Source organism: Hermetia illucens, chromosome 2, assembly GCF_905115235.1.
Source record: "Hermetia illucens chromosome 2, iHerIll2.2.curated.20191125, whole genome shotgun sequence".
Classification (NCBI taxonomy): domain Eukaryota; kingdom Metazoa; phylum Arthropoda; class Insecta; order Diptera; family Stratiomyidae; genus Hermetia; species Hermetia illucens.
In genome coordinates, this window is record NC_051850.1 from 160,627,511 (window position 1) to 160,741,387 (window position 113,877).

Consider the following 113,877-nt stretch of genomic DNA (forward strand, 5'->3'; position numbering starts at 1 on the left):
CAATGATGATGAAAAAACCTACTCCGAGTACATGGTTTACTGGATGGCCGCTACAATATATTATGAAGCCACTCTTCGCCAGGAAACCGGTCCCTGTCCAAAGCTGTTACATCAGCCCTATATTGGGACAGGGTATCGGCTAGCTGCTTAACGGCTTCATCTCTGTACTGGGAATGCACGTTCCATGATAAAATGCGCAAATCGTTATTCTGTTGTCGTTGCCGGGTTCATCGTTATGTTATCTGTCCAGTCCGAAGCTCCTGTTGTGGCTTCGTAACAAATTATTTTCCGTGTAGCATTGTCAGCCCGACCCAGCCCCCAACCTGGAGGCGCAAGAGACTCGCCTTTATCCTCCTCCGTCTGCAGCTTTTCATTAAGAAAGAGCTCCCAGCGGTCACCACGTGGAGTTAGAGATAGGTTTTGGTAGTAGAGCTGTTGGTGTTGATTCAGCAGGCGTTTCCCAGGTTTTACGCTCCATCGTGGGTACCAATCCACGTTTCGCCCTAGAAATACCCTTTGACCACCGGTCGAAGTACTTACAAGTAAGATAATGCACAAATCCTTGTAGAGTGCGAACGAATGACCTTTAGAAGCGCGCCATATCACATAGAGAGGTAACATTCCTCTCAACATGTATCAGAAAATTTAAGAAGACAGTTTACATTTTTTGTCTCTTTTTGCTAATAGTTCTTCTAGGACGCAGCACAACTTCCCTAATTATTTATCCATATGGCTAATACTAGCTAAAGGATGATAGCCGGTGGTAGGTTAGTGAGAAAATCCGTCGAGAACTCCCCACACATTGAGAACGTATGCAGGTTTGTGTTCTTTTGCATGGTTTAAACCAGATTGTGTGAGAGTCCCAGGACATCAAGGGAAGCTTGTAAATGGCAATGTTACGGTAACTACGTTCTCGAGACGCCAAATTTCTTTTATTTCTAAGCCAGTGGTTTATAGTTTAACTTCTTCTCTACGTATTTCCATTCAATGCTGTCTTGTCTCCTCCTTGGATACCACCTTGTCGTAGTGGGGGAGCCTTTAGTTGCCTACTGCTACACTAAGGGTGTCCAAAACATAAATATGGAGACGACGGATTTAAACTCTCCCAATGGTAAGAAGTCACAGACTTCCAATCCGCGCCATGAGCAATCATATCGCGGCCGAAGCGCGAATTTTGCAGGTCTCACCACATTCATACTCCCCTACAGATAAATCTGTAGAAGGCCTGCTTTCCGACTCAGTGGAAAGCTTGCATTTAGTGCCTACGGCGAAGCTTGCTAGAAAGGGTTACTACAGCCCAAATCTACCCGCAAACGGAAGAGAGAGGTTCGGCAGAAGGGAACTTCGGTCACTAAGGAGGGGGGACTACCAGCTGAATCCTGCCTGTCAGAGCCTTCTCCTTCATCTTTACCGGGATAAGCTGAAGAACGGGAAGCTAGTGACTTTGCCACAACTATGTTAACGCCGGTATGTGGAAATGGATCCAAGCGGACCGCACATCGTGAACCTGGAAAGGTCCCAAGCCGACAGCAGAAGAGAGCACTGCGAAGGAAGATGAAGCACCTTGGGAATGAGTACATGGACGCGGCTGTACCACTAGGTGCAGTAACGTCCAGAGAAATCGGACGCAAGGAAATGGAATTGCCGGCGGAAGGTGGGAATAAACTAGTCACCCCGTTGAAATCCACAATGAACGCACCAGACTCTTTTGTCAGCGGTAATCGGCGCAAGAAGCGTAAGATCAATACATCAATTGTGGCCAAAGCTTTATTGTGCTCCGCACCAGGGGTTACATCCACGCGTCTTGCGGAGATTAGAACCAGTATGCCGGAAGGTGATCAAATCAGCGAGTGAGATCTCAATGAAGCTGCTCCCTCCCATAGAAATATGGGAATGCGCAAGTTGCAGCCTCTGTTCTGACTGCTCCTATGGGAGTTTCCTCCAAGGATGGCAAAATGTCAGAGGGACAATTTACCATGCTCGGGGAATGCCTGTGGAAAAAATGCTGGAGCCTGGAACGGAGCTACAGTTTAACAATCAAGGTTTTCGCGATGAGCTTCTCCATTTGTAGTGCACTGACGAGGCTGCCTTAAAGTGGCGGTCGGTCCAAGTTCACTATTGTGAACATTGAGCTACTCAGGACAGAACATATCGGATGTTGGTTACCGGACCCTCGAAGAAAGGCAGAGGACATCATTCGAATGCTGGGTGAACAGAACCCGGGCATGAATTGTGGTCATTGGAGGGTAAAGTTTACGAATTCCAAAAAGGACAAATCTACAAACGTGGAAGGTTTCAACTTGGTATTCGAACTGGACCAAAAGAGTCTAAATGTGCTCAGGGGAAGTCACCATATAGTGCTCCATTCAGTCATATCAGGAAACTATAGAGCATCATCTCGATTTTGAGAGCGAAGAACAATGATGGTCTTCGACTCACACAATATAGAGCAAATTGCAGCATCTTCGGTGCGCTCTCCCACAATGGAGTTGCCCGGGGAGGCTAGTGCATACAATGGCGGAACCCCCGTATGGAGGTTCGCACTGGCGAAGAGACTACAGCGTGAATCCTACCTGCTAGTAACTTCAAAGAACATGTGGAAGCCAGAGACGTGAACGGAACTGACTTCATACCAGATCCAATGATCGAATCTATGCAAACCGGACACCGCCAACCAGTCAAGGTGCTAAGTGGAAAACAGACGAAAACTCTGCGGGATAAAATGAGATTTTCCATGAATGAGAACATGGGAACTGCTGTATCTCCAAGGGCGGCCTTTCTCAAAGAAACCAAGCACGAAAGGTCAAGTCTCTGGCGATACGGTGTGGGGGACACCTCGTTACAGGGGGCCCCTACGTTCGTGGGGCCGAGAAGAAGCGATGTAATTGACCTACCAATCAGTACCCCAATAGTGTTAGAGTTGATGACACACTGCAACTGCACACTTTTACAGTGCTACGAAAAGGCTTGTTCTATTTCCCGAGTCCAAAGCGGTAAAACGGTTCTTTGTTGAACCGGGAATTACAAAATCTCAGGAAATCAACTAAGCAAATTCTGAACCGTGCTTGGAAACGTAATAAGAACGAAGACTGGTTAAATTTCTGGCACTCACTCACGCGTGAATATAAGAGGCTCGTTAGATGTTCGAAACGAGACTCCTTTAGAGCGTACTGTAAGGAACTGAAAGGCGAAAGACTGCAAGGCTGTGCAGAGTCCTTAAAGGGATGAGCAAAGTTGACCTCCCTTAGAAAACCCGACGGTACTTTCACGAGCTCCAGACTGGAATCAGTACAGACCCTCCTGGAAGTATACCACACGGGAGGACGGGCGAGAGAAGTGGTAGGGGGAGAGTTGATAGTTCTTGCAACCCCTGCAAGGGGAACCGGAATACTGTGAAAGCGATTGTTACCTATGGAAAGGTGACAGCTGCCATATTGTCCGTTGAACATTTCAATGCAGCTGGCATGAATGCACCTATCCAGCAATGCTAAAGGAGCACTAAGAGCAATCTGCGCATGGAAACAGAAAGGAAGGAGTAGGGGTGGTTTCCGTGAATTAAAAATAAGTAAACTGCTATGACCTGGCACAGCAGAGTATTCCCCAAATACACGCTTAGAGATCAGGTAGATGTCGTCAACATAGTGGAGGTGTTTGAGAAGAATATGCTGGTCCTTTCAAGCCCTCCGCGTCCTTCGGGCAGTTTCTTTTAATGCCAGATCAAACCACAAACTGTAATATTGACTTGTTATTTTGCCAAGTACAACCCGCAAGTCAGGTATCAAGCGCCGAGGATAGTCGTGATTATCATTCTGTAATAATTAAAGATACAAATTTTCCATAAACAACAGGTATTCATTGTACTTCCCTGAAGGATTTACCATAAATATTTCACTATGGCTTCATTAACGCCGTTCACAAGTTAAACGGTTTTCAGTCATCAATTATGAAAATGTCTGTATGTGCATAGCTAATAAGCGAACATAATAAAATAATTCCAGCCTTTGAAGGCAATATAGAACTTGGTATGCTTGATTTACTGTAATCATACATCCTGGTACTATGTGGTGAAGCGAGGCCATCCCTCTAAGAACGCCCCCGTAAACATGATTACATACTCCTCGAACACATGCATGTGACTACCGTCTATTAACTCTGAATTAACTTCATTAGATTCAACTGTTAAGGGTAATTCTAGAGGGGATGACCAAACAAGGCCAGAACATGACTCCTGTTTGAGCCGTAATAAGTGGGCGATACGGAATCATCTATTATTAGGGTGGGGGTAAATGTTAAACATGTGCTTTTCTAGTAAAAGGAGGCTATAAATATGTCAGCGTGGTTTACTCATTTGCTGCGAGGATATGCGTTACTAATTGTAACTCGTTTTTCGCATAATTCTAATATAAATTATTTGACCGAAGGAGGTTTCTGTTTAATTAGCTTTGGAATGATTGGTGACTCCATAGTTTCTTTGTTTTGATGTTTTCCGTTGATAAACGTCTTAGTCCATCATCCAACAGAAAGGACGTGAATGAAAATGGAATTGACTTTTGATAATGAGCAATGTTATACAAGCAATTGCCACCTGGGGGGTGAGGGCGCAACCACATCCTTTTTCAAGCCTCAGGTTACACCATCTTCTGACCGCAGCTTCACAGCGACCACATTACTTTGTTCGCTTTGTCCTGTAACGAACTGATGGGCGATGTATTTCCTTGCGTACGGCATATTTCCCTTTCCACCTACTCAACTACTTTCGACATTTCCATTATCCTCTTTCCAATTTCCTATTTCCAAACCTGACATGACTTATTCTAAAATCTTACTCTAAAAATGGCGTTTTTATTTTTGGACGTTTTTCCGAACGTCCGACGTCCAAAGGAAACCCTCTAAACCCTAAAATCCAGTTAAATATTTTCAGCCAGAAATTTTATAATATAAACCTTTCTTGTTGTTTTAACATAGACCTATTCCAACGTTTATTTCTGGCTAAGGAGAAATATTCCGCGTGCGTGGGGTGTGAATCCAGAATGGGCCAAAAAAATTAACTCCTGTAGTTCGGAATGATTTATCTGGTTCAACTCTGCTCAACCGGTCATCACCAAATGAGTAATAGTATCGTTGTATGTCAACAATATAGGATGTTTCATATCATAGGTTCATGTTCGCCTCTTGTAAGCGTCCTCTAATTTTGATGACACCTTTTCTGTCCAAAAATGGAGCAAGTGCGCACCACCTTTGCTTGCTTAGTTTCTTCTCAATGCTGCATTTTCCTGGGAGGGTACATGTCGCCATTGTTTAGTAGAAGTAAGCTCTTGTATTGCCGCTACTCGATTCGCAACGAAGGTGTCATACGACGACGATGGGTTCCTTAGCCAGACAAGAACTATCTCCGAATCTGACAAAAATGTAGTTTCGCTTGAATGGTGAGCTTGGTAGTAAATACAGCGACTTGAAGTTCACACCATGGTATCTATGTAGCTTTTAGCGGCGCTATTTTCGACATACAACATAGAAGTGTGACAACCACGGTACCATCCTTGTGTTGTGATTGTTCGTATAAGGCAGCTCCGTATGCCCTTTCTGTTGCATCGCTGATGGCATATAATTCGATGTTTTGTGGTGTGTTTCCAGAAAATACATGTCTTGGAAATTTAAAGTCTTGCAAGCATTGCACCTCCTGACAAAACCTGATCCAAAGGTAGTCCGTCTTCATTGGCACTGCTGCATCCCCATCGATTTTTAGACTCCAGAGTGCTGAAGAAATACTTTTGCTTTGGTCACCACTGGGCTCATTATTCCTAACGGTTCGAAGAGATGCGTTATGTCAGTGCAAACTATTCCTTTCATTACATTGCTGTCATTTGGCAGGAGAGTGTTCACGCAGAAGTTGTACTCTTGAGGGAACCACTTTACGTCTAAAGTCTTCACCTGGTAATGATCTTGGTATCTAGATCGAATTGGACGGCTTGGTCTTCTTTGGGGAAGCCCTCATCATCATCATCAACGGCACAACCGGTATCCGGTCTAGGCTTGCCTTAATAAGGAACTCCAGACATCCCGGTTTTGCGCCGAAGTCTGGCGTCCTGACCTACGCCATCGCTCCAACTCAGGCAGGGTCTGCCTACCATAGATATTGCCCTTATAGACTTCCCGGGTGGCATCATCATCACCGTAACCTATTAAGCCGAATTTTGTCCACGACCTGACGATCATGGTATCGCTCATAAATTTCGTCGTTATGTAGACTACGGAATCGTCCATCCTCATGTAGGGGGCCAAAAATTTTTCGGAGGATTCTTCTCTCGAACGCGGCCAAGAGTTCGCAATTCTTCTTGGTAAGAACCCAAGTCTCCGAGGAATACATGAGGTCTAGCAAGATCATTGTCTTGTACAGTAAGAGCTTTGACCATATGGTGAGACATTTCGAGCGGAACAGTTTTTGTAAGCTGAAATAGGCTCTGTTGGCTGACAACAACCGTGCGTAGATTTCATCATCGTAGCTGTTATCGGTTGTGATTTTCGACCCTAAATAGGAGAAATTATCAACGGTCTCAAAGTTGTAGTCTCCTATCTTTATTCATCCCGTTTGACCAGTGCGGTTTGATCTTCTTGGTTGGTTGGTTTTTGGTGCTCACGTTGCCACCATATATTTTGTCTTGCCTTCGTTGACGTGCAGCCCAAGATCTCGCGCCGCCTGCTCGATCTGGATGAAGGCAGTTTGTACGCCTCGGGTGGTTCTTCCCATGATGTCGATATTGTCACAGCATAGGCCAGTAGTTGGGTGGACTTAAAGAGGATCGTACCCCTCGCATTTACCTCAGCATCACGGATCACTTCTCGAGGACCCAGTTAAAGAGGACGCATGATAGGGCATCCCCTTGTCGTAGACCGTTATTGATGCCGGTTTTATAATTAGTTTTTTTAAAAAAGTTTTTTAAGCAATGGTTAATAGCAATTGCCTGGATCTGAATTCAACCTAGTGTCTACCGGCTGCTTGCTAATGAATAAGCTTTCGTAGGCGTCCAGCTGGTTAATTTTTCTTACCTGTTTTAATACTTTCAAATCGTCGGCGCTTATTTTATGGCCGCATTCCACCATTTCTTCTAGAAGCGTTGCTGACTTAGTTTTTTTCAAATCCCTTCGTTCCTCGGTCAAATCTTTAATACGTAAGTCCAGACACGAATATTTGTCCAGTGTGGAAGACTCATTAAAGCGCGGAAATTTGAAACCTTTCTGGTCCCACATTCGCCCTGCCCAGTTATCCGCTCCGTCCATTAAATTCTCTGGCTTGTCAGCTAACTCCCCCCAACGATCTTGTGATTTACTCTGCCGCTACTTTTCGTCAGTCTATGTTCCTCCCCCTTCCTCCGAATCCCTCCCGATAGTAGATGTAGCCTGCCCCGCATCGCCTACCATTCCCCCACTTACCCCTATCCTTGTCGAATACCTCATTGGCGAACTTGATGCCAAGGTCGGACCTGGCCACGATAGTCTTCCAAACCTCTTTTTGCTTAAAACTGGTAAGTCCATCTCCCTTCCCCTATCTCTTATTTTCAACAAAAGCCTTGAAGAGAATCATTTTCCCAGCTTGTGGACAGAGGCTCTCATTATCCCCACTCACAAAAGTGGCGATCGTTCGCTTGCCGAGAATTACCGTCCCATTTCCCTCCTCTCCTCCTGTTCCAAAATTCTGGAAAGATATGTCAGCGACTGGTTGTCCGCCCACTTTGACCATCACATAGTGAAAGAACAGCACGGCTTCGTTAAACGTAGGTCCACTGCCTCCAACCTGCTTGACTTTAGCAACTTTGTCGCCAAATGTCTAAATTCACGGCAAGAAGTGCATACCATTTACACTGACTTTGCGAAAGCCTTCGACACTGTAAATCACAAGATACTTCTATCCAAACTCTCGTCCCTAAACGTTCCCATACCACTTGTTTTATGGCTTGCCTCTTACCTTTCCAACCGATCCTGCCGCGTCTCTTTTGACGGCTGTACTTCCCGCTCCTTCTCCCTCTCTTCTGGCGTCCCACAGGGGTCTATTCTGGGTCCTTTGCTATTTTTATTTTTTATTAACGACCTTCCTCCCCTCCTTACTTGTCCCTGTTTGCTCTATGCAGACGACCTTAAGCTGTTTTCCGCTATATCGTCGCCTATAGACTGTGTTTCCCTTCAGAATAACCTGGACACTCTGGTTCATTGGTGCTCGACTAATGGTTTAGCGCTAAACGTCAGAAAGTGTCACTCTATGTGCTACTCCCTAAAATCCTCACCCACTTCTTTCTCCTACTCGCTTGACGGACATTCCTTATCCTGCTTAAATTCCACTCAAGACCTCGGAGTCACTTTCGACAATAAGCTCCGCTTTGACACCAATTGCGTCGATGTCATCAATCGAGCAGCAAAATTGTCAGGCTTTATTCTTCGCTCCTCCTCTGATTTTCACTCCATCCAACCCTCCTTAGCTCTCTTCAATTCCCTTGTGAGGAATACCCTCGAGTATTGCTCCGTGATCTGGTCACCCACTCGTAACTGTGATTGTCTTGCCCTTGAAAATGTGCAACGTAAATTCACCCGTTCTCTCTTCTTTAAGAAAAGCTTCCCTCGTGTGGATTATCCCTCCCGCCTCCGCTTTCTAAACCTTCCCTTCCCACAACAGCTTAGATCCTATCTGGATCTATGCACATCCTTTAAACTTTCCTCGGGCCTGATGAACTGCTCCGCCGCTGACGAGATCACCTGCCGTCCTGCGTCTTATGACACACGTAACGCAGATATTTTCAACGTGCCCTTCGCGGAGCTCGAAATCTATTTTCATTCCCCGATTCCCAGGCTTTGCCGAAATTATAATGCAAAACAGCTTGGTCCTTTTAACTTCCCTACTTTAAGTAATTTTAAACGTAGGATAAGTTTTTTGCTTTCTCCTCCTCCTCCTGAGGACAATAATTAATTGGAATTCTATCTGTTTGTTGTCCGTTAATTAAATAAATAAATAAATATGTTTAGCCACCATAGATTTTGTAGGTTTTCGGAAGTACTTGATAGCCACCTCTGCCTCCTTCGTATGCTCCCTGAATCTAGTAGTTACCAGCCTTTTCGTTTGTCCGATATACACCTTCGGACAATTTGAGGACGCGATTTTATATATACCGTTCATCTCCTCTACCGTTTTTTGCTCCTTTTCCCTAGCCAGCTGGGATTTTAGCTGGTAGATACGGCTTGATCCTACCAGTTGTATGTCGAACCTTTTCAATGTCCGTTTTATATGTTTGGACAGATTCTAACCTTCGTGCATGCCTCCTGATCATCGTGTCTATGGTGGTGGTAGTCTTCTTGAGTGGGACTGTTAGAAGACGATGGATCATCGTGCCATAAGCTGCCATTTTATGCTGGTAACTATGGAACGAGGTGACCGGGATTGTACGCTAGGTGCTGAAAATAGAAAAAGGAAATTGTCCGTTTTGACGTTTAATTAATATATCTAAGAAAGGCAATTGGTTATTAACTTCAATCTCATGAGTGGAGGTGATTTTAGAGTGTAGCGTGTTAATGCTATCCAACATATTATGGATACTTGTTTCCGGGATCACTGTCAAAATGTCATCCACGTACCTCAACCATATATTTGGCAATAATCCATCCTGCTGCGTTTTCCCCTACAGTGATGCAATAGAGATTTAATTTAGAAGTGGGGAGAGAGGATTGTCCATCGCTACACCTGAGGTTATCTTGAAGTATTTTCCCCTGAATGTGAAATCATCATCGTTTTGGCATTCTCCTCCATTCTGGTGTCGAACCAAACCGTAGTAGCCCCTCTTTAAATTTTGTTATTGCCTCTTTTAGAGGCATACTGGCAAATAAAGCTTTGACATCAAATGACACTAGGCGTTCATTATTCCCCAAAGCCCCCAATATATTCAATCTTTCAATCAATTCTTTCGAATTCTTGAGATTGTTTCCCGTTGGTACACCCCAATTTTTGGCAATCCTCAACTAACCACTTCGCATTGTTGTAAGTAGGGGAGTTAGAATCTGCAATAATCTCCCTTATCTTATTGCCTGATTTGTGTATTTTTGATTGGCATCTGATTCTGGGTAAAGAGGGGTTTGAATCCGGAGTCCGACTGGGTTGTCAACCACTAGAGAGCATTCTTTTAGGGCCGTCTCTACTCGTTTTATGGATCCTGGTAGCGGGTCATTCCTCAATTCAAAGTAGTTTCCTCCAGCCAACATTTCCATTACTAGGTTGTCGTAATGTTGCTTATCCATAATTACAATCGCATTACCTTTGTCCGCTTTTAAGTAGTATACCGGTTTCTTCTGTAGTTCTCGTAAGATATTGGTTTCCCGCTGATTAGCAGACTTTTGAATCTTAGTTTTGTAAGCCATGGCTTTTGATAGTTCATGCCTGATTTCCTCCTTCGCTTCATTGTCCATGAATTCTATGGCTCCTTCCACATCTGCAACAACCTGTTCAACTGGCAGGTCAGTTTTTACGTCGTAGTTCCAGTCCTTATTGAGGAGATCAATTTCTTCATTGCTGAAACTAATAGATGATTTATTAATAACTTGATTAGGAATAGTGCTTACCGTTGGTTTTTCCTGTCTATAAAACTTGTTTTTTCTTATTCATTAGTGTTGATTCTTTGTTTTTTTGCAAATGCCGATATTTCGGGAACCACTTGTTCTCTTCATCAGTGCAACAAATATCAACATTAGCAAATAAGAAAAATCAAGTTTTTTATTATTTCAAACACCTTGGTAAGGTTTCCTTCAATGAAGAATCTGCACACTCTCAGCCTCCGGAGAATATTCTCAGATTCGTTAAAGCCTGCGAAACCCGTAAGTGGGAAGCCATTGAATAGGTGATTTACGGGGATAGTACAATGGGCCTAACAGTGACCTGAGTGCTTGGAGCCACCTAAACTAACTAACTGCACATATCAATCATCTTAGCACAGGTAATGAGTCCAACACAATTGACCGTTTCTATGCGTCTAATATGACAGAGCAGACAGCAAGGTGCGGCAAACCTTCCATGTACTGGTAGACAGTGGAAATCGCCGAGCTCCGGAAGGGGTGTCACAGGCTCTGCAGCTTAACACAACGTCTAGGCGACCGGGAGGAGGCATGTACCATAATGACGAAGTACAAATCAGCCAAAAGGAGACTCCGCAGCGCAATAAACAAGAGCTAAGATCGTTGATGGCAAGATCTTGTCGACGAGGTGAATGGGGATCCATGGGGACTCGGTTACAAACTGGTAACCAGGAAAATCGGGGCTCTGCGGAACCCTGTTCGCTTAAGGCCGAGCAGATGGACCGCATTGTAACGGCACTCTTCCCTACGCACCCCGTATGGGATGATGACGTCGGCGCGGAGAGTGCAGAGGACTATCCACTTTTCTCTATAAAAGAGTTGGAACAGGCAGTCCTCTCTATAAAAAACAAGAAGGCGCCAGGACCCGATGGTATTCCAGCAGAGGTATACAAACAGGTATTCCAACATCGGCCAGACCTACTGCTCGGCGCATTCAACACTTGCCTGAAAGAGGGTATTTTCCCTGCTCGTTGGAAGGTTGCGAGGCTTGTGCTGATCCATAAAGGGAAAGACGACCCCGAATAGCCGTCTTCATACAGCCCATTATGTATGCCTGACAATGCTGGGAAAGTGCTTGAAAAGCTCATTAGAAGTAGACTCGCTAGAACGATACGCGCTGCCGGAGATTTATCTCCCCGGCAGTTTGGTTTTCGAGCAGGGAGATCCACTGATTGACGCTGTCATGCAAGTCGTGGACGCTTTTCGAGGAACAAAGGCACATAGCCGCCGAACTCGACGGGTGGTGCTCCTCGTAACACTTGACGTCAGAAACGCCTTTAATTCCGTAAGATGGAAAGACATTCTAGGCACACTAGACAATACTTTCAACGTGCCGAACTATCTCTTACGGATATTGACGACGGGTGTACAGAGACGGGGAGCTTTGCGGGTGGCGTCTGCGTATCGCACTGTCTCTGAACGGGCCGTGATGGTGATCGTGGGAGTGATCCCCGTTGCCCTCCTTCCTAAGGAACGTCAAGCCATATACAAGCGCAAGGAAGATGAACCAAGAAAGGTGGTTGCTCGCGAAGAACGACAACGCACTCTAGACGAGTGGCAGCTTTCGTGGCCCTAATGAAACTAAAGGCAGATGGACAACTTAGGTGCGTGGCCGAATCGGAAGCGCGGTGAGACTAACTATTTCCTTACCCAATTTTTAAGTGGGCATGGATCTCCAGATTGTGTGTTTTGCAATGGAGTTGTGGACGACGCCCACCACACTTTTTTTTCTTGTGGAAGGTGGGATGGGGTTCGTCAGCAGCTCTATTTAAACACAGGGGATCTCTCTCCAGACGACATTGTCGAAGAGATGCTGAAGACTGCTGACAAGTGGAGCCGTGTTGCTCATTACGTTCGGGCCCTTCTCGTTGAAGATAGAACTCGACCGGTGGAGGAGCCTGGTGGCAAGGGGTTCCTTGAACTGACAGTTTCCTTCCTCCTCTCCCCTCCCGTTGGTGAAAGGAATTCCCTGATTTGAAGGCTCCGCAAGGCGGGAGAGTTCGAGTACTAGCCCGAAGTAATGTGACAAACGGTTCCAGGCTAGTTCTCTGACGATGTGGAGGTGTTGGTAGTCCGACGACGTACCGAACCGGGAGTCCAACACTGTGTGCGTAAATGCATTCACCTACCCTACCCCATTAAAAAAGAAAAATATGACAGAGCAACACGCTCCTTAAATCTCTCTCCACTCGCCATATTGTATCTTGAATTAACTTTGCTCTTCAACTGATAGCGAAAGATATTTGAGAATCTACGGGGATAGTATAGTATCATTAACTTCTTCAAGGAGTGCCCTGCAAAAACAGCATTCCTCATCCTTCGCGATATCTACTTACTCAGTTGAAATTATCCATAGTCATTCCAACAGAAGGCTCGGAGTATCTCATTTTTCAACTAGGTTCGGAGCCGATAGAATCATCATTATCCTATTATCCTAATTATTCGACCACTCGCTTTTTGCACAAACTAATCTCCTTGGTAATATAATCAAGATAGTACTCTCTTCCACTAATGGATGCAGTTGAAAATGACAAATGCTAATAAGTCAGCAAACATGTCCTTTAAATTAATTTTCTATGCTTAACCCTATAAAGTATTGAAGGTGGAGCATGACATTGGACAAATTCCCAAACGATTTCTGTGCGTCGGGTTCAACATTAATTACCACTCCCCTGGACATCATAAAACAATTAAGATGATTGCACTCGTGGCATTTATCTATCTCCTTATCATCCTCATTGACGTTTGACATAATCCCTTTCTACTTTCCGATAAATCATATTCCCTTTGTGGTTTCAGCGAAAACATCCAACTTGGATGACACCAAGCCCTGCTGGTTAATACCCGGCTAATGAGGTGACGATAATCCAACATTTCGATTCCAAATGAAATTATTGGATACACACTAGATCCTCCCCCCCCCCCCCCCCCTCGTATTATTGTTGCGGTAATAACCATTGTTAACGTAGGTCATTTGAATAAACGCGTGATAGTCCTTGTTTGGAACATATGGGCATCCGTGCTTATCTTTAATGAGTCTGTGGGATCCAACGCAAAAATTATATTTGTTCTGTAGAAATGCGAAATATACTTTGACTCGATTTAGTAATTTGCTATTGTTATTTGATCGATACTGTTAGATATGTGAATTATGTGGGACACTCAGAAGAGCGTAAGCAATTTACATATGGACAGTAGTATACGCACGTACATTCAAATTGAGAGATAGCAAAAGATATATGTATCTAACATAATCTTTCGTTTATGAGTAATGTATGCTGTGGATAATATGTTGGAGTATGTTATATCCCGCTCGAGGAAGTTGATACCTTAACTTTGTTTAAATCCTTGCATATGTTGCTAATTTATGCAGTGCATACTAAGAAAATCTATTTTAGTAGTTATACTAACTCTCCAAAACTTCTCAGATATTATCATCCAACCTCACTAGCGCTCACAGAGTTGTATAGGTCCCAGGGCGAAAACGTGGATTGGTACCAATGATGGACGATGAAACTTGGGAAATGCCTACTAAACCAATATCAAACATCAACAGCTCTACTACCGAACCCTATCTCCAACTCCACGTCGTGATCACTAGGAATTTCTTCCTTAACCAAAAGCTACAGAAGGGGAAGAATGAAGACGAGTCTCACACTCACCGACTGGTTCTCCAGGCTGGAAGCTGGGTAGGACTGACACACTACACAGAAAACAATTTGTTACGAAGCCACAAAAGGAGCCTCAGAAAGTGTGCTCTCTATGCAGATCGAATGCTGTCCAGCAGCTAGCCGATACCTTCTCCCAATATAACGCCGATGTAACAGCGTGGCAAGAAATGCGATAGACAAGGAGCGGTTTCCTGGAATATAACCATTATACCATATATTATAGGGGTCTTGCTCGGAATAGGTTTCTTAGTTAGCCAGAAAATGAAACCTGCTGTTATCGGCTTTGAAAATATAGGTGAAAGACTATGTACTCTACGTATGCGAGGCAAGTTTCAAAATATGAGCCTCATTAAGGTTCACACCCCTACAGAGGAGACTATAGAGTCGGAGAAGAACACCTTCTATAAGACACCTAACGAACCCTCGAAATCCACCACAGGTATAGAAACAAAATCATATTTGCAGATTTTAACAGCCAAATAGGGACGGAGCCCTTATCCAGGCGGTATGTTGGCTTCCATTCTTTGCCGAAAAACATCAATGATAACGACTCGTTCGGCAAATATAGCAAGTAGTATAGTAGCAGCAGAACAAGACTACTTCACACAGAGCAATGCAACAATCTCCGAGCAAGTACACGCAGAGACCTTTCACAAATTTCCCCGAGTGAATAGTAACTTCATAAGGAGGAAAAGGAAGCCTGGCAAAATCAATAGGTCTGTGAATTTCCAAAGTACAAGAAGCAACCGCATTAGACGCCGGAGTTTTACTAACAAACCAACAGCAAGACAAAGAGAGGAATCTGATTTCCGATAGTATGGGCATGAAGCGATGGGTGGAGAATATTAATAAACTGTCAAACATTATACTAGGCCGGCCACAAAATATCATTGAGCCATAACAAAGAGGCTTCACTCCAGCCCGAGAATAGAGAAGATAGTCATCGGTTGTACCATTTTTTCATCGATTTTACGAACGTCTATGATAGAAAAGCCAAAGTCAAACGGTCGTGAAAGAATTCGCTATCCCGACGAAATTGATAAGACTGACTCTGGCCACTGTGCGAGGCCAGATAAAAGCAGAAGGATCACTCTCGAGACAATTCGACATCAACAACGGCCTAAGACAAGGAAATATCCTATCATGCATCCTCTTTAACCTGGCCCTCGAGAAAGTGATCCGTGATGCAGAGGTAAATGCAAGAGGTACGATCCTCTTTAAGTCCACCCAACTACTGGTCTATGCTGACGATATCGACATCATGGAAAGAACTACCCGAGACGTACAAACTGCCTTCATCCAGATCGAGCAGGCGACGCAAAATCTTGGACTGTATATCAACATCAGCACCGAAAACCAGCGAGGCAACAACATCAAATAGCACTGGTCACATAAGTCCAATAAAATGAGGAGACTACGTTGATAATTTCTCCTATCTAAGGTCGAAAGTCACAACTGGTTACAACGGTTATTGACAGCCAACAGAGCCTATTTCAGTTTGCAAAAACTGTTCCGCTCGGAGCATCTCACCACAGGTTCAAGGCTGGCTCTTACTGTACAAAAAAATTATCTTGCCAGCTGTCATGTATTCCACGCAGACTTGGGTTCTCAGGAAGAAAAATGGGTAATTTTTAGCCTGAAAAGTCTTACAGATTTTCCGGGCAATACTATGCTAGCAAAGGAAGAGGAAACAGACCCTACCTGAGATGGACCAATGGCTTAGATCATGACGCCACACATACTTTAAGGCGGCGCAAAACCGGAATGTCGAGAGTTCCTTATTAAAGCAAGCCTTATCCGGATACCGGTTGTTGCGCTGTTGTTGATAAATTATTGAACATCTGTCGAGCTTTCCTCTTTTCTTTTCCGCGTGATTTTTCGGTGCAACTATTCTGTAGCTTCGTGATCGCCTTGCCTTTTATGTCATTAGCGTCACTATCTTGCTAGACACAGCAATTGAATACAGTTGAAATTTTTTTGCATCGAGCAACAGTCGTTCCTTCTTTTGACACTTTTGACGTGTCACTCAAGTTTAAAACCCTGGTGCTCTGGAACTAATGCCAACTGATTTTCTATCTTTTCAGTTCTAGGAACGTCTTTTCAAAAGTTACTTCGTTCAGAAGTCTTCTATCGCTTGACGCACTTACGCCATCTGAGGAAAAACATAGCTCATCAAGAGATGGGTGGCGGAAGACCTTAACCGAGCTACCATTGACGCGGATGAGACCAACTCTCCGCTTAAGACAATCACTTCAGCAAGAGACATGGAGCAGTGTTCAGAAAACACAAAAAAAACAAGCGAAACAAACCAGGGACCCCCGGAGGTACCAGGACGCAATAGCCGCTTACAGCAATGAAATCAGAAAAGGAAAGCAAACAACTTCTGGAATTCCTGTGAAGAGAGTAAAGAACCCACAGCAAAATTCTGACTAAGAAAAGTTGAAGCCGATTAAAAGGTAGGTAGAGTGCCTTTCTAAGAAAGAAGGTTGGACATTTCCAAAGAATGAGAAGGACCGGGCAGATCTGCTTGTGGAAACTCCTTTGCTGGGATCCTATCCCACAGCAGAAAACCATAACATCCTGTTTGACATCGCAGTAACGGGCAGAAGGAGGAAAAGTTAAAATTAGAAAATAGTAAAAGCGGTATGGTCGCAAGTTAGAGTAAGATGGGCTGTGGAAACCTTTAAACCATTGAAATCATCTGGAGTGGGGGGCATTTTTTCAGCAAAACCCTAGAAGGTCCTTCCTATAAATTATTTTAGGATCTCTCCGAACGGTACGATAATGATAAAAGGTAGCATATCCTTAGGATATATACCAAGAGCAGGAGGTGAAGAGTCAGGACGATATTGCATTAATCTGCAAAACAATCCTATTTGAATTGAAAATTACTAGCATCGGGTGCAAGGCAACTGGGCTGCACATTAGTACAGGCAAGACCAGCATAGTAGCATTCATCAGAAAACTCAAGGTTGGTCAATTAAAGGCATTAGACTACATGGTGTAAGAGTTAAACGGGAAACAGAGGTTGAATACTTGAGACCTACAGCAGCGCAAAAACTATTTTGGAAAACGAAACTTCGAGAAAAATTTTAGGAAGCTGCAAGAATGATTTGCAAGTCCACTGACTTCTTCTCTTGCATACAGATGCCGACAATGAAGGCCCTTTAGCGAACCAGAGATGAAACCTGAAACTAAACAGTAAGGAGAACGTCAAGCCAAGGTGTGACTACCGTTTGCAAGGCTGAATGATCACGGAAATGAGGCCTTGAACGGTGAATGCTTGGTTCCAGACGGCCCCAGTTTTAACTAGCCTTGTCTTGGCAAACACGTGCTTTGTCGCGATCGAGTTGCTTTCCCCAGTAAAACAAACAACAAATAAAATTAAATTTCGATAGTAACGATCCAATCCAGTGTGAAAGGAAATATTGAGTTTATCGATGGAAAACCTGGGTTTAGACTATGATTCTCCATTCATTCAATTTGGGGACCAATCCAATTGAAACCTACGTTTTCAGAGCGGGAGATTTGCTGAAAGCGATAATAATTATCGGTAAGATGATTGACACAATATGTGAACGTATGAATGCAACTCTGTGATGAACGTATCAACAAACGTTTCAAATCTAAAATTTACCGCAGTGTCGTCCTTCCTGGCTCTGAGTGTTAGCCGGTTATAAAAGCCAATGAACGGCGTCTTGCGGTAATGGAGATGAAGATGTTGCGTTGGATTAGTAGCATGACACGTTTTGATCACACGCGTAATAAGCATATCCGCTATCGAGATGGGATTGCACTGATCGTCGAAAAACTACGAGAGAGAAGTCTTCGATGGTATGAGATTGCATCCAGATGAGGCATTTGATAAAATAAAATGGCGAAATCGATCACGACGAGCCGACCCCGCTTGTGAACCGGGCAAAGGCTGAAGAAAAAAAGATGAATGCAATTCTACCGATAATTCACACTTGGGTCCTTCGTAACAGACTCCTGGTTAACGCTGAGAAGGTTCGACTAGTTATGTCTGCTATGAACGTTAGATGGTTAGATCGTTTGGAAGTCAAACGGAAAGCTGCTAGACAGGCATCTAAATTTGACACCATTCATCATCATCAACGGCGCAACAACCGGTATCCAATCTAGGCCTGCCTTAGTAAGGAACTCGAGACACCCCGGTTTTGCGCCGAAATCCACCAATTCGATAACTCGACCCTAAAAACTGCCTGGCGACCTGGCCTACGCCATCGTTTCGTATCAGGCAGGGTCTGCCTCGTCTTCTTTTTCTACCATAGAGATTGCCCTTATAGAATTTTCGGGTTGGATCATCCTCAACTATACGGATTAAATTACCTGCAACCTATTGAACCGGATTTAATCCAGAACCTGACGGTGATAGTATCGCTCATAGATTTCGTCGTTAAGTAGGCTACGGAATCGTCCATCCTCATGTAGGGGGTCAAAAATTCTTCAGAGGAATCTTCTCTCGAACGCGGCCAAGAGATCGCAGTTTTTTTGCTAAGAACCCAAGTCTCCGAAGAATACATAAGTACTGACAAGACACTCTCTTGTACAGTAAGAGCTTTGACCCTATGGTGGGATGTTTCAAGCGAAACAGTTTTTGTAAGCTGAAATAGACTCTGTTGATTTCACCGTCATTCCTGTTATCGGTTCTGATTTTCGACCCTAGATAGGAGAAATTATCAACGGTCTCAAAGTTGTAGTCTCCTATCTTCATTATGTTCGCTTGACCAGTGCGACTTGATGTTATTGGTTGGTTGGTTTTTAGTGCAGACGTTGACACCATATAATCTGTCTTCCCTTCATTAATGTGTAGCCCAAGATCTCGCGCCGCCTGCTCGATCTGGATGAAGGCAGTTTGTACGTCTCGGGTTATTCTTCCTATGATGTCGGTATCGTCAGCATAGGCCAGTAGTTGGGTGGACTTGAAGAGGATCGTACCTCTTGCATTTACTTCAGCATCATAGATCACTTTCTTCAGGGCCAGGTTAACGAGGACGGATGATAGGGCATCCCCTTGTCGTAGACCGTTGTTGATGTTGAATGGTCTTAAGAGTGATCCTGCTGCTTTTATCTGGTCTCGCACATTGGTCAGGGTCAGCCTAGTCAGTCTAACCAATTTCGTCGGGATACTGAATTCTCTCATGGCCGTGTACAGTTTTACCCTAGCTATTCTATGATAGGTGGCTTTAAAGTCGATGAAAAGATGGTGCAACTGATGTCCATATTCCAACAGTTTTTCCATCGCTTGCCGCATAGAGAAAATCTGATCTGTTGCTGGTTTGCCTGGAGTGAAGGCTCTTTGGTATGGGCCAATAATGTTCTGGCGTATGGGGTTATCCAACCTAACAAGATAGCGGAGAATATCTTATAGATGGTACTCAGCAAAGTGATACCTATATAATTACTGCACTGCGTGATATCTCCCTTTTTATGTATGGGACAGAAAATACCCCTTTGCCAGTCGTCAGACACCACCTTGAGCATCAGAGCTGGGTGTAATTGGCCGCCTCCATATTTAGCCAATTCGGCTGTAATTCCATCGGCTCCAGGCGCCTTAGTTTTTAAACAGGTGGATTGCACAGACTGTTTCGTCTATGCTTGGTGGTGGCAGCATTTGTCCATCGTCTTCAGTTGGCGGGACCTCCAACTAGCCGATATTTTGGTTGTTGAGCGGTTCATCAAAATAATCAACCCATCTCTCCAATATGCCCATTCTGTCGAAAATCAGATTTCCTTCTTTGTCTCGGCAGAATCGATGCTCATCCTGTGGAGACAAAGAGAGTATAAGGCTTCATCCCGCTGACTTGTTGGTAAAACTTTCGCGCCTGGGGCGGTTGGGCCCTGTACTTTCCGAGTTCTCGTTTACGGTTCCGAAATATGGGCTAAGTCCCTCAGTAAAGAAATGTACCGTAATCGCCTAACACAAGTACAGAAACGAAGGGCTCTGCGAGTTGCGTCCGCCTATCGTACCGGGGTTTTAGCTGGTAGCCCGTCTGAGGCAGGAGTCTGGCACTTTGTGCGTAAATGCGTTTTACATCCCTACCTCAAAAAAAGTGTCTTCACTAGCTCGCTATTTCTCCTATCGACATTAACTATTCACAATAACGTAACAGTAGATACTTAGATAGAAGGAACCGTGGAAGCAGGTTTTTGTATATTCCTCGACATTTAAAACAAGTCGGGAAACCGGGACCTGGACGGGGAGTAAACAAATGATTCTTTCAGATCCTCGCAGGACGCGAAAAGGTAAAAAGGCCTCTCACTTTCCCTTTTCCGGTGAGGGGCCTTTTTGCCTTTTCCCGTCCTCTGAGGATCCGAAAGAATCATTTGTTTACTCTCTACCAAAATCGTGAAAACTGCAGCGCCGGCTCTAATCGACCCAAGGGAGGTAAAGCCCCAAAAAGGAACCAAGAAAGCATGGATCAAGGTTGGAGAAAAGAAAAATGCGACACATAAAAGAAGATTACGGCCCGAATTAGTTATCATCTCCAAAAAAAGTGATATGACTTATGCCGGAGGAACTTGGAAAAGCGGAGGGTGCAAGGATGACACGAAGAACGGAAGACTTGGTCGCTTAAAGCGCAGTCCACCCCGCGCAGTTGTGCTTTGTGGCGGTTCCGCGGAGAAGGAAAGAGAAAGTTGGGGTGGTTTTAGTGGTTGAGAATCCCACACAATGTTGCAAACTTGCGCGGCAGTGTCTTTGTAAGATTTCCACCTCCATCCGTAAAAAAAAAATTAATAAAAAAAGGACACAGACACAGTAAACCGATTTTAATAAGATTCTGTTTTACACAAAACCTGAAAAAGAGTGAATATTATTTTCCTCCTTATCAAACCAATATAATTAATCCCGTAGCCTATTCACCACCTGCACGGTGTCTATTAAACATATCAAATCAATGTTCCAACCTTATCTTTAGTAACGAAGAAATCTTTGGACTAATGTTTGTTTCATTGCACTTAATACTGAACAATGACGGTCAGTGCAGAGATAAGCTTTTCTGCCTCTGTGTCACCTAAAAAACAAAAATCTTATAAAAAACAATCTTATCAAGATTTGATAAGCTGAGTCCATTCTAGGATTCAACACTTCAAAATTCGTAAGAGTCAATCAACACCTGGACTACATATTATGCACATACAAGTGTAGCGATAACTTCCATTGAAGGAAAGTTGAACAGAATTATTGGAAGCCACACGTTCAACACCATTCATTCAACTTACAGTTCGTTGAATAAATATTGAGCCGCTTCTCAGCTAGTGTTCCACTGGCTGCTTCTTACATGAAATTCAAGTTCCAATTCTCTCCAACGTGGTGTATATTTTAGTTTTGCGCAGCACATCAGATATGAAAGCTTCAAGATATTTGTTTAAATAATAACTGTGAACACGAGCGAATGGCAAATTCTATTTCATTAAAGTCTTCTGCTGAGTCCATCAGTTAACTCTTAACCGTGGTACGGATTGCACGCGGGCTTTCCCAGCTAAATTCGTGACAGTCCGGGAAATACCTGGCTCAGTTTACTTGGAGCAAAGTGCAATCTTTCTGTTAATTTATTATCGTTGGAGTATCTTTATAGCCTCCGCTAATAAACCGGTTTTTAACAATAAGAAAATTCACGGATCGGTGCAAGTGGTGTTAGGTGTTTTTTGGCTGCAAATTAATAGTTCAGTGAAGAATCACAGGTGAAACAAGTGATTGGTACTGAGAGCAAGGTTTTTGCAGAATGGTGATGAGATAAAAGATTGATGCTGGCGAGGGTGCCCGGATATTGAATTGTGTTTTAATGACTATGTGTAAGTTTTTTGGTTCTAAGATTTAATTTGTAATGGACTGTTGGTGATTTAGATGTTCTTTAATGTTATTCGCCTGAAGTCAGTTAGAAACTGCTACTTTAATTTGAAACCCGGAAAAACACCCGTTCTGGGGACATCATACTTATCTGCTAGTTCTACACCCAACGAAGATAAATAGCGGCTATCATCAATAATTTACATATAAACACGTCTTACAATCACTCTTTCGAGCCAATTCCTTAATAGACATTTACCTTATCTTAAAACGTCGATAAGATATGAAAGACGCAGCTATGTGTATAGTACACAAGATAAGCTCTTGAGCGACTTTTTACTATGTTTACGGAATCTAGAGATGTTTACGATTATTCCGAGTCCAAAGCTGTTTCCTTTTGCATTCTAACTCTCCAGGTTACCATTGAGTTCTAGCGATTTCGATAATCAAGTTCGAAGTTAGGAGCAAAAACTGCACATTTTGCAGATTACAGATTTAAATTTATGAGAATTTGGTCAATTAGGAACTGCATACGATGGTTGCGGTTTCTGTGCTGAAGACCATTTCAAAAAAATTCATTCCATAGTTTATGGCCATTGAAGTTATGGTAACATAACAATTTGTGGAAACCGGAAGCTAAACCCTTCAGGTATGAAAAGTTTTTCTTAGGTTTTCGTCTGCTGCATTTGATGATGTCACTAAAAATTGAACTGCCCACCGTTTTCCGAGGGAATAGCCCACTTGCATTATTACCTGCATTCACGATGAGAAGAGAGTTACACTGCTTTATTGTTTAGGATAGTGAGGGATCCACTTTATTTTCCTAATTATTCTTATAATCCATTTCTATTACTGGGTAACTTATATTAGGTTGGGGAAAAAGTAATGTCGTATTTTGTCAATAGATGGTGACACTTAAACATATCTTATGTTGTACGTATCGCATCAGGTCATACTATATCGAGATTTCAAGACGACAATCTGGGCTACAGGTGTCTCTTTGACAGTTTTATGATCGTACGTTTCAGTCTCAAGTTATAGCGCGTCAAAGATGGAGTCCACCAAGGAAGAAATTCATCATATTTTACATTTTTACTACCTGAGAGAGAAAAATGCAACTAAGGCGGCCAAAAAAATTTGTGAAGTTTATGGGTCCGATACTGTAACGATTCGCACAGCACAGCGTTGGTTCGATCGATTTCGTTCTGATGTAGTGGATGTCGAAGATACAATCCGTACTGGTAGGTCAATCGTCGAAATCATCCAAGTAGACCGGCATGTGAGCATTCGCTCGATTCGCCAGGAACTGGGAAAGGACCATAAAACTGTTTGGAACCATTTGCAGAAGGTTGGATTCCAAAAAAGTTGCATGTTTGGGTGCCACACGAGTTGACGCAAAAAAATCTCTTGGACCAAATCAACGCCTGCGTTGCACTGCTGAAGCGGAACGAATTCGACCCATTTTTGAAGCGGATGGTGACTGGTGATGAAGTGATCACGTACGAAAATCTCAAGTGAAAAAGATCGTGGTCGAAGTGCGGCGAGCCGGCCTAAACCATCGCCAAGCCCGGATTGACGACCAAAAAGGTTTTGCTGTGTGTTTAGTGAGGAAAAAATTAAGGTGGTGCTTTTCCAAATAAAGAACATGATCCATAGTATAGTCCCAAAAAGAACTATCAACAGGTAAATAACTGGACAACCACACCAGAACGTCGGTTTACCCGATAAAAGGATTATATAATCTCCAAAGTTAAGCGCTTTGAATATGGTAGTACTTGAATGGGAGACCTCTTACGAATATGGTGTCCACTTGGCGCGCATTTTATTCCTATTTTTCAATCTAACTCAACTATCAGGTGAATTCAAATTCTCAGTACATGATTCTGTCCAATGTATGTTATGAAGGAAAACCGCAGACTTTTCATTGACAATGCGATTAACGAGGTAACCGAGCAAGTGCACATGAAGTTCTAATAAAAAATGCATAGCTTTTATAAACGAGTATGCAAAATATTGAAATTACTTTTCCAAACGATTAATTCTTAATGGATTTGCCAGAAAGGGTTCATCACTTGCACCTTTCACTCATACCCCCCACTGAACTCCTTGTTTTCTGTGGAGTTGATTGTGGAATCATTTATGTAAATTAAAGAATGATTGATGCAATTTTCCAACTCGATGATTATAAATTAAACCATGAAGCAGATTTACATTTCTCTCTACTCCAAGTACAACTGTAAAATAAAGCAATCTACTAATGGTTAGAAAAAATTAGCATTGATCTTATCTTTTTCGCGTAAATACCAACTCTAACGCCACTGTGTATACAGCTGTAGACAGGTTTTCTTTCAATATACAAATTTCCATAACTTGTAGTTTCCTGAAAGTATTATCGTGTACACTGAGATTATCTAAGCGGTGTACTCTCCAGGAGTTGATTTGCAATTGCGCCTAATCGCGAAACTAATTCTGTATAAAATAAAAAAAAAATCGATAACTGCAATCAATTCTGCGCATTATGGATTAATTAGCAAAAAGTGGCGGTAATTTTTAATTTCCCCTAGTAACAGGAATTTGCCATCTGTGGTTCAGGTTTCTTACTTCAACTGAACTTGATAAGTGCCACTTACCTTTAGCCGTCGTACCTTAACGTCTCCTGTTCATTTCTTTGCAGAGCACAGCAGTCACCTATTCTCTGTATTGCTGTTTTTCCGAATTAATTTTTCGATGAGACTGTGATTCGCTCTCTTTATTGCTATTCGCAATATTGTGCAATGAATAAGCCTAAAACAGCGGGAAAACACAAAGCCAAACAGCGTATGTGTGTGACACAACCGGGATTCGAACTCAGGGCACAAAGTTGGTTGGTATTTTGGCATAGACAATTCTCCTAAATGGTCTCAATTCTCAAGCGGGTGTTGCTGGTAGTATACTAATTATCCAAAACCTACTTATATGGTATAGAGGACGTTACGTCAACTACACACAGGCCTCATAAGCGTTCTCTTAACGCTTCTCTCTTCTAATTTTCAGAACATGTTTTGGCTCTGTCCCACCTCAAAGCATGGCCAGCAATAGTAAGGCTGGTTTTGGTAAATGCTATATATATCTGAGGTACAAATTGCCATTTCCGGTTCAGAAAAAATAGCACAGAACAGCAGAATTACAACTAATGTATGAGTATTTGGCAACAATGTTTTTCATGTAAAAAACTGTTTTTTGAAACAGCATTTTTTATGAATAAATATGAACATTACAATTTAAAAGATACTTAACCTAGCAGGAACCTTAGCAGCTAGTTTAATCAAGGTTGAGTGTAGATAAATGGGTACCTGAACGAAAGTTAACAAAAAGGTCCACTCATTATTGTCGAGACCTCTAAAATAGGGAGAAACACCAGGATAGGGATAAGGATGGGAAAGAAATCAGGTTGGGAAAGTGCGTTATGAGCGGTGTGAGTCGCTTTGTTTGTGTGGAAAACATATTAGGCGTTGGAATTGTTACGTGCACAACAATTATGGCCCCACGTTGGGCGCTAATTCAGTTACGATGAGAGTTAGGCGTTGCATCACTTTGGTACCAACACGGTCACCAAGGCCGTCAAGCCGGAATACTAACAGTTCGGCGAGATGAGGGCCGGGGTTTTTCGATCTCAAATAGCATGTCCCTGTCAGGAAATAGAGATTTCATCACGTACTTTGACTTAATAGTCAAAAAAATAAACCCGCTCTTCGCCAACGGATGAATCAAACTTGGCAACCGTTGAGCTTCTTTTCGAAACAACTGAACCCAGCTCAACCTAACTAAAGCCCTTTCGATCGTGAGCTACTCGCCGCGTACCTTTCCATGAAAGACTTTCGTTTCTTCCTTGAGGGTAGCCCGTTTACAGTGTTCACGGACCATGAGCCCCTTACTTTCGCGCTTAAACAAAAGTCCGACAAAGCGTCTCCTCGCCAACTTTGTCAACTAAGCTTCATCAGCCAGTTAACTTCCGACATCCAACACATGCCTGGAGAAGTCAACGTCGTTGCAGACCTTTGTCTCGAATCTGGGAGGTTACAGTCCTCGCATAAAGATAGCACAGAGCTTCAAAGCAAGTTCAAGGAGTTTCCTATTTTCGGTTCAACTCCTATTTACTTTGTAAGACCTCAGATAAGGGACCTAGGCGATTCATTTCGGCCAATTTTCGCAAGGAAATTGTTAATGCAGTATACGACCTTGCGCACCCAGGCATCAGGACGACGAACCGATTAGTCACTGGAAAATAATTTTGGCCGTTCATGAAAAAGGAAGCCGGCATATTCCCTAGATCGACCAAGCGCTTCCACACCAATCTAGACATCATTGGCCCATTACGAGACTCGCACGGATACAAGTATTGCCTCGAAATCATCGACAGGCTTACCCGGTGGCTTGAAGCAATACCTCTGGCTGACAGTGCGACACAATTATGTGGTGAGGCCCTGTGTCGAGAATGAATCCCGCGCTTTGGGGTACCAGTCATAATCATCATGGACCAGGGAATGCAGTTTGAGTCTACTCTTTTCTCGAAGTTAGACAAGCTCCTTAGTTTCGAATGTCACAGGACTACTGCATACCATCTGCAGTCTGATAGGATGCTGAAACGTTGGCACCGGACACTAAAGGCCGCCTTAATGGCTCACGACGATCCATTATAGTCAAAGTCCTTGTTTTCGTCCTCCTTGGCCTCCACACAGCTCACCCAGAGGATTTTACGGCCAGCATGCTGCGCCTGCTCAAGGACGCGGTTTCAAAACTACGGCTGACTCCACCTTCACAACACACGACGTCGGAGGTCGACACCCCCAGGGACCTCGAGACAAGCTTGCAAGTCCTCATTAGAGGGGATGCTCCTCGGAAACCGCCGCACCCACCATACGAGGGCCCCTTTAAAGTCTTGGAACGACGGGAGTAGTGCTTCACGCTCGACGTTCGGCGCGGGTCGAAGTGGGTCTCCTTTTCGAGGCTCAAGGTGGGTCTCCTTTTCGAGGCTCAAGGTCTTCACTTAACCAGGGGATGTTCTGAAAAGGCACATGCGAAGCGTCAGCTAGCCCAGTATCTCCATTGGCGGGAACATGTCTCGGGTTCCTCCGCTGAACCCGCGCGATTTCAGCTGGGGACGGAGTGTACGCCGCCGCGGCACTGCACTGTTGCTGCCGCGGCTGGCGGCTTGGCACGAGGCCGGCGTGCAACCTTTGCTTATTCTCGTACGCATCGCCGACGCATCTAGACGCGATTCTTTTAAAATAAAAACAGGAAATTCATCTCTCACTAACGGTTTCAGGATAAAGAAGGATTCAGAGTTTTCTTTGCTGCTGAATGTAGAAAAGTGGTTCCCTGCTATCTAAACTTGAATTCGCTGACGAACAGATAGAACATGGGAAGATAATCCAACTCCTGAAATAACGGCCAACCATGTCCGGGCATCGCTGATCCCTTAAGGGGGCGTAACGTGCCGAAATGGTTAGATATTGTCTTCTATTTGTAGTCAAGCTCCCGAAATATATATCTACACTGTAAAACTCCTCGTTCCTTCCTCTTTTTTCTCTGCCAAGAACAAAATTCCCCAGCCATGTAGAGCGGCAAAGCAGAGCAGGGCAAAAGAAACGATAAATTTCCCTTCCGTGATCGAAGCTTGACGACTCAAATTTGAAGATCCAAACCTCATCGGCGGCCAGGAACCCGTGTAGAGAACTACTCTACATTTACTGTCGAAAAGACGTTTATCAGTTTTGTAGGAAAGGAGACTTTGTGGGAATCGGTTCGAGCGGGAGAGTTTTTAATTGCATGTAGCAGAAAATCTTGACTTTTGCTGGGGTGGGTGGAGTGGATAATGGGGTATAATAATCTGAAGGCGTCGTTTGCACGGTTTAAAAAGTTATTAAAATGAGGAATAGAATTGAGTTTATAGTGACGCCGATGTAGAGATACTGTGAGGAAGGGTGATATATGGATTTTTAAAGATGGGATTTTGATATCGGAACCCATTTTCGGAGTTATCTTCATATTTCCCTTCAGGACGATTTTTTGGCATTTCTGCGGGTTGAGAACTAGTTTCCACTTAGTGAAATCGGTAGAGGTCGTCGGCATATTGGAGGATCTTAATAGGATTGGGTGTGGAAGTAGGTATCGGGATATCCGCGGTAAAAAACGCGAAAAGGATTGCGGACAGGACTGACCCTTGTGGGGTTCCAGCTGGATTGGTGTACGGGGATGACAGTTGCTGCTGAACCTTTACTTGGAATTACCCCCCATCATGAAAGCTAAATATTAGTTTACAGAGGTACGGATTGAAATATAATATACTATTTAACTTATAAACAACAACAATACGATGTCATAGGGACTCAAAAGCATTCCTTACATCATGAAGACCGACTATTGTAGGTGTCTCGCGGCTAATTCCGAGCAAGACGTCGATTTCTAGGACAAGAAGGGCATGTTCAACCGAATGACCTAATCGGTTGGCGAGCTGGATAGAGTTGTTTCTATCGCAGAGTTCATCTTGCATTAACTGGATGGTTAGCTCGAACGTTTTGGCGTGAGTTGAAAGGATAGACGCTGCCTCACCTCTGCCCTGGGAGCACCGTGACCGAAGTGGCTCGCAGATGTTAAGTGCTCCTTTATATAATTCGCAGAACAAAACATCACTATGAATTATATTGAGCGCAAATCCGCCAATTCTATTGACCAAAGCTTGACCAGAGCTGAAAATATTTTTTTGAGTCGATGAACTCGTTGCTGCTTCATCTCTCTTTGGCATTTGATTCTGGGCAGAGATGAGTAAGGTATTCTCAATTCGGCTGTTTTCTTAATAATGGGCTTGCATTCTTTAATGGTTTTGTGATGATTGGAAGATGCTCTTTTCCTTGTGCCCATTTGCTCGGTGGGGGTCAGTAGTCGCCTAATTTCTTCTCGGGTGCCGGCTTTTCTTCTTGTGATGTATATTTGATTCCTGCCCCTCTTAGGGGAAAGTCTCTTACGTGTCAGGCCACTAGTCCAACGCATCATCTTCGTTTCCATTACCGCAAGACCCGATAATGGAGACGATATATGTTTTGCTGGACTTTGATATTTTATATAGGCAGTGCAAGATTTTTTGTTCACATTTAAGGGCTGGGTAGTTTCTGACAATGGGTCCTCGATTTATATCTGCCCTTTTTCATCCCCTACTAATTTTTTTTATCATATCACCTCACACCTCACAAACCTCTCATATCTACATTTGATGGAAAAAATGCTATTATATTACATGCATGAGTAGTCCCCTTAGACTGAATGTAAAAGGATGTCATCGCAGCGTGCAGAGAGTTCATTTCACACCAAGTTTAACTTCAATGGATATAACGTTTAAATATAAATCGCGTAATGCAAACAATAAGTTTTAAACCCATTTGATTTTGGGCAAACCACAAAAACTACAAATTAGAATTAAATTAAACTTGGCAAAAAAATTTGTTTAGTGAAGATAAGTGAAAGTAATAACATATATACATACCATTCTAAAAGAACTAAAAAATTAAAATGGAAAGAATATATTCTACATATATTCCGCCGGAACTTTTTATGCCGCTTCCAGCATTAACCGACGATCGTTTTCCATATTTCCGACCCCTATTGTACTGTACTCATTCCGTGCAAATAATTGCCATTTTTAAAAGTTCTAATTCATTATTTATCTTATCTTAGCACACAACTAAATTTCTGAATGTTTAAAACCACAAATTAGCTTATTAAGTTGTCTCTCTGGACATGCGATATGTAAATCCATACAATACCAAATTTATATTAACTTACGCGCTGATATTTTCCACATATGTATGTTTATACACTTAACCATGGTTTTATTTTTCTGCTTGCTTTTGGCGGTGGATTAACTTAAAATTAGCCAATAGTACTATATATACACATGATTTTATCAATTTTATGTATTTCCTCAAAATTAAAATGAATTAAAATGGGCAAACGATAGCGATGAATAATTACAAAATAAGCCGTTCCCATATAATATTAATATCACTGATCCATTGGGTGTGATATTAAACAGAAATTAAGATTTGTTTTCGAAATACCAAATGGAGGAAGTTGATGTGAAAATAAGCCTCCCCGAATCGTAAAAAAATGAACTTTAGAGGCGTTGTAGAAATGAAGCCTATATTTCACCCTGTGGGATCGCTGATTTCTGTATAGTTTCTAATTAAATTTAGAACTGTTGATCTACATTTTTACAAATGATAACTAATGTTATTTGCATCCCCTGGGGATTTTAAAAAGAATATACATTGCGTGAATAAGCAAAAAATAAGCTATCTTCAGCAGAACTGAAACAAAGGAGCGAGAATGTATCTTGGAAAACTTAGCCAACAATAAAGTTATTTAAAGCGAATTCATTCATAAAAAGATTCCCTTGCTCCACTTTTCAGTAATTGGAAAAAATTGTAACTGCTCATAAAATTGTCCACGAAACATATGTCATCGAGAATTTTCTTTGTTTAAATAGGTCCCAGACTCATAATGCGTTTCTTGCCAAGGATGGCTACAAAAATAACATGAGGTAAAATGTGGTGTTGAGTACCACAAGTTCCAAACCCATGCATACTTGAAATGCTCACAAAATATAATATGCGATGCAATCACTTGCTATGATTTACTTGAGGGAAAGCATTCAACTTTCTGGATGGCTACTCATGGGAAACATCAGAAAATAAACTTCATGAGAACTTAATATCCATACAGCTAGTATGCAATCCATTCATTATGTTAAATAGTGACATAATGTGGATACCGTATCTATTTCTATAAACTAATGATTCGTTGATTGGATCATCATAAACCGCCCACTTAATCTGGGATAATAAATGACACTTCGTCACTCAAATAAAACTGTGGATACCTTCAAAAAATCTTGTGTGATGCACAACCATTAGATTGTCACGTCACGAATTTTTAAAATATATTTCTCAAAAGTAAACAACATTTTTATTTATAGTAAATAGTGTTTGATAAGAAGCTCGTCTGGTCTTGAAAATGAGGAGGAAAATTGGGGGAGGTAGAAGCAGTTTATCTAGTCAGCATAAATTTAGTCCAAACAGTCTAGAATCTTGGATTGTTTTAAATTCCGGAACACATTTTCAGTGAGAAATATATTGAAAACGTGCGCTAGAAGAGATCATCAATCATCAGCTAATTAGTTGTTTTTTTTTTGTTAAATAGATCCAAATGATAAATACGAGTTTTTAGTATTTTATGACTTTCTAATTTGTCTTAATTTTTATACTTTTTAAGGTTTTGTTTGCAAAACAAACCCGTAGTAAATTCGGTTCAATGTCTGTCTGTCTCTCCGTCTGTCTGTCTTTTTCTTTTTATACGTTGGAAGCTAGAAAGGTTCAAAACTTACCGCTGCCTCCTGCCATACGGTTATGTGAGACTTTTACTCACTAAAACCACCTCGTTCTCCTTTGCTTACCCCGTGGGACTGCCATTTCGATATTACATCGCGGAGTAGGATCAGTTATGAACTGCGGCTTCTGTCGTTATTCGCAACTTTCCTCGGAAGCTCCTCCTTCCTCAGCAGGCTGTGGATCGCCTTCATCGATTTTTCCACCGCCCTCCAAGACGTTTCAGAGGCTAGCGTGTGGTCTACGATTTTCTCGGGTGTCAACCGTGCCTTGGCGTCAATTTCCGCCTCCGCTCTGTGTGCAGCGAACCGCGGGCAGTTAAAAACAACATGCTCCACATCTTCTGGAATCATCACCCATCTCGGGCAATATGGGGAGTCGTCACGCCCGAAGCGATAAAGGTATGCACGGTACCTTCCGTGTCCGCTTAGGAATTGAGTTACGTGGTAACTAACCACACCGTGCCTTCGTTTGATCCATTTAAAGACATCTGGAATAATCCTCTCTGTCCAGCGTCCTTTAGGTGAATCATCTCATCTTTTTTGCAATTCCAAAATAGATTCACTTCGTGCCAATTGCGTCGACCCTCGTTCGCGAGGATGTCGATGGAGATCATGCTTGCTATCACACAAGCTGCTTCATCTGAAGTTGTACGACAAGCGCATGACGTTCGCAATTCACTCAATCGGCATGGGGCTGCCATTTTTCTTCTAGTTGCTTCCACCTTCAAAGACGATGCCCAGACTGGAGCTACATGAAGCAAGATAGACCTAACAACTCTCGAGATCAGGAGCCGACGGCTTTGCCTGGGACCACCTACATATATTTGGTAACATTCTTGCCAACAATGTAACCACTCCGGAAGCCTTGGCTGCTAAATTTTCAAGATGGGACTTGAATTTCAGTCTTTGGTAAACCATGGCTTCTAGGTATTTAAGCGTTGGCTGCGACTGTATGGTGTGTTCACCAATCCTGATCTTTATCGACGGTAATCTAGACTACCTCGAGTGCCAGACCAGCTTCTTCTACCCAAGACCTGATTTGTGAGTTCCTTTGAACCCTACGATCCCTCACATGTTATTATACGAAATTCACATGTCTATACGAGTGCGTGGGTCCGCACCGGATATTAAAAACAACCGTACAAACATAGGCAGTTGCGTAAACCTAACGAGTTAAACCAAAACGCTAGCTAAAACCTGAAAAAAACCACGGCCCTACCACGCGTGTGGAGCCGTAAATCTCCGGAACTGAGTGCCATGATCGAAAGGGAAGATCCACGACGGATTACAGCCTCGATCCCTGTTTCTTCTATCTCAGATATTTATTGAGATGCGGCCTCTGAGGTTCCCTTCCTTCCTTGACATCCTCAGGCCATTATTTGAAGGATGTACCTAGATTTGGTAGTTGGAGTTTTGCAGGATCAAGGAGGAGGAGAGAGGGCAAGCAGTCAAATTGAAGAGATTAATTCAAATCCATCATACAAAATGTGTTCCTGAAGAATCCAACAACGAACGGGACGTTAGATATATTACACATGATAAAAAAATAGATTCCAGAAACCACAACAATAAAAGAAAATCAACCAATTCTTTAAACGAGGATAATAATAACAATCCGAAAACATATAAGAATCAATAAGATAAATAAATTTTAAAAGCATTCTAATAAAATGTAAGAAAGATAATAATACAAGCAACTAGAGGCCAAAGAAACCTCTTTAGTTGCTATATCGATTATACCAAGGCTTTTGTATCGCATTGATCCGAAACTAATAACGTTTTTGGCGACAGTCATAGAAGGTTGGCATACCACCTTATCGGTGCGCACATATGAGGGTACTAATACCTCAGACCCCATCCGTATATGGAGGGCCATCTTCCAGAGGGATTCATTGAGTCCCCTTTGGTTTTGCATGGCACTGAATGATGCTAGTGGGCATGGTTTTGCAATTAAATATGGCCTACGTGCTAAGTGAAAACTAACTCACTTGATGTACTTAGATGATATCAAGCTATATGCTGGTACTAACGACCACCTTAGAAGTCTGTTGCAAATAGTGGACATGTTCAGTCGCAATATTCGGAGTTTGGATTCGACAAGCGTCGAATCCAAGCCATCCACACAGGTCATCACAAACCGCATGCCAGACATAGCTTTCTTTGGTGACTTCCACATCGAAGCTATGACCGAGACAGACTTCTACAAGCACTTAGGAATTCTGCAAAGAACCCATGCTTGAGTTAGTGACCTGAAGGATGCTCTGCTGTCCGAATTCCTGCGACGTGTGAAGCTGGTGCTGAAATCCCATCTCTCGGGGAAGAATAAGATAACATCATTGAACGTATTCACTATCCTTGCACTGGCTTATGCATTCAGAATATTTCCGTGGACGAAGACCAATCTGAAAAACGTCCAGGGAGTAGACTGACACTATTAGTCTCATTAGGATTTATTTTAAGTCTGACTCTGTTTGCCACCCTCTCCATTTCGCCCAGATGCACGACTCAATATGAGAGCTAGGAGATGTTGTAAACCTGGTCGGTGTGTTTAAAGAAAGATCACAACGTCCAATAAACCTCTCCAAGTCGGAATCATAACGATTGTCCCATTCTTCCATTCACTGGTAAGCACCTCAAATTCCCAGGATTTACGAATATGTGGAAGCAGTGACTCTTTAGATACTGCAGGAGTTGCAAAGAACAACAAGGAGGAGATTCCCCGGGTCCAGAAGAATGAAAAAAGTAATAATGTAGGTCCAATATAATTTTCACCTCAGACCCTTATAATTTTGACCCCGGGCCCGGATTTTCTTTCTACGACCCTGCTAACGACTTTATAATTTCTTAACAAAAGCTGAGCTTAGAGGGTTTTTAGTAAAATTCTGTCAGAAAAATAAAGATTCAAACCGCTTTCTTTCGACGACTACTTGTCGCCTTTCTCAGTGTTTGGGTTCCAAATCCAAAGCTGTTCTATTTATACTGACTCTGCTGGGTAGCGAAGGGGGTGGGGGGTAATTAACTCATCATATACTCTTTTCTCCCGATTACTCATCTCTTCGTCAGAATGGATGTTAGAACTCCTATAATTGTGTCCACGGGTGCACTTTCTGATAAGTTTGAAGAGAAAGGAGTTACCGTGGTCTTGATTCTCATTGAGAAGTTCATCTTTTGGTGTCCGTTGCACCCTTTTTTCGGCCAGCTCTACTTACTTCAAGTTCGCTCCAAAAGTTGTTTCCACGTTCCTTTTCGTTAATCCGTGCTTGGCTATTTGATCGATTGGATTCTCGGTCGATCCTAGAAGCGTTTAGAGCTGATTGTTCCTGCTGTTAAAAACTGCATCCAAACCATGTTTCCCCAGTTTTCGTTTGAATGAACGGGATGAGATGCCAGCCGCGTCTCTGGCAAGACCATTGAAAAGCTGCCAACTACTTACAATTTCTTCGGTGATTCTTACTGTAACCTAATCGTTGTTCTTTGTGCCAACTTCTACTTCTTTTATCTTAATTTAGGCAATTCAGTAGAATCCCGATAATTTGTATCGTCAAGGGACTGACGGTTTAGTACGAATTATTGGGATTGCCAATTATTGTCAGTACAAAATAAGGAAAATTAACTCTGGGGACCATCATTTGTAATGGTGTAGGCTATGTTTCGCTTCTTTCATTTTATCACAGTGATCGAGTTCTCAGCTCTTTACGTTCATCGATCCACTCTCTGGTTTTCGTAGTCAACAAGGTGACCGATAATTTCGCCAAGACTAGTGATGTTGAACATTTTCGGGTAGGTTGTTGAGAGTTGAAGCCGTTTGTGCAACAAGAAAGTATTTCTACTTCTGGACGACAAACGAGGAATGGCAAAAGGGATCCGATTGGATTTGTGGGACCGAGGCTCTATGTCCCAGCAATCAAACGCAATCGGGGCATGCAATGGCGATTGTGTCTTCAAGGGTTTAAAAATTTTTGAAGCCGATCCCGATTCATCACAAATGAAATCATATTTTCTTCCCCATCTTCGGATGACAATGTTATAGCACTAAGCTTTCGCAAAGGAAGAGGGTCGTAGAGGGGTTTGTATCGAAGGCATGCCTGATATCAATCAACTCAGTTGCGAATGAGTACCTGACTCAAATCAGCGTAATTTTCTCGGGTGAACGACCCCTATCGCAAAATGTTAGCAATATTGAGAGCGGGGTTGTAGGAATTTCACGTATTATAAGATTTCATTCAATTTTGAAAGCATCATACTCATCAATTTCGTAGCATCATCATAAACCACTTCATTCCAAAAATGAAATCCAGTTTAGTTCAATTAAGCGATTTTGTTCCAAAATATGTAGTTTTCAGACAAACTCTAGATTGGATTGCCTTCAAATTTAACCCGTTTCCGAGTTAACAACCTTTTTTGATGGCTGAGAATTCTTATGGAGATGCAATGTTATGTCAACATATAAAGGAGAAGCACCGAGAATGTAAATTTATATTGAGAGAGTTCTCAACGTACGTACCCCTTAGCCAACTTTTAAGTTTGAATATTTTAAGGTTTTCTGGAGGAGTGGTTTTCTTTTCTAAGTAAGTGTGCTATTTACTCGAAAATCGCCGAACTTATGTTTGAAATGACATGATTTTGCATCAAATCTAAGGATCGGGACCTTCCTTCCAAAACGAGGCTGTAAGTGAATATTTTTGGTATATTTTTTCTTTGAACCGGAAAAATTCCGTATATTGCTTGAGGTATACCTAAGTGAGGAGTGGATAACAGTGGATGAGCTATAAATATAAGTCCTCATTTTTAGAATGAATCTAGTCGTAAAATCTCTCGAAAAGTCGCAGAAATGTTCCTAGATGCAATCCGTATCTCAAAATGCATATCAATATCTGATTTTTCACTTTCGAGTTTGTGAAACAAAATCAAAAGCAACAAAAAAATGTATATATAATAGTTAGTCACTCGAAAGTAAATATGCGCACGGGCCATAAAAGTCGTTTCTGTTTCGTAATTCACAGATCATAGAAATATAATCTTTATCTATTGGGTGCGGCGAAAATATACGTATATATTTTTTAGCATATTTTTCCATTGTTATTTGCATCATGGAAGAATTTTTACGTCTTTTATGCATGGAAAATAACGCCTTGCAATCACATATTATCGAAGTCTTACTCTGAAATTCGTCATGATATCAAAAAGCATATTTATCGATATTGACAAAAGATCGGGTAACTGTGCTCGTCACGAAATATCTCCTTGAAGTGAAATTAGGCGTTGGGGGACATCTCTCTAACCGCTTCTATGAGAGACTGGGATGTATGGAGTCTTGTTCCATCTTACTGAAACCCCATTTGGGCCTTATGCAGGTGTCTTCTTTAAATTTTAGATCCATTCGATCTCCGTATCATGAGGATACATATACTGATCCGAGTTCACCATTGCAGTTTACCTATCTTACTCACAAGTTTTCCATAGCTTTGTGCTGCGACCATAATGGCGAGCATTGAAGGACCGGTGGAAAACTAACTACGCCCACAAATCGGAATCATTGTCTTTGAAAAATGTTTCGATTATGAAATCACAATGAGCCTAATTCCATTGTTTATTTGTTTCGGATATGATAACTACTGATGACACCCCACCTCGAACTATGTTCCTTCCTCAATCATCAAATATTTCTGATCCATTCCATTATTAACTATTATCCTACTGCGTTCTAGAGAAACGGACCTCCCTGTTCAATTTCCCGAATTGGACAAGCCGTGGTGTCACTAATGCCTCCTCGAAAGCTCCACTCTTTGTTATGCCAAAATGTTACCATCGGCAGCACTGGAGAGTCTATTGCTGAAAACTTGACCATACTTTCTTCAGTCGATCGTCCTAGAATCTCCGCAAGGGTTGGTGATCCCTGTAGCGATATTTAAGCTGAAAAATATTCAACTGTAATCAGATAGTTCTCCTTCCTGAAAGTCCCACTGTTGGTTAGTAGGGTGATATCGAAAATCTCCTCCCAAACGTTACAATTCTCCGAGCCGAGAAAGTGGAATGTTGGTGTACTGCCCCTGTTACACGCCGATAGATTTATGTCAATAGTACAATAAAACGGAGACTGTCCTCTTTCGTTGATCGTCAGGCTGTCCCAGAACGCAAACCCCGCATTGGTGTCACAGCTTTCGAACAGGGTGGTTTTTTCCGCCGCTATGATGCACATATATTGTGGTCCGGCTATGTAATCCGAGGAAATCTACCTATTTTTCCGCTCCCATCTACTGCAGTTTGACCATGGTTAGGCAGCTCAAACGCAGGTCCGGCCACAGAAAATCGTGCAGGCCCTTCCTGTAGAGGGTAAATCCTTTATGTCCATTCCGATTAGTTTCTCTTGTATTGTGGCCTTGTAGTATCCAAGAGGAACACTAGCAGACTAGCTGAAGCGTATTTCCAGTGCTACAAACTTATCTGCGCTATCTTCAACTTGATTTGTTTGCGTAGAGGGTTCGTCAGTCCCCGTCCGACGGTCGATTTTCATCTCCTCCAACAGCTCGTTGGAGGCAGTCGGTTGCATCCAATTCCTCGTCCAGTTTGGGAAAAGAACACTTTCACTTTTACATTCCTGACTCCAAACTACACTTTACAATCCGCCTTTTCCAGCGCCTCCAGACACTTTCCGTTTATACTGAACAGAAAAGTTTGACGTTCACCTGGGGTTCCTCCTCCTTCATCACCACGAGCTGAACGAGCTTCTCCGCAAGTAAAAAACTTCGATCTTTTTTGGTGTGATGGGAGGTTGTGATGTGAAGTAGAAATTTGAAAGAAGGCTAATAAGTAGTCCACTCAGATGACGATCGTTTTGATTCTGGTGTGAAATAGTGGGATATCGCCGCATAAATTTGGGTTTCCTATGGAAAAAGAGCTTTAAACACTGCTCATAATCGCCAACTCATTGTTTTTGGTCGATTATGAGCTGGGGGAAACCCATTTTGCACAGAGGTTTCGCTCGTTTTATGCACAAAGTTCCTTTGATAACATTAGGCCCTCTGCTACCCCGATCAACTTCACTTTGTGGTCATGCAAAATTATTTTATGGCCTTTTGTGTAAAACAAAACCTTATTAAAATCAGTTTACTGTCTGTTTTTCTCGCAGAAGGTTATTGCGATTGCCACAAAATATGGTGGGAAGGTGGGAACTGTGAACGCTCATGCATACAGTGATTTGCTTCTTTTTACGTCGAATTTAAGGGGAGGCGGGGGGAGCATACATGCAAAAAGACGGTGTAATTTTTTTTCACTAAATATAGTCATGTGGGGTACCATGAAAGTTCTCGAGTACTACTTTCCGAAGCCGATCTTGGTTTTGACACTTAGTGGGAAGGTGAGGAGTGCGGCGGGCCGAAGATGATCATCTCTTTAAAGGACCTATTTTCAGAAACCACCCAACCGAATCGAAAATTCGAAACACCCTCCATATCGACATCCTTTCAAATAAAACTAATAATAATGGGACAAATGCACACTCATATGTCTTTATATTAGAAATGCACAAAACCTTTCATACCTGAAGCGTCTAGCTTCCGGTTTCCCGACTTGTTTGATATTTTCGTCGGTAATAGCCTCTTTGGGGCGTCCACTGCAGGCATCGCCCTTGCTGCCTGTTTCGCCTCGGACGCACGTAGCTGTGATTCTTGGCGGCCATGACATGGAAAAACAATTTTTTTACGGCAAAAATTGTTTTTCGGTGTCAGTTCTAGATAGAACGAGCTCGAGGAGAGAAGGACTTCTCTCAACCAATTGATTAATAAAATAAAAATATATTTATTTTGAAATGATTTAAAAATAAATTTAAATACAATAAATAATAAATGTCAATTATACCTAAATAAAAATAGAGTTAAAATGTTCTGTCACAAATAGAACTGAAATTTATTGTTATCTTAAGAACAAAAACAAACATAAATATAAAAAAAAAAGAACGCCGCAAGAGACGGCCCAAGACCGTTCGCCTTCTTCTCTGCTCTTTTGCTTCTTTCTGTCTCGAACTCCACTCGTTTCACTATCGAGCATAGTCTCCCTGACCCGTTGAGCATGATATTCAGCACCACATCAACACTACTGGCTCCCCATTTTTCTCTAAGGTTTCGTCCATTACCCCCGCAGAAGCTGGCAGTTGCGCGAAAAGAGTTCGAAAAACTTTTTAAGTAGGGTATTTGCAGACCATCAGACAGTTGTTTATCTTCGCCACTTCACATGATCCCTAAATCCAATGGCGAATGAAGACCTTGTGGCGACTACAGACGTCTAAATGCTCATACGATTAAAGACCGATACCCCATCCCACTCATTCACGATTTTACACACTCTATCATAAACTGCTGTATTTTTTCGACCTTGGACTTAGTCAAGGTATACTATCAGATACCTGTAACTCCCGAAGGAATTCCGAAAACGGCAATATGCACACCTTTCAGACTCTTCGAATTCACTAGGGTAACTTTTAGACTGTGCAACGCTTTCAGAGATTCATCTACTCGTACTCTGTGCTGCGAAACCTCCACTTCTGTTTCGTATATTTGGATGATGTTCTGGTCATGTTTTCCTCTGAGTCTGAGCTGCTAGTACTCAACGTTGAAAAGTGCAAATTCTTACAATCACAGGTGAGATTCCTTTGCCACCTGATTATTCCTGAAGGCATTCAACTGAACCCAGTCAAGATGCAAGCAATTTTGGGCTTCCCGCTTCCAAAAGCTGTTAAGGATCTCAGAAGGTTCTTGGGCATGTTAAACTTTTATCGTCCTTGATCTCTGGATCTTTCTTTACTGACTCCCAGGTTCTTTCGCAAAGTAAAACTTATTTTTCGCCAATCTTAAAACCCATTCGATCAAGTAAAACTTACTCATGATCGTCACCTTCATGTTCATCGTCAAACGAATTTCCAATCATTTCTTCCCAACTCAGGTGAAAACTTTGGTATTTTACAACTGCATATTGTTGTGTAATTCCTCCCAACCACGATCAATCGCCTGCCTGCATCCAACAAGTTTATGAGGGTCATCGAAGGGTTGGCAGGGTCAATTTTCGCTTGCACTATTTGAAAATTAGTAAAAAATAAAATGTGGAATTGTAAAAATGAAATTGGGTTATTGAATTTAAGGGAAAGGGACCAGTTGTTAGATTGTAAAATTAATTATTTGAAATGTTAATTGTTTAAATGAGGGACGGGATGGCAATTATGATTTTGGGAGGGATAAATAGGGAAAGCTAAGGGGTGTAGAAAATAATGTGAGGATAGAGGGAATATTACACATTAGTAAGTGCATTCTTTGGTCAGACTAACCCCGGAAAAGCCGGATGAAATACCGCTGATGTGGGTAAGCCAAGGACACTACAATTTATTTGAAGACCAACAGTAACCTCGAAATACCCTTAAAATAGATGGTTTTTTACCATCAGTCAAGAGGAAGAATATTTTCGTTTATTTACAAACCAAGAAATACATAGTTATGCACATATACGTATATATGATGTTTTGCACAACTATAAATATGTGGAAGACATTCAAATCTTTATTAGATGAATACACCTTTTTAACAGGTTTAAAGTGATTGACATTCCTTAGAAATGAGATAACTTCAACAATAGATGAAATATCCAACCAAGATCTTCTATTGACAAATCAATTGTTTGAACGTTTACGACTTCGAGATATGTAGGTGGGAGTCATGTTCATCTCGTCAGGTTACGTACGCACAATTAGGAAAAAATTGTTTTCTCGTCAAGCATGACGTACGTAGTCATTTGCCTCCAGAATCACTAAACAATTTACTCACTGAATTAATTTCTTTGAAATTAAAGTGGGAACAAATCATCTAAGTCTCGCCAACACCCAACGTAACATTGATCGACAGCATAAATAGCATTGAAAAGGATAGAATCAAATCACGGAGCGAAATGCATTAATTACCACTTCATTGTATCCACACGCAATAAAATTTTCTTTCTTTGCACCACATTTCACAATCCGCTTCCAAAACAACAGGTGGGTCGTGTTTTCCACACCAGTCGCTCTCAGAGGACGGGGCTGAAAACCGCGGCGAAAGGACCAATTTCAAAGAAAGTACGATCTTACTGAAATCAAGCATCGAATCATCGCCCACAAATAGGTGTGTCTTAAAGCTCCTTCATAGATAAATTTGATACACTCAATTAATTAGCATTAGGAGATATGTATCTCGCTTAATTCTTGAAATTATTGTGGCTAGTTGTTCTGTTATGCTTGATTTTATCGTGGTCAACGTGTTGATGGCGGATTCAATGGGACGTTTGTTGCGTATTCTAAATATATCTTCAGAGCAAATGTTTTGAAAGCAGTTAAACTTGGCCACGTTGTGGAAATTTGCACATTCCCACCTGTCGGAATTTACTGAATAAAGTATCTTTCAGAGGTGCGGGCAAGTATACTCTTGGGGTAAATAGTTGGAATACTTAACCCAGTGTTTCTGAACCGGAAACATAGGCTCAAATGTATGAGGAAAAAGGAGGAGACTAAGCTGCTATTCGCGCCATACATTCGGATTATAGCTTGAATGTTTGTCTGATATCTAAAAGAGTTAGCCGCACATGCAATACGTGTGAAAACAAATCTTTGGAATTTCCCTGCTAACCTAGGCATTTTCTTTCCTATTTGCATCGTAAGTGCTAAAAACAACGTTAAACACCACCACCTCCGAAGGGGGAGAAACAATGCTTCCCATGGAATTACCAAAAAGCAAGTAAATAAACACTTGTCGGAAAACAAACTCATCTCCCAGATGGATATGTAAATAGAATTCAGTGAAGGTAATGGACACTTCCACGCGGAGTCGGCCTTAGCGATCCGCATTGAGGCCACATAACCAGCCAGCGCTCATTATGTGGATTAAAAAGATTCTGATGTCACTATTGTGAAAGCTAAACAATTCGGTCACTATTTGCGCACTCTTGTAAATTGGAGTGTTTGGGCTGCACGAAGAGACGTCAAGGATACGAGTTCAGTTGGCAGCCATCCAGCCCTCGCCTGTTTGATGGGAGATGGATCAAAGTGGTTAGTCGCCATTCGCAAATATGCATGGAAAGATGAATGCTAATTCATTAATGATAATTGAAATGTTATCACATTACAAGACTTAATTAAATTTGAAAGTCTCGTCTGATGGGGATAATGGAAAAGGAGTGTGAAAGGGTTTTACCTGTGTCAGTGTGATGCGCTGGTCTTGGGGCAAGTGATTAGACGTGCTCACAGACATTATCCTTTGATCAACAGGAAAGCCGAACAGTACACCTTCGTATGTGACTTGAGGGTAAATACTATGACTATGGAATACCGCACCCCCAACAACCCAATATTCTGTCTTTTCAATTATGAACATGATACTGAAGGCTAAATTTGACCACTGGGTCTTTTTGATATTTACCTGTAAATGGTAAGGATAGTGATAAGGAACAAAATGTTTTGCAATGTGGCTTTTTAGTAAAGCCACATACATAGCTCTGCTAAAATTGTCATTTCAATTAACACTAGACTATTTTGCTGAAGTATGCATAAGTGTTCTTTCTCATAGCAATCATAGCTTCATATAATGAAAGACAACAGCACTGACTCCAAGGCAATCAAATGGCAATATGTATTTATGATACCGGTCACACGCTGGCTACCTCATCTCAAAATAGACCATTAATTTCTTAGGTACATTTTTCGCTCTCCCCTTCCCGTTGAATTTGTCTGCTCAAAATATTGAATTTCACAAGCAATATTGAAAACAAAGTCTCAAATCAATTCAAGTTCGTCAATTTAAATCGGATCCCTTGAATATGTTGACAAGGAAGACAGAGCAAATTGGACCAAGCACTACAAACCATCAGATGCGAGAGAATTGTCTGCTCCTTACTCGTTGCTATAAACTACGCCCCTTGACATGAAAGTCACAAAACAGTCTCATTCGCTCGATAATAGAATTTGCGTGATACAGTCAGAATTTTGCCATAGTAATACGAATCTTTAAACAGTGATGTTCCGAATGCAGGTGTTAGTGAATAGATAGCGAACATATTCTTCTTCTTTTTCTTCAGCCTTTGTCCCGTTCAAAAGCAGGGTCGGCTCGTCGTGATGGGTTTCGCCATTTGGCTCTATCGAATGCCTGATCTGGGTGCAATCTCGAGGCTTTTAAATCCTCATCCAGCGTATCAAGCCACTATTGTTTCGGCCTGCCTTTTGGTCGTTTACCATCGACTCCGATGTTCACACCAATCTTGTCAAGTGAATTCTCGTTAGCTCAAATTACGTGACCATACCATCGAAGACGCCTCTCTCACAATTTTTCTACCATCGGTGCAACCCCATAACGATCGCGGATATCCTCAGTTCGGATGTAATCAAAACGTGTCCCGCCAATAGTCCAATGCAACATCTTCGTCCCACTTATCGCAAGACGCCGTTCATTGTCTTTTATAGTCAGCCAACACTCAGAACCATAGAAGGCGACAGAACGCACGACATTGCGGTAAATTTTAGATTTAAGACGTCTGTTGATATGTCGATCACAAAGAATACCAGCTATGGATGGTCTCATAGGAAACGGCTTTGCAATCAGTGACAGTGGTAACATGTCGGCGTCTTATGAGAATATAGTACGTTTTACTGTCTCCACTATAAAATATAAGAAAATGAGACAATCGTTTGATGAACCATGTATTGATAAGTACAAGATTATGGGTGTCCGCAAAATCGATTATACGCTCGCCACCCTCATTGCGCACTCCAAACCTGCCTTTTCACCCACATGACCATTAAGATCGTCGGCAATAATGATGTAGTCGTCAGCAGGCACATGACAAGTCTTTTCATCGAGAAGTTGCCAGAAGGCATCTTTCTGGGCATCATGTCGACCTGTCTGTGGTGCGTACGCGGTGAAGAAGTGAATAGTGCGATCAGCTGATATAATGGTGAGCTTCATCAGCCGATCATCAAATCTTTCGACTTCCTTAATAGCATCACAGAAAGCCTCTGAGATGGCAATGCCAACACCATATTGAGTGTGTGGGCCACCAAAGTAGAGAAGTTTGTAGTCATTTTTACCGCGTTCGTGTTCAATGTCACAGCTTTTGGCACCAGACCTTCGGGTTTCTTGCAGACCGCAGATATCATTGCGCCTTTCCCGAAGGGCTCTTGCGAGTTCCTCGGTCTTTCCAGTTAGAGAACCAACATTTAGCGTGCAGACACATATTTGTTTTGTTCGGACTAGCTTGCCTACGTCCTGACGCCGTCCACGTGTCAAGAACCCTTGCCCATTTCTCGACAGGACCGGGGCCCGCCCTGCCGCGTCGACTGAAGTGAACGTCCTACCTTTTCTCCGAGGCTTGTGGCTCAATCCGATCATCTTGTTTCTAATGACATTGTATGCATTTTCTTGGTCCGCTTGTCGCGGCACCTGTCACCAAGAGAGATCAGGTAGGATTTAGCATTGTAGTTTTATTGTAGACGTGAAGGAGATAACAAATCGATGGACTCAATTTTTCGAGGAGCTGCTGAATACCGCAACATAATTTTTCACAGCGGACAACTATCGCGTTACCAATACTCTAAGAAGTCAAGAATGCAATTAAACCGGCGCCAACCCAGGAACAAACGTGGCATATGAATGGAATGTCCACGAAACTTCTAAAAACAGGAAGTATGGGAATGGCAACGAAGTTTCATGTCCTATGTTCCTAAACGCTACTTGCGCTGACTAGACTATAATGAAAGATTGGCGAGGAAGTCCCATTCGGCTTTTTAAAAAAGAAGCTGGCAAATTGCGCTATGAGAGCAATAGAAGGATACGGTTGTTGTCAAAAAGGTTCGAACACTTCTTGAAAAATATTGTTAGCAAATATCAGGGAGGATTCTAACATGAAAAAAATTAACAACGGATCAGACATTTTCGATGAAACAGATACTCGAGAAATGTTGAGAATAGAACGTTGATATCCTTCAAACAACCATACGACCGTATCAGTGGCTCGGTACAATTAAAAAACTGTCTGAAGGCCTACTAAAGATATGTTTTGCTGCTAATTCTGGATTAAAGTAAGGGCGTGGGTTGAGACCGTTGACAATTTCTCCTATCTAGGGTCGAAAATCACAACCGATAACAGCTACGATAATGAAATCCGCGCACGGTTGTTGTCAGCTAACAGAGCCTATTTCAGCTTATAAAAACTGTTCCGCTCGAAACGTCTCACCATAGGGTCAAAGCTCTTACTGTACAAGACTATGATCTTGCCAGTCCTTATGTATTCCTCGGAGGCTTGGGTTCTTAGCAAGAAAAATTGCGAACTCTTGGCTGCGTTCGAGAGAAGAATCCTCCTAAGAATTTTTGGCCCCCTACATGAGGATGGACGATTCCGTAGCCTACACAATGACGAAATCTATGAGCGATACCACGACCGTCCGGTTGTGGATAAAATCCGGCTGAATAGGTTACGGTGAGCGGGTCACTTAACCCGTATAGATGAGGATGATCCAGGTGGGAAAGTCAAACCCTGCCTAAGATGAAGCGATGGCGTAGGCCAGGACGTCAGACAGCTTTTAGGGATATCGAATTGGTGAACCTTGGCGCAAAACCGGGATGTCTGGAGTTCCTTATTAAGGCAGGCCTAGACCAGATACCAGCCGTTGATGATGATCAGTGAAACAGATGAACAGGCGGTCCACACTTGTCAGCAGGACATTTTACCTCGTACCGCCGATTCTAAAAAAAAGAAATTACTACATCGACGATTTTCCAGGAGAATCTTAGGCCCAGTGAAGATAATGGATATGAGAAAATGATAAAGAAATGAGATAGAATATGACTAAGCAGAAGCCACCGTTCATATTAAGATTAGACAACTCCAGTGGGCGTGAGACGTGAAACTTAATCCTACGGTCCTCTTCAGACACGGATTGATTTTGTGACCACAATCAGAGCCCCGCTGAGACAAGCAACAGCGGTACCAGTGTATACCAAGTGCATGGCTTAGCATTCATACTGGTGGATGCAAGAATTACCTAAATCTCTACCCAACTATGGAGTACGGCATCCGTGTTGATACGCAACACCACGTCGAGGCCCGAAGGTCTCTTCTCGCTTGAGCATAACCACAACCACCATGAAACTCCCACTTGGGGGGCCAACCGCAAATAACCGAGATGTCCTCACATACAACAGGAGTTCACCCGAAGTATGTGAGTCCAGGGGCTTTCCCGGTTCCCATGGTACCAGTATACCCCTGGTAAGGTTTCGTGACCAATTCGCCACTTCAGATGAGTCCCCGTGCAGACTCGGGTCTGATCGCCCTGATTAGGCCTTTGGAGCATTAACCTACTGAATCACGGCCGGCAAACCAAAGTGACTACAGCGTCTCCCGGTGCCACCACTAACTCCAATGGGCAGGCTATGTAGGGCCTATGAACGGTAGAAGTATTTCCAGATACATACTCAAAGGCAAGGTGAAAAGTGAAAGGTCACCAGGAAAACGCCAAAACAGATGGGAGAACTCGGTGGGCAACGTAAGTTAGACGCTCAATCGAGAAGAGTGTAATAGAAGTCTTCCAGGGACCAAGGACCAAGATTGGACTCTAGTGCCATTTATGGTGAAAATGCATTTTTTTCATTCTTATTTTATTTATTTTCCAAAATTAGTGACTTACTTCTAATACATTTTCTTTATAAATACAAAGTTTAGAATTAGCTTAGCTAGCTTAGAGTTCCTTCCGCACTTCTTAATCTTCCAGTTGTAAGACAATCCAGTGCAATGTCTCAATACACGGCGTTCGAAAGACATGCATTTATCCATGGCTTTCGAAGAGCAAGTGATCCATGAACGGGCTCCGTAGCATATGATGGGTCTGATGAGAGTCTTGTATAGGATCAGCGTAGTTTTGATGCTTAGACTCATATTTTTACGAAGAAGAAAGTAGATCCTACCCAATGCAACATTTGCTTTGCCAATAGTGAGTTTGACATGATTGTTAAATCCTAGCAATTCATTGAAATTGATAAATATTCGATCGATTGCGACCCTCTTACTATAGTATTCCCGATTTACAGTTTCAGGCGTTTAGCCTTCCTGTGGATGGATCTAGATCCCAAGTATCTAGATTTCCGCCTAAAAATGCAGACTTTTGTCTTGGCTGAATTCATTTTAATACCCCAGCTATGGTAGTAGTAGCAGAGGTCAACCAAGTAATCCTCTATTTCGCTGATCGAAAGTTGGAGGAGTAGACGAGTGTATCGTTGATATATTGCATAATTTCTGTACCGACCTTAAGGGAGGAAACATCAGCAGTGAACATGTTGTACAGAGTGGGACCAGAAATAGATCCTTGCGGCACTTCAGAAGTCACTGGTAATAGATCGGAAATTTCATTTCCAACACTGACGTAAAAATGTCTATCCTCGAAGAAACTGATGACAAGTCTGATCGTCGGGATTGGGAATTTGTACTTGATTAGTTTATAGATAAGTCCGTTTACCCACACGGAACCAAAGGCTTTTTCTAAGTCCAGAGCGCAAGCGTTAAGTCTGCTAGCCATAGTATCGTGGGAGTAGTTCAGGGCGTGCTGTGTTCCGTGTTTAGCACGGAAACCGATCTGATAGTCTGGAATAATGTTATTGAGATTGCAGTGTTGGACTAGCCCAACTGTCCATGCTCTCTCAAAAAGTTTCCCTAAGTTAGATAAAATTGAGACGGGTCTGAAGTTACCTGGTTCGTAGGAAGCACATCTTTTCCTAATGGCTATAATTTTCGCTATTTTCGAGGTGGATAGAATGTAGCCATTATTAATGCAGCTATTAGAAACCGCGGGTAGGAACTTAGTGGAGATTACTGGAAGGTTTTTTAAGACGAAATTCGTAATTTCGTTTGGCCCTTCTGACTTCTTACCGTTAAGGTTATGGGGAATAGCTGTGAGTTGTGATACACTCAGAAATTTGCTCGAATCAGTAGGATTGTTGGAAGGGTTCTGGGTAAAAAAAGACGTGATTCTGTAGCAGTTCCTGGAAGTGAATTCTCTGCCTGTTGAATCACCAGTTTCAGTGAAAGCCTTTCTGTTGGTAGGAGGTGCTGCGCTGAGCAGGGGGGTCAATTCCTTGCTACGGAAAAAGAGTACCATACCACAGATTAGCGTACTAGATGAAAATGCATCATATTTATGCCTAATCAGCAACCACTCTGAGTCATGCTGCTCCCACGGTGGTGATGAAGTTACGTTGAAAGTCCTTAGGCTTCTATCTCGAAGGCAATTATACTTGAACTTGATTTTTGCAATTGACCATCATAACAAAGATGTCTGCTATCTGCACAATTGATTGTCATTAAGCGTTCATATCATCATCAGTAGGTGGCGATAAATTGTAAAATCAGAAAAAAAAACACCATATCAGCCTTGTTGTATGTCTCCCACGAACAAGCGACATTCACTACAATTAGCCCAGGACAATTACAGATATCCACAAACTAAATGAAGCGATAAAACGTAAAGTGCCCATAAACTTCACGGACCTCGTAACTCATAACTGCTACTTAGTATGAGAGAGCACATCCCGATGGATTATGTTTATGCTAAATTACTTAAATCTTTCATTAATGCTATCAACTGCAACGTGTTTATTCTAAAATTTTCTCCTGGAATATCTGCCAGACCAATCGGCGTTCAGGGCCTTATTCATTGAAATAATAACAATTTCCGTGCACTTTATTTCTTATTGCGATTTTGAGGAAACTGTAAGTAAATTGAAGGTACGTACATGCGTTTTTCACGAAAATTATTTTGAGATATTTTCAGAAGCGCGTCATAGCCTATAATTATTGTAGAAATACCAAGGATTTGGGAGAATCATTTGGTATTCGGTGAATTCCCACCAGAAGAATTGTTTACGCAAATTAGGAATTTTGAACACAAATTAGAGCAGACTTTCACTGTGAAGTTTGTTTGGTCAATTCTTTTCTCAGTAGTCAAGTGGTCAATTGTCTTACGCTTCATTAATTAATTATACATATTGGATAGGTTCTATACTTTTAAACTCCTATTGCCAGTTTTCAAAGAAATACAGTATTCAACAAATATTTTTTTACTACGAGAAGAACACACTAGTGTTCTTTATTAGACTAGGTCGCAAATAGAGAAAATAAATGTTTGAGCACTTGCTTTCTTGTAAACTAATCAATCAGATAAAAAAAAAGATTCTTCTTTGATTTGCTTCGTAACTAGTTTCAATGAACATGTAAAATCGTTTATTTTGCTAATGTTTCATCCTGATTTATCACCGCATTCATGCTAATTCATCCGTGACCAGTTCTATGGATGATTAACGACAAGATAGTCATATTTTATTGGCATATCTACATAGTTCATACTTGCATTGAGTGTTACTACTAAGGTAACCCCTCTTGGTTTATCACACATTCTTACATCACTTTGTGGTTTTCGAATAATGCATATATTCGATCCAGTTCGTGTTTAGCGATATTAGCTGTAATCATTTTCAATGGTGTCTACTGGAAAGTTTATTTAAAAGAGGGAAAACAAAAGGTCGAAGTTGCATTCATTATTGATTGACATTTTCAACCACACGTCGAAGAGGTTTGACCTATGAACGGAAGGTTATTATCGCACATAATACAATCGAAGTATTAAAAAACATATTCGCCTAAGCTCGAGATATTTTCCATAACTATCAGGAAGCATCATCTAACTCTTTATACGAGAAAAAGAAGTGCATCAAGTGACAAAAACATAACTTCTACAATGGAACAATAACAATCGTTACTGTCTCGTTGTTATTTCTCCACCTTTTAACCTTATCACCATCATATTCAAAGCTGTGTAAGAGATAAGCCTGCAAAAGCCGGACAAACACAAGCGCCCATGGCCAGAACAAAGATTCGACCACAAAGTACAAGAATCGCGGAGCTGACTCTCAACCACTTTGTCCATCGCACCTCAAAATAGCTAGACAATCACCCAAATAGATCAGGTACTGCTTCGGAAAAATAAGCTCCCAAACTTCTTGATACTCCCGGTTACAGATCTTTCTTTTGATATGAATAATGGGATGGTCACTAGTTTCCTGTCCTTATCATAATCACGATGGACCTACGTGATATTTGCTTGCGTTAGGGTAACAAATACAATCAAGTCCTCGTTTTCTGTACTGGGTAGCTCTACAAATTTTGTCGGGCGTACTAAAGTTTGTGGGGTTACTAGGCCCTATAGTTCTTCGGAAGTTGACATGCGAGGAAGTTAGTTATGTGTGTGAAATCATTTTGAAAGTTATCAAAAGTGGAATATCACAAATGCAATTTTAATTATTTCTTCATTGGTCACAGGCTGTTCGGGTACAAAATTGACTATTAGGTTACTTCTTCTTCTGCTCGCCGTGATCGGTTGCGCCATTTTGCTCTATTAAAGGCCTGATCTGGATGCACCCAGCGAATCAAGCCGCCGTTGTTTCGACCAGCCTTTCGGTCCCTTACCATCGATTTTGATGTTCAGACCAATTTTGGTAAATACATTCTGCATGCACCATACCATCGAAAACGCCTCTCTAGCAACTTTTCTACGAACGGTACAACCCCATATCGATCGCGGACATCTTGATGTGGCATGACATGCTACTAGTCCAACGCAACATCTTCGTCTTCATTACCGCCGTTCATTGCCTTTTATACTCGGACAACACTCAGAACCATAGAGAACGACAGAGCGGGATTTTAGATTTGGGGTGCTGTGGAAGGCCACTTTATCTAGGTTGCGCTAATGCGTGAAGCAATTTCATAACGGAGTCCTCCATTGGCTAATAGCATCGACCGGGATATTTAAATCGCTCAGGTCTGGCAAGTCACTGCCTGTCAAAATTTTTCGAAATAAACGGATATTTCTCAGTAAAAGTAACATCTCTGCCTTTAAGGATAGCAACAATAATTTCCAAAGATTACGTTAGGTATCATTCATTGTGAAGTCGGGATTTATTACAAAGAATTCGAGCGATTCGGTTATTGGTATAGTGCTGACTGGACAACCATTCGTGATGAAGTTCCCGCTCACTTCTGCTGCCAGGAGTAAAATATAGCAGCGGGGGTAACTTTCTTAACTTTCAAGAGCACTGTCTCAATTGACGTTGATCAATTGTCACTTATGCTAAGTCTGTGGATCCTAATGTATGGACGGGTGCGAAGGTGGGTCAAAGAATTCCAGGTCGAATGTACCGCCGTCCATAAAGAACAGTATTGCAATCGACCTTTAGTTCGGAAAAATAAAAACTAAACTAGTGAATCGAACTATAGAACTATTAAGTTTTCTTTGATTTCCTGAGAATATTTTTGTTTTCAAAAGTGAAGTCTATGTCTAAGTCCACTTTTGGTATCTTTATCTGTATTTAGCACAACCTTCCTATGACACCGCGGCAAATTTTACGGGGCGTGGTTTAAACTTCAGTAGTTTTAATTATATGTAATTTTCAACGAAGGAATAATGGATACTTTTTCCCAGTATGAATCACTAGTCTTCATTGGCATATTCTGACCTTTCTATCTTCGCAGCTCCACTCAAATTCATCAGTTGTTGTTGGGGACGTTCCCCGTGTTGGTTTCGTTCGGATGGAACAGATTATGGTGCACGATCCCACCAAATGTTGACCTGCGGATATTCAGTTTTTGCCGTCGATGTTGATGCGTATCTGGAGTAACCACATTTTTTGCTTAGAATTGTCTTAGCAGTGTTGTTGAAGCAGCTGTTCACATGTGACTAAAATGTCTTTCAATATCTCTCGGCTTCAGTTCATATGTTAACCAATTGTTGATGATGACGCTTCGTCATGCAGTTAGTTGCAGTATAGCATGAAAAGGTAAATAATTTCTGCTGTAAGCAATCAACTAGGTCTTTGGTTACTTTCGGTTTTATCTGCTGGCCTCCTGATCTCCCCATTACATATAGAGATATCCTACCTATTGAAGAACAATTCCCACAGATTGTTAGCCTTTACAACAGTGATAACCGTCACTTTGATAAAAAAAAGAGGGTAGTTCTCCACGCCAGTTGCTAGTCCCTTTTCTAATAAAATATGTTTCGCCACCTAACCAAAACGGCCCATGCTGCTTCTAGTCCACTTTCCCAACCGTAACTTTCATCCTCTCCTTCGCTTTAAGGTGCTGTTTTTTATATAAATCGAATCAATATGTGCCTTTCCGTCTGTGTGTCAATCACACTCACCGGTGTGCGAGACTGCCGAAAATGGATAAAAATTTGCTATTCGAATATCAACCGCGTAAAACGTCCTCTCATAGTCTGGGAGCCGATTTCTAACAGGATAATGACTGCAAGATTCCGATCCAGGTTCGATAGCAACACGATTGGGAACGGGGCTAAGGTTGAAGAAAAAGATGACGCGAATGGTATATGACAGTATGTACATAAAGACTTTTATATTGCCTGAGAAAGTACGCTTAAGAAAAATTCATTTAATTGTTTGCTAGCATGGAAATTGTATAGCATTCCAATGCTAAAATATAAGTGCCAATGATAATTTCAAATGTTTAAATTTCTGTAATTCGAGAGATGTTAATTTTAAATGATTTGGAGTAAAATTAATATGATCATTTGAATTGAATAAAAGAATGTTGGCTTTTAATATTGTGGAGTCAGCAAAGACTGCAGGGAATTGCAAATGGAATTATGAAAATGATAAAACAAGTCAGCAAACCGGAAGCTTGACGCTTCAGGTATAAAAGGTTTTGTGTTTCGCTATGTGAGGAGCATAAAGTAGTTCTCCATTGCCTGATCATTCACTTGATATATGAGTTCTGTTAGCGGCAGTGACCTGCCCAGTTGGTAATATGCTATTAGTAGGTTTATTTGAGCAGATATCGGAATGGGACATCTTTTGAGGACTAGATTTCATCTAAGCGCACCATCCTGATTTTTTCGGATTTTTGTGGGTGGGGTAGTTGCGGAAAATGAGTCCTGTCTCACTTTAAAAGTGTACATTTTCACTCCTTACTCGACCACTTTGCAATTCACGTCAAAACTTATATCAGATTCGGAAAGTACTAACACAGATTCCGGTAATTGCCCCTCAAAATTAATAAGACTCGTCGCGATAATTAACAGGTAAATAGGTTAATAATTTAATGTTTTTTTTAAGTAATTTAGGTAATTAGTGTTTAAGTATAAATAGAACCCTATAATCGCAATTGCTTTCAGTAGCTTTGCGCTGATGAAGGGGGTGGGTTGCTCCCGAAATATATATACACTGTAAAATAAAATTGTAGTTTGGAGTATGCTACTGGTCTATCAATTTTAGACTTAACTACAAATAGAAGACAACATCTAACCACTATTGTTACCTCGCTAGCAACTGGGACATTGAGGACATCATTATACATGATGTTCCACAATAGCGGCCCCAGTACAGAATCCTATGGAACGCCCGCGGAGACAATATATTCTTTGGGTACACCAATCGCCGCCAAGGTCCTCGTTATAAGGTTCCAACTGGCAAGATGAACGCATTTTGCACGTCAAGGGTAATCACAGCACACTTGCTAGTGCCACCCGTTCCGTGCATCGCATTTTCAGTAACCATTTTGATGGCTTTGACCGTTGATCTGGCCGTACGGAAGCCTCCAAGACTTTCTACAGCCGCGAGCAATCTGTTGTAGATTCTTCTCCCTAACATTTTCCCTATAGTAACCAATAGACATATAGGCCTGTAGGAAGATGGTTCACCAGGAGGCTTACCAGGTTTAGACAATAAAACCAACCTTTGTTTTTTCCATATCTCAGAAAAGATCCCACCCGCCAAGCATGCTTCAAACAATTCCATGAATATGTCTGACCTCGACTTGACGGCCAGCTTAAGGGCTTTGTTTGGAATGCTGTCGAGGCCGCGCGCTTTGTTGTCTCCCAATCTACCGCAAATCTCCAGTACTTCTTCCTTCGTTACTGAAGGTATTACAGCCGCATCTAAGATTTACGTAGACTGTAACCCCTTGTGTTCTCCTAACAAACAACAAACCCTGAACGATTTTCAGTAGGAGATCGGGACATGTAATTTGTGGAGCTGCCTGACCTCTAAATCTCCCCATCACAACCCTGTAAGTGTTTCCGCATGGGTCTATATCCGCCTCTGCGAAGAGTAGCTTGAAGCAATCCCGCTTGCTTCGCTGTATAGCCAGCTTCAGGTTTCTTCGGGCTTCCTTGTAAGCTCATTGTTTCACCTCCTTGTCAATCCTACCCATTGTTTCCTGAGCCGCACGTCTGGTCCGATGGAACACCGACAGTCGCGCTTTCTACTGGAGAAAGTATAACGTCTCAGCATCGATGAGTGGCATGCCTTCGCGATACACTTCCTGATATGGAGCACTCTTTCCGATGGTGTACCTTGTATAGTGTCCTGGTTCATGAAAGTTTGCTCCTCGATTGCTTTCGCAGAACAACCTGACGTTCTCCTCATTTTTGGACGAACAAATTTCCAGTCGCTTGTCTTGCTCTTCAGGTCAAAAAGTATTGCCTGGTAATCACTATGGGTGTACTGTTCACTGACGTTCCAGGATATATCGCGAGCTAGTGAAGGACTAACAAAAGTCAAATCCATAACCGAACCGGTCCCCCTTTCCGATAAGTATTAACCTGACCATCGTTAGCCAATATGATATCTAACATCGCATTCGTCAATGAACTTCCCAATTTTGTGGCCCATACATTGAAATCACCGGCGATGATTTTTGGTTTCCGTCCTTTTGCATCCAGTACCAATCTGCCCAGCATGTCCTTGAATTCGACTAACGTAACGTAATGTAGAGGAGCATAGCAGCTGTAGACGTATACGCCGTCTATTTTTGCCCATACGAACCCACTTGTGGATTGCTTCATACATTCTTGTATGGCTTGGTCCCCGCATGCCCACAATGCCGCCCCATCTGTTGGATCGGCTAACGATACATTATTGTTAGGGTTTCTATAGGGTTTGCTTATTATAGCCACTTGGACCATTGATTCATGGGTGGTTTGCGAGAGCAGATCTTGCACGACCCTCCAGTGATTGAGGTTTATTAGGACCAACCTCATTTTCTCGGCGCATTGCAAACTAAAAATGATAGTCCAGAGGCAGTTACCCCGCGTCTATAACAAAATCAAATAAACATCTTTGTTTAGAGCGGCAGGAATCTTCCCCCTCAATCCAGATATTTTTGGCGAAATTGATTTCTCGCCCGGTCATATCACTGATAGAGCATGGAGTGAAGCAGACCGACCACGGTCAAGGGCGTCAACCGAAAGCAATGTATTGAATGCCTCAGGGTCAAATCTGATCGACGATGAAATCGCCCCCCATTCGACCGTTTCCAAAAAGGTGATGACAGGTTACAAAAAAGGTCGAAAACGCAGACTGCAATTCTGACTGAGGGTTGAACCATTGAAAAGAAATAGTAATTGTTTTTTATTTATAACAGTTTAATCAGGAAAAATTCCCAAATAGAAAAATGCTACTATTTGCCTCGGTCTCCCCTAAGCCCAATTTACGAATATGTCGGCAATGTAACAAACTGTGCCGTGCTTTCGGGGGCTCTATTCTGTTGGAAACCAAATTCAGCCCTAAGTCCTTTTCAATGTTTCGTTTAGTTCGCACCTTACATAATGTCATCCAGACAATTCATTAATTAGGAAATGACGATTCATATCGGAACGTCCCAAGTTTAAAACAAGAAATGAAAGGAAAAATTTACCCTCAGGAAACTCGGCTTTTTTATGCCTCCTTCATTTACTTTTCCATCTTCACTTCTACATTCGTTGGAAACCTTGTCCCATGGTCACTTTTAGCGAAGTGAATAGATGGTAATTTGAAGAGCAAGTCAGGGTAATGCGGCGGGTGATTCCAAACGTTCCAGCCAAGCAAGTCCAGGAGTTGCTTCGTGATTTTGGTCGTGTAAGGTCTACGGTTGTCGTGCTGAAGTCAGACCCTCTTTGTCAACATACCACTCCTCTTATTCTGAATCCCCCTTTTCAATTTTTTAAGGTCTGCCAGTATCTTGTCACACTGATGGTCTCCCCCTAAATCAAAATTATGACTTTTTGGTTCCAAAACAATGATTGAAAGAATTTTTGAGTAAAATTGAGGTTTGGATTTTTGGCTGACGGTGAAAGGATGTCACGTTGAGAACATTTTTTGATTCTAGACAGGTAATGATTACTCTCATGAACAGTCTGAATTTCTTTAAAATTCTTAGCTTCAGTTTTTCTCTTCATATCCAGGTAGTATATGACGGTGCAGATTTTGCACTTGGTGGGAAATCGAATCGATATCCTTTCGCAAGAAATGATTCTTGGTCAAGAATTTCTAATATTTAAACCCATCCCCAAATGATCTCATTTTAAAGGTGACTAGTAGAGCTATACGGCAACACATTGGAAAGTCATTCTGTACGTTTGTGAGAGCCCCAGAGTACACGTACGTGCCTCATACGCAGCCTTAGCATCTCCCATCCTCATTTATGACTCGGTTATGTGGTGGCCTCTGATGAAGAAAGGCAGCACCACCATTACTTTGCCTTCATGATCTACAGATGCTTTAATAGTTTTGTCATGCATCCTCCCCGTTGGCTACTATATAGCCATAATATAACATTTAGTGCCGATTGACTAAGGGAATTTGAGTGCTGGACAAACAAACTTGATGAAAGCAGCAATATCCTAAGAGTAGCTCTACCACCAAGGCTCTTGGAATGTGCCAAACACATATGACAATATATAGTAGATTCTGTCAACGTGGGGTAAAGTCTGCTTGCTTACGGATCAAAGATCAAACACGAACAGTGTGTGTGGCTACCGAAATTATAATCAAATGGAATTTGAGAATAACTTTTATTTGTGCAAAAATTTGCACCTGGAAAGTTGGCCGGTGAAAAACCTCCTGCACTCGAAAAAAGCCAGGAATTTCGGAAGTTGTGTTAAATTAAGCAAATAAACGAAAATCTATTTATTGAAAAAATCCACCTAAATATTTACCGCACTTTTCTCTGCTTGGGTGTGAGTTCTTGGAATTTTTTTTATTTTCGGTGATTATCATTTATTCCAAATAAATCGATTATCCAATTATTTCTGTTGCCTCTAGTAGTTCTTGTGTACATAAGCTCATTAGTGTGGGCGTGTAAAATTTGTAAAGTTTATAGTCTGAAAAATTTATTGACTCCGGTTATGTCCAATGACGCTCTCAGGTGGATTTTGAACCGCTTAAAATCATATTAATTTGTTTAAGGAATGATTGATTTTCAGTAAACATTCAATAAATATTTGACTGCATGTGCTGAGCTTTCATACAGGTTTTGCAAACAGCGAAAGGCTCGTGATAACGACAGAAACTACTAAAAAGATATACACCTATAACAAAATATCTTTAATGAATCTAAAGATAAAACAACCTAAAAGGAACCTCATGATTTACATGGATATCGACCAATCATATAATTGTAACTTCTGTAGTTATATTATGTTGCTCTGTATATGATGTTTATCATTTCCGGTGTTTGTATGGAAGCTTAACAAGAGAAAACACAGTAAAAACCCAATATGCTGCAATCTGTGACTCAGTAATGAAAAGTAAATAGCATAACAGGATGTAGATTTTTATCTTTTCAGTTCTTTTCAAACCCTACTTTGCAACAACCGATGCAACTTTAGCTACCTTTACGCTTTGTGACGTATATCATATAATTATCAAAAGTGATAACAAATCATATGGTTGCCCCCCATTTTCTAATCTTTAAATTATAGGTTTGCTGTTATCTATTAGACTGGATAATTAGCTATAAATCATTCAGACGTAATCATAACTGTGCTGAAAAAAATAACGCAAAGTGCAATCAACCGACATTTTTAGAAAAGACAGATAGACTTTGTTTACTTAGCAGTGGATTTGCTCTTTTGTGTCTGGTTTGGTTTTTTCTCTTTTTTAAGGTTTTGTTTGTAAAACAAAACCTTATTAAAATCGGTTTACTGTCTGTCTGTCTGTCCGTCTGTCTGTCTGTCTGTCTGTCTGTCTGTCTGTCTGTCCGTCACACGCATTTTTCTCGGAGACGGTTGTAGCGATTGGCACCAAATTTGGTAGAAAGGTGGGAACTGTGAACGCTCACGCATATAGTGAGTTACATCCTTTTACGTCGAATTTAAGGGGGGGTCCCCATACATGCAAAAGGGGGGTGTAAATTTTTTTTTCATCAAATATAGTCATGTGGGGTATCAAATTAAAGGTCTCAATTAGTACTTTTCGAAGCCAGTCTTAGTTTTGACATTTGTTGAAAAGGTGGGGGGTGCGGGGGGTTGAAAGTGGTAATTTTTTCAACGAACCCATTCTCAGAAACTACTCAACCAAAAAATCTGAAAAAAATCAGGGGGCTGTCACTATATGGTGCCTAGGCTCCGAAATACCCTCCATACCGATACCTGTTCAAATAAAGTTAGTAATAGTACATTACTATAATTTTTAGTAATTGACAGGAAAACCCCCCTTAAGTTCACCCTAGAATCACAAAATTTTGCAGCAATATAGGCTACAGCATAGGGCATGATCCTGCCAAATTGGGTGAAAATCGCACTATTACTAACAAAGTAATACTAAGTCAAAGCTGTCGCTTCTCTGCAAATTCAAGACGATGAATGTCAATATCACTGGAAAGTGGCTATTTTCACTTAATATATGCATATTTTACGTGCTACATGCGAATGGGACAAATGCACACCCAAATCTCTTTATCAAAGAAATACACAAAACCTTTCATACCTGAAGCGTCTAGCTTCCGGTTTCCCGACTTGTTTTATATTGATCACCAACAAAGGGGTTGAAAACAGCATTCTCGATTATTTCTGTTCGGATAGAACAGATGGAAAGGATCGTTTTGTTTAACATTACTAAAAGATGAGTGAACTGGGTCTAGTCATAGTCCTACAAAAATTGCTGCTCTGATCATCATCCAATTGACCAGAAGCCAAAGTCGCTGGGCGCAGAGTTATTTTTCGCTACACCTTCAGCCTCTGCAGATCTGCTACTTCTACTCGTATGCAAATCTTGGGAATCCGACACCTTTCTCAGAGAGTGGATCGTTAACACCCCAAAGAAGGGCTCAGTTTGACATTTGGAGTGGTATCTGCGTGCTCCCTGCCCTCACAAGGATAACAGCTAAAATAACCCTGGAACGCATCAAAGAACATCTCGAGAACCTGATTAACAAAGAATGGCCTGGCTCCCTCTTCGGATCCTCCTGCGTTGACCGCATCAACACCCTATGGTTCATTTTTAACACGGCGTGGAGTTTAGATCTTCGCTTTTCCTACTCTTAATTGGTTTCGAGAAAGCTTTCGAAAACATGAACAGGGAGTGCAGGGCGACATAGGATGGCGCAAAACGCCACGTGCTGCATTGAGGTCAAATTTAAGAGGACTTTAGGGTCCACAGCGTAGTCCGTATCTGTGCTCATTGCTTGTGAGGCCATCCACATCCTCCTATGAGACATATTTCCCCTAGAGTTCTCTCTTCCATAAGGGTGACGTATACAATAGATTGAATCACGCGTCTTCAGTTATAATGACCTCCCGAATCTAAACCTGGCTTCGAAATCACCATATCTCCAACTTTATTTTGCTAGCAGGAGCTCTTTATGACGGCTTCCTTCGACCAAATTTATACTAGCAGTTTCCAGCCATTATTCTTATTCTATCAATGGAAGCGGCACTGCGTCCTTAAACTACTATTGTGCCGCTTTTACGGGTATAGTATACCTGTTTTTTGACGGTCTGAATTCAGCTTTAGCGTCTTTCAACTGGGTACATATATTAAGTAATTCATCATGTGATCAAGCTCTTAACAACTTCTACAATATCCTCTCTGATCTCCTCTCCTATTATGTCCCTTCTTCCCCTCCCTGCCTACGTTCGTACCCAACTTGGTTCACAACGGAACTTCATATTAACATTCGCTTGAAACATACACTGCGGAAAAAGTTTCGGGCTTCTAAAAATGACGTCGACCTTGCTCACTTTAAGGCTATACGATCTACTGTGAAGTCAATGGTCAGAAAAGTGCGTAAAAGGTACCTATTGAGCGTCGAAGCCGCCCTTGCCCGCGGTAACTTAAAACCCTTTTGGTTTCACGCTCGCAGCTCTCGTAATCCAACTCAATCTGTCCCTTCTTCTATCAGCTTCGCTGACTCCACTGCCAACTTCCCACAACAATCCTGCCACCTTCTCTGCACCTACTTCTCTTCAGTGTTTTCTCCCACGAGCCCTTCACCCTCTACACCTTTCATAACCGCAGACTCCTCCGAATCACTAGCCATTGCTCTCCTTTCGCCTTCCTTGGTTGAGTTCCTCATTTGTAACCTTGACCCCAATGTGGGACCTGGCCTCCTCCTCCTGGCTTCCTAATCTCTTCCTCCTTAACTGTAGAAAACACATTTCCCTCCCCCTGTGTATAATCTACAACAAAAGTCTAGACGAATGCTACTTTCCCCGTCTCTGGAAAGAGGCCCTTATCATTCCTATCCTCAAGAGCGGAGACCCTTCCCTTGCTGTGAACTACCGCCCCATTTCTCTTTTCTCCTCTTGCTCCAAAATCCTAGAAAGATACGTCAACGACTGGTTGACCGCGCACTTCGGTCACCTCATTGTCAAAGAGCAGCATGGTTTTGTGAAACATAGATCAACGGCTTCAAATCTTCTGGTCTTTACCAACTTTGTTGCTACTGTTTATACTGATTTCTCCAAAGCCTTTGACACCGTTGACCATAACATTCTCCTCTCTAAACTTTCTTCGCTAGACTTCCCTCCCTCAGTCATCTCCTGGCTTTCCTCCTATCTCTCATACCGTTCCTGCAAAGTTTCTTTTCATGGTCACTCATCTGGTTCCTTCTCTCCTTCCTCTGGTGTTCCCCAAGGCTCTACACTTCGCCTCTTACTCTTCTTGTTTTTTATCAATGACCTCACCTCCTCCGTATTTGCTTTACGCAGACGACCTTAAATTGTTTTCCTCTGTTTCGTCTCCATTGGACTGTGCTCTCTTACAATCCAACCTTGATAATTTAGCCCGTTGGTGTTCGGTCAACAAGCTAACACTGAATGTCAACAAATGCCACTGGATGTGCTATTCCCTTAAACCCTCCCCATCATCCTTTTCCTATTCTCTCAGTGGTCAACCCCTTTCACTACTGACCTCCTTCAAAGACCTGGGTGTAATATTCGGCGATAAACTTCGTTTCAATTCCCACTTCGTTGACATCATCAATAGAGCTTCCAAAATGTCTGGTTTTATACTACGTTCCTCGTCCGACTTTACCTCAATCCAGCCCTACTTAACACTCTTCAATTCCCTTGTCAAAAACATCCTTGTCTGGTCCCCCTACCGCATCCGTGATGGCCGCGCTCTTGAAGCTGTACAAAGCAAATTCACCCGGTCCCTCTTTTATAAAAAGAACCTTCCACAGGTTGATTATCCGTCACGACTCCGCACCCTCAATCTCCCCTCCCTACAGCAACGCCGTATCTTCCTTGATATGTGTACTCTTTTCAAACTCTGCAATGGTCTGATGGACTGCTCCACCAACTCGGATATTACTTTCCGTATCGCCTCGTCTCATAACACACCTAATGCGGACATTTTTGATGTACCCTTCGCCGAGCTCGAGATTTACTTTCATTCTCCGATCTCGAGGTTTTGCCGGTCCTACAATGCCCTACAGCTTGGGTCCTTTGACTCTATGTCCCTCTCTAGCTTTAAGCGCAAAATATGCCATTTACTTGCTCCTCCCTCTGAGGACAATATCTAATAAGTAATTTGCTTTCTGTGTATTATCCTCATTAAATAAATAAATAAATAAATAAACTATCTAAGTATTCCGTTTTACTCCGATGCAGTTGTAGATCTGATTTTTGTCAGTCCTGTGCTGGCACGTAATAAGTCCGGACAAGTTAGCAAGGATTCCAAGTACAGCGACCACCAGGCAATCAAATTTGAACTAGGGGCGGGACCACAGGGCGGGAGACCCATAACCCAAAAGCCGAAATTGAAAAGAACGCCAGGATATTCTGCAAAACATCCGTGGAGTCATCTTTAGGCCAGGCTAGCAAGGTAGGCAACTCCACGGATAGAACTCTCCATGCCACACAATAAATCACTAGCATTTGACGCATCGATGCCTAGGAAATGCTCATCCAGCGGATGGGTTGTACCAGCAAATATTGCGTGGTGGTAACCTTGGACGTGAGGAATACATTCTACTCGGCCAAATGGAACATTATACGAAAGTCTCTGGTGACGATTGGTGTCCCCCCCTATCACGCTGCTATTGTCGATAGCTACTTGCTTGAGTGGACGTTCTAGTTTGATACCTATGATGAACCCAAGGAGTACGTTCTCTCCGCGGGTGTCCCACAGGGCTCCGTACTGGCCCCATTACTGTGGAACATCATATACAATGATGTATTTAAACTTCCATTTCTGGAGGAGGCTACGGTGGTGGGTTACGCTGGCGGCATAGCACTGGTTGTGGTCGCGAAGCGTCTCGAAGATGCTGAACATCTTGCGAAGCAATCAGTGCTGTTAAAGCTTGGTTAAAGAGTAATGTACTGTCACTAGCGGAGGAAAGACGAAAGCAGTCCTCATCACTAAGTGTATTAGAATTGGGTATTGTATCATAATTTTTAAGCCGGACATCAAGTACTTGGGAGTGACGATAGACGGAAAACTCAATTTTAAGCTGCATGTCGAGCATTCTTGCGAAAAAGCATCCACCACGAATATTGTTTTGGCAAAAATGATGCCAAACGTGAGAGGAGCGCGGGTGGTAAGTTCTATCCTGCTGTGTGCAATCCCAGTTTGGGGAAGAGCACTGCATTTTTTGACCATTGCACATAAACTGGGTGCGGTCTACAGGAGAACAGCCTTAAAGGGGCGTTCTGCTTCAGGACCGTCTAAGATGATGGCTTTCGTAATCTAGGGATTGATGCCGTTTAACATACTGGCAGAGAAAATGCTGAACCTCTATAAGGTCAGGTCTATCTCCCTTTATCGCAGGTGAGAAAAGCCGTAAAGGAAAGTTCCATAAGCAGATAGCAACTGCGATGGGACCAGTCAGCAAAGGATCGTCGGATTGACAGGTTGCTCCCTTCCATCAGGAAGTGGCTGGGGAGAAGGAATGGGGAAATCAATTTATCGCCGGTCCTGGAAGATATCGTCGATACCTGTATAGGTTTGAATTGGACACCTCATCTGATTATCCAAACTGCGGCGAAATCCCAGAGGACCCAGCGCACGTATTCTTCTAATCTTCGAGGTTCGCGGAAGAAAAGAAGAACTTGAAGAAAACTCTAACATAGGTGAAGTCCAATCGTCGAAAAAGTTTGTTCGCAAAATGGTAGCTTAATTGTGGTTCCACAGAGCAGGGGAGAGTCGGAGTAGTTTAGTGGTTAAAAATCTCACACTGTCTTGTCCAGGCCAGAGTCTTTTCAAGATTTCCATCACCAAAGTGCCTCAACCTAATGCCGGATACTGTCCCAGAACCTGTATGGAGGTTTCGACACACTCCCCACAGAACCTACAGGCGGGATCCGTAGATATCCCCAGCTTCCCCAGGTGATAGTTTAGTCGACAATGGCCAATGAGTATTCCCACTAATATCCGAAGATTCTTCTTAATAATAAGATTCGTTGGCGCAAGAATCCATATTGAATCAAGGCCTTGAAGTATGTTAGACCACTTCATTCAAGACCGTAACGGGACACTACAGTACACTGTAGGAGGCAATGTGGTCAGCATTGGGCTCGCCCGAGTTTATTACCCTGATTTGACTCAGGTACCCATTCACAGCTGAGTCGACTGATATCCGACCTCCAGTCACGATAACAAATCTCTCTGCTACCAATGAGATTTGTACCGGGGCCTTCCGCTACGACAACCCAGCGCTCTTCTTGGTGAGGGTTAAACAGTCCTTTGTGCGCTTGGATTCGCATCCTGGATTGTTCCATTCCTGGTACGCCTGGAGCAGTCCCCCAGCCGTTTCTCTTCTCGCGAATCCCATGGAGCTGGATGCCTGTTCCGACATTGTTTGTTGATTAGCCCTAGATCGATTTTTACCTCCGAAGCGAATTGCGCTACTAACTCGTGAACAGTTGCATTCCGGTGCACATCAATTTAGAGGATGTGGATCATCCTAGCCCCGTCTGCGCCCTGAAGGTTGCCCTTGTCAGTAGGCGACTCAATGACAGAAAATATCAGCAGAGACTAGACCTTTGCCTCGACATGGGGACTTAGGCCTCAGGTAGTAATGTGGATATATGTTGCTATCATTAGGCCGATGTTTGCTTATGCATCCAGCTCTAGATGCATTAGTCAATTTGCAACTATTTGCGATATACTAGTATATATAAGTTCAAAGCATTGCAATGGGAGCAACTCATAGATAAATTCGATTAGGTCTATAGGGATACCACGAAAGTGAGGGCACAGAGCACTGGAAGAGTTATTGGGAGAACTGAATCCAGTTCTTACAATACCTCCTGATTCTCCTGAGTCCCAAAAGACGGTTTGGCGGGGTATACTGATGGAATAGGGTTCTGCAGCAGGAGTGTAAGTTAGAATAGGAATTGTACCAGGTGATACGTGTTCCCCCAATAATGAGGAGACGGAATCCACGGAGTATTTTCTGTGTGAATGCACTGCCTATGTAGGGACGCATCAGATATCCGATCTTGGATGCTGATGTACTCTAGTTGCAACGGGTAACATCACACCCACTGACGAAAATCCTTCCATGCAGACGTTGGTCTGCGTGCTCAGAGGCAATGCTTCTCCCCCCCCTTCCACACCTTAAATACACACGTACGGAGAAGGGAAATGCAGTGGTTATATTTTAGGGGGAGATCTAGAATATCATTGGAACTATTCAACAAAGAAGGGGCTCAGAAGAGAAATGGAAGATATACTAACTGAAGAGGAATCAGCAGTGCCACAAGAGAAGTGATCAGAATGAGAGTGCCAGACTGAGTTAGGAGACTAGCAAATACGATGAGGTAATTTGATACTCCTCTGCTACGATGGATGAGGAAAGAGCGGGAATTCTGGACGTATGACTAGCAGAGTTTGAATTTCAGCCGCTCGAATGAGCCTGCCCTTAACTCTTTAAGTACTGGGAATAGTTTTGATAACAATTTTTGTAGTAGAACGAAGGGCCTTAAAGTTTACCCAATCTTTGGCATTACCGAAGCTTCAAACTTATGTTTCCCTCGGAGAGCATCGCTGACTTGTACAATAAACTAAACAGGCTATTTGGGCCGACTGGGATGAGCTATTATTAACTTAGAGAGAACTATTATTAAGCCAACAACAATAAATCTCAAAAAACCTAATGAAACTATGCATTTTCTACTTTCAGAAAACGCGGTTGATGAAGACGATTTATCTCTAGGAGCCAAATCTTGTTAATCTTTGAATATTGCGTGTACAGATCACTAAACCTGCACTAAAATGATTACACTGCAAACGACAATTTGGCTGTTGATACTAACATTTTCTATTGTGATATCTAAAATTGACGCCATCCAATATGTTTACGACAGTCTGAACGTACCTTGCAGTTTTTGGAATACAATTAACATTACCGACGGAATTCGCCTGGCAAACGGGTCCTATTTATACGATGGAAGAATTTACCCCGAGGACTACGTGGGGACGTATGATTATGAGTTCGTCAATTTAACTTTCAGGCAATCAGTCAAACCACACCTTCGCGGGTGCGTCTGCAAGATGGCAACCTGCGTTAGGTTGTGCTGTCCAGTTACTCAGTATTTCGACGATCGACAGAAAATATGTAGCGACCCTCCGAGAAATGTCAGCACCCTGGTCAATGTAACTGATTATAAAGGGAACGTGGAGACAGTAAATATTGGGGAGAAATTCGGTTTTGTTTACGGTACGCCATGTGAGAAAATGTACTACTTGGATCCTGCTTCGTTTGAGTACGACAAATGGGATCTGTTTGAGGTAAGGTTGCTGCAGCTCATTTTCGTTCTTAGAGTTATCTTAACTGTATCCGATGAATTTCAGAATGGCACAGTTTTTAGATGGGAGGACAGAGCTTACCTATCGAAAAATGATTATTGTTTTTCTCCAACTTTCACCATGAACTCATCTGTGATGATTTTTAGTCCATTCGTCTGTTTTCCAAATACAGAAACTTCACAATATTTAATTTATGGAATTGGTGAGTTTATCTTTTCTTGAATTAGTATTACTAAATGATTTTTGATGCGTTATCAAAGGGAACCAATTAATTCAAATTTTTAAAAAAGTCGCTTTTGATTAGCAAGAAAATATAAATACTTATTAAATGCCAATCAGTCGATGAAGTAACCTTTTTCGAGGGCGACCTTGCAATGAAGGGGGTGATAACTAGTTCCCGAAATTCTGCATATGCTGTGTCTGTTGATGTTGATCTACATTCAAAGATTGGCTAGAAAATCCACTCCATATTTAACGATGGTCAACTATAAATATTTCTCTTTTATTTTAGCTATGTTGACTTCAGTGCCATTTTTCATTATAACAGTCTTAGTATACTTGGTTATTCCCGAACTTCGAAACTTACATGGAAAGGCTCTCTGCTGCTACCTCTCATGTCTGGTGGTGGGCTACAGTTGCTTGGGGCATACACTGATCGAAGGTGGAATAATTGTGACAGATCCTCTTTGTGAGATTTTAGGTATATTTGCATATACATATTTAAGGGCTATTGCCGAACACACTAGAACGATTCCAAAGATTGAAAAATCTTGAACCTTCAACGGGACTAAGAAAAATAATTTGAAAGTTTATCGTAATTTTATTCACAGGTTTCACGGCATATTTTGCACTTATCAGCAGCTTCCTATGGTTGAGTGTAATCAGTTTTGATTTGTGGTGGAATTTCCGCATAATGACAACGAGAGGACCAAAAAAGGAACTAAAACGGTTCATAATGTATTCCTTATATTCTTGGGGACTCGGATTGTGCTTCACAGCGGCTGTTATTCTAATACAGAAATCGAATATACCTGAAGAGTGGAAGCCTGGTATTGGCGGAGGACAATTCTGTTGGATAGATGGTAAGTGACAACTCAATGTATAATTGAAGTTTGGATGTTATTTGTTATGACAAAGCAGAAAGAGCGTACTGGTAAAGGGGCAGTTGGTTCCCGAAATATAGGCTGTATGACTCTATTAAAAAAAATCAAAGAAAGGAAAATGCTCTTCGAATTTATTTCTTTTACTTCTAGACTGTTAATTTGGCTTTATGTAATGAATTTGGAATTCTTTTTCACCGATACTTATCATGATATATGACCTTTATAAAAATAAGAAGACAAAAACTAATTTCAGTTTTACTGAATTCTCGTTACAGCAAGGGGATGGTATCAGTTGCCATACTTCTATGGGCCGATGATAATAATCATAACTTTTAATATTGCGATGTTCGTTATGACTACCTACAAAATCCACCATGTGAAGAAAGAAACTTCAAAAGTTATGGGGCGAGAAGATAGTCGAAGGAATATTAACCGAGAAAAAGACAAGTAAGTTTCTGTCTCTAGATTTAAGCATGGGTGCTGAATAAATATTTAAATAAAAGGACAAGACAAACCCTCATTCTTCCCTTTTCCCACTACTTTGCCTTTTACCATTTTCCTTTTTTTATGCGTTGGAAGGTGGAAAGGTTCAAAACCTACCGCTGGCTCCTGCCATACGATTATGTGAGACTTTTACTCACTAAAACCACCTCCTTCTCTTTCGCTTACTCCGCGGGACTGCCATTTCAGTATTACGTCGCGGGGCAGGATCAGTTACGAACTGCGCCTCGTGTTGTTATTTGTAACTTTCCTACGAAGCTCCTCCTTCCTCAGCAGATTGTGGATCGCCTTCATTAACTTTTCCAAGATGTTTCAGAGGCTAGCATGTGGTCCACGATATTCTCGGGTGTTAACCGTGCCCCGACGTCAATTTCCGCCTTCGTTCTGTGTGCGGCGAACCGCGGACAGTTAAAAACAACATGTTCCGCATCCTCAGGAATCATCACGCATGTCGGGCGGGGGGGAGTCGTCACACCCGAAGCGATAAAGGTATGTAGGGTACCCTCCGTGTCCGCTTAGGAATTGAATGAGGCGGTAACTAACCTCACCGTACCTTCATTTGATTCATTTTGAGACATCTGGAATAATCCTGTCTGTCCAGCGTCCTTTAGGTGAATTATCCCATCTTTTGAACCATTCCGAAATAGATTCACTTCGTGCTAATTACCAACGATAGGTATAGGACTCGCCGATTGCATATGATGGGTCATAAAGACGTCGATCCTCGTTCGCCAAGATGTCGATCGGGACCATGCTTGCTATCACACAGACTGCTTCGACTGATGTTGTACGGTAAGCGCATGACGTTCGCAATGCACTCAATCGATATGGAGCTGCGATCTTCCTTCTATTTGCTTCCAACTTCAAGACAGTGCCCAGACTGGAGCTGCGGCTCAATGTCTGTTTGTCTGTCCGTCTTTTTTTTTTGAGGAGATCGAAATCTTCAGAAGCCACTGGTCTGGAGACACCAATGTGTGGGATTTTTACTCACTAAAACCATCTGCGCAAAAGCTTCTAATAAACTGCGCCCCCTAGCATTTGATTCTCTGCTACCCAACTTTAGGGAAATCACCAGCAATCAGTTTTGGACTTCGTCTTCTTGCGTCGAGAACAAAATTATCAAGCATTTCCTCGAATTCAGACAGTGTCAAACTTGGTGGGTCGTAGCAGCTGTATACATATACACCACTTATTTTCGCCCACACAAAGCCAGTGACTGCCTGACTTGCAGTACCTTGTATGGCCTGGCGACGCAAGCCAATATCGCCACTCCACCAGTCGAATATTTGACCCATATGCCACCATGACGGATTCTTTACCGTTCACTTATGATGACGATTTCCATCTCAGATTCGAACGTGGTCTGCTCAAGTAAATTTGAAAAACCTCATTTTCTCATTGCAGTGAGCGCCTTCCTAAATGCCGGACATTTACCACTTCCGGCAATATGCCGGTTATCCTAAGCTTCTTTTACTTCACACAATAGGCATTTGGGGTCACACTCCTCTGTCTGTCTGTCCGTCACACGCACTTTTCTGAGAAACGGCTATACCGCTTGACATGAAATTTGGTGAGAAGGTGAGAACTGTAAACGCCCAGACATGCAGTGAGTGATATCCTTCTACGTTGAGATTTAAGGGGGTGCCCATACATGCAAAAGGGGGATGTAAAATTTTTTTTTACCGAATATAGTCATGGTATCAAATGAAAGGTCTCGATTAGTACTTTTCGATGCCCGTCTTAGTTTTGAGATTTATTAAAAAGGCGGGGAGTGGGAGGGGTGGGAAGTGATGATTTCTTTAACGGACCCATTCTCTGAAACTACCCAACCGAAAAATCTGAAATAATTCGTGAAGCTGCCTCGATATGGGGCCCAGGCCTCAAAATACTGTCCATATCGATAACTGTTAAAATTAAGTTAATAATAGTATATTACCATATTTTTGGGGAAATTGAGTAAAAAGGGGGCTTAAGTTTATCCCAGAGTTATAAAAGTTGGTAGTAGTATAAAACATAGTATGAAGCATATTATCCCTAAATTTGATCAAAATCATACTATTAGTAACAAAGTAATAGCAGCTTAAAGTTGACTTTACCGTGTAAATTTACTGCAACTAAATATCAATATCACACTAAAGTGGGTAGTCAGACATGTTAATGCATATACATAACGGGCTACGTACAAATGGGATAGTTCTACACTCAAATATACTCACACGAGAAGAAAATAAAACCTTTCATACTTGAAGCGCCCAGCTTCCGGTTTCCCGACTTGTCTTATAATTTGAATCGTATTGCAATGTACATGCTCATGCCAGTGCGCAATTAGGTGCATTTTCCCGAACATTTTTCGAGCAATATAGAAATATTAATGTAGATAATGTTGAGAAATTTCCGAAGCGTTTGTTAAATATATAAGCATCGGCTGGGCGTTGCTCCAACGGTTCCAGTGCAGCGGGCTACAACCGGTAGTTCGACAAGATCACCGATAGCTGAACGTTGCATCATTTAGTTTTTGGGAGTCGAAGGGAGAAGCGTTCCCTTAGTTTCGTGTGCAGAGGGGTAGTTAATTCGATGTGAAACGAAAAGTTCACTGTATCCTCCGGAGATCTTCTGATTTGCTGGCCCAGAACACGCTTCGGTTTTAGCAATAGTAATTCAGTTTCGAATGCGTTTCAAATATTTGTCATGTATGGCCAACCTCGCCATATGATATGAGGACTGGCGCCCGCACTGAGCAATGCTTCACAGGGTACCACTACCCATTTTCAATTCTAACCACGCGAGCTCGACGTGCGTTTTCATAATTTTTGGCATTTCCCCAATTTGTTTTATGAGATTTTGATACGATCTCCCCTCGTGAGAGACGCTGAAATGTTATAAAAATAATCAGCCAACCGCGTGTCGACCACTTGTTCGGTCAACTTTCACCACTTTTTGTAGCTTTTCAAAATAACTCAGCTCCCGTGATTGACCCTAATCAATCCGGATAGTCATTTTGTCCATCTTCGATTTTTAGCCTTTCCAAACAGTTTTTTTTCTGAACGCCGAAATTTTTTCCTCCACGGCCAATTTTAATTTTATATAATTTGCCCGTTACTCCATTTGCCATATATAGGGCGGTAGCTTGCACTTGGTACTTGGAGGGCAGTCAACGGAGACGGGGGTCCTACGAATGCGAACCATTCCGAGGCCTTGTTTCCAATTTTTTTCGGTCAAAATCAATAGAAATAGGAATCCCATCAAAATTAAGCTGAAGGAGAAGAATGCACGCAAAAGGTGACTAGAAGAGGTAACAGTTTATGAATTTAGAAATTTTCGTTTCATCGAAAAGTTAGCGGCGCCTTGGATAGAAACGGACTGAGAACTTGAAACTATCGGTAGTAGACGCGAACCATGTGTCCAAGTGTGACCTGACTGAATACTTAGAGACGGATAAACATAAGAACCTGAGAGCTCTGTTGGCTCTATGAGCAAGGGTGAGCGTCACACGCAGGAGCTCCACTAAACAGACCAAGTCTAAGAAATATAACGTAACCTAGCGTATGTAGTAAAGAAAGGAATTCCACAATTACATTAAGCAGGACAGCAGAAACTATCGCAAATAACGACGGTATGCCACCGTATAACGCATCAGGTTCAGGTAAACCTTTCAATGGGAGGGGTGTTAATAGTAGGCTTCTCATTCATAATGATGAACAGTTGAAAAAATAGAAGAAGCATACACCATTATTCAAAATCGTATAAAGTCTGAGGAAGTTCCACCTCTTGTGGTTGATATAATAATCCATCGTTACATACGGGTACGGACTCTCTTCCCAAACAGAAACGAAATTATCTTTATCGTTAACGCGCTCAAACGGAGTAAAGCCGCCGGCCTTGACGGTTTTCCCGTGGATCTGTTCCTTGCAACACCTACAGTCTGTGTGGAGCTGTAACTTCCATTTATTCGTAACTACTAGGAATGTTCCTGATGTCGCAAAGATAATTACTAAAATAATCCTGAAACGGATCAGAGGTCACCTCGAAGGTTTGAAATGGGCAGGCTGGTTTCCGATCGGGACCCTCCTGTAGTGAGTATATTGACACCATTCGAATCATTGTGGCAAAGTGTACGCAATTTAAATTCCATTTTAAATTAAGAGTCCTAATGGGATTTTGTCAGTGTTGCCCTTTGTCATCGACTATTTTTCTTCTCATTATCGAGGACGTCCTTCATAATGCCTAGTTCGGGGTATGTGAAGGAGTTCATTGCATGATTGTCATCTTTTCAGAAATATACTGATGGCATTTGTTTGCTCTCTCATTGAATCATGAACTTTAGCAAAATAGCTCTGGATTTGGAGGAGGTGGTTGGATTGGTTCTCAAGGTCTTCAGTCTGATTTGCATGAGTGAGCGGAACATTGAAATTGTTGAAAAATTTGTATATTTAAGGAGCATTGTTTCTGCTCATGGAGCTTGATGACGATCACCACGCCGATGCTCCCTTTTTACAATCTTTCAAGCCAGGTATCCGTACACTTGTTGATGAAAAAATGAAAGTGGCATTGAATAGGTCACATTGAAAAAAGGGACAAGGAAGTTGTGGGTTATGCTATGCAATATAACTCACTCACAAGTGAGCTGCCCTAGAGCTACGTGGGAAAAATGATTTCTCAGAAGTTAATGAGAAGGGTAGGTAGGAATCGACCGCGCTTTCGTGCGACCACTTAGTGAAGGGTCAATAGCAACCAAATATGGCATGTTCTTCGTGGCGCCAGGAAAAACATGTCTAGGGGTTTGCCACACGGAAATAGCTGTAAGAGGAAATTGCAGCTATCGCAATACTTCTGGCTCATCATTCGCATACACATGTATATAACCTTTCAATTAAGGAGGACATTTCTAACAAGCTTACATGCTTACCTCATTTCCGGAACAATGAGATTTTATGATATTGTTCGGTGAATGGAAAATGGATGGAAAAACCTGAAAATTTGCAACTGCTTGTTAGTGGACCATGAATAAAGAAACTTCTCTGAAATATTCTTTTGCAGTTTAAAAATAAAATTAGATTCGCCTCATCATTTCCATTCTGTCCATGAAATTCGACAAAGGACCACAATCATGCCCTTTTTCCTCAGCTACTGCATAGCTACGTCAATTATTTTGTGGGGGCGAAAAATTATTATTGGTCACTCAAATATAATGGGCAACTGGAGGATGGTGTTCATCACCAACAAGTATTCTTGCTGCGTGGGTGAGAATATCGTCCTTTTACGCAAAACAAATAAAATTCAAATAACGTCGTAATCCAAATGTGGCACAATTAAAGGAGTGAGGAAAGTATATTGAGCAATAATTTGACTTTAGTGTTAAGAAATAAGAGTGGTTGACGCTTGGACTAATCCAATCAATTTACAACTTTCTTCCAGTGTTGGACTATTCCTGCGACTATTCATCGTAATGGGCGTCACGTGGTCACTGGACGTGGTATCATGGCTTCTTGGAAAACGTTACGATTTTCTCTTTTACATTACGGACATTTGTAACGCCATCCAAGGCCTCATCATTTTCATATTGTTCGTAATGAAAAACAAAGTGAAACGACTAATCATCAAGAAGTAAGTACCTCATTTTGCTCAATTAGACTAATTCAAACTTCATTCGAATCCATTATTGCTACGCATACGCTTTTTGGTCGTAACAACTGCAATGCTTTTTGTTCGCTTTTCCCCAGCATGCGGAAAATTTGGAAAGTGTTAAATAAAGATACATTTTTTTTCATAAATATTGACGGTATCTCTGGATGGTTCTAATCAATGGATGGAAATTGTATCGGTGAAATGAATTAAGGAAAACTTCTACAAGTCAATATTTAATTTATGTCGGTGTTTACGGTAATAAAATTTCAAAAATATCCGCTCGGCCTAAGTGTTTGCGCAATGACTGCATGACTATGTTTATTTGTTCAGTGGCTACAATTCAAACGATAATCGGGCGATCATCGATGTCTGTTTTCCCACGAAAGGAACTAATGCCTAACACTTTATTTGCTTTCAAAATAAACAATTATCGGTGGATTTATAATTGCTACGTGTTTGCTCAATTGAAGAGAAATTAGAGGATTAGGGGAAATTAAAACGCCTGAAAGTGCTAATCATAATATATTGTTTCAGGAAATGTAATTAAAACTAACAAGGGTAAGGTCAGTAGAAAACACGAAACAAAGCGAGCTTAACTTGAGAGTTGTTGCCCTGAAGATCATAAATGGCCATGGAAAGTGTTCATTAAAAAAACAGGACACTACTCTCCTGCTAGTGAACCAAAAAGTCAGGAGATTCATCTTCCAGTGTAATGTTCAAAATTGCATGGAGGAAAAAAACTATTGCACATATTCGATTTAAGGTAAATGTACGAGAAAAATTTCTCGCAATAGATCTCGTGTTAGTGCCGTGTATGTGAGGCAGTGTGTTGTTGTGCGGCCACGTGGTTCCGAGCACGGTTCCATCTAGGCCCCATCGACACACCAATTCGTGAACCACAAGGGTCACGGAGCAGTTAGCTACCTCGTCCCTACCGCGCGAACACGCAATGATATTCTGTGCCCGCTAGACACTAGATTTGCTCATCCGATATTCAGTCTACTTGCTGTGAACTATATTAGGGATTCTTCGCTGGACTTCTTCTTTGTCATTTGAGGTGATCCACCCGTTACTCCTAAAATTTATGTTGCCCCGTGAGAAAGACATTCTAGTCAGATGTTAATGCCCAGAAAACTTCTTGGGTTTTATCGATATTTTTAAAAATCGTTTTCTATTGGCAACAGCAAGACTTCACCACTTTTATTTATTTCTAATACTATCTCAACGAAAAATGTTGAAATTGCATTGCCACCTATAACGACAAAATACAATTTTATGTATTTTCAAGATACAAGCATTAAAATCACAATTCACAAACAAACTTGGAACCTTTCACCTTACCAGTCGCTGCGAACACATACATATGTCACAAGAACTATTGTTACCCTTCACTGATTACACCATACCTATAACAGCTTATAACCCACAGAAATTTGTTGTTTGTTATTACCTACTTCCAAGTGTTTCAACCGGGCATCTGGTATTAAGTATTCTCCCAGGCGTCTGAACCTATTACCTACAATAATGTCGGATACTGTAGCCGAACATGTGTGGAGGTTTCATTATTCCTGTGAGGAGAGTACAGACAGGAGGCTCTTCTTGGTGAGGTCTAAACAATCTTTCGAGCTCTTGGGATCGTTCACAGAATCGCTCTGACTCGTATTGAAGCGTCGCTGTTCCTTTCCAAGCCAACTCGTCTCCTGCTTCCTTCCTAGCCAGCTCGTCCGCTGCTTCATTGCCTTCTAACCCAATGTTGCCTGGGTATCCCGACCTTATTGAACGAACCGAGCGTGTTCAGTCTGTTAAGGCATTTCCATATCAATTTGGAATATACCTGATAGGACCTAAGTGCCTTAATAGCCGCTTGACTGTCGGTTAGAATAACAATATTTTGCGCCATATAGTTCCTTTCGGTGATGAGGGAGGCACATCTATTTATAGCGTATATTTCCGCCTATAATATGTTGATATGCTTACCCATTAAATCAAAGTGCATTTTCCTTGAACCAATGACCCCGGTCCGGATGGCTTAAGTGATCAGATCGCTGGGCTGTCATAACGAAAGACCACGGTTCAAATCTCACTGGTGGCAAAGGGATATATTATCGTTACTGGATATTGGATGCCAGTCGACTGAGCTGTAAATGAGCACCTGAGTCAAATCAGGGTATTAACCTCGGGCGGGCGTAATGCTGATCATATTGCCTCCTACAGTGTACTGTTACGGTCTTCAATGAAGTGCTCTAACACACTCCAATGCTCTGATCCAATATGGATTGTTACGCCAACGACTATTATTATTAATGACCCCGGCCCCCATAAAGGATCCGTCAATGTACCAGGTAATCACTTGCTAGTTTGGGCCATATCTTAATGTCACGCTCTCCGAGTTTGCCCTGTTGATCCAATGTGTTTCCCAGATGTGTTTGTTTTTAGTCTAGTGTGACTCCCAAATATTTGACCTCTATTACTTGGTTCACTCATTACCTTTCTTCTTCCCGCGTACTGGATAAAGACCACTCTTTCCCGTATCCATACCCTTGTTATATATCCCAAAGCTATGTTGCCAATTACCACTCTTAGAAGGGATCCTAAAATGATTTCTAGGCCTCTCTGGAATAGTACTGGGAAAATGTCATCTACTTCGGGTGATTTCAGTGGTTTAAAGATTCCCACTTGCTCTAGCTTCCCAGCATACCTATTTCGTTAGTTTCCAATTCAGCTTTCTCCTCTTCTGTTCGTTTTTGAGGTGTCAGACAGAATGCTATTGCTTTCCGCCGTGCGGTAGGACCCCGGAAAATGAGTTTCTATGAGTCACCATTCTTGATAAATGTCCCATCTTCCTTCTTCAGACAGGTAGAAGATATTGCTTCGTCTTTGGCTATAGCCTTATATAGCCTGGATACTTCTGTGGTTTGTTTTATTCTTCACAGAATTCCCTGAAACTGTTTCGTTTTGCTTCCCTGATCGTGTTGCTATACAACGTCAGTGTTCTTTTGTACCTCTGCAAGTCCTCGGTTTGTTTTTCCCGTTGACGAGTTGTCGTGTCTCCTTTCTGATGCGGGCTAGGTTCCCATTCCTTGATGATTTGAATATTTTAGCCGGACAATTGGTCTCGTATGCTTCAATTATGACTCTGTTGAGACCCTCCACTACTGTTTCTAGCTCTATTTCGTTTCTGATGTCCCCGCTCACCTGTGGATTGTCGTCAATCAGGTGTCTTGTGAAGGAGTTCCAATCTGTTCTCTTGGGATCCCTTAATATGCTGTCTACTTCCGAGTTGCCCCCAATGCCGAATCTGATTATTCTGCAATCCGATATAGAAGGTTCACCCCACCCTCTCCAGTTCCTTACTAAGCCGCTCATCATAGTGTTCCGCAGAATTATGTCTAGTACCTCTTGTCTGGTGCTGGTCACAAATGTTGGCATGTTCCCTAGATTATTTCTAACTTATTACTGAAGATGAATTCCAGAAGTACTCACCTTTTCGATTAAAGTCGCTGCTCTCCCAGACCTCATGATCCGCATTGACATCGCAGCGGTGAGGAAGTGGTGGCGCCCACCTCTCGCAGAACTTCGCCAGTTTCCCAACTTATTTTGGTGTGAAACGGGTGTCGTCTCCTGCTTACTTCGCGATTTCTTCCTCCGGCTTCCAGCGGGACCTAGACAACCACGAAATCTCCACTGAGAAACTCCGCGAGGTATATGTATTTTAAGTTTCTTTTGAGAATGTTGCAAACTTTTATTTTTTAATCAGGGGAATCCCAAATTACCTGCATGCTTCCTCTTTGCAGACCGAAAATCTGCTCCTAGTATACGCAAGGTTCTTTAGCCAGTATTATTACAATGTATTCTTGGATCTTGTTGATCTTGTAATTACTGCAGATGCAGCTCTTCCATGGTGGAGGTTCATGTTCGGCATCGCATCCGTTAATACTTGAAGCTGTTCCCCAATGTATTCTCCGTATTCTCCAACGAAATTCATCATTCTCGTCGTATTTTTTAGAAGTCGCCAGTGAGTTTCGTCTATTTTCTTGTTGCCCTTTGTGAGTGCTGCAACCTAAGTGCACAAAACTCTCGACTTGTTCGAAATTGACAACGCTCTTCTTTTATTTATTGTCTGTCTCTCTGTCTGTTTGTCACATGCATTTTTCTCGGAAACGGTTCTAGCAATTAACATCAAATTTGATGGAAAGGTGGGGAATTGTGAACGCTAACGCATACAGAGAGTTACGTCATTCTACGTCGAAATTAAGGGGGTATTCCCATATATGCAAAAGGGGAGTGTAAATTTTTGTTTCACCGCATATAGTCATGTAGGGTATCAAATATTGGTTAGTACTTTCCGAGGCTGGTCTTAGTTGTGACATTTGTTGAAAAGGTGGGAAATGGGGGGGGGGGACGTCCTGACGTGCAGGGCAGAGGTAATTCATCAGACGCTGCCTCACCTCCGCTCTGGGAGCACCATGACCCAAAGTAGCGACAGGTGGTAATCGCTCCATTCATATATAATCGCAAACACGACATGAGCGCGAATTATATTAAAATGAAATCCGTCGTAAGTTCAGGCCTAAACCAGGCTGAAGTGAATTTTTTGTTAAGGATGCTGGGAGTCCTGAGTCCGAATCCACTTGATGACGGATCGGATCATTTGGGAAGCAACTTACTTCCTTTCTTAGTCCACGGACTCTTCTTTTCTCCTTGTTAGAAACTACTTAATCGAAAAATCTGCCAATATATGGTGTCTAGGCTCCAAAATACCCACCATACCGATATCTGTTTAAATAAAGTTAATAATAGTATATTACTATAATTTTTAGTAATTGACCGCAAACCTCGTCCTCTTAAGTTCATTCTAGGCTCAGCAGGCTGGATCAATGCATGCTGCAACATGAAGCATGATCCTGCCAAGTTTGGTAAAAATCGCACTATTACTAACAAAGTTATAATAGGTCAAACTTGCTACTTTGGCGCTAATTCAAAACTTCGAATTTCGGTGGAATGGATAGTCTCACTGAATATATGTATCCATTATGCGTTAGGTACTAATGGGACAAATGTTCACTCAAAGGTTTTTTCCCGACTTGTTTCGATAATTTTTGAGAGCATTTCGTAACATGTACACACGAACGTTCGTCATAATTTCGTCAGACCAAACCGGGCTTAGCAGCTCATAAAGCTTACTCTCCAACCCCATCCACAGGTATTCCATGCTAAATACCGTTCTGGACGGGAATTTTGCTGTCATTATTCAACTTGTAAGCGGATCTTAAAATATTTGCTTTCAATCAATTTATGTGCGGATCTCGTCATTTATACGCTTTCGTTTTTTCTTTCTGCATAAATGCTACAGGACTATAACGGCAGTCATTATCATCATCAATGGTGTGGCAGCCTACATTGAAGCTTAGCCTTGAAACTACATTGACTTCTGTGTCCTCTCAGTTTTCTTCTGGGTCATGTACCTCAAGTGAACCCCTTAATGTGCACTTTGGGATTCTTGTGTCATCCATGTGTTGTAGCGTCCTATCTTTGTAAAAAAATCTTTAAATTTCTCCTCGCTTTCTAGCTGGTCCTGGCTATCACTTTGTGCTTCCCTCGTGTGTGAAATCTTCAAAACATTATGCAACAGGATGTGTCGTGTGTGGGAAAGTGGCAAAGTATCTGAACACGCACATCCTAGTAGCCCATTGTACTCGATTCCCTCATCTAACGGAATACCCCCTTGTACCGCAGAAAAACATCGTCAGCAAAAATCTGCTGTCTGATGCGTTGTTAGGTGGGGCATTTACATAGAAAATGTTTCATGAATCCCGCTTCCTTATTGCAAGACTGGTTTTCAACCGGATAAACTTTGTAATATGTCAGTTTGGTTCTGACAGGAAAATTTTGATGTGTCTAGTAGTATCAAGGGTCTGCCACCTGCCATTACAAGATGCTTGTTCTCAGTTGTTGATAGCAGCATTAGCTAATGTTACTCACACTCCAATTGATGGTTCCGGTCTCGGAAAGGGGGAAATTGAATCTTTTTTTGCTAAAAGCCATATCCAGAGTGATTCCACCGTATTGAATTGATTTATGCACTCCTGAACAATTTTCAATGTAATCAAAGTACTGCTCGACGCCTTCAATGCAGGTTGAATATCACTACAAATTATGAAGCGCCTACCCTTCAACCGCTGATCACTGAGAATCACATATGCTTCGGTCTGAAAGACCGTTGCTTATTATCCCAGAAGAAAAGCCCTTTCTCGTTTTTATTCTCCAGAACCCTATTCAGTTGTTAAGCCAGACCTCAGTATATTCTGCCATGCATTCATCTGGTTCATCCCAATTTTCTTTACGTTTCCAGATAACTTCATATCTTCTACCAAACAGATGTATACAAAAACTGAATTCAGTTCTCCCAATATCTCTTCTAATGTTCTGTGCCCCTCACGTTCATTGTTTCCCCATAGATCTAATCGAATTAGTCTATGACCTGCTCTCATTGCAACTCGTGCCTTAGGCACTAACTGTCAATCGAATCAAAGCGCGTTATGTATTTATGCGCAGTGTTCCGAGATCCTGACCAATATCCACCACAACCACGTCATCCACATAAGCTCGGGCGGGTATTGGCAAGTATTACAGTTCGTATAATAATGGGTCGATCAGCATATGCTACAAAAGTAGCGATAACACACGTCCTTGGTGGAAGTCAGCTTTTCGTCAAACGCCCCTCCAATGAATGAAGACTACCTTAACCTTCTGCTTTCCGGTAGACAGGTGGATAGATGCCGTCCATGCCAACGGCTTTAAAATATTCAAGGTAACCAAAGTTCTCACAGCGTAGCAATTCCCCTTGCAACACTATTTTATTAAAAGGTTTGCAGAAACCGCCAATTTTCTCCGTTGCACTTCCACACAGTCTATATAGTCTCAACTCTGGGATTCTTGAAAATTCCATCCGGTTTTCTAAGAAAGTTCAACTTGACTGACTCATCACTTTTCAAGACTACGCAGAATCTAGAGGTTTTTACGCTTTCCAATTCCTCACAGTATGCTCTAAAGGGGCTCATTTCGAACGTTTTACAAGCCTCTTATTCTCGCTATGAGTTCTGGAAGTTTAGCCCATCCTTATTCTCATTGCTGGCTTAATGCAGGTTTATTTAATTTAACCTTTATTTTTATCGATATGAGTGCAGTTTAATGTGAAAGCCGGGGTTATCAATTCGTCCCCACCTTCCTTGCCGAAAGTTTCTTGCTCTCACTTGACGGTGAAGTAATCCTCATGTCCTCACTCCCAAGAAGATTAGCTTTTTTTCGCAATACGTCCTGCTTTCGTCGACTGGTAGCCTTCCAAGGTTCACGGTGTCCGTCCAAGGATCCGTGTCCACCTACCGGTATTAGACCAGTTGCCCTCACACCACCAGCTCCTAGAGGCGGAAGAGAAGTTTCTAACAGATAAGATTCAGTCTGTAGCCGTCTCTCCTTTGAAGCTGAAGTTTCTTTATACCGATATCTCTAGAATCCATGGCTCGACCACGACTTGATTGTTTAAAGTCGCGAGTGAATTCAAAATCTATGACCCCTTACAACTTAGAGCGTTACTATTCGTTGCTTCAATCTTCATTTGTTTTGGACATACTTAGTGCAGTAGTAAAGTACTACTGGCTTCCCAACCACAACAAGGTGGTGTCCGAGGGGGATGTAGGAAGATACTACTATATCGCCGGATCTCCGAGAGTAAAGGAGAGCCATAAAATATATAATTTTAGATTTTATGCAATACTTCCACTAGAAGATCTGAAGGCCATAAGGAAGAAGAAGGATACAAAGTACATCTCTCAGTTCTAGCTCAAATAATTTGCTTTGTTTTCTGTTATGTATATATGATGGCATAGTAAAAATGTAGCAGGGTCAATTAGATGTCTGCAGATTTTATGAAAAAGCATATTTCATTTATTTAAACTAAAAGATCTAACCAATTATCAAATAAACATCGAAACAACTACTCCCTTAGAAGTGGTCAATTTTAATTTTTTGGGTCATCAGCTTTTAATTTTGGATTTACCCATTTTGAAAATTTACATTTGACCTTATTTTTCTCCTAATTTTGTTATTTTTTTCCCCCAAATTAAAAATAATTTTCACACCTCGAACCCACTTATGCAGATTCAACGGATTCAGCGTCACCTCATGGACATCTCGCGTGGAGCAGTCTTCGCCACCAACTCGCATAATGCCTGTGGTCAAAAACAATTGCATAAAAGTTTGCCAGGACAAATTCTAAACTCTAGACAGGCAATAGTACAACACTACGGGGGAGAGGTACATCAACGATGGCTGTGATATAGAAAGTTGTAGGCAAACACGACGTACTGAAAGCAGGTCCTTTAGAAAAACTAGTTCTATGTACTTGTAAGGAACTTTCAAACTTGAGTCCACTAACTTTCCAAATTTTCCCCTAACACGCTAGTCGTAGGATAGGAAGTAGAATTCATTATTAGCTCTTCTGCATGTTTTTTCCGGTGTTATTGGGTTATGGTGAAAGCCATGATTGGTCCGTATTTCTAATGACTAAACCTCTGTTCCTCTCAACAGGTATAATTCAGTACGTGGCCTTCAAAAAGACACTAGGACAAGTCAATATTCGACCAAAACCAGTAGCGTAACCATGACGACCACGCCCACAAGTGCACTCCATGACAAAACTGACATGGGACTCATCCCTATAATCGAGAAACGAGAAGGTAATTCAAGGAACACCTAAGGATCCTGGGGATTTTCCTCATTGCAGCATTCACCGGCAAACGCTTTTCCATCACTCCACGAAGTCTTAATTCTCAGACGCATGATGTATTTTTATAAAATGATTATTTATGACAAAACTATGAATATCACATGGAAAGTGAAGTACATTCCGATCAAGAAAAGAAACTCAAGGATCACTTTTAATTCGAATTTTGTGGGCCTTTTTGTGTGTTTTAAAGTTTGAAGTGCTTGTTTTAATCTCACTTTGAAAAATGGAGGCTGGTAGTTTGCACAACTTTTTTTTGTGATGAAATGCATCCCCTAATAATTAAGCAATGAAGGGAATGATGAAACGCTAATATACTACCAACCCAGATTGACAAACTCAATACTGAGCTGCACATACCTAAGTACAACTTTTTGACCGAATGTAACTTTACAATTGATGATTTGATTTTCGAGATGCACACCGACGCTTATTACTCTTAAGAACTATGTATCGAATGTTTTATTTAGCGTAAGTTAGGACGTAAGGTTGTCTATTGTAATACATTTTGTTGTATTTCATAAATATCCCAAAAATAATAAACAATTAGCACCAAACTCCTTGTTATTCGTACTTTCTACTGTTTAAAATGTTCAACGTGGTTCCCACATTTTTTGCATTCCTTTCCCCTCAACTACTCAACATCCTCTCCTATGATGATTAATTTTAATCGTTTCCCATAATTCCGCGTAATTACAGAGATATTGACGTTTTTAGTTTTAAACCTCAATTCTGCTGATTAACGATTTGCCCGTGATCACTGATATACTGGTCCTACGTCCACTCTTTCCTGAATTTCCCTTAAATGTATCCATTGTTCTATTATATCTATTGTTCGCCAATTTACCACACCTGGCTCCCCGGATTTTGAAGGCCTCACCACATTCACTTTTTTGCCCTTACACTTTTTTGGTGCAAGAGCCCTGGGTTCGATTTAATAGAATTCGCGGCATTGGATCACTAAAGTGGGCTAGGATCCAATTTGATCGAGAGCTTGTGTCCTGATGTCAAGATGGTTAGAGACAACCACGCTGAGACAGTTTTGTTCCCGAGACTTAGTTACGGTCATCAAACAATACCAAATTAATGGCGAGGGGAAAACCTGTGGCTTTCCCATGTCTAATGACATAATTTGGTAGGCCGATGGTAGAAGACTATCCTTAGTGCCGCGAGATGACCATAAGGGGAAAACAATCCTGAATACCTAAAAAAGTTGGCGAAATTGACCGTTAAGGTCCGCTCGCAAATACTGAAGCTCTACCGAAATGCTCTTTCGACACGCTGTTGCTTGCCTCTTTGATCCAGAAAATACCAGACGCACTCCAGACGGGTGCTGTGGTCCAGATCGTTGACCGCCAGTTTCTCGAACTGGTTACCTCGTGTTCGAATTCTAGTTGCCTTAAATGTTTGTGGAATCAGAGTTTTTTAGATAAAATTGTGAATCTAGGCAGCAAAATATATATATATGCATATTTTTTATATTTTAAAATGGATGCATATTAGGGTGGCAAATAGCAAATTGTAAGGAGGGAAATGGAGGTTTAGGAGTTAGGTAAGTAATTGTTATAGGAGTCAGGTAAGCAAAATGGATGCTCTATACAAGGAAAGGAATCTTCAATCCGTACTTCACTAAACAAAAATAACTAAGGGATCTGGTTGTGGATGGATACACGTCTGAGTGAATTGATGGCCAGAAATATGTCGGTTCTATCTGGGGAAGCAATTCATATCGGCATGTTAAGGTGACTTCCCATTTTATCTATTAGAGATAGACCTTGCGGGATGTTATTCGATTTGGAATCGTGGCGAAGTGGTCATCCCTTCAGCTACTCGTTATTGTGCATAAGGAACTAACTTTTAATGTCTCTCGCGGAACCTTTCATGATAGGTTTATATAACGAAATCGTTATTTGTGGCAGCCCCTGCTTCGCTCACCAACCCAAGGGTGGATGGGTGTCGCCCACAACCGCTTTGCAGAATCCGCAGTCGGGGGATCGTGCCTTACCAATCTTGTGCAAGTAAGGCTGAAAACCTATAGATCCGATTAGTAGGTGCATAAGGAAATAGTCAATCTAACTATGCTTTCCATTCAACCACGCACCTAAATTGCCAATGAACCGTGCAGTCTCAATCTGCCTCTTGACTCGTCTTGTCAAGAGACCTGCCACTCATTTAGTATGTGTTTCCGATCTTCATAAGCCACCACCTCCTTTCGCAAGTATGGAGAGCGCCCCCTCCCCTTCAGCTACAGCCTTGTCTGTTGTCGTTTGGTTTCCAAGAAAAGTATCGTCTGCGCCAGCAGTGTCCTACAACGCGGTTCTACCTATTCTGATAACTTCGACGAATCTCCCGGTGTTTACCTTCTCGACGTTCCACGCGAAGGGGGCGCTGGACTGGTGCACACCCGGAGGTAGCGACACTAACGGTTCCGACACAAAGGTTAGGTCGAAATTGTTTCCTTCGCAGTCTGGGCGCCTAACCGTTGACGTAGATCCGGTATTACAACTATAAGTGTGGTCCTCGCCGCCATTTCTAGGATTTGGTCTTGTCTGGAGTCTGTGTGAAATATGTCCCATTCTAGTGCTCTAGCGTTGAAGTTATCCCCAACCAGAATCCGCCCCTCTGTGTCTAAGTCAGCGTCCTCTATAGCATCAAGTCCACATTGAAAGTCCGCATGATTTCATTCAGTGTTAGATAGGCGCTGAAAAATGTTACCCCTAAACTCCGAATGCAGTCAAAGCCATTCCCTCTGCCTAGAGCCAGAACTCTAAGGCTGGTACTGTCCTGAAACAAAATGATAGTGGTACCTGATAAATCGAGGTACCATGGAGTTTGGTCCTTGTTCCGGTACTCTTCACTAATAGCCATTAAATCAGCTTTTACCTCCGCAACAGAGACGCGCGAAATATCAACTTAGTAGGTAATATAATATCGCATCACTTTTTAAAAAAAGTGATATAACAATGTAATATCACAAACATTACAAAAAAAGCAGACGGCATTACCAATTATTATTTATCGCTGAAGTCATATGCACTTTCTATTGCTTTGCTTTGCATTGTGTAGGTAGAACGGCCATTAATTGTGAATATCGTAAGCGTGAGCCTTTGGTTGATGCCAAGTAAAGGATAAGCAATCACTTGTTGCCGTTGTTTGTTATAGCTTAATCAAGCCACATATATATAAGGTAGGTATATAGACCCACTCAACATACATCCATGTATTATTTGCAATATGAATATCTAATGTTTTAGACCACCCCGTGTGAAGGAGTAATTTGTTTTTTGTATAAAAGTAAACCAGTTAGAATTTAATTTACCGTTAACTTCCTATGTAAACCTGATCAGTTGACTTCACTTCATACTTTAGCAAGCTTAGCACTGAACAATTTATTACTTTTAGATTGGCGTATTTAAAAATCAAATGATTATTTACACTAGATGGGGTGAAATTACCCACGGAATTAAACAAATTCTAAACCCAAAATAAAAGGATACCCGCACTATAGTCGACAAATAGAGTGAATAGTGAAACTAAAGTAAGTAAGAATTTTTCGGAACCAACTAAATCCGTTTTCTTATCATTATTTCTACCATAATATCCCATATTACGCAAATGCCAATAGAAGTGGGCAGAACTAATACAAATTACGGGTAGAGTATATATGCACCATAAACAAGGATTACTCCTTACATAAGAGCATTGAGCAGCACACATCATAAAAGACAAACACTGTAGTGATCTCGCTGCCTTGCTGGTGCTGGATCCAATGTAGAGTTAACATTGGATCCAGCACCAGCAACATACACACACCAATCAGCAGACGAACGATAACATTAATTTTACTTAAAGCAAAGAATCTGCATCCACATATTCACTTGCACCCGAAGTTATTTTTTTAGCCGGAAGTCTATCCAAAACCATCCCAAAGCAGCCAAGAGAAGAAGCAACCATAACAAAAGTAGATTCACAAGCGATGTTCGGCGTCGGTATCAGCTCGGCGTCGTCATCAGCATGGCACTCGATAACTACCGCAGAACATTAATTTTCAGAGAATTATATCATCCACACTTTTAAAATGCGGTGATGGTTGATGCTAGATGATGCGGTAATACAAGATAATGCGCCGATATTAGGTGATGCGATAATGTTAGATAATGCGGAGGTAATACTAGGTGATGTTGCATTGTTTAATGACGTTTTAATCGCGCTGGATGGTAGTAATATGATATTACACTTTAAGGTGATATAAATTTTGTAATATTACATACTTCACCTACCCATATCTACTCCGCAGCAAACTGCATGAATAACTCATAAATGGTTGCATTCCAGTGCACGTTATAGGATGTGCATAATGTTAAAAGCATTCTAGCTCTTTCCAATTCCGCTCTAGAAACCAAATACCGCCCCCAACCGGCATTATGTACAACGCTCTCATCAGAACGCAACTTGTAACTTCTTTGCAGGTATCCGCTTTGCGACCTACTTGACCTCATCTGTCACATGCTGCCCTCCTGTCAGGTCCGTGGCAGATTGCGGACAATGTGTGCTAATAATCTAAGCATCTGCAACACTTGATGGGGGCTACCCGAATCCGTATCCAACATATTACGCAATTGATTTTGATTTTCACGTTGTTAAGAAATTTCCTGGCGTATTTTTCGGCAACTTCCCACATCGAGTTGATGTCCTATCCACCCGAGCGTTTTACAGAATGTACCTTTCACCAATGATCATTTTCCGAATGGAAGACACTTCTACCTTACTGCGTTCAGTGGATTAACAAGGCAAACTGCGACAGCAGGGCTGCGAAATACGGCTTAAACCACCAACTGATTACTTGGTACACTGACGGATCCCTCACAGCAGAGGGAGCGGGTGCCGGTGTCATTGGTCCAAAGAAAATGTACTTCGAGCCAATGGGTAGGTACACTACCATATTCCAGGCGGAAATATACGTCATAGACAGATGTGCCTCCTTTGCTATTCTCACCGACAGCCAAGCAGCGATCAAGACACTAAGGTGCAACCAGGTGAACTCTAAACTGGGAATCCCTTGAGAGACTAAATACGCTCGGGTCATCCAACAAAGTCTGGATACTCTGGGTGACAGGCCATGCTGGGTTGAAAGACAATGAGGCAGTGGACGAATTAGCCAAGAAGGAAGCAGGGACGCCTTTACACAGGCCAGAACCCTTCTGTGGAATCGGAAAGGGTTTCATGGCTGTGAATCTAAGAAATGAAGAGGAACGGTTGAGGCAACTATATTGGGCGGGCCTACCAGGGATGGAGCAGCCCAGGGTGCTTATTGGGGGATACGAACCTATGCGCAAAAAGGATTGCTTAAACTTCACCAAAAAGAACCTCCGAACCATAGTGGCAATTCCTACTGGCTACTGTCGGCTAAACTATCGACTAGGGAAGCTAGGGATATCTACGGCCACTGCTAGCAGGTTTTGTGCGGAGTGTGATGAATCCTCTATACACGTTCTGGGACAGTGTCTGACACTTGTGCAAAGTAGGTCGAGGCATCTGGGAGAACACTTAATACCAGATGCAATGTTGGGAAAATATACTAAAGTTCCTGACGGTTATAGGGTGGCTTGAGATACTATGATTACTAGGTACACTATAATCAGTAAAAGGGGCATAACAGTTCTTTAAGGATGCGATGCGACTTTCCCTTAACAGAATAATAATACTGCCTTCAGACTTCATCTTATAGAAGATCTCGCTGAGGACTTCCGTCGGTTTAATAAACAGAATAGAAATACTCATATGCATAGAAGAAAGTCTCGATGTCCACTTTAGATGCGTTCATATATGTATAGATGCACGCAATAAAGGATGTTTCCCAATGATTTTTTAGGATGAAGATAATAGTTATAATAGTCTTTATTTTGAGTGCAAAAGCATTAGTAGAAACACAAAGCCTTCGTAATTCATTTCCAGGCTCAAGGTTATTTAGCTCGAATAATAGAGAGTTACCTTTCGGAGAGACTTCTTTAGTACGAGACGGACTACGGGCCGAAGGAATATGTTGTGACAGCAGTTGTTCCCCAAGGTTCTGTATTGGCGCCTCTGCTGTGGAACATACTATACGACGGAGTACTTGGCCTTTGCGTGCCAAAGAAAGCAAAATTGATTGGTTTTGCAGATGACCTGGCATTGGTAGTAGTTGCGAAACACCACCCGGACGTAGAATCGCATGCAATTGAAACCATTCTTGCAATCAAAGGATGGCTCCAAATGGTGAAATTGGACCTAGCGAAAAATAGAACGGTCCTTATTACCAATCGCAGGAAAAACAACATTGTCAAAAGCCGGGATGGTAACCACGAGGTCATTTCAAAATCAATCATTAGATACCTGGGGATAATAATCGATGCCAAATTGAGTTTCAAGGGGGACCTGGACTATGCGCGAGAAAAGGTAGAAAAAGCTAACTCATCTCTAGTAAGGATGATGCCTAATATTGGAGGGCCAAAGTCTAGTTGTCGGCTGCTTATCGCAGGGCTGGTGAAATCCATCCTACTATACGCGTCTCCTTTATGGGCGTGCACACTGGATAATACAGTGAACCAGGTAAGGGTAAGTATGGCATACCCGCCAATTGTACTGAGGGTGTACAGTGCATATAGGACGGTATCTGGCGAGGCAGCGTGTGTCATCGCGGGGATGATTCCCTTGGATCTTCTAGCAAACGAGGTACACTGTCTCTATTGGAGAAGGAGGGCGAATTCGGCAGAAGTGATTGCGAGCTTCCGGAAGGCCACTAGAAAGGAGCTGTACAAGAGGTGGCAGCAACGGTGAGATAATTGCGAAAAACGCCTCTGTATTGAAAGATGGGTCAAGCAACGCAGTTCCTAACGGGACACGGTGGATATAGGAAATACTTGCATCGCTTCGGATTGGATGAGTTCCCAGACTGTCCCGAATGCGCCGCTACATCCGAGGATCCGAAGTATGTTATGTCCACGATCTGCGAATGAAAGAGGGAGGTTAAACAATGCTCTAAGCGCAGTTATCGGACCCCATAATTTCGTGGAGGGGATACTGAGGTTCGCAACAAATTGGAGCACGATGAATGCAGCAGTAACTGGGATACAGGAAAAGTTGTAGAAACCTGGCAAACCTGGCGCAGCAACGCCTTTTTAAAATTTTCGCCTGGGGGGTCGAGGGTTACAATATCAAAATTATTCTTTGCGGTGTAGCATTTTTTTATTTCTCATCATTTCTCACAATTTCAACAGAAAATCTAGTCACAAATGGAAAACCAATAACTAAACAATGTTTTTCTTTCATGTTCATTTCACCTCATGTCCATTGTCATCATCTCTCGTTATCTCTGGTTAGCAAAGAATAAACGTCTCAATAAAACTTTCTTTCCCTTTCCATTTCTTGTTTTCTTAGTATTTTTTTTTTTGGTTTTTGTTTTGAGCTTTTCAATTTTCCTCATTTGAAATCTATCTTTCACTACAAAGTGCTACAAGCTATTGTATAAATCTACTCAATCGTTTGCTACTTCAAATGTTCTTTTTATCTACTTTGCTTTTTGAAAATTTCACTTCTTGCTGTTTTCGTAGTCGCATTGCTTCGTCGCGTTTTTTTTACGTTTTCTTGTCTCTAGATCGAAACAGTTCATGAAATTCTTCCAGTTTACCTTGTTTTTGTTTTTTTTTTTGTATTTTTTTCAAGTATTTATTGATTTCGCACTTTCTTCGGAAACTGTGTGTACCCTCACCTCAATACTGCTCCTTTTGCCCCCCACTTATTCTTTAACTCTCAATCTATTCTACATAGAATCTGGAAAAGATAGTGTAAATAAAAAAAATAGTCGCATCTGTTTTCCTTTCCCTTTGCATTGCTTTCTTGTGACTGTGTTACCGCCCCAGTGGAATTTAATTTTATTCTTGAATTATCTAACACTACCTTAACGCTAAAGTTCTTTTCTTGTTTTATTACTAATTCTTAATCGCTAGAATTCCCTTAAAAATACGACAATTTCTCAGTTCGTTCTTTCCGATTTTTTATCTACTTTTCTATGTTTTTTTTTCCTTTTTTGGTTTCTTACGCTGATCCGTGGTTCGAATCTACATAGAAAGACGAAATATTCTTTCACTTTGAGTTCTTGGGATGAATGCAATTCACGTCGAGGTGTCTTTTGTTTGCTGTACAGTTTTAGGTTTCCATTTAGTTTTTATCTTTAATTTACTTCTCTTTATTTCTTTTGTATTGCAAATATATTGTGTAAACAACATATATATCAAGTCTTGTTTCGTTATTCGATTAGTTGTGGTATACACTTGTTCTTTGTAAAAATTGTAACATGTCTTTTGTCTCAATATATAGAGATTCTTTCCGTATATAAAAACAGTTGTATAAATTCATTGTGTACAATCGAATTTTATTTTATTTAATGAAAAAGTTATTTGTTTTCTCCTTTCGTTATGTGGAAGATGTCTTTCATTTGTTTCAGCGTTTTATGTATGTCTGATTAATTTGGAAACGAAAAACTGACTTGAGCAGTTGAAGGTATACTTTATACTACTGTCAGCCCTAATCTATGCAATTTCATAGATTAAAAACATACGTATTTTCTCCCTTTACTGAACTGAAATGTTCCCATTCTGAAAAAGAAAGAAAGGCGACTAACGGTTTCACCTAGGGCAGAGGCAACTCATCAGACGCTGCCTCACCTTTATTCTGATGTCTGAAAATGATGAGGTGCCTCTGCCCTGGAAGAAAGCGTTAGTATAGGGGTCCATGGACCAAAAGCAAATAGAAGTAAATAACTCTCCATTTGGTCCGATCTAACATTAAGATATTAACCTTGGATCCTTCATATCGCAGATTAACGTTCCCATTCGTTACTAAAAGTGACCAAATATCAGTTAATTTGAACTGCTCATCCCATAAAATTGACCCAATAATATATGTACATATATATATATATATATCGGCCACAGATTCGTCCTGAAAACATGATCCTAGATCCAAGAAGTAGTGTGTGCTTGATGAAGTTTGTGATTGGTGGTGATTTCTTCGCAGGGACCACTGGATGGGGTATTGCGCTAACAAAAATATTAAGACACAGTTACCAGCAGGGTAATCAGGGGCGATAAGTCCAGCAAAGTCGTAGATATAACCTTAGATAGTCGTGCTATGGCGCTTGAAATATGAATATTGTTTTACAACTACCATTAAGCATCACTTTGAAATTTAAGTAAAACCAAAACAGTTGGAACGTTTAACATCTGCAAACCAGTATGACCTCAGCCTATGGATAAAAATCTCTACCATGAATAAAGATTTTTCAGCAGATTTCAACTACTGGAATGGTGTCTAATGTTTGGTCAACACCATACCTACCTCCAAAGAATGCTTAAAAAGGCAGGTTTGCAAGCTTCTGTGGTAAGGGATATCTCCAATCTTCTTTGGAATAATAGATAAGAGGGTAATATGAATAATAGCAGGGAAGGAGGATGAGTCGACTGTGTTTGATCACAGCATGTAAATGCGTTGCTAACCGCAGCAGCCAACGAAAGAAGCAATCAGGGCTGAAACACCCAGCAAAACACTGGAACTCCAAAAAAAGAGAGAAAGAGAAAGTGATGCAGCTGCAGATGCCGTAACGGCAGCTCCAATTCCCTTCAGTGTTCCTCTTTCGGAAAATAGCCCAAAGAAAATCGCTAGAACTGAGCCAGTGAACTCGGAGGCAAGTCGGCTGGGAGCGAAGTCGACTGTCCTTACTAGAACCGCACATTAAAAACTTATTTGGAAATATACGGCAGTGGTGAAGCGCATACGGTTCACAACGTCCCTTCAAAAAAATGTCTGCAGAGTATAAAAACGGGGTAATGGAACATGGAAGAACTCCTGCACCACAATTCCTTCCACAGGCGGACATAGACAGCTGTAGGAGTTCGAAAAGCAAAAATAGCTGCGCTTCTCACTGACAACCCCGTAAACGCCAAATAGATCGCAGATAGTACGTTCCAGAGCGAATTAGACTTCATCCAAGAAGTTTCCTGGGTTCAAAACGAAGGCAAAGATCGACAAAAGGAAACAAAGTGCACACTTTTAGCAAACCGTCTGTCCATAGTTAAGGCGGTTACAAATGGTAAATCACGAACGGAAAAGACGAAGAAAAGAAGAAGGACTAGACCGTCGGCTCTTCTCATAAAACCGACGGAAGACAAGAAATTTATGGAAGTTCTCATTAAGAGCGGCTATAAGATCACCCCCAAAGAAGTCTCTTTTATACAGAAACCGAAATATGGCGGAATCCTCGTTGAATAAGACCCAAGGACAACTAACAAGGGTACGCTCTGCGAGGCACTCAATGAGATACTGGGAGAAAAGGGTTCCACTTTCTAGGCTAGAGTGTATGAAATAGTTGAATTGGGGAAGGCTGTCAAGCGTGAGTGTTCAGAAATAATCAATGTCCAGATAAGTATTACCTCCACTAATTCTCGAGGCTAACTCACTATGGTGGAAGTTGCCGACCAATGCGCGAATAAACTAATTAACAGCTTAAAAATCAACTGGCTACCTGGCTCTGCCGTTTGACAAAACATTTAAACACCCGTGAGGAGACATGTACAACAACGGCAGCCAACAAAGCGCGCTGGTGGCAGGACTCAGCCTACGAAGTAAATAGAGATCCGTGGCAACACGGTTATAAACTTATCACCTTGAAAATCGGGACTTTGCGAAAACTCTGCACTCTTCCTTGCTGCTGAAAGGTGGTAAGGCTCACCCTGATCAACAAAGGGAAGGAGACACTCAATTGACGTCTGCATATCGACAGCTGTGTATGCTTGGCACGGCGGGAAAAAGCCTCGAAATGTTCATCAAGAGTATAAGCTGAAGCAATACCTGTTCCCGGGGACTTACCACCAAAGAAATTCGGCTTTAAAGCAGCTAGATCCATGTTGGATGCAGTTATGGAGGCCGTGGATACGCTTCATCGAGCTCAGGCACCCAGCCACCAATCTCGACAGGTAGTGCTCTTCGTAAAACTTGATGTCAAAAATGGCTTCAATTACATAAGATGAACAGATATACTAGGCACACTACAGAATTCGTTCCACGTGCCAAGGTATCTCTTTTGGGGGGTGAACAGGGATTCACCCCAGGACTGGATATCTGGAACGTTTGTCACAATAGTCTGTTAAGGCTCGATACGTGGGCACGCCATTGAATAGGAGCAAACCAGACTTGGAATATTGATACGACAAGTGCTGCTCATGTTTTTAGCCTTGCGCTGGAAAAAACACCGGAGTATTCATCGCACTATCTCGGAACCGGCTGTGATCGTAATCACCAGAGTGGTCCTTGTTGCCCTCCTTGCTAAGGTACATAAAGCCGCGCAAGAGTGGTTGTTCGTGAATAAAGGCAACATATACTACATGAGTTTCAACTGTCTTGGCAAGGTGAATCAAGAGGTAGATGGACTGCCCGGCTCATCAATTTAGATCAGTTGTTGAATGGAAAGCATGGCGAGATTGACTATTCCCTTACTCAACTTCTAAGTGGGCATGGAGATTTTCAGTTTCACCTGCACAAGATGGGTAAAGCACGACGCCGATCATAACTTTCGTTGTTTTTTGGAAGGTGGAGGAGAGCTCTTACCGCCAACTTTGAGAGCGAGAAAGTAAGATGCTGAGGAGTGCTGTCAGATAGAGTCGTCTCGCGCAATACGTTCGGGTGCTTCTTGTTACGGAGAAGACTGAACTCGAGCAGTGGAGGAACCAGATGACAAGAGGTTCCCCGAATTAACAACTCCCTTCCTCCCCAACCTTCCTTTGTGAAAGAAATTCTTGCCCGAAGTAAGGAATCAAATGGTTCTAGGCTAGATCTCTGATGACGAGGATGTGTTTAATTGGTAGTCCGACGGCTTACAGTTTCGGAAGTCCATTCGCATTCACCAAACCTACCCACAAAAAAAAGGAGCACGAAGAGGTAGCACTTGAAGGGTATGCCCATAATGCTGAGTATCAATCGAATCTAAATTCATTTCTTTCGCATACCCAAATCATAATATCAAGATAAGAAATGAGACACAGTTGCTTTGATAACTGAAATGGCTAAGAACAAAATTACGACATTTTCAAAAAAATGGTTCACAGTCTTAAGTTGATTGCATTGACAGGCTAGTTAAGAATTCAAGAATTCATAGAAATCATAGAGGGTGTTCGGATCACAGAATAATAAAATTCAGTGTTGAAGGCAACTATGAAATAGATAGAACAGTAAGTTAAGCAAATTTGATGCCTGTGTAAGGCACTTGAACAATAACATCGCTCATTGCGAAGTGGGCTGGAATGGAGACAATAATGGAAGACTTCAAAAGGATCATCATTGATGCATATGAGGCTAACTGCTCCGTTAATAGATTAACTTCAGCTAGAGGATGAGGAGAGGACAGAAGCCCGGGAACTCTTCAACTAGTCAAACAAAAAACAAACAGGAACTGACCAAGGTATACAAACGCAATGACTACAGCAGACCCAAATTACTTCAGAAACTTCTGAGAAGGGATTCAAAAAAACAAGTAAGCATCAAGGGTATACGAAATTGTAGTTAAAGGCGGAACAATTTCTTATACCTGTCTGAAAGGGAAGATGGAACTTTTCTCCAGAATGAAGAGGATTGGGTATACCAACTATTCAAAACTCATTTCGTAGGATCACATCTCACAGTGCTGTACACAAGCATTTTCTCTGACACCCCAATAACAGTCAGAGGGAGAAAAAAGAAGAAGGAGAACAGACAAAAGGAGAGTAAGATGTCCAGTGGAAGCGTTTAAACTAGTGGAACTATTGCGAACGAAAGGCATGTTCCCAGCACTACTCAAAAGGGGCCTACAAATCATTTCTTCCCAGAGGTCGTAAGGGGCCATGTAAACTGGGGATACCAAAGGGGCAACAATGGTGCGCCAGAAATCGGACGAATTGGTTTTGGCGTCGTATACTTTTGGTTGTGAGAAAATGTGCCAAATAATCGTCATTTGCGAAAAGTGTTAATTTTCTTCTCCCATTCGAAGAAATCGAGAGCTCCAAAAAGTTTACGGAGATGCTGCTCTAACTGAAACCGTGTGCCGTGATTGATTCTGCCGGACGATGATTCTGATGTTGACTATGTCTACTTTAAGAAAGGCCAAAAACCTTCACCTACACAGCGTTCATCTTCACCAAATGCAAGAAAAGCTTGCTACAGCATTAGGAGTTACTCGCCATGTTTGAGAAGGGAAGAACTTCTGTTCCTTTTGATTAGAAGCCAAGCCGTTTTTTTGTCCATGACCAACTGCTTCAACAGCCTAAAAGGGAGGGCTTTCTTTACATCGTGACGGGTGATACGATTGAGGCGAACACTGTGCGAAAAACGGCTACAATACGAACAAAGACTCGGAAAGTTTGCATGACAACAGCCTCACGTTGTCAAACCCGTTAAAACACACCTGAAAACGATCAAATGGAGAGTCCTATCTTAGTTATTGCGCCGTATTATTATTACTTCTGCCGTTTGAGGGCAAACGGCCTGGTCGTTCGGCAATTTCGCTTGTATGAAGGCATCAAAAAATGGCTTGATTCGTGGAGAGCCGCAAAAAAAGAAAACTTTTACAGTAATTTCACTTAACACCAAATCTTATCGGGTTGTTATGACATCCAGTTAATGCGTATGTCTTCGTGCCGATTAAGGGATGCTCTATGGATGCGTACAAATATGGGTATATGAATCCGGCAGATGTCGACAAAATGTCCACCAGTAAGGATACCTATAAAATAAACTAGCTATGAAGGGGAAGAAACAGAAACTTGTTGATTTCTACGGCAAAGAAGTGCAATGCCTCAGTAGTGGTAATCTTAATTTCAATGATTCCTAATGTTACGAGTGAACAGAAACGACTGAGAATGAACCCAGTAGAAGAGCTTTGCAGAAGGAAACCTTTGCCTAGAAAGATGATCCAAACGATGCTTTTGAAAAACACTGATTCTTGGCAGGAAACTTCTAGAAGACGAGAACTTCACAAAAGAAAGAAGGGACCCCTCCCTAGAAACAGACTAAGTAAAATCAATTTTTCAAATAACATACTGGCGAAGAGCAAGTGGCTGTGCACGGGCGGAGAGGAAAGAATCTCAAATTTTATTTGACAGAGAGAGTTGGAGGAGGGTACTTCCCACGGAAAAAAATTCGGATAAGGATACAATCAGTGGTGATCGTCATCTCTAAACGAAGAGATGGAAGATATGGTCGGCTATATTTTTGAAAAGACAGATGCATGCATCGTCAATCTGCGAGAAAAATTTTAATCTCATTAGTAGATCCAATGCTGGAATTTAAAAAATCCTATGATAATCCTATGATACCTGTTGGATAAGTTCCTAGATTGAATAGCAAAATCTTTAGAAAAGGGGCGCATATAAATCCCAGCGAGCAGGTGGCTATTATCAAAAGCCAGGACATCGGTGAGATGATTACTAAAGAAGAGTTCGAGAAGTCTTAGTCGCTGATTCGATCTAAGTGGTTCAAATCGCCTATACGTAAGGTCTCTGGGGGGCAGCGATGCCATTTTTCAACAAACGGACAGAGGCTGCTTAAGAACAAGTGGTACTGAAAAGATGCATAATAACCGTACTTAGAAGTGCAAAGCGCAGATCGTCATATCAGCAATAATTCTGAAGTTAACCTAAAATATATCAGGTAGGCCGTCGAAATTTGGAGGAGTAATAGATGGCTCGAATTTAGTAGAGTCCTTAATGCAAATCGGAAATGACATTTACAAAAATTGATTACAATCAATGCGAAGCTGCGCAGATAGATGTGGCCGTAATAGCCATCCATATCGCATTTAGGAAGTGAAGAAGGAACGAATCAAAGCGTACAGAGAAAACACGCGAGTGTCACATTAGTGGAGCGAGTCACTTGGCGTATTATATGTTATGTTACTCTCACACTGACCGATAACCAATTTATATGCAAATAAAAATAATGCTACTAGAATCTCAAGCAAGTTGCTTGATTGGCGCGAAAACCGGAAAAGAAAACCCTTGCGAGACCCCCGGAATCAAAATACAAGTGGAAAGCACTAACCTGGGAATATGCTCTCAAATTATTCGGTGCTCACTCTGTTCAGAAAGCGAGAGTTTTCCAGTAACCCAACCACTAATGGTCCAAACTTTCCAAAAAAGGACCCTGTCAGGGGACGGGGCAGTCATATTCAATGAGAAAACTTGTACAATCATCAGGCAACTTTAGAAAGAGCAGAAATCGGCAGAAATCGCAAGAGTATGGCCTAAAGTGTCGTTACCGAAAGACTGCATGGACAAAGATCAACGTAGGTATTCTGACGGCACTTTTTCAAAAAAATTAAGGCCGCTTTTTCCATGACTATGAAAACTGAACTGAAAATATGTGGACGAATCAGCTATAATAAGGCTCTAGATTTCAATGTTCCCAACAAAACTGAAGTTGACAGTAAAGAGTGAGTCTCCAAGACTTGCCAAAAACCTTACTACTTATATCTGAACCTAAAGAACCACCACAACTTCCAGCATGGTTACAGCCCTGACAAAAATTACATTCAGTTCTAGGAGGGATTATGCCGTGTTAACTATGGACGTGATAACCGCACGTTCAGATCGGTAACAAATTACAAGTGCGTTCACTAAAATAGATCTTCTTGGCTACATCTCGACACTCGTCGAAAAATGATACAAGATGGACATTGGAGAGCACATTGTAATTTCGGAGGTCCCATAAAACTCGGTACTATTTTTTTTATCTGAAATATGATATATAATGAAGTCCTGGCGCAATACAAATGGAAGACACTACCATGAGTAGATGCTCTCAAAGTATTCAGTGCTCAGGATGTAAGAACTTTCTAGTAAGCCAACCACTAATGGTCAATACTTTCGGGCAAAAATTATATAATCATCAGAGAGGCAACTTAAAAACGAGTCTGCGGAGAAGCAAAAGGTAAACAGCCATTAGAAGAGGCCAACAGCAATCACATGATTATGGCCTCACCATAAACTGCAAGAATATGGCCTAAAGTGTCGTTAACAAAAGACTACATGGACAAAGATCAGTGTAGGTATTCTGGCCTCCCCGCACCTTCTCAAGAAGCCACCTTTTCCATCACTATGAAAACTGCGGAAACAAACGTTAGCACGTCACCCCATCACTACAAGACAGCAATGAAAAGTTTGTGGAAGAATTGGCGGTAACATGGCTTTAGATTTCAACGTTCCCAACAAAACTTTGAAGTTAACAGTGAAAAGCGAGTCTCCATGACTTGCAAAAAACCTTACTGGTTATATCTGAACCTAAAGAACCATCACACCACGCCCTGACAAAAAGCACATTCAGTTCTGGCAAGGATTATGCCGTGTTCACTATGGACATGATAAAAGCGCGTTCAGATCGGTAACAAACTACGAGTGCGTTGACTAAAATAGACCTTCTTGGGTACTTCTCGACACTGGTCGAAAAATGACACAAGATGAACAATGGACCTGGAAAGCACATTGTCATCGCGGGGGTCCTACAAAACTCGGTACTTTTTTTTTATCTGAAATGTGACATATAACGAAGTCCTGGTACCTATCACTAAAAAGACATAGCTGCCGGCTTCGCAGCCATCTTAACCACTTTTATTAGCGCCACGATTGCTGGACGCAGTAGAAGTTAAGCCGTAGCTGCAAAGCGCTGGCAGGTCAGTGGGCGAATGATCATCTCGAAGTCGACTAGCGACTATCTGGCAGCAATCAGCGACACCATTTTAAGCTTTACGGTTGAATGTTACCGGATGGTGATGCCACCGAAAACAGCTAGAAACTCCTGGGTACCCTCATGGGAAGAGAAATTTTCAAGTTTGCATAAGCGAATGAAGACAAATTCGGTTTGCTGCCTGATAATTATGCGGGTTTGCTCACAGGACACCGAGGCTGCTGGACACAATATTGGCACAGCTTCGGATTGGATAACTTTCTCAATTGTCCAAAAGGCGCTAACACACCAAATTCGAAACTAAGAGCTACAAAACAATATATACTTAGTAAATAGGAAAGAAAAATGTTCTTCTTGCCCAAATTTTGTCAACGGTTTTTAAGGACTGTTCGACAGATTTGGCAACCAAACTTGTCATTTAGAGGAAACTCTTCTTTTTAGCTTGAGTAAGGCCGATATAAAGTATACTTTCAAGCTGCAATGCCACGTAGCTTCAGATAATACAAATATCATCGAAGCGCAATGAATGTAATTCAACCTTATTTCCACAATGCTCACAATGTGTCTCCTTTCATCCACAAGTACGTCCTTTTTGACCTCATCATACAAAGTACAGTTTCCGACTAATACTTAGCACGAACTTAACTACTTAATTCTCTTTTATCTTACATCTAAATAGTTAATATGTAATATTTTTTGGTTTGCTAGCTTAACCTTTAAAGAATTGCTAATCTAACTTAAGTTTCTACTTAACGTTATATGTAACTTATGCTTTTTGACATTTTGTTTGGAAAATATACAAAATTCTCGCCGACAAACGTTACTAATAATCTTGCAGACAACGCACTCTTTTTTCCCGTTACTAAGAAAAGTTAATTTCAATAACGCGAAGTTTTCGGTTTGCAATTTCAACACTACGGGCTAGCCTCTGTTTTCCGCTGTCATTCTGTCTAATCTGGTTCGTAACGATTATTGCGTATACTAGTTTGGAAATGGGAAGTAGCCCAGCGGTTGGTCTACGATCTACTGTTTCACTCTCGGTTTGAGTCGTCTGTTTTCAACTTATCACTTCAAAAAGATTTTGTCATTGGATGCAGCGTTTTCGCGTTTTCGTATTTTCGCTAATTTTCAAGTCCCTCCTTAAGTTAGCTCTATTCGTCTACTATAAACCTCTCCTTATTCTACTTTCCTACGTTACTTAGTTATCATCTTTCGTCATGTAACACTTTTAATATTCTTCTTTTAGTTTACTTACAAAACTAGGCAGTCAAGTTTCTTTTTGTCTTATTTCCGCACTGAATCGTCTAGTTCAGGGGAAATTGCGTTTTATGAACAATTTTTCATGGTTTTGCTTTATTCTTCTTTATGTGCAATAGAAAAATATGTTTTCTCTCTTGAATGTTTTCAATACCTTATGTAAACGTTTTAGATTTAAATTATACACATTTGATATAAATAAGCACACTTAACCGTTGAATTCAATAAAAAATCTTTTAATAAATAAATTCTCTTTCTTGTCTCTCTTTTTATTCTGTGTACAATTCAATTTATCCAATTTACAATAACTATAGTGTTATTTGTTAAATAATTCTATATTTCACAAAATATGATTGCACCATCGATCGCAGCGGCTCTGACTGCGCTATAATGGGTACTTGGAAAAATTTAAATTATTTTGCTTGTTGGTGCCTAATAGAGGGAAAATTAAAAATAAATGTGTATATAATCATAATATATTACATACCTACCATTTTTTGGGGCTTTTAATATTTTAAATATTCGAATTTTTAACAAAAAAAATATTTTTCAATAGTTTAGTAGTTTTTGAAGTAAATTTTTGCTCAATTCACTGCACAAGTACATATCTTTCGATAGAATACAGAATAGCATAAATTAAAGACAAAAAGAAGTGCTAAATAAAAAAGGACCAGAAAGGAAAAAAATGGGATAAGTAGGAAAACTATGAGGAAGCTTTAGTCCCAATATGCAAAAGTTAACCAAGCACCAATGTCTCAACTCCATTCATAACAGCCCCACCAAAAGATATCTTAGCTCCATCATAATAGCTGCACCAAAATTCCGGAAGTGATATTACACCAAAAGTATTTTGTTGTAGGGATAATAATTCTATAATCGACGGTGATGCTATAAATTGAATGAATATATAGCTATTTAAATATCTAATAACAAAGTTCAGACAAAAACTCATTGTGGAATAGGACAACTGGTCCTCGGAATATTGATATATGAGAAATATAAAATTTTTATTCAGCATTTCAGGAATTTTTTTATTTTTTATTTATTTTATTAAACAAAGTTCAGTGCTCCGAAATGTTCAGAGAATGTTGAAAGAATTTTCAATATGAGTAATGGAAACAAGTCGGCAACCGGAAGCTGAACGCTTCAGATAAGAAAAAAGCTTTGTGTATTTCTTTTATAAAGAAATTTGGGTGTGCATTTGTTCCGTTTGTACCCCCTACACTCCCCACCTTTGCGACAAATGCCAAAACTTAGACCGGCTCCGGAATGTACTAATCGAGACCTCCCATTTGATACCCCACATGACCGTATTGCGTGAAAATATGTACATCCCCCTTTTGCATGTATGGAGACCCCATCGCCCTTAAATTCGACGTAGAATGATGTAACTCACTCTATGCGTGAGCGTTCACAATTCTGGCCTTTCCACCAAATTTGATGAACCGCTAGAACCGTCTCCGAGAAAAATGCGTGTGACAGACAGACAGAGTGACAGACAAGCAGACAGACAGTCCGGGAAACCGCGAAGAAGATACCGAAATTAAAACACCAGGTTTAGATGGCATTCTGAATAAACAATTGACAGTGGCCGTCGAAACACTTCCAAGGTGGTCCGCTAAAACATTTACGACGTGCCTCATAGATGGGATTTTCCCGGAAGAATGGAGGAAATAGAAGCTTGTGCTAATCTCAGAGCCAAATAAACCTTTGGGTGATCTTATAGACCTAGATGCCTGCTAAACGGTATCGGCAAACTTTTCGAATGGGTCATCTTCAATAGGCTTGTACCAATCACAGAAAAGGAAAGTAGTCTCTCAGACAAACAGTTCGAATTCCGAAAGGTAGAATCTACTGTCAATGCGATCAGCACGGTGACGGAAATTGCGAAAAGAGCAATGGAAGTCAATAAATCTTGCGCGGTAGTTACTCTTGACGTGAAGAATGCCTTCAATACAATAATTGCGGCTTTAGCCAAATTGGGCGCTCCTAGTGCACATAGTCATGGAATTTCTCCGGGAGAGGATATTGTGTGACGTATATAACAACCTGCGGGATTCCACAAGGATCAGTCCGCGGTCCTCTCCTGTGGATAATAATGAATGACGGAATTTTTAATTTGGAACTACCCAAAGGAGTAACAATCATTGGTTTCGCAGGTTTGACCAAAGACTGAAATTCAAGTCCCATTTTGAAAAATTAGCAACCAAAGCTTCCGGAGTGGCTACATTGTTGTTCATCGTCCCCTGATCTTGAGAGTTGTCAGCTCCATCGTGCTTTATGCAGCTCCAGTCTGGGCGCCGTCGTTGAAGTTGGTAGCAAATCGAAGAAAAATCGCAGCCCCTTACCGATTTAGTGCATTGCGAAAGTCGTGCCTTACCGTGCAACATCAGACGAAGCAGCCTATGTGGTAGTAGGCATGGTCCCCATCGAGGTGAGGTTAGTTACCACCTAACTGGGACCACATCCTAGGATCTGAAACATTTTGGAGGGCGTTGGAAAAATTAACGAAAGCAATTCACAATCTGCTGAGGCGGGAGGAGCTTCGGAGGAAAGTTACAAATAACGACACGAAGCGCAGTTCGTAACTGATCCTGCCCCGTGACATAATACCGAAATGGCAGTCCCGCGGAGTAAGCGAAATGGAAGCAGCTGGTTTTATGGCAGGAGCCAGCGGTAGATTTTGAACCTTTCCACCTTGCAACGTGTAAAAAAAAAGACAGACAGACAGACAGTAAACCGATTTGAATAAGATTTTGTTTTACGCAAAACTTTCGCTAAGGGCATACGGTGCTTAAAATGATATATTACGATTTTTTCAAACGAAAAAAGGTTAACCTAGACAGATTCGACCGCTTTGAATTTTGCTACGAGGCACCTCTAGAAAGTGAGAGTACTGCATATTTTCTCGTGCTATGAGAATTTTATTTCAACGTTGGCAACACTGAGTGGTAGTGAGAGTTCTTTTCAAGAGAGGCAGCATATATGAGATCATTTTTGTATAAATTATAGCATTTCCACCTCGTGTTAAAGACATTACGGATGAAATTACCAATTTTCAAAATTAAATTAACAACTTCCCACGCCAAATTCACTTCTATTCAAATCAAATTCATAATTTCCCAAATTAAATTAACTTTTTTTCCAAATCAAATTAATGCTTTACCCAGTGAAATGAATATTTTTCTAAGTTAAATTTAGAAAATCAAAATATTCCTTAATTTTCTTTAAATAAAAACTATGTATGAAAGAGGCCTATATTCGCTCAGATTACCTAATAATACTATCTTCTAAATTTGATTTGGAAAAATGTTAGTTTTATTTGGAAAATCTTTATTTTGTTTTGGAAAAAAGTTAATTTCATTTGAAAAATTCTGAATTTGAATTGGAAAATCGTGAATTTGATGGCATCCATTAATTTGGTTTTGAAAATTGTTAATTTCTAATATATTGGAAAAGCATTCTGCTAAGTGTTAGGTGTCACCAGATTCCATCTCGTTGAAGGCGAAACATCTGTTAAAATCTTTTCAAGGGATTCAGAGGTTTGGGAGACCTTCTATTTCGTATAATGACTTGTAGCCAAAAGTTAAGAAAACTACTCGTAAAGATCGGCCATTAACACTGGATGAACTTTTTCTATACGAAACAAACGCAGAAATACTGTAATTCCTAAAGTTATGTTTAAGATAGGTCCCAAAACTATCAAGTCGCTAGTGCTAACGAGCCTTTTGAACGATTTGAATTGGACAGTGAGGAATACTGGGTGCCTCAATATATTGCTTGGACAGACAGATAAATATCACAGAAACGACACGCCTACACATATTCCATATGAAAAAAATTCAAAGCCTCAATTTCAGGCAGAGAAGTGATAGCTGCAATATTTTGAAAATAGAAGGAGGAGACGATTAATGCAGCACGATACTTTGAGGCCCTAAAGCTAAAGAGCAATTCCAAATAAACGAAGGGGGGTGCTAACAGAAGGATTGTAATTGTTACACAACAACACGCGCCCGCCTTTGACGCTCCTCTGAAGACTCACATCTGCAAAAAAATCAAGCAGTGAAAGGCGAACTTGAAAAATAAGATGTCTGAAAAATCCTTTGCGGGGGCATTAAAAAGCTTGTGTCACGGTTCACAAACTGCTTAGAAAAGAAAAACGTCTTCTTAGGGAAATAACTAATACAAAATACAGGATCTGCCCATCGAATTATGAACGATTAACTTCTTTGAGAAAATTTATCACTGGGTTTTTGATGGTGACGAAAAATCAAAATATGTTGTCACCTTTATTTGTTTTTTCATTACCTCGGGTGGGATGTTAGAATAGAATTAGAACCGGAAAATCAGGAAGTTAAGTTTAGAATAGTTATTTGGTAAAAACATTGATTTTATTTGGCATATACACCTCAGTTTTTTAATATCGGCGAATTAACAGGAAATGGGTGAAAAAGGACATGTTAATGTAAAATTGAAGATGCAAGTTGTGTCTGTTTTGAAAAAGGGGAGGGGGTAGCTCAATAGCGATTGCCTTTAATGTTAGTGTTTCCAGGTCATCAGTGGCTGGAACAGCAAGAAAATTCGGTATTACTTTTGATAAGAGGTTTTTTTAGAGTAGTCGCAGAAACTGCAAGGGAAAACGGAAAACTAGTCAAAGGGAAGACCCACTAATTTTGCGAAAATCTCAAGAGGCCCGAACTGTAACCTTGCCGAGTATTTTGGATGACACGAGAGACTTTGTGCCATATATCAACAACCTGCAGCTTTTGTGTACAGAATATGCCTTTATGCAGGATATCAGCGCAGAAACACTATCCTTTTAAATTTCAAAGAAGACATTAAGGATATATGGTACAGGGTGCGGCAACATAACTTCCTTTTCTAAAATGCGCGCCACTCAGTTAGTTGATGTCATAGCGGAGCGCTAGTGGTCTCGTTCAAGAGAGGATACTGTAAAGTTTTGTTCCGACATGGTTCAGTCGCCATCATGCGTTAGAATAGTGAGGAGCGTGCCTTTACCGTTGAGGTTTACTTTTCAAACGGATGTTCAGTTATTGCAACACAGCGTGCATTTCGGAATCGCAAATCAATTGTTACATGGGTCACTTCATTCAGACAAACTGCAAGTGCGACAAAGAGAAGAACTGCAGTCCCTCGGCCCGTTAGATCACCTGAGAACATTGAAGCAGTGAGAGCGTCAATGTTGTTAACAAGAGTCATGACAAACGCCAGAAATCGGTTTACGCAATGTATGGAGAATGGGGGACGTCACCTAACAGATTTGATCTTCAAAACAATGTAAATAAAAACTTTAGACATGTACCTACATTATAAAAAATAAATAAATATTTTCCGATGCATACAATAGTTTTAATTGTGTTTTGAAAAAAGGAAGTTATGCTGCCGCACCCTGTATAACGGTTTGCATATATTCGTAGTGTTCATAATTCAATGGACAGATATTGAACTTACTAACAAAATTCATTGTTTTAAATGCAAAAAAATGTAATATAATTATAATAAACAGCTCGAAGAACTGAGGGGACTCTGGCCTGGCTCGGGTGTAAAATTTCTGCTGCAAAAAGTTCATTTGACAAAGCGAAATTTTCAAGCTTCCTCACTATGGAGATTACTTACTTTATCCCTAAAAAGGACCGCGTGTAGGACCCCGCAGATACAAAACTGATTGCTTGCTTACCAACCTTCTCCGATTCATAATTTCCATTATTAGTGGAAGGGTTAATGCGGCCTCGAGATGCCAACAGAATTCTATGCGAGCAGCAGATGGGTTGCTGAGTTAGATCAAGATGTTGCAAAGAGGAATTCATTATCGATTTGATAGTTGCAGGACAGGCAATGGTCGATCGATGTCCTACGATTACAGGACATTAATCCCAAACTATTAAGTATTTGGCGACAGTCATGGAAGAATGATATACCACTTTGTCAGTGCCTCAGAGAAGGGTGCCAACAACTCCGAGCCCATCCGCTCAGAGGGAGGCATCATTCAGGGGGATTCAACGTGACCTCCTTGGTTTTGTATAGGACCCCCCCCCCATAACTCTTGCACGATGCTGGAGAGCATGGTTTTGCAATCAAATATTACTTACGTCTAAGTGTATTCTTGCGTTGTTTCCAGCGATTAAATTATTTGGCATAATTGGACAGTTTTTGCTTTTTAGCTACACGACTGCGGGGAGATGACCTCAAGTAGTATGCTGATACTGAGAGCCATCTTAGAAGTCTATTGCTTATAATAAACATGTTTTGCCGTGATATTTCGATGGAATTTGGTCTAGACTAATGTCGAATCCAAGCCATCACGAGGCTCATGCTGGACATTACATTCGTGACTCTCACATCCGAGCTATAACCAAGACTGCAAACACCTAGGAATTCTACAAGGAACCTTTGTTTAGTTGTTTATTTGGAGGGTGCCCTGCTGTAGGAAAGAATAAAATAAGCGAACTAAATGTATTCTCTATCCCTTCAATGGTGTATGTATATATTTCCACTGTTTACTCCTCTTGTGGAGTATAGTGCATCCACACAATTTCAAGTTTCAATGAGACTGTGCTGCAAGTAATAAGTCTACAGAAGCAGGATAGCACGAATACGAACACAAACATCCAAGACGACCAGGGTTCAAAACGAGCTCGAGAGGCTGACGCGCAACTATTTCGGCCTCCGCACGCGTCGTTCGCCAGCATATTCATTCGGAATATTTCCGTGAATGAAGACCGATCTGCAAAACGTTCTTCGGAGGATCCAAACTACTGTGACCAAATTCCGAATACCTCACCTAAGTTCTGCCGTGAAGCGAATGAACTTGCCTCGTGACATGGAAGGCAGAGGCGTGGTTGACGTTGTGGCCCAACCAGTGCACAATATGTGGTTCGGCATTAGATATGTTGCACCATCTCATTTCTGCTGCCCTGTTATGGGATCGGTCCAATACACAAATAGGAACCTAAGTCACGGTTTGCTTAGATGCTCTGGTACTCTCACACAGTCTGGTTTAAACCATGCAGAAATACAGTAGGTAGGTAGTGCCAGGTTCTCTATCATCTCAGAAACAATTCATATAACAAAGTTAATAGTTTTGTATACACTAGGCGATATCAAGAACGAGAAGAAATTGCTATAATAGGGAATCTTTCAAATTCCATGGCCACTAAGTCGCTATTCTCCATATTTCAGAAGGGTAAGAGATGAAGTTTTGCAAAAAGGAATAACAAACAACATTTTCGATTTGTTCACGCTTCCGCGTGACGTAAATATAGTCCAAAATAATGGGCTGGTATGCAAAATATATAAAGCCCATACGGGCTACCTAGTATGAAACATGAAACATGCTTCAATAACCTCAAGGAATCTTTGCACAATAATATCAACCCGTCATAAGGAATTACAGTCTCTCGTACTCGCTATTCCGGGTTGGTGATCAGCCTTGTATCATGTATGTTTGTTTTCGGCTTTTCAACAATAGGAGGCATTCAATAGTCCCATCTGTCGTTTATAGGGGATCGATTAGAATTAGGGATAGAAGGCTCTAGAATGGATAAAAAAGATTTATTTATCTTTTTTGTTTACTTTACTTTGAAAGAGTTCTTTTCTTGCTTGCGGTTTTGTTCACCAGAGCAGAGTGAAACTCATCAGACGCTGCCTCAATATGAATTGTATTGAGCAGAAACCATCGGTTTACAAATTTTGCAGGTCTGAGTCTAGATAACAACTATTTTTATTTGAGGATATTACTTAATGATGCACTAACTTTGATGACCAACTCACTCTTTCCTCGTAATGCACGAACGTTGTGGATGGAGCTCTACAAATATTCGCGTAGTCAGCATTGATGACAAAGGAAGTGATGCTGCCTCGATATCGCCAGAAGCCATTACCGAACGATTAACGATTAATTCGAGTGTCTACTGTCAGCAATCAATGCAGTTAAAATAATCGATATCGGTACCAGGGTTCGAATAACAATTCGTCATGGAAGTATATGTTCGTCTTGGTGTTGTCCCACAATTGTAGGCTTATCACTTGCACAGTTTTGAGTGCAGTAATAATGAAAGTGAACTGGAAAAGTATAAGAGGAAAAGAAGAGGCAATGTTGATACCCTGCACTCCACAAAGGTGTAAACGGAAGGCATACAGACACATTGCGCTTTATCATGGCTACAACAAACCCCATTGGTGACATTTACTGGAAAGTTTTAATGCATCTATCGCATGGTCATGCTATTGCACATTCAGATTACGGTTTGTTCCGATGTTTGGCACGCCATTTTATTGGTTTTATTATAACAAGCAACATTGCGTGATTCATGGATGGCGATTGTCTCTGATTCATATTCAATAAGTCGAAAACATGAACCAGCAACCAAGCCAGTAGAGAGAAAACCCAGTCCCGGGATGAAAATGATGTGGAAAATAGGGCTCGGGGTGAAAATTATACGGGTCTCCCGGGAGAATGAAACGGGTCCACCTATTCTCCCTTTTTCCGTGAAATTTCTATTCCAGGCCCTCGAGAGAACTCCCAGCCCGAGCAGAGGGGCCTCCCCTCCTTTCTACCCCCCTCTCGGCGAGTTGCCAGCAGCACATTTCATCCTTTAAAGAAAGATTTCTCATTATCATAGCTACAAGTTAAATAGCCGAAAGGAAAGACTGAAATGTGGTTCAGTTTTTTCCGGGCGAGGGTTCACTGCATGGTCGTAACCAGTGCAAAATTATCAAAACGACTTTAATACTCATCGACACGAATTTGATATTCGGTATTCATGCCAGAGGTACCAGATCTAAAACACGTCGTTACAACAATTGCAGAATACTGCTCTCAGGTTGTAAGGCATAACTCAACGTACGCTTATAAGAGCACTGCCGTCATTAGAAAGTCACATCAAGGAACCAACGGAATAGACCTTCTTTCATCTACATCTTTCAGAATACATTGCCGTTGTCTAGTCCACGCTTTACGCACTGCTTGTTGTTGGTAACGTTTTCATTTGTCTAACAAAAATGCTAATCTCAAGCAACTTATCCAAAGAAAGAATGATCACCTTATGCAAAAAACACCAATTAAGCTGGCACAATCACTACTAATGATAAAAGCCTGCGGAAAAGTGAGCTATTTAAATATCTTGCATTAGTACCCTCAGTCTATGATGAGCTGCACCATGAAATTGTTTCACGCATCTGCACAACCTCTCTACAACTCACGCCTTTTGCGATTAATGCCTCAACTATGACTTCAAATGGAAATTCTACTATAATGTCATTCACCCTGCCCCCCCCACTATCGTTCGAAGTACTTGCCGACTATTGAGGACAATGAACACCGCTTAGCGGAGATGAAACCAAAGATTGGGGGGGGAGGGGGGGGGGGGGGGGGGTAGGTTTATAATTCTTTCTTTCTAACTTTATTGACTGATAAGCATTTTTTATGGAGGTATGCCTCTTTAAATGATTTTCATTCGCTTTCATTTCTGTTAATTTTATCGTATTACCAATTACAAGAGAAGCTAGGTAAACTAGCGTAGTAGTTGCAAGAGCATTAGGACTATATCATTAACTTATAGTTGAAATAGCGTGAGGAGGAATTTTCTGCTAATCGAGGTAGTACAATCTGATATATGTATTGAGTAGCGGAAGACATCTTAACCAAGTGTATCGAAGTTTCCAATACAGGACATTTGTTTTGTTTATATGCACTGGCAAATAACGACACGGGTCGGTAACAACAAGTCCGTATCACAGTGATTATTGTAAACACGCCCGGGTAGAAAACTGCCAAGGCAAAACGCGTTTCCGCTACGAGTAGCAAGGATAATACCTTCTTGAATTTCAATGTACAGTCTAAGGCTTATATCGAGCGTCTTCGGGGTGTGGTCGGTAAAAATGGTGTAGTCCTAAAGTACTTTGGCCGTATCACTCTTTCAGAAATATTTATATACAGAATGATACAAAATGAACGTGAAAGTGATGGCGACTGTCTCCTGGGATGTTAACATGGTGAAAATCTACAAATTTGCTTGCCCTTACGCGCCAAATCTAGTCTGAGAGGGTTTGTTTGTTACCTAAATCATTCTTTCCTTTCTTCGAATGAGGAGGTCATTACCTTCGGAAAAAAACTATGTCGCAAAAAAAGACGACAAATAGGGAGGGATGAAATCACCGCCGGGAGAAGTGTACAGACTTCCAATGAGGTTATGTACACACAAAAATTGAAGACAAAAATAGCGTCTTTCATTGTTAGGCTGAAAACTTTTCAGATAGCCTACGTATACGTTAGCTACACACTGGCGCAAGAAGTTTAAATTGAGTAGAATATTCACGCAAGGCAAATACCGCGAGGGTCGCATACTTATTTCACATGCAGAGAATAACGAACAAAACTGAAAGACTTCGACATAGTTTGCCGGAGAGCATATGGTGGCATTTAAACAAGTCGGGAAATCGGAAGCAGGGCGCTTCAGGCATGAAAGGTTTTGTTTGCTTCTTCTGTGAGTATATTTGAGTGCAGAACTATCCCATTTGTACGTAGCCGGTTATGCATATGCATTTAGCATATCTGACTACCCACTTTAGTATGATATTCATATTTAATTGCAGTAAATTTACAGGGTGAAGTCAACTTTGAGCTACTGTAACTTTGTTACTAATAGTACGATTTTGATCAAACTTGGAGATAATATGTTTCATATTATATTTTATAGTACTACCAACTTTTATAACTCTGAGGTAAACTTAAGGGGGGTTTTACTCAATTTCCCCAAAAATATGGTAATATACTATTATTAACTTAATTTGAACAGACATCGATATGGAGAGTATTTTGAGGCCTGGACACCATATAGAGGCAGCTTCATGATTTTTTCCAGATTTTTCGGTTGAGTAGTTTCGGAGAATGGGTCCGTTAAAGAAATCATCACTTTCCACCCCTTCCACCCCCCGCCTTTCTAATAAATCTCAAAACTAAGACCGGCTTCGAAAAGTACTGAGACCTTTCATTTGATATCCCACATGACTATATTCAGTGAAAAAAATCTTTACACCCCCCTTTTACATGTATGGGGACCCCCCCCCCCAAATCTCCACGTAGAAGGATATCACTCACTGCATGTCTGGGGGTTCGCAGTTCCCACCTTCTCACCAAATTTCGTGTCAATCCGCATAGCCGTTTCTGAGAAAAGTGCGTGTGACAGACAGACAGACAGACCGACGGACAGACAGAGAGACATTGAATCGATTTTAATAAGGTTTTGTTTTTATAACCGTAACAAATTTTGTACCTCTAGAATGAACTTAAGGGGGTTTTTGGGAAAATTTCCAAAATACGGTAATATGCTATTATTAATTTTATTTTCGCAGATATCAGATTGGGATGTAGGCCTAAATTTCGTATCTATGTATCATTGTGATATTTTTCAGATTTTTCGGCTAGATAGGTTCTAAGAACGATACCTGTTAAATTTTTCGGAGCCCACATTTGAGACCTCATTCCCTTATGTTTCACCCGGTATCAAAAATATCATCAACTTCGAAAAGTACTAATTGAGCTCTTTCATTTGATATACCACTAGATCATATTCCGTGAAAAAATACTCCCTCCTTTTGTATGTATGGGAAGGGGGAAACCCGGAAAGCGCTGGGTAAATTCTTTTGACGTAGACAGCGCATTACTGCTCGCATTGATTGATTGCTTGAAATGGGCTGTAGAGCCTCGACAACGACGACGAATGTCTATTAAGAGATTCTGTGGAAAAATTTGTTATTTTATTTGTTTTTTTTTATTATTATTATTATGTTCGGAATACCCCTCGTTCATGTGATCATGAATAACATAAACGGTATAGGCTGGAAGCTATTGGAGAATTTCCTTCTTTGAATTAGCATTGTTTTGATGTACTGCTCAACAACCAAAATATCAACTAGTTGGAGGTCCCGCCAACTGAAGACGACGGATAAATACTGCCACCACCAAGCATAGAAGGAATAGTCTATGCAATTCATCGGAATTAATTAAAATTGATAACACTGACTAGGCTGACCCTGGCCAATGTGCGAATCCAGATAAAAGCAGCAGGATCACTCTCGAGACCATTCAACATCAAGAACGGTCTTAGACAAGAGGATGCCGTATCATGCGTCCTCTTTATTCTGGCCTTGAAGAAAGTGATTCGCGATGCCGATGTAAATGCGAGAGGTACCATCCTCTTCAAATCTACCCAACTACTGGCCTATGCTGATGATATCGACATCATGGGAAGAACAACCCGAGATGTATAGTCTACCTTCATCTAGATCGAGCAAGCGGCGCGAAATCTTGGGCTGCACATTAATGAAGGCAAGACGAAGTACGAAGAAAAAGAAGACGAGGCAGGACTTGCCTGAGATGGAGCTATGGCGTGGTCAGGACGCCAGACAGCTTCTAATTGGTGAACTTCGGGCCAAAACCGGGATGTCTAGAGTTCCTTATTAAGGCAGGCCTAGACCGGATACCGGCTGTAGCGCTGTTAATGGTGATGATGAAGAAGAAATACATGGTGGCTACGTCAGCACCAAAACCATAAGAACGAACAATATCGAATTGCACTGGTCAAACGAAAACAATGAAGATGGGAGACTAGAACTTTGAGATCGTTGAAAATTTCTCCTATCTATGGTCAAAAATCACAACCGATAACAGCTACAGATGAAATCAGCGCACGGTTGTTGGCACCCAATAGAGTCTATTTCAGCTTACAAAAACTGTTCCTTTGTTCCGCTCGAAACGTCAACGTCAAAGCTCTTACTGTACCAGACTATGATCTTGCCAGTACTCATGTATTCCTCGGAAACTTAGGTTCTTAGAAAATAAAAATTGCGAACTCTTGGCCGCGTTCGAGAGAAGAATCTTTCGAAGAATTTTTGGCCCCCTACATGAGAATGGACGATTCCGTAGCCTACATAACAACGAAATCTATGAGCGATTCTACGACCGTCTGGTTGTGGATAAAATCCGGTTCAACAGGTTACGGTGGGCGGTTCACTTAGTCCGTATGGATGAGCCCGGAAAGTCTATAAAGGCAATATCTATGGACGAGGCAGACTCTGCCTAAGATGGAGCGATGGTGTAGGTCAGGATGCCAGAGAACTTTTAGCGATATCGTATTGGTGGACCTCGGCACAAAACCGGGATGTCTGGAGTTCTTTATTAAGGCAGGCCTAGACCAGATTCCTGTTGTTGCGCCGTTGATGATGATGATGTCTCATTGAAAATTGTAACTAGGTTTT

General features: G+C 41.5%; 1 protein-coding gene across 4 annotated transcripts; it reads left to right on the forward strand.

Moving 5' to 3' along the window:
• Positions 1-21,564: 21,564 nt before the first annotated feature.
• LOC119647895 (G-protein coupled receptor Mth2-like) lies at positions 21,565-83,156 on the forward strand. 4 transcript variants are annotated; one of them, XR_005248962.1, is made up of 9 exons: positions 21,565-22,094; positions 65,963-66,570; positions 66,634-66,790; positions 67,100-67,288; positions 67,419-67,670; positions 67,967-68,138; positions 73,608-73,796; positions 81,975-82,190; positions 82,404-82,544. XR_005248962.1 is itself a non-coding variant. In XM_038049200.1 (9 exons), the coding sequence occupies exons 2-8, from the start codon at positions 66,055-66,057 to the stop codon at positions 82,090-82,092; spliced, it is 1,593 nt and encodes a 530-aa protein (XP_037905128.1). In that variant the 5' UTR covers positions 21,565-22,094; positions 65,963-66,054; the 3' UTR covers positions 82,093-82,130; positions 82,404-82,529. The 4 variants fall into 4 exon arrangements, 2 of the variants coding, with proteins under 2 accessions (XP_037905128.1, XP_037905126.1); XR_005248963.1 differs by having other exon boundaries at positions 81,975-82,220; positions 82,404-82,542; XM_038049200.1 differs by having other exon boundaries at positions 81,975-82,130; positions 82,404-82,529.
• The last annotated feature ends 30,721 nt before the right edge of the window (positions 83,157-113,877 follow it).

Coding starts and splice junctions, on each gene's coding strand:
- LOC119647895 (XM_038049198.1), top strand. CDS start 66,055: ATGATTACACTGCAAACGACAATTTGGCTGTTGATACTAACATTTTCT. Junction 67,289..67,418: donor TCCTCTTTGTGAGATTTTAG/GTATATTTGCAT, acceptor TTTTATTCACAG/GTTTCACGGCATATTTTGCA. Junction 67,671..67,966: donor ACAATTCTGTTGGATAGATG/GTAAGTGACAAC, acceptor TTCTCGTTACAG/CAAGGGGATGGTATCAGTTG.